Here is a 144,179-nt window from a genome sequence, read left to right as displayed (position 1 = left end):
TTTTTACTATTTTATGAAATTATAAAAGCTTGCCATAAAATTCATTAGAAGATTATTGGTTTATAGTGTAAACTAATAATATTTTAATATATTAGCATTTTGGGAGGTAATTATTTAGTGTTATAATGTTCAGATAAGTGTTAATTTTACCAGTGTTGAACACTGTACAACATCAATGCTTAGCTGCTACATTTACTAATTGTATACATTTATATTATTTTAAAGCCCATTTTATGTATATTTCATATACCAATAAGTATTTTATCCTTTCCTTCCTCTTAATCCCCTAATTCTTTGTGTTCTAAATATGAAATTGTAGAAAGTGATAGTCAGAGACTGAGGACTTGATTTCACTGTTTATTCAAAGTATTTAAATATTGTCCTTCATCAAAATCTAATATCAAGATTATCCCACGTAATATCAGAGTGCAAAGCCGGAAGCTAAATAAAACCTCCTGGCATGGATAAACACCTTCCCTGCCTTTTCCTGAGGGTCTCTGTGGGTTCTGACCAAGCTACTGAAAAACAGGCACTTTCAATCCACCCGTCGTTAGGCCACATTTAGGGCATAACAATCCTGGATCCAATTGCAGAATTAGCTTGACCACGACAGAGTGCCCGGCAGCACTCGGGCAGAAGGAGAGAACGGTCTGAAGTATAGTTTGGAGCAACAGAGAACATTCTCTCTTCTGCGCAACAGCCTTCCAGGTGTTTGGAGACTTCTATCATACCTCCTTGCATCTTTTTTGAAAGAAAAATCATACCAGGACCCTCCAACTGTCCCTTGCAGGGCTATGGCAGAACCCCTCTGGCCAAGTGATTGCTCTGGTCCCGAGCATGGAGAAGATGCCAAGGCTTTTCTCTCAGCCATGTGGTGTAGTTGTGGTTCAAGGGTTGGACCAGGACGGGGGGGAAACCACCCTCAGGAGGGAGGAAACCTCTGCTGAGATGGTGCTGGGGGATTTTGGGGGGGGGGGCTTACACCTTCTCTTAGCCCAGCCTTCCTCACGGGCTCTTCTGACCTGGGATGCCCACAAGAAGACAGAGACAAGTAGCCTCTAAGAGGGAGAAAGTAGAGCCATTTCGGACTTTAGAATATTTTATTTGGTAAACAGAATTATAATCCCTTTTGATATGAGCTGGCTCCAAGCTGCCATATGGGAAACAAAATGCCTGGGATGCATATTTTGAAAATGGCATGGAATATTACATTTGGTGGCTTGGGGCATTATTTTTATTACGAGGCATATTTTTCATTCTTATTAAGATACTCTGTTTTATTTGGAAGCTTTATATGCCGAGTTTATATTAAAATACAAAGTTGACTGATATGAGAAATGTTAATTGTGAGAATGAAAGGTTGCTTTGCTTAGTTCAAGATTGTTCAAGCTCCCCCCCGTCCCCCCCCCAGTCATAAGTAGGTTGACCCTTCTATTTGATTATTGGAAAAAGCACCCAGGTTGGGTAATATAAAGACTTATTCTCACCAGGCATTCCTTATATCACTCTATAATTGGGAAATAATGACAGACATTGTAAGCTTTTGGCAAGGATGGTCTATAGGCTGCATTCTGGACCATTTGAGGTGCTGTAGAAATATTTAGAAACCGTATTCCTTCCAGATCACGTTAGAGTGGGCACCCTCAAAATCACTTCCTTTTTCCTCTCAAAAGCCACGGAATTTCTCTCGAGCGTTATAGAGCAGGACTAAGAAGAATATCAAGCTCTTTCTCCGTAGGGCTTTTCTGAGAAAAGCAATCAGGTGTGAAAGGTTTGCATGTTTTATTATCAAGCAAAGACAGCTCAGGGGATTTCTGAGACTTTTTTTTTTGTCTGCTAGGCCTACCTTCTAAAACCACATTTCCACATTTCCCAAGCATTTCAATTTAACTTTAAATCGTATCGTTTGGAACGGATTCCTGCGTTTGGGCTAACGAGGTTACGAGAAAGAGGAATCTTCTCTGAAACTGCAGGCGGTTCTGGCCCTCCCTTGTTGCCATTGTGGTTTGCCCCACTTCTCGCTTTGTGGAAAGGATGCTGGTTTTCCTAAGACGGACGTTATCCTGATTTTGAAGTACCTGGATATTCTCATTCTGAAGAGCCAACATGGCAAAGGATTGTCAGCTTCTATTGTCACCCTATTTAAATAACACCCAAGGAGAGAATTTTGTCCTTTTTTGGGTGCGGAGGGGCTGATCTTGTAGACAGAAGACAGTTTTCTTCTTCTCAAGCAACAGGCGGGTATCCAAGCTTTTCGTTATGCTGCTCCTGCGGGCAGGGGCTGCAACGACTCACCGCAGCCAACTTGCCATGGCCAACCAATCGCATGACAACCCACTATGGGATATAGATACACTAACATTGAAAAAAATAGTGGAATAGAATCATTAAAGAAAGGATGACAAAGAAGGAACAATATGAAATGAGAATGACAAAAATCAAAATATTTTTTAAAATTATTTTAAATAACTTAATTAATTAATTAAATTTTAATTGTTGAATTGTCCTGCAGCGAGCTGGCCATGTCAAGTTCTCCCATGTTGAGTTGGCCGTGGTGAGAGTCAAGTGCCATGAGTTGTCCTGTTCAGGTGAGCCGTCTTCTGAAAACTCCACTCAGGATCTTAAAGCAGCAACAAAGGGAGATGCTAAATTGCTTGGCAGATTGGATTAGTGGGCAGCTGCCCTTTGCTCTGAATCACACGGGATGCTTCGTCTCCCTCCACTTTTTGTCCTGCCTTACTTAGGAGGGAGACAGAGAGAGAAAGCAGGGGAAAAATGATTTTTTGCTTCAGTAAGTATTCCAGGAAATGCAAAAGACAGGAAGAGCCTCAGTTTCCTGGAAGACAGATCAATGGCCAACCAGTCCTTGGACAGGCAACGGAAGCAGAGTCAGACTCCATCAAGGCTTCCTGATGCATCTTTGTGTGCTGAACTCCAACATCATTTATTTGGGGGGGGGATTAAAACCTAATGTGTGTGCATTAGCCAGAAGGCCCTGGGTTGTTGCACTGCACTGGAGCCTCGGAACTCAGATGGACGGGATCCCAGGAAGATTGTGGCTGTCCCTTATGAAACAGGGGAGGAAGAGGAATCCTATCATGTAGCCCTCAAAACCACCCTCAGGCCCCCAACCTTACCTCATCCCTAACCTTGGGAAAAGAACCAGTTCTATGGGGCTAAATTTGGATGGGATGGGATGGGGTTTTTCCATGGGGCAGAGGTTCCTCTGGAAAAGGCATGTCTCCAGGAAAACTGAGCTCAGATATGTGCTGGTCACTTCCCAAGGACTTGTCCAGCTGGAGTCCAACTGAGAATGTTCCTCAAAGCAGCCCTGAGAAGGAGGCCCTCCCTCCTCCTTACCCACCAGGAGCCTCGTCACCTGAAAGAGGGGCACCAGGGGGGCATCTGCAGATGCAACATGAGTGGTGAAGTGGCTTCCCTTTGATGTTGCTCCATGAAGGCTTCGCTCTTCATCCTTCACCTGTGGGACTCTTGGCATCTCTTGTGTGGCTTCATCTCCTCAGTAAACCATGATGACCTCCAAGATCCGTGATCACAGAGCAGCCTCACTGGCACATATTGGCCCAGGCAGGGCCCCTGCGACACGGGGCTGCATGTGACAGGCACCCCTGGACCAATCAACATGGGCCTGTCGAGGATGTTAAAATGATATTAAAATGACATAAAACAGTAACAACATTATTATTCTGTGGTTAATCTTTGGTGAGATTCACAGCCTTTGGGGCTGGTTGGTAGCTCAACAGCTCGAGTCCTAACCAAGGACCTAGGAACTGTTAAGGTCGGGGGATACAAGCTGTTCCAAGTAGGGTGGTTTTTGGTAGAATCAGAATGTTCAAGTCTGATAAATTTAGAATTTCCAAATAGCGAGGGAGCCCTTTAGGTATTGCTCCAAGGGCTCCAATTACAATCGGGACAACACACGATTTCTTTTTCCACAGTCGCTCAACTTCAATTTGCAAATCCCGATACTTCGTGATTTTTTTCTTGCTGTTTATCTTCAATTTGTGCATCTCCAGGTATTGCAATGTCAATGAACCATACATTTTTATTAAAATGACATAAAACAGTATCATCATCATCATCATCATCATCATCATCATCATTATCATTATTATTATAGCAATATACAACAAATGCTAAAAGAGAAAGGAAGATCTTGTAAGACCAAGAATTCTGTTCCTCAAAGAACAAATTCTCGAAGCTTCTCTTCCCTTCCATTTCTGATATCAGAAGAAAGCAGGAAAAAGAGAGAGAGAGAGAGAGAGAAAATAATAATCCTGCTGATTAGAACCAGAAGGACGGATGTCTTGGAAATGCAGGAGCTTAATTTGAGTTTTTAGAAGCTACGTGGCTCCTCCTTTGAGTAAACAGAGGCCGATGTTCCCCTCTTTATTCTTTGACTTTGTTTACTAGCTGTTTACTTTTCGGGAACGCTCCCTCTTCAGCCGATGGTTTGGATTGTTTTCTTTTTTAGGGGGATGAGAAAACTGAAGGCAATCCTTCTCCAAGCAAAACAAAGATGGAATTTTCAATCTTCCCCATCTTTATTTTAAGAAAGGCCTGGGACTAAGCAAATGTTAGGGTAACAGAGTGCGTTTCTCTTCCCCTGTGGCTCAAAGGGGAAGCCGCCTTTTATTTTAAACATCTCCTCTAAACTGAAGTTGTTGTTTTTTTTTTAATCTTCAGAGGCTGCAGCTGTGGGGCAGCTTCTTTCCTTCCCTACTTTGAATCTAAAGCTGTTTTCATTAAATATCAAGAGATAATTAGGCAGGTGATAATGGCCTAGGTTTATATAATCCTGTGCTGGAGAGTAGAGTTGTGTTTGCTACAAAGAGGTGTTCAAAATGGGCCTGGCCTATAAAAGGAGCCTCTTCCCAAGGATGAGCATTTCATGGGCTTCGGGAGGGAAGGAGGGAAAGAGGGGAGGAAGAGGCTCCATCCACCTCAGGGAAATCCCTGCAAGCTCACCTTGTGGGAACTAAGAAGAGAGGAGGTGAAATCAAATGGGCTCCTTTGAACTGTGGTTTAATCCGGAGACGCAGCATAAGAAGGAACGGCTGCTAAACCCCCACGAAGAGCTCAGGGAATGGAGGCCTAAAGTCCCCCTCTGGATGGAAAAGAAATTATGGCAGCTTATTAGCCAAATAAGCCACTCTGACCAAAGAGGACATGGACCAGGGGCATTGATGAGATATTAGCATCTCAGGCTTTCCCCCAAATACACGGCAATTCCTATTGGTTTCCCAGCCATCCAAATGCCTCCAATCCAGGGAAGTAAATCAGATTGCAGTTCCAAGTCATTTGCCAGAAGTGAACCGACTGAATATGGCTCTGATAAGGATTAAATAGGCCATATTTAGACTGAAATTAAATGTAGAAGCTCTCAGTGCAGAGAGTGCCAGAAGGTTAAGCGGCTGAAGACTTTCGCCAGTGGCCCTGAGTCAAAATGAAATGGGTTGAACCCGGCAAGCCTCCCTCCTCTTCAGCCCATCTTCCTCAAAAGGGAGACACGGGTGCATAGCAGCATCTTAATTGGGATTATTGCAAAGAATGTGGACGTACCTGAAGTGCTTTCGGCATTAAAAAAAACCACTATAAAGTTATTTTTTAAAATATTCCGAGACCTACTTGGAGAAGCTGAGCCCGTAGAAAGCTAGAATTGTCCTTCCCGATGGGCGCCTAGTGATTTCATTGATTCCCCTTTGAGCCCTTTTCTTGGTACCAATGTGGGAAGTGGCTTATGGTGCCTCTTAATAGTCCTGAGCTCTCCCAGGGATTTCCCTTTGACAGTCTGATCCCGCTTCTCTTGTTGAAATCTGACAAGGCCAGCTGCAAAATCATCCCTCCCTTCGTCTGACAGGATTACCCAGAAGAGCTCATTCCATCAAAGTGTCTCCGTTCAGCCGTGCCGCATGGGTCTTTAGCGCCTGCCTTGAAGGCGAGAATGACGATAACATTCAGAGGCCTTGGGATTGTCCTTGGATGGCACACGGGGCACATTTCCTGCCCTAAATGAGATCTTGACCCTCCTGTAGAGCTCACTTGGGCCTTCAGCTGACTTGGGAATTGCTGCCTGTTCACATCGGGCAAAACCTGAAAATGGATCTTATTTCCAGCTACTTGTTATTAAAATAATGCCTGCACGCTTATCCCGCTGTTCAACATTTGGCTTTCATTATTATAGTTGGAAACAAATAGGAAATTTAGAGGGTTCTTTTAAGCAGGTAATTTCACATTTGTTCTTTTTTTTTCCTTTTCTCTTCCATGTAGCAGAAAATATAAGTGTAATTTATGGGCAGCTCTGCAGAACTAAATTTCAGCCTGCAAAGTTTCCAGAAGGAAATAATCCATCAGTCTTCATCGCTTAAATTCCATTCCATTTATTACATTAATGAAATTGTAAGCAAATATTGAAAAGTCTGCGTTGGACTGAACTCGATCCAAAAATGCCAGATTTCTAAGATATTTATATGTATGTGTAAGTGATGAGAGTGGGAGGGGGGGGAGAAGAGAAAATGTGGACAATATGTGCTGCTATGATCAATTCTTGCATGTGTATTTGATTCTACCTCAGCCATTTAAAGACCCAGTTTGATGTTCATCAGGCTAGAAACCAGCAGGTCCTTAGTTTAATCCCCCCTTTAGGGCACAGAGCCAACTGGGTGACCTTGGGCCAGTCACTCCCCCTCAGCCCCAGGAAGCAGGCAAGGGCACACCTCTCCTTCTGAAAGGCCTTGCCAAGAAGACCACGGGGGACTTATCCAGTTGCCAAAAGTCAGCACTGACTCAATAGAAAGAAAGAAAGAACTTAAAAGAATAAGATTAATCTATTACAAAAAATCTGATGTTCTACACATTCGTTTAAAAAGATCAAGAATTAGAGGAGGAGTGGGAAGCAGAGGAGAGAAGAAAGATAGGGAGAGAGGGATAGCAGAGAGGGAGAAGGGGGAAGATGAGGTGTATAAGGAGGAGTGGTAAGGAGAGAGAGGAGAAGGAGAAAGGAAGGGGAAGTAGAGTAGAAAATGTTGATGGAGGGAAGAAAGGATGTAGAAAGGAGGAGGAGAGAGGGGGAAGAAAGTGTCGGATAAGGTATAAATATGGTGTATGGAGAGCAGGAGAGCCAATAACTGGTTTTTTTTCCCCTTTGGTAGTTGATGGTAAGATGAATTGATGTAAGTACTTAATACTACAACATGATATTGACTATGTAATAGTATACACGTGATTATATGCTATGAAAATGGAAAATAAAAACTTTCGAAAAACAAAAAAAAGATCACTATTTTGTCTATTTTTTAAAATAAAAAGTGCATATTTTACTGGAATCTTGGACATTGGAGAAGGTGTCACACAAGTCAAGATGGAAGCCACAAAACTACCCGCACATGTAAAAAAGAGTGAATGGAAATAAAGACAAATTTGTTAAAGTCATTAATAAAATCCTTTAGTCCAAAAAGCACCTGCAATATATAAAGGTAAAGGCTTTCCCGTCCAATCATGTCCGACTGGGGGTGGGGGGGTGGGGGTGGGGTGCTCATCTTGGCTTCTTAGCCCAAGGGGCCAGCATTGTCCGAAGACGTTTTCCGGGGTCCTGTGGGCAGCCTGGCTCTACGGGGAGGCACAGCAAACACACCGAAGCCCTGAGGAAATAGGAAGTGGCTCCGACTCGTATCTGCCTGCTTTCGAACTGCCGGGTGGGCAGAAGACGGGGCGAGGGACAGGCGCTCACCCCACCATAAGCACATTTTCTCCCCAAGTGACGTACATAAGCCATGCGCGTGACCTTTGCTTGTTGGGAGCGCCTTCTTCCTAGAATGGATGGATAGGCAGGCAGGCAGGCAGGCAGACCTGACTCCCCCATCGAAGCAGCCTTGGAAAGCTGCTGGGGCTTAATTCAGCAAATGGGGGGGAGTCAGCAATGCAGTCGGGCTTAATTTCTGATGAGGAAAAACAAGGAGGAAATTAGCGTTTATGCTTGATCTATGGGGAAAACTCTCTTCTGGAAAGGACATTATATTAATAGCTCCTAACTGATCTGGTTCAAGGACTTAATTTATTACGTCCCTTTCTGCTCACTTATATGCTCCCACTCAAGGAACACTCCGTTCGAATCCAGGTAGTTCCAAGCTTCATTTATTTGGGGAGCCTAAGTTTCCAGGCAGGTGAAGAGAGAAGCTGAGACGTTTGCTCGTTGGCTGCAAGTCACCAGAGACCTGTAAGATGAGGTGAATGGGATGTCTAAACATGGTTTGCTCTGCATCGCTTGACTCCTGTCAACTACTTGGACACATTCGTGGCGTCTTCTAACCTAGAGTGGGCAGAACCGGTTTCCCCCCCCTCCCTCCCTCCCTCCCTCCCTCCCTCCCTCCCTCCCTCCCTCCCTCCGTGTGTGTGTGTGTGTGTGTGTGTGTGTGTGTGTGTGTTCATTGTCAAGATCCAGCCCGGGAATCCTCTGGTGGCCTTTGATCCAAGGCCGAGGTAGCTGAGCATTTTCAAGACAGGTCAAATTCGGCAAAGTGCTGCCACCTAGCTGACAAAATATGAATAATATTAAAAGCTTTCATACCTATAGCTATGTCACAAATACCGCTCTATACCTTACGAAGCAAAGCAAACCACATTCAGGCATATAATATTCTCCCTGTAAGAACAGTCCAGAATGATGGTGGCCTTAGAAAGGCTGCTCTGTGGCCCCCCTGCAATCCTCACCGGACCAGACTGAGCCTCTGCTTGGAGCTTGGACCGTTCCCCCCTCCCCCCCGAGACCGGAGGGGGCCGAACTCCGTGCAGAGGAGATGAGCTCAGGGTGGCTTCGGCTGGTGCGGGAGGCCCCGGGAGGTCTGGCGCAGACCCCAAGGGAGGGAAGAATCTGCCTGGGTCTCAACAAGGGGGACTTTCATCTCCCAGGGACTTTATCCCAGGGACTCCCCACTCCCCTTGGTTGTCCCCGACCCCCCCCCCCCCTTAGCTGGCATTCGGTCCACCTACCACCCTGCACCATAGCCTAACTTCCACCCCTGGGAGCGCCGTGATTGCGGCTGTTGAGAGAAGCAGTTGGGTGAACTTCACTCAATGTCTGGGGGAGATTCCAGTTGCAACTATGGTCGTAAGTCGAGGACTGCCTGTGTATCATACCTATTGCTGGCCAAACTGTTAAAGGGCTGTTAAAGGACAGACCCACCCCCACCCACCCACAATGCTAAGTAATAATGCATGTTGTTGTTACACCTTTGAGAAGGTTAAGCTGATTGAACACGAAGGGTAGGAAATCTTAGGAGCCCCCCTGCCTCCTTCAGCCTAACCGAGGGAGAGGCGCTTCCAGGCAGGGCTTCAGGCGAAGAGAGTGGGGCAGATTTTAACCCAAGTGGTGTTTTCAGGCAGATCTCGATGAACAGGCATGAAAATACTTTTCACTGAGTCTATTTCATCAGAGTTGAATCAAATGATTCAGAAATGATTTCCTCCGTTCAAGCCTCAAACAAGATTGAATCTGTTTCTCATGAGATAAAACACATAAAATCACAAAATCCCCAACTCAAACTGAAACCAATGGTTTCGTCTCAAGTGAGGAGCAGCTTCTAAGAGGAGCAGCTTGAAGACCTCGGAAGACCTCCTCCTCCTCCTCAGGAGGCCTTTTTTCTCGGACAATCGGCAGCCTAGAAGGTTTGAAGAACCAAGTAGACGGGACTTTGAATACTAAGGAAGGGCAATAAGTATTTAAGTATTTAATAAATGTATAGGCCACCCAATCCCGAAGGACTCCGGGCGGCTTACAGAAATACATCTCTAAAAGCATAATAAATTAAAAAATAAAGAAAAAACAGATTAAAAGATCACTTCATGCACTCAATCTAGGCGGGGCTGGACCTCATTCATGAGGTCAGCAGCCCCAGGCCTGCCGGAATAGCCAGGTTTTGGCAGCCTTTCGGAAGGCCGTGAGAGTGGGGAGGGTCCGGATCTCCGGGGGTAGATCGTTCCATAGGGTCGGAGCGGATAATAATCCTTTCCCCACCATTTACGTCCTCTAAATGACAGCCTTGATCTTGTGAAATCTTCTCACATATGGCCCACATAGTGTGTGTGTGTGTGTGTGTGTGTGTGCAGTAAACATTATTGTGGTGCAGGTATCACCTCTTCAGGCGTATGGAGCCTGATAAGGGCAGACTGCGGCAAAGACACAAAGTCTTGAGCGAAAGAGGAGTTGGACATTGATTGATTGTTTATCTCGCTTGGCAAGACCATCCTATCCCTCAGCCGGTTCCCAAAGATTGAGGCTGAAGATGCTCGGGTCCCCTTTTAAGCAGCAGAGAATTCCTCACCATTAGGAAGGTATTTCTGCTTTCTAGGTGGAAATGTTAACACATCTGCAACCTTTTAGTTGGCAAGTGGCCAGTTCACATGGTAATTTAATTCAGACCAATCTTTGTGAAGGACTGAAAGGATGAGTGTCCAGATCAATCTTTTCGGAAAACGTTTTGGGAGCTAAGTGTTGTTGGATAAAGGCTCAGTGCTTCCAAATGTTCACAATGTTGTCCATCTTTCTAAATGACCTGCAGTTCCAGGCTGCTTTCTTTGGCATAAATAATAGGAGTGGAGGCTGTAACTATATGAGCCCGTGTTGCCTGTGTCTCTGTTGTTCTTACGTAATAGTGTGTTAATTTTAAGAACCCAAAGCAAGATCACCCAAGATCTGCTTTGCGTGGTTGATTAAATCAGCTTCAACTCAACAAATCAAGTTTGATCCAGGCAATTGGTTTGATCCATAAAATGTGCCCATGTGCAGAAATCTATATCAACCCACAAAGAAGATTCCTGAATTCAGCTCACAAAATCAATAAGAAGACTAGTCGATCCTCAAAAGATGAGTCAGGACTGGCTTTAAGCGAGTTACCTTAACTGAGTTTCACGCAAGGCATTTCCTGGTTCTGATGGGGATTAAGCCAAATGAACATCAAATAATCCCGTGAGGCCATTTTTGTGTGGTGTCTGTTTCGACTCCTTTCCCACCAATCAACCGGTCCTCAACCAAGCAGTGCAAACTGGTCAGTTTGTCCCCTGCCGGAGACCGTTCAGCAGCTGGCCTCCCCTGGGTTTCCCCTTCCTGGTTGGGCCGGCCGGCCACAGAGATGGTTCCAAGGGCTCTTCCTAGGGGTGGAGCCCCCAGTCAGAAGAAGGGGACTCCCGGATCTTCAAATAGCCCTCGAGCTATTTCGGAAAAGTTCCTGGTATTCATCATTCGCCCACTTATCAGGACCCAAGTAGCTCAGCCAGTTTCTTCCGATCCCTGCGAGTGGAGGAATATTCTGTTTTCCTCGGGTGTATTATTATGTTTTCGTACCGTAGTAAATACTCTTGCAAGCTAGGCGGAGAGCCTAAGCTGTGGGAGGAGAGAAACATTTTACATGAACACAAACAAAACAATTGCTGGCTTTGCGTGTGCAAGCTGTCTTTCCGAGGGATGTGGGGATGTCTGGCCAAGTGGAAGGAAATATTGCCAGAGGATGAGAGAGGAAAGGACCAGTCGGGGAATCCATCGAGGGAGACGCAGATCAGAAGCAAAAAAACAGCTAGGAAATGTGGAGTTGATGCTGTACGAGGAAGACTTGTGAGTAGAAAGTCCCCAGGAGTCTTCCTCTTTCATCTCCCTTCAATCCTGAGATTCTCATCCTTAGTTTTCATGAGGAAGAACTGCCGTCTTTGCCTGTGATCCAGAGCCTCCTTCTGACGGGGGGTTCAGCTTCCCAGGGACCTCAGACAGGACTTCTGTGGGGGGGGGAGGGGGTGAAAAACTCAAGATGGCAGCCATGACCTGACCGTCAAAGCCCCGCCCACTTCCTGAGCTTTTTTGACCCAGCCTTTCGGGGGGGGGTCCTAGCTGGAGAAGGAGACGTTGAGGGGTGCCTCTTAACAGCTTCCTGGATGGAGCTGAAAGGGGCATTTTTCTGCAAAGCAATGCCCCCCCTTCTGCCCCCAAGACTGTGGGTGGGAGTAACAATAGGGATTTGGGGGTGGGGGTCTTAGGACTGACACCTGAGAACCTCCCTCCCCACCATCCATGCAGGTGGGATAGATTCATGCTCCTTTCCAACGGAGCCAGGAAGCAGACCTTGCAAGGACCCCTTTACTCCTCTGGAGTAGGAGAAGAGCCTTATGAAAAACCTTCCGGAACTTCTTTCTTTGCTCCCCTCCCCTCATGCAAAACAGAACCGGTTTATTTCTCCCTCTTTCCCCCTTTCCAGGACTGAGTTGTCCTCATTTTCTCCCTGCCGGAGAGTCTCTTGCATTCCTTCACCCACCTAACTCTGAATGCCTCTGCATTAGCCCGCGTTTCCCCCTTTCCCCCACTCGGAGAGCAGGGACCCATCCAGGCGGACCCTGGGCTGGGACTGGGCTTCAAAGGCCCCCTCCAAGCTCTCCTTCCCCAGGCATCCTGCAGCTCCCAGGGGGGGGATGGGGGGGGCAGGGTGACACTTGTATTTTCAAGGGGGAAGAAGTCAAGGACTGGGATTGGCAGCTGATGAGGCGAGCGAAGGGTTTTGTAAAGTGGAATTCGTTTCCTGGGGTGAATTAAACCTCAATGAAATTAGTCCTAGCTGTACGTGGCAGCTTTTGTACATTTGCTGTCGCAGACTACTAAGAAATTGTGCCACCAATTTGCACCCAGAAAGATCTGGGGAAACCCCCGAGAGAGAGAGAAGGCTGGAGTTCTCCGGTCTGATCCACAGAAAGAAACCGTTTTTGGCTGGACACGGATCAGCTCTGGGAGTCAATGGTCAATGGCCGCGTGAGACTTTGGCCGGTTCTTTTTAGGCTGGGACCCCTATGGACCCAACGAAGCCTTCAGCCCCACTTCCCCCCTATTAAGTCAGGGAGAGGCTGGACATGAAGCCCCCCTCCTCCACTTCTCCTTCTGTGTTATTGCAGTGTATCTGAGAAGGGCTGTGAAAGGAGGAGGAGGAGGAAGCCTTCCGTTCTCCACTTTGATATTCTTCTTAGACAAAAGTACATTAAAAAAAGAGATTATGGGCGAAGCCGAAGAAAGCTGAGGATTTTAATGCACCGAGGCTGTCTGGCTTACGTCTGAATGATTTTCATTCTGTCTTGGTGGATTTCTGCCAATTTCAAAGTCTGATAGACCCAGACTAAATAAATATAAGAGGAGGCCGTGTAAAGTGGGCAGCTATGAAAATGAATTAAGAAATAGCTCCCCCATTACATCATAAGAGGAACATAATAGAGGCTGGGCCGAGAAGGATTTGGGGCTTGCTGTGGTCTCTGCCTTCCTGCCCTTCACTTCTTCCCCAAAGTGTAACTGTATAGCATAATCTGTGTTGAAATCTTGCAGTCCAAAAACAGGATTTGAGGGATGGGAGGAATATTCACTTAGATCCAAGAAGGCAACCTCTTTTTCTTAAAAGTCTTGGCTTCAAATTCAGCCGCAGGTTAAAACCTAAGTCTAATATAAACTAAAGTCCCTTTTCTGGTTTCTGTTAAATCAATTCCAATTTAACAGTCTTATAACTTGCTCATGCACTTTCAAATGGGAAACCATCTGTGTACAATGATGTCCCTTGTGGGGACGAATTCTGGGGTCTCCTTTCCACCCAAAACGGTGGTCCGCTGCCTTCTCCTGCCTAGAAAGGTCCCACTCCACTCACCGCTAACGGGGGCCTTTGACGTCTGCTGCCTCCGATCGATCACCCCTAGTTAGGAGAACCTCTTTCTGCTTAACGTTTAAAATTTCTTTTCAGTGAAAAAATCAGTTTAATGCACTTTACTTATTCCCTCAGGTTCCGTGCTTCTGAATTTATGTAGGAATTTACAGAGGCAAGATACGTTAGTATAATAATCTAAATTATAGGATGATTTACTGCTTTGTTTTCGAACCTTTTCCTGAAACTCTTTGTTTTTGAATCCTTCCTAAGACAATTATTTTGTCCCCTGGCAACCCCCACTGTACCCAGTCTTATATATAAACCAGATTCTTTTTTTTTTTGCTATTTTGTCTTCCTCTTGTTTTTTCTTCTCCCCCTTTTCCCCCCTGTCATTTTCTTATCATTTTTATTTGCATGGATTGTTTAACTTAAGTTTGTTCTTGCTGTGCATCTTGGAAGATTGCTTATGTTTTGCACTTTTCTGAAATAAAAGTTAATGCTTGAGGAAAAGTAAAGCTAAAGTTCTGCTCCATTTTCCCAGGAAGCCCCAAAGGATTTCTACGCAGGCAGCCCCGTAGACACGGAGAGCTGGCTTTGAAGGAGACAGGAGAGGTAAATCAGTGCCTCTCTCAGCCATCCCTTGTTTGTTTAATTCCTTTTATATAACCAAAGCCATTTCTTCCTTCGGAGAGGAGAAAACCCTGAGTCTGAGGTCACAACCCTGCTGGGAAGGGGGCCCGGATCTCCTGGGCTAGGAGCTTGTGGTGCTCCTCAGGGGTCCTCGCGGCCCACAGATTTTCACTCTGCAGGAGGGATTTTCTGCCTCCTAAGGTGCATTTCTGCCATTCGAAGCCACAAGGAGGCCCTGAAGGAAGTAAAGGAAGTCCTTCGATTGCCAAATCAGATGAAGCCGTCTTGAGTTGCAAGGAAGCCGAGGCCTCCCTTCGGCCTCTTCAGCCTCTTCGGTCTCGTATAAAACAGAAAGAACCAAGAACCGAAGAAGAGCCAACCTCCACCAGGGTATTTACTTTCCTTTAATGCTCATGGATGCGCATGTCAGGCAGCCTTAATCCAGCGCTAGAATTTCTCCCCACCCAACAGCCGACTTCCCTCTGGGTGCTGGGACAGAGCCGCCTCTGAGGCAAAAGCTCCACTCAGAGTGGGACGGCCGGGGCGGCCAGTGGCCTCCTCCCAGCTCTCCTTTCCTTTCCCTTTTTTTTAAAACTGGGGTTGCTCGCTTTCTTCCAGTTGTGGGTTTTTTCAGCGCATGCGAAGCTTTGGGACTTTGGGAGGTGAGGAGGAGCTCTGAGGGTGCAGTTCATGCCGCCGTTTCATTCAGTCCAGGAAGCCGTAGAAAGAACATCTGGAGGTGCCCTTGGCTGCACGGCTGAACTGCTGGACCCAAAGTCTTTATTTCCAACTGTTGGAAACATTTCAAAACAGCTTCGGTTCCCAACATTAAGGTTAAATCTGCTGCTGACTATGACCGCCAGATGGCAGCCATGCACTTTTCAGTGTTCAAAATGTGCCTTTTCTTGCAGGCGCCAGAGGAAATGCCTGCTTGCCCTCCAGATGGGGAGCGAAGGTGGCCCGAGATACAGCTGTGAACTCACCAAAAAACACCCTCGAATTTGCTGCTTATGGAATAACGCAAACGTCAACATTGAACGCTTATCCAAAGGTGGTGAAGAAAGAGAATCCTGTATCCTGCGGAAGCAAAGACCTTCTTCGTTGTCTCCCAAAGTGTGCAAGCTTCAAATGTCCTTTTTCCCGTTATGATTGCAGCAGGTGATGGGTGAGATGCAGCTTTTGAGGAGACTTGATAGGATGCTTCTCCACCCACCATCATCATGGACATATTAAACGCATAACTAACTTTTAACCTATTTCATTGGCGCTCCATGGCATATTTTAGAATAGAAAATACTGTTCTTTTTTTTTTTTGTGAAGCAAATTTTATTATTCCCCATTTACTGGCAGGCAAAGTGGAAGACAAAGGCATTTCTGAAAGAAGCAGGAAGGGCTGGCTTTCAAAGTGGCTGCCCAGCCCGTTGGCTGTAAGGCCTGGGAAGCACCAAACCCCCTCGTGACCTTCAGAGGTGAAGGACCATCAGGGCCATCCTCCTGTTCCCAGCTTTTGCCAGCTGAAAGGCTGAGGGAAACTGCGTGTTCCTACCAAAGTTGGCCACTCTGATTAGGGACATTTACAAATAAGAGTTTTGTAATACAAGACGTGTTTGTATTTTTGAGGTCGATGATCTTACCTTCCTTCAGAGATTGACTCTGTCGCTAAGCAATAATTCAAAGCACTGAATTTAATACCCAGGTTTTGGGTTCACGTTTTCCACAGATCTCGTTGGGAAGCAGGGAAATGGTGGTCAGGGTTCAGATGCTGTTGAACTCCTACAGAGCTCTCTTGATTCAAAGGGAGAATCGCCTGGAGGAATAACCGAAGACAGAAGGGCAATCCATGAGAGTCAGTTGCTTGTCTTTAGTGCCAATGAATTCAGCATCCTGGGGAAAGCGGGAGTCCCCCAGAAGCCTCATTTATTTCCCAGTTGCCTCCAGCAACGCCTCACTCTTTCCATAGCAACCCACCAGCTTCCCTCCAGGCAGGCTCTCCTCTTCCTTCCCCCCCAAGGGCAAAGGGAAAATACAATCAGAAACACACAAGGGAAGGAAACAGCGTTCAGTGTGTGTGTGTGCCCGTGCGCAATTGTGCGTAATTTTTCAGCCTTTGGAAATGTGCAGCCATGATACACGTTGGCCCATAGGCCATAGATGTGGACCCATTCACAAGAAGGACAAGGGGGGCCGTGACAACTGTTTCCCAGCATTTGAGAGGCTGCCACAAAGAGGACGGAGTCAAGCTATTCTCCAAAGCCCCCCGAGGGCAGGACAAGAAGCGGCGGATGGAAACCCATCAAGGAGAGGAGCAACCTGGAACTCAGGAGGGATTTCCTGACCGGGAGGACAATTAACCAGTGGAACAGAAGTTGCCTTGGGAAGTTGTGGGTGCTCCTGATAACTTTTGGCTTCTGGCTTTTGAGGCTTTTAAGAACAGACTGGAAAGTCCAGAATGCCGTCGGGTCTCCTGCTTGAGCAGGACGTTGGACTAGAAGACTTCCAAGGTCCCATCTAGCCCTGTTTGGATTGATTGATATTACACAATTGGGTGAAACTCTATTGAAATTTCAGAAAAAATTGGGAACATATTATTATCCCACAAAATATCATTATGGCATCAGCAACAAAAATGGCTTCCCTGGGACCAAATAGGGAGATCATAACAGCCGGGAACTCTCCCTTGGTGGTTTGGGGACCCAAAAAGAACCGCGGGAGAGGCTGGAAGGGAGCCCTCCTGGCGGGGGCTGCGTGGAGTTAAGGGAAAAGTGACCCCCCCAAACTCTATTGGCTTTCAGGCACTCCACACCCCCCCCCCATTAGGTTTACAGGGAACACTTTTATGTAAACAGTCCAGGCAGTCAACTTCAAATATTTTGAAGAAATGTTTATTTAACAACCAAATACATGGTGAAAGAAATAATTTACAGCAGCAATTTCATAACATTTTCCCTGCCCTTCCGGGATTCTTTGCTCCCATCTGAAATGGAGTAACATAAATATAGTAGTGAAATTGTTTGTCGGCTGGTGAGGAATGCACTCTGTGCCCTGGTACAAAACAACTGGAAAAAACGTTCAAATGGCTTTCCCACCACGCCTGGCCTAGGCTGAGAGGCAGACCTCATTCCTCCCCGTCCCTCTCTTTATGAGGCCTCTTTGCCCCTCCGAGGGCCCGAGGGCGGCTGCAGGAGGCCGAACTGATCAGCTGGCACTGCCAGAAAGCACATCTCATTTAATGGAGGTGGAATTCACTTTATTTCCACTAGAACAAATTAAACCCACCTGCTTCTGCAGACTGAAGAGGTCGGAAGCAACCTTGAGTAGATCTTTGCTGGGTCAGATAAGCAATTTTGGAAGAAAACGTAATTTTCCTAGGGTTGATTCTAGAATGCTGCCACCTGCAGATCTCTGCCTCTTCCTTCTTCGCAGGAGCCCTCAGGGAGGAACCCCCGTTGGAGTTAACAATCTTTAAAGCAAATGGAGACCACCGAGAGGGTCTTCAGGCCTCCACTGTGTTTGGGAGTCCTTTGCAGGTTAAAGATTGAAACCAGTCGCTTGTTAGGAGAGCATTGATCACGTAAATCCACGGGACTTATCGGCGCCCGAGGAAACTTTTCAGGACTCTCTAAAAAGGGGAAGTTGTTTAAATACACGCTCAGGAGGGCTTGTGGGTGTAAATAAGGAGCCCCGTGCAGTGAAAAAGTGAAGTTTTTGAAAGACTGACGCACACTCACCTGGGAGCTGGATCTCTTGGACTCTGTAGGAGGAGACACACGTCAGATGGCCATGAATCTCACTGACTGCAGCGACCTAAATCCTCCGTTACAACATGCGCCTAGAGTTGCGTGTTGCAATTCGTAAAACCTTCACCATCTTCCCAGCCTGGGCCCGAGACAGCCTCCAAGGCCTTCAAACCAAACAAGACTCCAGTGACTTTAAAAGAGGAATGTAAATTATGCAAGAAATTATCTCCCTATGGACGGGTTCCACATCTCCCCAGGGGATTCTTGTTCTCTTTCATAACGCGCAAAATAACATCTCCGTTATTTTTCGAGAGCAGGACACATTTTGTTGCCATCAGCAGAGGGAAAGGTTCCGTTGCCTCCTCTCTGGGGCCGCCTTGTGCCAAGGGCAGAGGACAATGGAAGCCACGGATGTCCAGAAACCACTTTGGGGGCAGGGATTCATTTCCTGGACCTGCACCCGACCCATGCAGCAGTCAGGAGGGGCACGGAGGCAGCCCACCTCACCCCAGGAGGAGGTTTGTCTCCCTCCGTGAGCAGCAGGGCTCCAGAAGGCAGACTGGCACCCTTGGGCAGCTCCTCCTTTTGTGCCCATTGCGCCCATCCCTGGACGGATTGCTCCAATCCCTGCTCAGGAGCCCCGGCGCCTTCGGCACTTGAACTGTTGCAATGCACGCTACGTGGGGCTGCCCTCGAAGGCCACTGGGAGACTATCAATTGGTCCAGAAGGGGGTGGCACAGGCGGCAATGGGCATTCTTCGTTATGCCCGCAGAAGAGGCATGCCCTCTGCTTTGGCCTCCCCTGAGGCTCCTGGGGGTGATTCAAGCTGCTGGTTATGACCTCAAAGCCCTCAGAGCTGGGATCCTCGCAGGTGAGCCTGCTCTGACCTGCCCTTCCCATCCCTTCTCAGAGGGAGGGCACAGCCCAGGTCGGTTTGTTGGAAGAAGGCCATCCTACGGGACCCAGACCCAGAGGTCTTCTCTGTGGCAGCCCCCCCCCCCGCCCCTTAGGAAGGAGGAGGTTCCCTGGGACATGTGTTTGGCCCCAAAGGTGGAAGCCTGGAAGGGGGTGGCACTTCAATAATGTATTTTATTTTTTATTTTATTGATTTCAGTATTTTATTTTATTGATTTCAGGATTTCAGTATTTTATTTCATTGATTTGTGTGTTTTAATGTGCTATCCTACTTTAATTATTTCTGGGTTTTTATATGCCACACAATCACAGAATCTGAGTTGAGTGATTATATGAATGAATGAATGAATCCATCAGTTTTGCCGATAAGGAGATGACAACTCTTAACCTGCGATGGTTTTTTATGCTATGTTTCCTGCCTTTGCTGAAAAATCTATGAAATAACAGTATTATAGTGTTCATTATTTATTTAAAATTAAAAATACAGAATTTATACCTCTTAGGAATTAAGTTTTCACTTGAATGATAAAACCACTGTAAAAATAGGAAGGAAATTAATGAACCTGGGTACGTCAGACTATCAATAGGACCCTAAGCACTGTGGTATTTCAACTATGCAGGCTAAGGATTACGACAGTGAAGTTTCAATTTGGAGAGAAAGAATGTTTATGTTTTTTGTAAAAATCCCAGCAAAATCCAGATGAATTAATGTCGGTGGCTGAACTTCCTCCCGGTGCAATGGAGAGACCCAGCAAAAGACGGACGGGGCCACACAAATAACCCTCTGGCAGCTTGGAAATGAAATGAAAACAAGTTAGGAGCCTTGAAGAAAGTATGAGAAAATTGTGAGAAACGTGCCAGGTAAAAGTCAGAAAGGAAAAGTCAGAGAACCAATGAAGCTTAGAAAGAGAACTTTTAGGAAGACTATGATGAGAGATACGAGATCGCTCTTTGCCCACATTCAATCTCTGTAGTTCATAAAGTTAATTTCCAAAAGGCTGCACCATTTAAAAAAAAAACCATTTTAGTAGAGTGCAAATGACTTTAGACCGTCTGCTCCACTTGGGAAATCCTGCATTTGGCTCTTATTTGTTTTCCAATGACTTCAGGAGCACCACAGTCAATGAGTAGCCGTACTTCAACAGCCACAGCAGTCCCAACAGTGCTGAGGTGAGCCAGGGCCATTGGGCCCAGGAGCCCCATTGGACCGATACTCAGGGAACCACGAATGCCTTCTCTGCCCAACTGGACATTAGGCCATAAGATCCATCTCTTGTTGATGCCGTTATATCTGGTGAATCAAATGTTGCACACCCATTTGCACACTTTCCCCACCAAGGCTGGCCATTGGGCCAGGATGCTCAGCTCCACCATCTGGGGATTCGGCCTTGGCCAGCTGAGGTTCCCCCCCCCCCCCCCCGATGGGAGGAAGGGAAATTCCTTCCAATGGGACGGGTGAGGCCCTGAAGAATGCGCCCGTGTGCCTCTGAGGGGAGCAAGGCCCAGCCAACGCTGCTCCCTTCAGGAAAACCCGGGGCCTGGAACAGATCCCACCAAAGGCCCTTGTGCCCAGCGTGGGAGGGGATCCTGGTGAAAGGGCCTATTTCCTAGGAACAGGGCCCTGTGGGTGAAGGAGGGCTTGGTCCGAGTGGGAAGGCTGATGCCCACGGAGAAGCCAAACTTCCTATATTCCTATTAGGACTGCGATCCTTCAGCCGCCCGGCAGATCTTGCTACGTCTCCCCTTGCAGGGGGGTCTCAGTGGTTTGGAGCTGAGGAATAAATTCACAGGGATCATTATTTCATCCCATTATTTCATCTGTACGTTATACAAGGACAAGATTCACAGGTTGACATTCACAGGCTGCACCTGGGGCATTTTGTGGGCCAGGAGTGGAAGAGACCCCCGTTCAGTGGGACAGAAGCTCTTCAGGGGATGCAAACCCTGAGTGGCCACAGGGAGCTCAGGGAACTCTTTTGCACAGTTCTGCCGGAGTTCAGTCCAACACGGGCATGAATTGTAAGCTCTTTTATAAAGAGAACTATAGATAACTCCAAATACCGAGTTTCCTTAGTTCTCCTTAGCTTCTCATGTCTGTTGTGGTTGAAACAACAAGCCACCATGAAAACTACGATTGAGGGTGATGGGCGAACTCAGAACATTCCATCCGCAGGATCTGCCTTCTCAAATCTGCTTCTGGGGCCACACTTCTAATCCTGTTTAATCAAAAGTAAAGTCCAGCAAGTTCATTGGAAACTGTCAAAATAAATGCGGCTAGGTTAGGACTGCAGAATAGTTGTGTATACACACACACACACACAAAAGAAATAATAATATTCACATTCAGATTTAATTACTGCAACTTAAAATGCCTGCCGAAGAATAAAAAATATGGTGCATTTTGTCATTTTTTTTTAAAGCTCATTACTGGAAGATACATCAAGATTTGTAAAAGTTAGCCCTCCTGTTCAAAAACTGCTGATATAAGCCATTTGTTATCATGAGAAGCTCAGGGCAAAATCTTAATAACTTTTGAAATTCTCAGTACACTTTAAATCATCCCAACAAGTTTGCAAGCTCAGGCATTAATAGAGGTGCTTCTTGTATCCAAAATGTATGAAATTCTGGAAACACTTTTTTTTTTGGAAGACCCAAACGCTACCCAAGGTGAAAAAAAGTATACTGGTTTTGGTCCAAACTGAGCAAAATTTGGATAGATCTACTAAAACCAATGGGATTATTTATTAGCCATGATGAGTTTATAGTATAGAGAGGAGAAACGCCTCGCAATGAAATAAGAGTAGTTTCATAATTTCATATGCTTTTAATTCACTGCAGGTGAATTGCGCACTGCACGTCAGTGTAGAAATGGCGTATGAGATTTACCTTCCTTAGGGTAGCTTGGACAGGATCCTAGTTTTGCTAACTCCTTGGTTTCCAGATTTTTAATCTTCAGGGAATTCACCCTTGACTCCATGTTGCATCCCAAGACATAGGACGTGTCCCGTTTACAATTATGATTTCAGATCAAATTTTCATGCATTAACTTGGATTTGTGTCATATCGCAAATATGACAGACTATTGTCTGCTTTGTAATGTGGGTGAGCAAGTCTGGCGCTTTATCAACTGAGGAATATTTTGCTCCTCTAGAGCAGCTGAAAGCCACGGTGTCTTTCTAAGATGTCAACGAATCAAGGATTTCTCATCCGAGAGTGTTCTATTTTTGCCATCCATATAACAAGATCATGAGCAGAAGAAATATTTTAATGCTATTCACAGTCTTCCCAGATTAAAAAAAAAAAAGAAAATATACAGCTTAAGTCATTTGAGTTTCCCTTCATTGTTTCAATCGGTTTCTCTTTATATCAAAGCATAGGATAAGACGAAGGGGCTCAGGCTGAACAGGGGAGAAACCACCAGGCAAAAAGAAACCCTTGTCAGGAAATTAGATAAAAGGTACTTATAATATAAATCACCTGCAGTTTGGCTGAGTTTGCTTATGGTTTGACTCCATTTCATAAACAAGGAATTAAAACTGAACAAAAGTAAACCTGGAGCTTTTTTCCTAATTAAAAAATAAAATAACAACCAGAATATCAGAATATTATCAGACAAAAAGCCTAGTCTATCTCCCCCCCCCTCTGCCCCCCCCCAAAGAGCTATCTTTGACTGCATATTGGTTGTGGTATATTTAAATAGTTGTTTAATAAAATACATCTTTAAGTCAAAGGTTGGGGAGTCATCAGTAGTAGGGCCAGAATAATCCGTCGGCTTCAGGGAATGAATGGTTGGGCTCCATGTGACTCTAAGGAGTAATTGCATACAGTATTAATTCCATTCTTCCAGCACATTTATAAACAAGAGAACTAGTAGGCAAAAGGGGTGTATAAGTCTTGCATACAACCAAGTCTGAAGGCTCTGTTCCTTAGCTTTCCAAAATCCATGCAGTACTTTAGTCGAGTTCAAGAGGTCCCAGAGAGCGTCTCTCTCTCTCTCTCTCTCTCTCTCCTCATAACTCCTTTTCAAAATGGCGGCATGACCCACGACAGTCCTCTTTTCTTCAGTCCAAAGAGAAATTCATCTCACTGCAAAACCACACGCTGGTTTCAGAGTCAGCTTACGTTCCAGAAATGTTGGGGGGGTCAATGAGACGAGCCCAATGGGAAACGTTTCAGCAAACCGGGCCCATTTTCAACCAAGTGGGAAATAATTCAAGCTTCCCAGCTCTTTGTAAACATCCACGTAAATGCCATAGAAAACGTTCGTCTGTATTGCGTCTCATTTCCAGTTATGCAAGGTTTTACTTGATAAAAGAGGGGCTTTTTTTTGGAGGTAATTGTCGCTCAGACGCTTCGCGGCGCCCTCTCAAACTCGTGGGTCCTTCTGTTTCTCCCTTTCTTATTTTCCTGTAGATGCTTCCACTTGTTTGGGTTCACCTGGGCATTAGCAGGTCTCTGCCGGCGCTGTTTCCGGTCCCGTTTCCACACCTGTTCGCAGAATTCATCCATTGTGTTCAGGTTGGGGTGGTTGATGAGCTGCATGAAGTCTCTGTACCAGACTTTCTGGATGGGAGTCATGCCGTTGGAGGCCTCCTTGGCCTTGGCACCGTCTCCTCCTCCTCCTTCTTCTTCTTTGTGAAGAAGCTCCTCCAGGTGCTCCGTGTCGATGATCTCCAGGGTGACCTTGAGGAGGGTTTGCATGAAGCCGTGCTCCACCGCGTAGCAGAAGTAGAGCCCCGAATCCTTCCGCTGCAAGCTCCGCAGGAGAAGGCCTTGCTCTGTCCGGATCAAGCGGTCGTTTACTTTGATCTGCGGAGGAAGAAAGTAAGTTCCTGTTTAAGCAGGGAACAGAATGAACACTTTGTTCAGCCATGATGGCTCCTTGGATGAGGCTTTCTATCACTCTGGGCTGTTTCTCAGATCTTTTTGAACAGGAGGAGCAGGAGGAGCAGGAGGAGGAGGGAGAAAGAATGAAAGAGAGGAAGGTGCTCCAACAGTTTGACAAATGAGTGCAGTGTTAGAAACATTTTTTTCCCCATTTATTCTATACTTTCCGGACATGTTTAAACAATAAACAAACCAAGTTCATTAGTAACATCGCTGAGACGATGCTGTTCTACATAGCATACAGAATAAATGATCAGAAGGATTGAGCTACCTTAAGTAATCCATTGTTACAACATCCATCTTTAAGATGGAAAGGAACTTTGAAGAGAATAAAAGCACCCATGTCAAACTACAGACAAACAATCATTATAATAAATGGGTGCCTGTTCCTGCTCTCCTCCCTATTAAGTCAGAGGGGACCTCAAGATCAAAGCGATCAGTCCGAGAGACGTCATCTCCACGAGAAGGAAGATGGGCTTGGCTAGCAACCTCCTCCTCCAGGGTCCCCCAAATAGGGCAAATTCCTGGACGATGGACGTCAACTCCCAGAGTTTCCTACTGATCAGCGCTATTGTGGAGAATTCCTTTTCCTCCTCTCTCATCCTTTTATTAACAATGCATAAAAGAAACCCCCACAACACTATAAAAGAAGGGAGCGAAATGCTCAGAATTTTTGAAGTCCTCACATTGGGAAGCTGCTCACATTGCAAAACAGCCTTTCTCTTTCTTTGCATTCCCACTGCTCCATAAGCAAAGTTAAATTGGCAAGGAGACATGTCTACACATTTGAATTAAAGCAGCTACACTGTGTGTTTGAATTCATAATTTCATTCTGTTACGATTTATCAATAGAAAACATGTCATCAATGTTTTCCTTATGGTTCAGATCAAAATCGATGTTCTATGATCTGTGCTAATTGTTCCCAGCTCGATGGGATTTCATCTTGAGCCAACAGGGAACGGCTGTGGCTGATGGGAGCATTGCCCAACACATGAGGAGGATACAGAAAGACGGTCTATTTTTTCCCCACGCTTTAAAAAAACGAATCACTTTGGGAATCTTAGAGAATGCGTAGCTATTGCCAAGCAACGAATGAACTATGCATCCTTCGTTCAAAATATGGTTTTCTGCCTTGTATAATTATTTCCTTTCTTCTCCCTTCTCCTCCTTCCCCAGCTCAGGTGAAGCTGTCTAGCCTGCATGGAAGAGGGGCTTCCTCGCTTACAAGGGAGGTGGTGGTGATGATGGCAGCTCCCAGGCTACTCTGCCCTCTTCTTTCTCACCAACCCCCCACCCTGGAAACACGTAAAGCCCGACCGTATTCCGTGGGTAACCATTCTGTGGGGACTGTGGGGGGGGGTCACCAGAGACAGGGGCTCAGGGGATTCCCGGCAGAGCCTCCTTTCTCAGTGAAACTTGAAACTTTCCCCGGGGCCTTGAAATGGAACCAATGAGTAGGTTTTATTGTTGCCCTCACAGGAGGCAAAAGACAGGCTGGTCTCAGGCTGAACGGAAGTTCCCAGGGGGAGATCGCAATGCGATAAGTGAGGAGGAGGAGGATGATGATGGCCGTCGGGACGGAGGGGCCGAGGGACACCTGGGGCACAAGCCCTTACCTCTTCCTTCCTCTCCTCGTTTGGCTTCTGGAACTGCCAGTAGACCAGGGCACGCTGGGACTTTGGGCTGCACTCCAGGAAAGTGCTGCTGTTCTCCACGCCGTAGATGATCTTCTCCTCCAGCCCACTCCCGCTCGGGTTGCCTGCAGGGAGCCGTAAAGGGGGGGGAGGCATCGTTTAGGCCTGGCTGCAAGAGGGCCGCCTGCATTCACCCTCTGGAGCCCTCTGGGCGGGGGAAGGGGCCCCTCTCACCCGGGGGACACGGTTGGGGAACAAGGGCAAAGGCAGCTCTTCCGAAGCAGCGATGCTTGGGGAATTGTCACAATTGCGCACATAAGTGAGCTTGTGGGCACATTTCTTCTTTAAAAATAAAACTCAGCTCCTGGTGACATCATAGAAAAAACCCGGAGGCCATTGGCCTTTTCCAGGGATGCTTTCCAATTCCTGTCCTAGGAGCTGACTGGATGCCACGGAGGTTGCCACCAAATGAAATCCAGGATTTATGTTCCTTTCCTCATCTCTGGAATAACATAAATCTGGGGTTTATGCTGCTCTCGCCAGCCCTGGGCTGCCACAGCTGCAAACGGAGGCTGTTTGTAGAAGCAGCAATCTCGGTTGCTACCCATCCAAACCAACGAAGAGGGGCCTGCGAGGCCAGGATCCGGGATCAGCTCTAAGCAACCAGTTTAGGTTGCTCTGGCAAGTGGACATCTGGGTTCTGCCGTAGGGCAGGTGGGGCTCCAGAATTAATTTGACCGGGTCCTGCGCAACCAGCACTCGCCTCATCCTTAAGATTACAGGCTTAACGTTCCTCTGAAGGGAGGCTCAACTTGCTTTCCAAGTGTGGAGTGAACATCCTTTGGAAACAGGGCTGGTCCTGTGCTGCATAAGGACGGAGAGCCTGTGTTACTTCCATGGCCCCCGGGGACATTGTGGAGCTCCCGCTGCTTCTGCCAACATGCTTTTCATGGCTGAACTTCCACCTGTTCTTATTTCCAAGGACCACTGAATCCCTTTGTCCCCCATTGCTCCATCTCCCCATGCCCCCCCCAAGGCCTGGACCACCTGTGGGAGGAGAGCAGCCCAAGGTAGGTGGAAGTCAGAAGGTGCCCTGTAGGGTCTTTTCAGACCAGGAGACTCTCCCTCTTCTTACTAGATGGCAGGAGCTCCAGCTTCCACCCCGGAGGGGCTACAGCCGAAAGCCCTCTGCACCCAGGGAAGGGCTGGAAGCTGAAGGCGTCTAGCAAGACGTGTGAGTTGGCAAAGAGGCTCCTTCAGGAGAATTCTCCTCTCATGGAACAGCCCCAAAGTAACAGGGGCAAGTGAGGCCATTGAGCTGAGCAGGACATTCCTTCTGCTTCACCCCCCGTTTCTTCTTCAGCCTCTCCCCGGTTACTTAGTCGGTCCTGATAGGGATGGCAACCCTGCCCTTCCAAGCCTCCCCCCGAACTCTCCCCACCTGCCCCCTTGCAAGAGGCGCTTGGTCAAAGAGGAGACAAAGCCACAGGCGAGGCCAGCCCCATTGCCTGCCCTCGGAAGGCGGAGGAAGGAGAGCCGTGGACAAGCAGCAGAATCTACGCCGGCCGTTTCCTGCCAGCTCAGGAGCCCACGTGGGTCGTGTTTATCTCAGCCACGGGGAGGAGCCCAGAGCCGGCCTATTTCTGCAGTTTTGGGAAGGCCATTTTGGAAGAGCACGGAGGACCCTTCCCGTTCCTCTCTTGCGGCCGCCACCCATCCTCCCTCGGCACCTGGAAGCCTCTGCAGAGACTCCAATCGCTTGGCGTGCCTGACTCTGCATGGGCCGAGACTGTTTTCCTGTGACGATTTCTCTTTGGTTGCAGCCGGGTTCGCCAGGCACATTGGTGGAGGCATATAAATGAAATAAATAAATGAAAATCCCAAGATAAAAGAGTCAACCTGTGAACTGCTTCTGGGGCTTCCGCGGAGGGCAGCCCTCCTGCTTGGAGGCCGTGGCAGTGCCTGGGTCCCCTATTGCCCTCCCTAATGGGGGTCTCCTGGGGGCATTCGGGGGGGGGGGTTGAGAGCTTGGCAGTCAGAACCTTTTCAGCCCTTCTGTTCTGCCGGTGAAAGAGAGGCTGCCTCCTGCAGGGAAACCCACTGCCAGGGCTGCCTGTTGGCCGAGGGCCCCTTTGGCAGACAAAGCCTGTGTGTTGCACTGCCGTCCCCAGAAGGAAGCCAGCAAGCAGGCCGGTTGCTTCCACGCTGATGACAGACTAATCAGGCCCATCACCCTCTCGGAGCCCAAGTAGGGAAACCCTGAGGGAAGGAAGCGGCTAAGCCAAGAACAGACAGTGGGGAAGGCAGCCATTCAGATCTCCTCACTCTTTCTTACAGGATGCGAGAGGAATGACTTTCCTTTTTTGTTTTTAAAGGATTGTGTGGAGCAAAACTGATCCATTGGAGAGAGATTGGGGGGCAGGAGGGGGGGCTTGGAAATTACCAAGGGGGAAAAAGAGCTGAAAGGAAGAATTAGACGGAGTGATGTTGAAAGGCAGCTGGCAATCGACCTTCTGAATCTTGGGCCAGAAGGATCCTTCTGTTTCCGGCTGCTGCAATAGCCCTTTCATCAATATTTTTGCTAGCAGCCTTCTTATCTGCCTATCTGCCCATTTGCAGGTTTTCTGCAAGCTTCTGCACGATTCTCTGCTCCCCGAAACTCAAGTAGAGGCCCTGGGATGGATCAGCAAAACGTGGCAATGGCTTTCTTTGTCCAGCAGAGGGGGCTGCTGCCTTTTGCAGGCTTCCTTCTGAACTGGAAGGTAAAGATTTGAGGGGGGGGGGAGAGATATACCAGGGAGCCTCTCTTATGTCGGGATATCCTCAGGTATCAGCAGGTCCATAGCACGGCAGGTAACCATCATAGGCACATACAGGTGAAAAGAAATCAAGTTGGGTGGATTTTCATCAAGCTAAAATGCAAAGGATTTGGGGATGGGCGTCATTTCCCGCCTATACATTTCCAGGAGACAGAAGTCAGGTGTCCCATCGGCTCTTTGGCTCCTGCCTTGTCCGGTCTTGTCTGTTGACCTAACAAACTCTAACTCACCGGGATGTTGGAGGTCTGAGCAGTGAGTGAGAGGGTCTCCATTCCGGATGTCCTGTCTTCTGGTGCGCCTACAGGAATCAGTGAGAGAGAGGAAAAAACCATATTGTTTCATCACGTTCATTGCATTTTTAAAAATGAAATTAATATTCTAGACTCTCTCTCTTCCAAAACGCAAACTGGTCACAGAATGGAGGCTTAATCGCCCACTGAATGTGTCAAGATATTAAATCAAAGTACACATTCAGGAATCTGATCCAATGCCAAAAAATGGAAGAATGAATTCATCAACATTTGGGAAAAAGATATTATAAATAATTATCAGTCAGGGCTGTGCTTAAAAACCAAGGCTTCTGATCCATTATTTCTGGGAATATTCTAGCCAATTTGTGATAAGCAAAATGCTTATCACAAGTTCCAGATTGATTTGTAGACAGTTGGATCAATAAGGGCGGAATTCGCACATTCAGTGTAACTTTTATAAACGCACAAATAAATCTACAGAGCCTCTTCTTGCTTCTGGAAATAAGACCAGCCAAGCTTTTCCTAACTCAAGTAATTTGACTTTCTCGCTAAAGGAAACTCCACTCATGAGTTCTAATGTCTCCTCTCTGCACTACTGTTCTTGTTATTCTCTTCCCTCTGAACGTCTGAAGGAGGAAGCTTTTTCAGTCTTGGGGGGAGGGGTCTTTATTTGGTTTGCACCCCACCTTTCTTCTCTGGCAAGCATTCTCACAAGAGGATCTAATCCAAGAGAGGCTGAACCAGGCGGCCACCTTCCCCTCCTCCTCCTCCTCCAATCACTCCCATTTTAGGACCTATGAACAGAAGTAGATTTTAAGCATACGGATCGCCTCCATCAAAAATTAATGGACGCTTATCCTGTTTCCCCGAAAATAAACCCTCCCCGAAACTATGGCCACACAGCAGCAGCCATGAGGTGACCAAGCTCGCCACTTCCTGCACCTTAAAAATAATAAGACCTCTCCAAAAATAAGGCCAAGCGCTTATTTCAGGGGTCAAAAGAAACATGGTATTTAAGAACTGTCCCGTCACGGAAGAGGAGTTGTCTAATAGAGATTTCTTTGGGCTTTTCTGAAACTCTAAGCGCACAATTTGAGATAATTCTTTGCAAAACCTTTCTCTGTTAAAAGAGACGATTGGGAACATAGGTAGCCCTGAGCACAATGAGGACCTACAAGAGGCTTAATAATTGTTTTGTTTGGAAACATCGTATGCTATTACCATTTTTAAAAAAGGATGTTGCAAAAATGTGTTTTTTAAAAAAACCAAACTCTGTTCCTGGGAACTGTTGTGTTCCTACGGCAAAAGCCCAGAGACCCAAGACCCCTATCCAGTCCCTAGAAGTGGAGTTTTTAGGAAAAGAGGAGAAAACAAGGATGTTGCTGGAAGCCGAAGAAGAAAGAAAGGAGAAGAGAAGGGAGACGGAATAAATGAGGAGGCAGCCAAAGGGAGGGGAGGGAAGAGAGGTTGAAGAGGTGGCCGCGGTGGAACTGAAAAACCCTGAAATCGTGTCCAACGTCAAAGACCAGGAAAAAAGGGGGCGCAGCCCAGGAATTCCTCCCCTTTTATTCTGGAAAGCTTAACAGAGGTCAGAAAGAACATTTTGTCCCACTGTTTTAAATGGAACTGGAACATTAATTGGTCTGGAAAATATTGACCAACACTCAAACCCCCCCCCCCCAATGAGGACTAGGCCAGGCCCAACAGAGGCGAAAGGAAAGAGAGGCTTGCAATTTAATGAGCCAATACAGGCAAAGTCAGCAGGACCTCCATGGTTTCCCCCTTTGCTGCTTTTTAATTGCTTCCATAAACAACAAACCCCTCGCCCTAAAAGCCCCAAAGAGCCAGTTAAGGAGGGTCCAAGGATGTGGCCAAGGGCCTTTGTGGGGGGGAAAATACGCCTGATGTGGAATTTCCACGTTGGCGCATCCCAGGGCAAGTGTGGCTGTGGAGGGGCCGGTCCACAAGAGTTTGCCTCCCCTCCATGGATATATAAAAGCGGTTGTGTGTTTCTTTCAATCCACCTCGCCCAGTTGACATCTAGGCCAGGCAATGGCGCCTCTGGAGGAAATGAACCACCCGATATTGGCACTAAAACAAACAGAGGACGAACTGAAACCGTGGGCATTTCTGGAAGCCGGTTGCCACATTGGTGTCCTCGGCGCAGTCCCAGCCCCACCAAAGCCGCCCCACGAGAGAGGGCTGCCTGTGGGGAAAGGGCCGAGGGAGCCCTGGTCAGCGGGTCAGAGAAGAGGGAAGCCTGGACTTGCCTCTTGGCAGTGGGGAAGTAGCGGGAGCAGGAAGCCCCATCCCAAGCGCAATAGGGGTCCCTGGCCAGGCAGCACTCCGCGCAGGCTTTCCCGTAGACGTCGCAGCGGTGCAGGGGCAGCTGGGAGACTCCAACCGCCGAGCCGATGTAGACTTGTTGCTGCAGGGTTGGGAAGAGAAGAAGGAAGCAACGGTCAACTACTCAGCGGGGCCCAGGGGTTGCGTTCAAGCTTTTGCAGGAGCAACTTCTTCTTCCGCCGTTGTAGGCAACACAAGCAACAATATTGTGGGACCTATGCAGCCCCCCCCTCACCAAAAGAGAAACTCCTAACTTTTCAATGGAAACGGAGCTCCGTGAGGAATCTCTTTGCTTGTTATTAGACGCAGCAAACAAGACAGTGGAGGACCTAGTTACAGATGTTCTACTCCACATGTTTATTTCTTCCCCACCAATCCATCCGTTTACACTTCCTCCTGCACGGTGCACCCAATAGCCTTTACTTCACTGTGAAGGGTGCATTTTCCCTCTCTTCAAATGCTGAAATCTTCCTTATTGGGCCTAATTTAACCCCTGACTGCCAGGAGAAGAGCGACTCTTTCAGCCGATGGATGGAAATTCATCCTTTTGCACACCACGAGATAATAAATTCATCACTTCCTCCTAAGAAAGTTCCCTCCTTCCCAGAAGAGGAAGAACGAGGCACCCGAGGCAGCGTTGAAGGGCCTGGAAACAGGAACCAGCCTGTTCCCAGAAGCCCCTTCGGTGCAAGCGTGTGAGAGGCCAGAAACCTGTCAGAGCGCATCACACACAACCGTGTGGCTAGACTGACGCTTTATAGCCCCCCCCCCCTTTGCACAAGTGACTTGGGCTTCCTTAGATGAAGGGCGCTTTAATGTTGGGGATTTGTTTGTCGGAGATGGGGAGGCCCCCCCCCTGATTGTAATCCCTCCTGAATACACCAAGAGAACTTTGATCGAAAATCCTTCCTTAAATGCCTGGCTTGTTATACATGGAATTGGCTCTTTTAAAAAAGAATGTGAAAATAATCAAAAGCAGAGCATGTGGGTATTCACACACACAGACGCACACTTGACACCTCGGCAAAGTTTTCAGAATAGTTTTTTCTCACAATAGCACATTCTTCTTTTAAATATCTCTCTCTCTCTCTCTCTCTCTCTCTCTCTCTCTCCCCCCCCCTCTCTCTCTGTCTCCCTCTTTTTCTACAGTGGAAGAAATTCCAGACAAAATACTTCATGTCAAATACATTCATTTTAGACAGGCTCTAATATTTAATGGGGTTTCCAGCATATTTATGTTCAATAAATCATAAATCATTATAATCAATGTCAATAAAACAAACACAAACTTGCTTTTAAAAATTTAACATAAAAAATAAAGGATTTGTGATAAGGTTGGAAAGGATTCTGAGCAGGAGGCCTTCTGCTTTGCCTGCCAAATATCCCGGGATAAATCTCCAGCAAGGAACATTCTACTCCCAACCGTTGAGGAATCCTCTCCTGCAGCAAGTCAGAAACAACGATCTTTTGGTGGTGACACAGAAAGTGACCCCTCAAAGGCCACCTCAAGAACTTAACTTGCCTTCTTGCAACACCCCACATGGTGAAAATGTGTTTGGTGTTCTTGAAAAAGTTAAGCAGTGTTTATGGCCCACCAGCAGCCAGCAGAGCTGGCACCAGATTCGGACAGTGGGGAGGTTGGGGAGGAACCTGGGCCAGTCCTGGAGTCTGGGGAAGGCTCTGATGAGGGCTCTATGTCGGAGGCAGAGGGGGGGCCAGGGTCCATCCGACAGTTAACAGCTGCCTTCGGACATCAGAGGCAGAAGAACAGCTGGAGCCTGTTCCCAGTGTGCTCATGCGCAGAGTTGCCAGACGAAGGGAACAGCTAAAGAACAGGGGTCGACTTGGGAGTAAGGCCACAGGTGGATGGTGAATGGCCCCTCCCAGAGGAAATAAAAGAGGAGCGAAAGGGGAGTGGAGTTTGCAGGAGACAATTAGTTCGCTTAATTGGTTCGGCCTCTCCGAGACTCCTTGCCAAGTTTTGCAGATCTTGGCAAAAGCCAGATGAGGTCTGTGACTGTAAATCTTCCCTTGAAAGACTTTGCTGGATGTGAATGAGCAGAAATCACAGTAAACTAATAAAAGGGGTTTTTCTTGGGGCCAGGAGTTTGCTTCATGTTCTTGGGAAGCCTCGGTCAGAACAAGCAGAATAACACAATTGGAAGGGACCCTGGAGGTCTTCTAGTCCAACCCCTTGCTCAGACAGGAGACCCCATACCATTTCAGACAAATAGCTGTCCAACCTCTTCTTTAAATTCTCCAGAGATGGAGCACTTGCAACCTCTGAAGACCATTCCCCTGATGGATTCTTCTCACTCTCTGGAAAGGCCTCCTTAGTTGCTTCTCTCTTCTCTCACCTGCGTTGAGAAGCAAGAGCACGGGGAGATTCTGAAAAGGTCCTCTGGCCTCAAAGGTTGGACGTCCAATAGGTTCTGCTGCAGGGGGGGGGCGGTGTTTCTGGCTGGCTTTACTGCCGGTTCGCTTGGATGCGCGGATGCACAATTCAATTAAAATTCTTCTGAGCATGCGCAGAGCTCAAAAACAAGATGACAACAGTGGCAACCGGGGAACCGGGTTGGGGGCGTGGCAGGCCTGAGTCGCGGCCGGTTCCAGCAACCTAGGCCGCCGTACTGCTACCGGTTTGGCCAAATGGGCTGAACCAATAGGAAACCACCTCTGGTTGGGCTGGGCTGGGCTCTCCCACTTCCTGACCTGAGTGCCCTGGACTTTACCGAAAGCGAGTTAGTCAGAGGGAGCTGAGAAAAAAGGGCCCGATTTCAGCTGAAGGGCTGTAAGGTCTGACCAGGACTGGGAAATACCCAAACAGCCTGGGGGAAAAAAAGATGTCACTGCTTTAAAGTTAATGCCACCCTTAAAAGAGGGAGAAGGCCCGTTCTTTCACTTCGCTTTTAGGGACGCATAGAAAAGAACTTTGCATTTTCTTGCTTACAGGATTCCACCTGAGAGGTTATAAATGTTTATGAAGAGAAAACGGGGTGAAGCAGAATTCACACCTGGAAAGCCAAATGAAGCACTCCGAAAACTCAATAAATATTTAAGAATTTAGAGGTTCTGTTTACACTTACCTGCTTGGTGGAAATCTTCATGGCTGAGACAGGTGTGGCTTCCTGAAGCAGAAAAAGAAGAGTTAAAATCAAAGGGGATTTGAGGAGCTGCTCCACTTCATGGGATGCTACCTGGAGGCCTTAAAACATCTGCATCCCAGTTGTGGTTGCTATGGAGGCATTGAAAGGTTCCCGCGGGGCAATTCAGTGTATCATCTGAAGCTAGAGGGGGTCTTTTCAAAGCAGGCTGGCAGGTGTATCTCTGAGGCTTTCAAAGGCCCTGCAATGTTTTCAGGAATGTCTCCTGACGTGGGAATCCACCTGCCCAGCTCAGGGGTCCTGGGAGGAAGGGAACCACAGGGTTCATCAGATGGGGGCTTCCGGCAGGGCCCACCCCGTGGAGGAGGAGCTTCCTGCTTGAACTGAATCGGCTTCTACCCTTTCAGCCTTCCAGAAGCATGGAAAAGAGGGGCCTCCCAGAGGACCCCCGGGGAGGCATAAGGAGGCTGAGAGCCTCACGGCCACGATGGGAAGCAAAAGCAACCGACCAATAGACCAACAAGTCAATGCCCTCCCCAGGGTAACCCCCCCCCCTCTTCCTTTCTTTCTTCTCTCTGACTCAGCCGAAATAAGTTCCATCTTATCAGGATTTATAAGCCTCTTGCAATGGCTGCTCCCTTCAATGCTACTGAAACTGGCAACAGAAAAATGTGGACCAGGAGGAGGAGGAGGAGGAGGAAGGCTCAGGGCCACTAATTTCAGGTAGAAATGCAGTGTTGAAATTTCGGTGCAAGTCCAAGTATTAAAACTACTTAAGTTCTTTAATTCCCTAATAGCACTGGGACTTAGACTGATACACTGCATCAGACGTCTCTGCAGCCCTCTCTGAGCTGTTTACAGAGTCAGCCTCTCTCCCCCCCCCCAAAAAAAACAATCTAGGTCCTCATTTCACCAACCTCAGAAGGTCGGAAGGCTGAGCCAACCTTGAGCCGGTCAGGATCGAACTGCTGGCAGTGGGCAGTGAGTCAGCCTGCAATGCTGCATCCCCACTACTGGGCCGCCAGGGCTGGCATCTCCTATTGCCTCTGCCCTGCTCCTTCTGGTAGTTGAGGATTATTGGCAGCAGCTCTGAGGCTTCCGTGTGACTCTTTGGCAGCCGGGTATTTGGGGGTTGAAGCTGGGGAACGGGTGGGAGCCCCCCACAGCTCCCCTCAGGAGCCAGGCTCTGCCACAGGGGCTGGAGGGGGGTTTTCTGATTTTAAAGTAACTCCTGACTAGATGCTAACTGAAGTCAGCTTGGCTCAGGGAAGGAAGCAGGAAAGTACTGTATCATTTGCATAAAATTAAATTTAAACTAATTTAATATTTAAAAAAAACATTTAACCAACTTAGATTAAACTGCATCACAGAAAGACTTTATTGTCCCCCTTTCCTTGCCACATCTTCCCAAGGAGCCTGGACCACTTTATATAAATAAATAAGGGTCTCAGTAATCAACAGCATTCAAACTGGGACTCTCAATTGCTCTGCCATCTGAAAAACAGGCCCTTTGCTGCCCCCCCTTGCCTTAACACCGCTGGCCGATGGGCGGGATAAATTCTGTATATTGTTTTGGGGAGTGAAAGGATAGGCAACGAGGCCTTCAAATGTGTGGGCAGAATGCAGGGCTGGCAACACACGGAAGCAGCCCCCGAGCCCCCCGTAATCCCCCTCACCCGAAAGACGGTGATCTCCTCCAGCAACACTTCCTCCAGATCATGCCAGGTTTCCTTCGGGATAGAGACCACCTTCAAAACAGTCCCAATATCTGAAAGAAAGAAATGAATATTTTTGTTTAAATAGGATAAGTTTTTTTTTAAATTCAATTGTTTTCACATTATAATTAGTATCTTTCAGAAAATGCAGCCATAAATTTCAGTTTAGTAGTTTGATCCTACTTGGCTCAAGGTCGACTCAGCCTTCCGTCCTTCCAAGGCTGGTAAAATGAGGACCCAGATTGCTGGGGGGTGGGGTGGGAAGAGACTGTAAACCGCTTAGGGAAGGAAGGCTGTAGAAGCTCTGTGAAGCGGTATATAAGTCTGAGGGCTGTTGCTATTCCTATTTACACTTCAGGCTTGATTCAGAAGGCACATTTGCTTCCAAAGGGATCCCAAAGTTCTCAAGCGTTTTAGAAGAGGAATTACGATGAAATATTTGGATTATAAAACCCCCAGGATCTGAAAGCCCTGAGCCCTTTTCAGCCACCAGGAAGGGAACAGGACAAGAAGCCCCTTCCAATGAAACACCAGCGGCCACAAATGGGAATTAGGCTCATGTTTTATTATTCATTATATCAACTCTAACATTTTAATTGCTGTGTTGAAATTCAAGGGAAGACACTATCGTGAACATTGCTGTGGACCGTAGGGAGGGAGCTAACAGCATCTTTTCACAATTTTTTGAATTGTGAGGTTATTTTTTTTAATTGGAGTTTTGTAATTGGTCTAAGCTGGTGGTATCACTTTAACCCCGATAGACTTCCCACCATGTTGTAGTGACTATAAAGTTCTTGGCAGGAATTGTGTGCCAAAAGAGACCCCAACGAATGGGGCAATTTTGTCAGAGTCATATAAAAGCTTGTGGGAAGAACAGAGTCAACAGACCAAGGAATCCTTTAGCATGATTTGTTGGAAAAAGTATCCAATAGAAGTTTCGGATGAATCAAATATCCACATAACACGGACTAGATTGCAATTAGCAAGTGATCTAAAGCATTTAAGAACATTTAATGACTTCTTCCAAAGTATCTCAAAAGAGGACGGTGGGAATTCTCTGAAAGCAGTAACTGACATCTAATTAACCATCACTCCTCTTAAGATACAACAGATATAATGCATATGGTGTATAACATTTGCTGAATGCCATCCCCGGGTTGTGTGATAGCACAAAATATGAACAATGCTTAGGTAAAAGGTTTTTTTATTTATTTACTAAATTAGGATTTAAAAAACAACAACATAGCATTCCAGCATAGACATCTGTTCAATCTGCTGGAATCAGAAATGAAAAGATAATCGGTTTTCTGAAACAAAGGAGCAGCAGGGAAAGAAGGCTCTTCTTATACTTTCAAAACATTTTCCGATAGCAGAAGAGGATAAAGTTGGAAAGTGTTCATGCATATTCTAAGGAAATTCCGTGATGATTCCTTTATAACGTCGGTGAGGTCCAAATTACAACACGTTACATATTAGAACCCCAGGCATCTGAAATGAAACTTTATCTCCCTTCAGGATCGGCTTCTCCAGCTGAGTAATTTTTCAAGCAGTTTCACACCACTGAATCGGTCCTTTCTGTTCAGGTCAGAAAGCTTTGGGTGCATAACTTAATTTACAAGACAGACATTGTGTTATGAATGTCCGTGGACTGACAGATGGACTCAGACTGAGCTAAATGATCTTTCTTTACTTCCCCATTAAGTTACACGTGCAGACTGAGGTAATAAAAGATACATTTGCTGGAGAAGATGAAATGAACATTTGTTCGTGTAAGAGTTCATTTTAGCCTATTAATTTAGTCCGTAATTCTAAACCCAAATACCTAAGAGCACAAGGGCACCAACTTCAATATAAGAAAATGAATGGAACGGAACAGAATATTCTTTCTAGGCCAAGTGTCAGGCCTGCAGCCATCTTTTCTTTTGGATCTCTGGCCTGCCACACTTTCTATTATTCTACCATGCAATTTCTATGGTGGGAAAATGGGAGGGGAGATTGTACGGAGTGAGATGATATGTAGCCATAACAACATTCTTTCCAGAAAGCCAAGGTCATCCTTTGTCTCCTCTGCACCTGACTGGAACTGGATGGGTGGAAGCTGCCAGCATGGCAGTGGGAGATTGGACCATGGGAAGGACTTGTGGACGTGGGGGAAGGATCTTGAACTTTCAACTGGGTGGGAGAAACCATGAAGCTTTCAGATTCAGGGTTTTCCCAGATGCGCCAACAAGGCTCCCTTCATCAATTGGAACTTTGAGCAATCCTTTGCCTCGGACTCTGATTTAATTTTGGAGGCCATTTGGGACCCTGACACCAAGTGTGACTGGACACACTAGGAATTTGTCTCTGGTGCAGAAGCTCTCAGAGTACATACAAACAACAAAGTGTTAAATCATAGTTAAAATAGTTGATCTGTGTGGTCAGCATTTATTATGAAATCCTGATTTCGTTATGTAGTTGACCAATCAATTTCCCCCATAGCAGCCCTGGAGGGCAAGACTCCTGGCCAGCCCCCGGGATCAAATGAGATCGGCCTCCATGCAAATCCTAGCCACGCTGTGGCATTTCACTGCCACCAAAGGAGAAAAGCGGCCACCGATTTCCCTGGCTCGAAAGGCCCCCATGGAATCCCAGGGGCGGAAGGGAGCTTGGGGGCCTCCCAGGACAAGCAACCAATTGATCCCGACAGCAAAATCCAATTGACCTGATTCCATTCATTTCTTTGAACGGAACTGGAGCATGAAATGAAATCAGTTAAAACAATCCAAACGATTTGTACCCGTTTTCTGATCCACATCACCATACAAATGAAATTGCCCTAATGGACGTTTGATATTCATACATTTCCTACGTGTGTTTTCTCTGGGGAAAAAATGCTTTGTTTGTTGAAATGTTTGCTTAGTTCTCACGCTTTAGCACCCTTCTATTTTAATTAATTCATCACTCAAAGACCCCCACCCCCCACCCCAAAAGTGATCAGAGCATCCTAGACACTTTCAATGGTGTTTATTTATTCTGTTATTCGGGGGGGGGGGGGAATCATGTTTGATTAAATTCTTTTAAAAACCCACCGACACTCAAAGTTTATGGGACATTTGCTAGTTTTCCTCCTGTCGAACAAAGTTTTAAATCACAGCTTATCATTTATAACTTACAAACATATGTACCTATATTGTCCGATGTTTCCAATATATTATTGGAACAGAAAGAAGTCAGAAAGGACGTCGCTTATTAGAAGTGATAAAATTGTCCACATTTGTATTGCTCCTCTCGGTGGTAGGAGAAGATTAAAATGAGCAATAAAGCCGCTTCTTTTCAAATTGAAGAAAAGTCCTAAAATTCTCCTAACAATTTATCTAGTGTGGCTGTCAAGTGAAAACTGGGCCTGTTTCTTATTTCTTTCTTTTCTGGATTTATGTTTCAGCTTCCTTTAAGGATTTTTAAAAAATGGTATACACAGCACTCCCTCCTTCCATTTTAATGTAAGCGCACTCCAGCCCATTCTGGAAGGAAACAAATGGGATTGGTTTCACTTTCTGCTCCTCTGTCAATCAAAAAAACCCACCCTGGTTCTCCCTGGGGGTGTGGAGTTTCACTTCCTAGCAGGTTTGCCAAACAAGACAGGTGACTGAAGAAGCCTCACCTGTGCCGATGAACATGACATCGTACTGGCCGTCTTCTGCGTCTACCCGGTCCACCACGATTTGGGTGAACTGATAGTCCAAATCTGTCTTGATCATGATGGGCCGGTTGTTGATAGGGAACACAGGGTTGTACATGGCCGGGTGGCTTCTGGCGAAGGTGATGACTTCATCCGGTAGGTCCTTGGTTGAGTCAAAGCCTCCGAAAGTCTTGCTTGGACACTGGTGGGAAGAAGACCAGACCATCAGCAGGAACCGTGGGAGGAGGGGTGGGGGGTGGGGGGCTCCTATTTTGCTCTGCTGTTCTCTGCCAGGCCCTGCGGGGAAAGGCCTGCCTGGTGCAGCTACTCCAGGTGCCCGGGAAGTACAGGAAGGCTTTGCCAAGGCCTTCCCTAAGCAGCTTCCTCACTGTGGAGGCAAACCAGTTTGATTTAGTGTTTATGACTTATGTGATGGAAGTTAATCCAGTTTGGAGTTTTGATTGAATCAGTTTCAAACTAAATTACTTCGCTTGCTCCCTTTATGAATTCCAATGTGCCACTCTTGCCATGTGCTTGGCAACTTCTGAATTTCTAATGTATTTGTGCCACTTGAAAGGCAACACAGGATTAAATATGTTCTCCCCTTCTGCTCAATCGTGTCTGACTCCTGGAGGCCACTTGGACACGGTTTCCTTGACAAAAGAAACTTTTGGGAAACGGTTTGCCCTTCCTTCAGCCGAAAGAGAGTGATTAGCCCAAGGGCACCTGGCTGGCTTTGCAGCTAAGGCAGGACTAGAACTCCTGGCCTCCTGGTTTCCAGATCGATGCCTCAAACACTACACCAAACTTGGTCTCATAATGGAATAATAATCTTGGTCAATTCAGAAAAAATATAACTACAGACATGGACTTACTTCATTGGAAAGAAAGTTAATCATACACATATCAACCTATATACCACCCACAAATACATACCTTCCTAAGTTTTATTTATTTATTCCTTTACTCCTTTATTTATTTATTTCTTGTCATGTTTATGTAGTGTATTTCGGAGGTGGTGACCCTTTGAGAGCTGCATGCAACGGAATTTCATTTTAATGTATCCTGATCAATCTGTATTCAAAGTGACAATACAGTTTTTTCTAAATCTAAGTTCTTCTCAAGAAAAAAAAAAAACCCAGCAAGATAGAAGAGGCTAGCAAGCCAGTTCTGAGTGTTTTCTTAAATGTTGGGTATCGGTTCAGTGTTTATTTTAGCAACATTGCAATATTCCTCTCCATTGGTGGCTATCCAAGCTGAGAGAACTTCAGACCAAATGTGGTTAGAAACGCAGAGGGCCCCCCTTCCTTGGGAAACCCCGGTGCCCCATTTCGACACTTAAGCAACGGGAACAATGGCGGCTCCTTTTCCAGGGCCCAGCAGCCGTTCTCTGCTTAAGGGAATTCCACACTGCCCGTCCCTCAGGCAGGCCTGATTTTCTTCCAGACGGAGGGCAACACTGATTGCTTGCATTAATTAGATAATGATTAATCAGAGAATGTACATGAAATGGATTGAACAAGGAAAGTAATTCAGAAGTAGGTGGTGTTGACCCGGCACCCTCAGGAGCATGGGTGGATAATGTTCAATATTTTTTTCATTTGTTCAATGACCCGATTTTATAATTTAAATGACCCAGCTTCATAATTTACAAGCAAGCAGATGCTCATTAAGTGCTAAATTTATAATAAAAAGCACCATGGGACTTCCCAAAGTGGGCATGTTCTCCTCCAATGCCCAATGTGCAAAATAAAACCGTCTGGCTGATACCCGACCTCAGTTTCCGTGTTTACCACACCTGATGCAACTGTTCTGGATTCCTCTGTGGACTGACCGATGGGGTTGACGTGCAGCCTTTCTATCCTGCTGGCCAGTTCTCCAGCTGAGCTTAACTCTTTGCGCCTAGGTGCTCTGTCAAAATGGTTCCCCTATTCAATGACTTACGGAAGCCTGATGGTGAGCAAAGAATACCGTGGAACTTGGCTGTCTCCCACTGGGAAGCAGCTTTGTCTTGGACTTAGTAGGGAGACCACAACTAAGTGGTCTGGGAGGTAAAAACAACAAAAGCAGCAACCCAGAAGAATACAGTAGCAAATCACTTCCATATTGTTGCCAGGACAATTTCTGATTAACTCCATAAAGTACCCTATCCCAGTCACGCTCAGCTGCAAAAGAGGATCTGCCTTTAACTTTTTATATAGAGTCAAACTAAAACCTAAGTTGTCAGCTGTCTGTCACCTCATTCTGATGCACCTCAGGTGAGCATGGCACCCCTGGTGGAAGCCCAGCTACAGGCATTCCCATTTCACCTAAATTTCAGGCTGGTTTTCCATGAAGAAAATATATTTCCTGGAAAAGTTGGCCCTACAGCATTCTCGAAAGAAAGGGGTGGGGGGTCTGTTAAATGGGAGAGCAGCAAGAGTCTCACGGACCTTTTAAAAGGACATCTCTTATAGAAAATATATAATTTGTGGGATTATTACCTTCCAAAGGATATCACCATACCTTTAAGCAGAGGGCATCCTAAAGGCTATGATTTATTAAATAGGGGAGCAATTCCCCGCTTCCTTTTGTTTCAAGTTATTCCTGAGGTCCCAACTCAACATCAAGACCCCCTCCTGGCAGCCCCTGGTTCTCCAGTAGGAAGCGCACTTACGGTTCCCGGCCGAGGGTACGGCACCCTTCCTTGGTAGGGGACCCACTGGTAGTTGGGGCCATCTCTGTGAGCGTAGGGACCCAGGAACACCCGCCTCACGTCAGCCATGCTGTACATACAAACAGCCGAGCCCTTGAAGATATTGCTGGCATTGGGGAAAAGCAGAAGAAAAATGTTGAGGCATTTTCTTTTCTAAATTGAGAAGGTTTGAGGAATGTCCCTGTGATCCACGTGGAGAGAGCATTATCCCCATTTCTATCTGCCTGCTTGCTTCTATGCCTTTGGTCTCTGTCCCCCCCACCCCCTAGATTTCTTCTTCACTTTGGCCTGTGAGCCTTATGGCCCTCTTCCTGTATCGCTCTGAGTACATGGAAAGGTTGCTTTCAGGTTCAGCCACACAACCAATCGACCCCAGAAAGCTTCAAGAAGAGCCTTGGTGCTGCTTCTAGCCTACTGCATTCTCCCAACATCCCAAGCAACAGACAATGCGAAGTTTCTATGACCCAACATCTGTCTATGATTCATGAACCCTTTTGTACTGTCCACAATTCTTTTTATGACTTTTCATGAGAAAATGACAGTTCACGGGATTCTCCCAGTCCAAAGCTAAAGAAAATGTCTCCTTTTCTTCCAAGCCCCACCTGACAGAGAAGGCTTCTCAAAACAGAAGGAGGACAGCACACGCCATACCTGGAAGTGGTGAATACTGCATAGATGATTGGGTTTTTAGGATCTTTCGAGTTCATTAGAAACACATCCTCTGTCAACAAAAGGAAGAAAGAAAAGCAACTTAGGCCAATTCATAATGAAACATAGGCAGCAGCTGATCAGGGAATAAATCTGAATTCAGAACAGGTTCTGACACTTACGGAGTTCGTCGAAATGGGTGTCGATGCCATTAGGTCCCGGCACAGAACACATTAAGCGTGCTTTCAAAAAAGTTGTCCATTTGTTGACGAGGCTTCTGTGTCCACCAAAGTCATTCTATCAAATAAAAGTTTCACACCAGAATTTTAAGAGCCCCCTGGTTGTCTCAGCCCTGATTGCGACATCTAAAATTACAGTTGGAAGACTTGATTTCTGCCTGGCCCAATATCCATGTGGGGGGCTCTGTGCTGGAGGGACACTCCCAGAATAAGGGCAGGAAGAACCTCAGAGCACAAGTCACCGTGGAGCTTTTCATCCCAGGAATTCTCCGGGGGCTTTGCTACCATCAAGCCAAGAGGAGTAGAATTAATGCAGGGGTTGAACCAGGAGACCGTATGAATCGAATAAAGGAATGAACAAATAAATATTAAAGTAAATAAATATATTCATTATGGCCGTGAGATTTCAAAGGGTACTTTATTCCAGACCTGGGAGGTTTCTTTTTCTTCACCTGACATGATTTTTACCTTACAGATCTGTCCTATTCTGGCATGTGTGGCTTTCCCAGAATGCTCCCCATCGATTGCATTTTCTCGGAAGAAAAAATATATCTTGTCATCTTCTGGATTGTCGCTTTCAGGGATCAAATGAGCAGTAATAAACCTGGGATCTGTGAAGGAAACGCAAAGCACGTGGCATCAGGGGTTTTTACACAGGACCTCACTGTGGGATTTCTCAATCTCCGGTGAGGAGGCTTCTCACAACGGCTTTTCTCAAAAGCTCTAGAGTTTTCTGGAATTTACTGCTGCAGGCGTTCATGACTGGGGTCGCCTGGGCATTGCCGAGCTTCAGAGTTTAGAGGAGAAGTTTCTGTGGACCACTCTGCCTCTGAGGAAGATGCAGCTGATGAAACATCTGGAAATTTCTGCTCCAGAACTTGATTACCAAACTATAAAGCCCAGCACTAGGCACTAAAGCCCAACACCGCCCAACTTCCCGGAGTTTGTTTACTGCCCTGCAGATTTAGCTGTCACCACCATATCCTTGAACAATATTTCAACCACGGTTGATACAAATGACCTGGAAAGCAATGGGTGAAGTTTTCAGGACTATGCAATGCTTCACATTCAGTTCTAAAAATTGATCTTACATTTCCCTGGCCTAAGAGACAGCAAATACTGTAAGACAATTTCAAGTGTGTGGGAAAATAAACATTCTTTTTGAGGAGTTCACTTCTCATTAGCTCAATTTTAAGTCTGAGAAGAATCTGACTATGATTTAAGCAGTAAGGAATTGAGATGAAAAACTTCTATGTACACAAGATTTTTTTTTAAAAAAAGAGGATCTATTATAAATTGGACTGAATTCTCCTAGTAGGAATACAAATATGATTCTCATGTCTTTATATGGTTTTTTTCAAGTATGAATTATGGCATTCTTGATGGTCTCTGATCTTGGTTGTTTCCTTGCAGAGTTTTTGTTACCCAAGTAGGTAACATTTCAAGGGCTTTATAAAAGGTTTTTATAATGAGAACTACAGACTTAACACTTGGAAACTGCTTACGTGCAACAGAAGAAAATAAATGAAACACAGGATAGGTTGCAAAACCATCCTCCGTAGGTGTGTTTAATCACTTATGTGGGTTGCAAAGAATGAAGAGTCATTTACTTTTGAGCACCTCTGTATAGGATCGCATTATTAAGCAGATGTGCTCCTTAGCTCAGATCTGGCTTTTCTCTTGCACTTACAGAAAGTTATTGGCGCCAAATCTGTACTGAACGTTTTAGCCGGGAAGCTTTGTGGCCCCCCTTTTCCCTCTGAGGTCTCTTCTGTTTGATCTTGACGGGCTGTTGCATGTTCTAAGCAAAGTTGTGGCATGTGGTTTGTGGAAAAGATTGTTTTGTGCATTTTAGGGACTTTTAAGAACATTCTCCATCGTGAAAAGGGCTTAGTTGGTTGTTTATGGCCCAGTTTCTTTTGTACCCCTTTCACAAGATCACAAAAGCAATAGCCAGCTAAATAAAACCACAAAATCGAAATGTTATAAATAACATAAAACTTTAGTCATTACAACGTCAAATAAAAAAGTTAAATAAGGCTAAAATCAACAACATTTCTTTCTTTTTTCTGGACTTCTCTTTCATCAGGCCTCTCTGTTCCCTGCATGGCTAATCGGATTATTTGTGGGGATGGGAATCCCACTTCTGCTCTGTTTCCAGCAACTTTAATCTTGCTCTTGTTATGTCCTGTGTTTGTGTGTGTGTGTGTGATTTGTACAACAAGTTACGAAAGTAGGTTACAGCAGGAGTAAAAAGTCCCCTTTGACCTGCCAATTATACATCTGCCTTCATCAACCACACCAGACTGCAGAGAAGACAATTGATTTATACGTATTCAAAAAGGAACCACCACAATGAAACAATGTTAGAACTGCAGAGCTGGCAAACCTTTTCCCCTCCCGAGTTTCAATCTGCTAGAAACAATAAAGACGGTTTTTAAAAACAACACCAGCCCTTCTCCAATGTGACTGAGCCTGATCAAAGGAGGACGAAGCCACCAGTTGCTTTTAAGAGAAGAGGCTGCCTGGTTTTCTCAGCCCCAACCGGCCTCTGAACTCAGGGCAGAAGCTGGAAACAGACCTCCTCGGCTAACAACAACAACAACAACTACAAAGTGAGAGAAAGGAGCAGGACAGAAAAGGAAAGGCAAGCAGGACGTATCATTGTAGAGGTGATGATGATGATGATGATGATGGCTGATGATGAAGAATATGGTCTTCTGGCCAGCAGATGCCGCCTTTTCCTTCCTGGGGGTGGGCAGAATGTCCTCCTAGACTCCAATTCCCATCCTCCATAACCAGATAGGCCACGAAAGAGAAGGTCCCAGCAGTTTCTCGTCCAACATCAGTATCCTGTTGGCCTCTAAAGAAATTCTTTTTCTGTTGCAATGATTAAAGAAAAAGCAAACCAAATGCTCTTCTCAAAACTACGATGAGATCGATCTCCCTGTGAGAGATCAGCCTGGGGATCCCCCAAAACATTCCAATGAGGGAAAACTCTTTTACGCAAAGCGTCTGCCAGGAGGGGGAACTAAAACTTGTAGGTCACTACCGAAATAATTCAGATAATTCATTCTAAAATTATTAGCTCATGTTTTTTATATTACTTCAGTCCAATGGGGTGAATATTTAAGTGCTATAAAACAAATGTTGAAGTAATAAATCCAAATATCAACCTAAAAAGCACATTAATATATAGCTTGCATCTATTCTTGAACTAGTACAATATGAAACATCCAACTAAAATCAAAGATTGTCTCCAGGAAATGTGAAGTTGAAGGTTAATAGACCTTTAAAAGTTCACTTCAAAGAAAGCAAGGAATAGTGGTGTAAAATGAAATGCCATTTAGAGGCTCCCTGAGGGAAATAGAAGACAAGGTGCTGAGCGACCCCAAGACAAACAGAAAAGCCAACAGTTCAATCCTGACCTGATCCTCTGCCTACCTTTCCTTATGATCAGATCAAGTGGATCTTTGTTAAAACTTCTCCCCATTTCTCTTCAGAGTAATATGGCGATACTCTCGAGGCAAATACTTGAGGAAAATATTCCACTATTCAGGAGCTATTTTCAGATTTATTCTTGAGAAAAGTCCTACTGAATTAGAAATGGCAAAACACCAGAAACAGAACTAAGAAGACCATATTTGTTTGCTTGGAACGAACAGTTGTAGTTGTGAGGGGGAGTGTGCATAATGTACAATGAGCTGAGAATCCTTGCTAAATTTATAGCGAAGGGAGATTGTACGCATCTTCTAACGTCAGGTAAGCATCTTTTCTTTTGTTCTGTGCTTCTTATGAGAAAGGGGGGGGGGGAAATCGTCTTTCCCTGGAAAATTGACAAATGCAAAGCTCCACATTCAGAAAAGCCCATTAAGAGGAAAGAAAGGCGAAAATGTTGAGCTGTGGTATAATTAGCAGTTTCCAAGGCCTTTGTTCTTAAGGGGAAAACAATAGTTTTGATTCTCTGTAATGACTAATTATACGATGAAGTGAAAAAAATGAAGTGTGAAATTATATGTAATTCTCCAAGTAAATTAGATTCCTTACAAAACAGTCCTTCTCAGCTGCTTCTCAGCCTCTTTCATTTTAAGGAGACAATTTCCTTTTCTAGCCACGTAGAGATCAGGAATCCAAACAAGGAAGGAGCAAAGTGGAAACCTGAATTTGAACAGAGAACTTTAAAGAATTTGGCCGGTGCCAAGCTGATCTTGGCTGGACTTTTGCAGGCGATTTGGCTTCTATGCCCTGCTTTGGTGGTTCAGGTAATGTTTCTCAGTGGACACCACCGGACAAAAGCTCATTTGTCGTCTAAGAATTACTGGTGGACACACAATATGGAACAGGCGCCCCATACTAGAGAAGAGGGATCTGTCTTTGCCAACAAGCCATCACCCAGCACTGGCCTTTTTCCCCTTCACCTCTGCAGGCGATTATCGTGGCACGGAAAAAACAGGAACCCCCCAAAACAGACCAATAAGACAGGCACACAGAATTCAAAATTCAGAAACGCCAATAAAACGCAACTGTTAAATTTAAAATACAGAAAAAGAAAAGAAAATGATCTGAAACAATTAATAAGAAAAGGAGGCCGCCCAGCTTCTGCAAACACAAGCTATTTGCGGGAAACTTGGCAATCTTTGTAATGAGCCAGGGTGGCGCAGTATCGCAGGCTGGCTCACTGACCACAGCCAGCGGTTCGATCCTGACCGGCTCAAGGTCGACTAAGCCTTCCATCCTTCTGAGGTCAGTAAAATAAGGACCCAGATTGTTGGGAGAGCAAGAGGCTGACTCAGTAAACCGCTCAGAGAATGGCTGTTAAGCACATGGAGAGGCATGTAAATGCTATTGCTAATGGTCTGTCTGAGGTGCTAGAGAAGGAAGATTGCAATTTCTTGACTGAAAATGAAAAGGCTTGGAAAGTTCTGTTCACTTCTTCACCTGGGGGTTCAACTCTAAGTATTTGAAGTGCTTCTATCTACACCTGTCTTCACCCCAATTTTTTTACTTCTCAATGTTTCATTTTCGCCCGCCTCTCAGATGTATTTCCTTCCTGTTCCTTGCTGCCTTTTGAACGTTCAATACTTTGTAGACAAAGACAGCTACAAATCTGGGATCACATTGAATATATTTTTGTGGAGCTTATAATTAATTTTCACAGCTAGTGTAGACAAATTTGACACAAAATCTATTAAAGGAAGATTAAATCAACAGCACAGTAAAGTTTGAAATAAGCTCTGCCTGAATGATTTTGTTTTGCTTTTATTATTTTTTTACACTAACTTGTCATGTAACTGAAATTCATCACAGCATAGAAACAACAGTTGGCAGAAATGAGCACAAAAAATAATCTTCATTATCCTTTTTGGTATTCAGTGTTTTTGCATCAATTATGACAGCCCTGCTTGGTATTCATGTCGACAGAATGTGTAATTTCCAATTTAATTTAGCAGTAAAAATGTGAGGAATAAACCTCAGTATTTTAGCTTGCAATTCCATTATTTATGGATGGATCTCTTGATTGATATTGTTGATTCCAATAAAATAAATAAATAAACAAATAAACAAACAAACGAATAAATAAATAGGAAGTGGGGTTAATATGGCTAGAACTACACTGAAGAAAAGGAAACAGAATTGAGTGCCTGATCACACCATCCATCTTCCTGTCCCTACAGGTGCGATCTTCTTCTTCTTTAATTCACCTTCCTTTAAAGGTGAATTATAGTTCACTAAAATACGTCATGCGTATTCCCTAATGCATTCAATATTAACACTCTCGCATATTTGTAGGTACTCTAATATGGGTGAGTTTTCAGTGTTCTCAATTGGGGTGCGTTAGCCCCTCGTTTCCCCAGGGGAGGAAGCCACTGTGGAGGGCAGGCTGGCCCTTCCATGCTTCTACATCCAGGATGACCAGCTTAAGGGGGGAGGGAGGTGATTTCAACAGGTTCCCTTTGGAACAACCCATTTCTCTAAAGGGGAGGAACCGGGGGGCTCCCACAGAAGTGCCGGCCTGTCAGGCGGACTGGAGACCTTTCGCAACCTCCCTCCCATCCTCCATGGGAAAAGACCCCTCTTTACCAACTTTATTTCAGTACTTCCACTGCCCGGCTCTTCCTCCTGGGCACATTTTGATGCCCGGGGGTTCTGCATTTCAGGGGCCCATCGGAGGCGAGGAAAAGAGGTTGAAGGGGAAACAGTCCATGCCCACCTTAGACCGAGTCCTCCTTTTTAAAGGTGAGATAGGGGGATTTGAGACGTAAGGATGGTAAAGAAAAGGAAGGGGGCAAAACAGAGAGAGAGAAATAACTAGGAATAGTTACCTAGTTATAACTAGGAATCGCAGCTCCCTGGTAACACAACTAATGGGGAAGATTTCTGCGCAACAGCAGCAGTAGCAGCAACCACAGAAGCGCCTCCATTGCAGCCCAATTCTTTGGCTGTGTGGGGAAAGCAGCTCCGTTGCAGGGATGGAGAAACGAAGGGGTTATTTTTCTAAAGTGGAAATATTCCTCTCGATAGGTAATCACACTCTACTCTTCCACTTCATTTATCTTGCTGTTAAAGTAATTGGAAATACATTTTCTTTACAAAACAGAGACAAGCTGTGCAAGGAAGGAAATAAATCATCGGATGCCTAATCCTGACAGCACCGTTGAGGCCGAACTTCCTGGGCCGTGATGTGCAGATGGGTAACTTCCCAGCCCCTTCAGATCATAATGGAAAAGCCTAGAGATACGCATCTCCCCTCCCATCTTTCTCTTAGACGGCATTTCAACTTTTTAAAGCTGACTTTATTTGCCTGCCCACTCCCATCTCTTATTCCTATCGCTTCCTGCGGGTGTTTTCTATCCGACTCCCACTCCTGATCTTTCCATTCCCCTCCTCTGATCTCCTGCAGGGGACCCTCATAGGAGCGTTTGATCTTCTTGCCAATCAAGATAACACTCCGGGTGGATTTGCACAGAGGAGGGTTAGGGGAGCACATCCACAGCCTGCAAAAGATTGGGGGGCTTTCCAGGAACCAACTACACAAATGGAATAGGAAGTTTGTTGCCCCTTAAAAACAAAACAAACGTACACCTTTAGCTACACTTGCAGAATGAATGATGTATGGAATTATTTTCATAATTAATTTAATGTAGCAGGTGGATATTTGAGCAAGTGGGGATCTTCCTTCTATTAAACCTTGCAACAGCAACCAAAGCCTGGAGCTATGTTAGAATTGCAATTCTATGCCCACTTGTTTGCCACTGAAGGCCACGGGGATTTCTAGACCGGGGATTTCAGAGTGGCCACCTATTTTCTTTTCACACGCAAACACAGGTACTTAGGGACACACATGGGGTGATAGTGATAGTATTGTCTATGTGGCTGACTTCCATAGGTTAAAGTTTTTAAAATACAGCAGTTTTCAAATAGCTTTAAAAATTGGTGCTGATTTGATTTGTGCCTTGTAGGAATTCTCCATGGCAGAAAAACTGTTGTGACAAAATTTCTCTGTTCCAGCATGGAAGCGGCAACCCAACCTCCCATCACAGAAGCCTTGTGAGAACATTATTCAGATGACCACAAAGACGCTGCAGCAAAAATAGACAGACCAGCTTTACAACATCACTCATAATAAATAAATAAACAAATAAAAGGATACCTGTACAATTTTATCAGAAAATGTTGACCACTCAGCCCACCACAGCACAACCAACACAAGTGATGAAAAGGATGACACAATTGTGTTAAAATATTCATGACTGGGAGAGACATGGGAACCAGGTCAGCCAATGAATAGACATAGCAACTAAGTCAGTCAATGGGAGCTTAAACAGATCTGAGTCTGTGCAGAGAATTGAAACAGAAACCTAAGCTGTCTGCTGCTCTGAGAAGTAAACTAGCACTCTGTCTGGGCTTGTCTGCTGAAATGAAACCAACTGCTTGTGATTGCCTGTAACTCTCCTGCCTTGTGTTTACTTGGAAGAACCACCTGTTGGTATTGTACATTGATTCATCTATTCTTAGGTATATAAAGAAGTTAATGAATCCAGCTGAATCAGTTATCTGTATGTGCTTTCTGGAGTTGAATTTATGCAACAAACTCTGACAAATCACAACCACATGGCATCAGTGAAGCACGCAAACCAACTGAAACCCTCCAAAATATCTTAAGTAAATCAAAAGACCGAGCAGCCCAAGAAGAAAAACCAAGACTCCTCTACAACATGCAGTGTAAGAACTCTAGCAGGCACCAAGAAGGACAGACTAGCAAGGAAGGTCCTTGTAGTACCAACTAGTAGTCAGACAATACAATATGAAGTCCTTAATCTCACAACGCATGGTTGATGGACCACCCAAGACCAAGCTAAATCCCAAAATACAATACAATACAATAGCAGAGTTGGAAGGGACCTTGGAGGTCTTCTAGTCCAACCCCCTGCCTATGGTAGGGAATTCCTAGAATTCACATACACACAAAGCTGCCCAGAACTGCCCTTATTCAGACACCAAGCAGAAGCAAATGTTTGGCAGAGATTCACCGCGTTGTTATTTATATTACATTAGCACTTACGGGACTCCCAGTCAGAGAGCTACGTCGTCTGGCTCAAGGTGCTGATTTAATTAAAAGGCTTCCCAGCTTCCTTCAGCTTGTAAAACAACAACAACAACAACTATTGCAGACTTTCCTTGTAACCACACAACCGCAAAGGCTTTTCATAGACTGTCAGCTGGAACTTTTGAGAAACCCAAAGGTGCCCAGATGAAACCACACATAAAGATGTGGCTTAAAGCAGATAAAATTCACATGTTTAGAACGAAAAAGATCAGTTGCAAAAGGTAATAAAAATGTCAGAATAGAGATGGCAGCTCCCACAAGACATAAAAACTCTCTTGCAACCTTCATTTATTTTACTTATGTTTGTTTGTTTGTGTGTGTGTGTGTAGAGAGAGAGAGGGAGAGAGAGCAAGAATAATCAAAACGTTGGCTGCAACTGTGAGGCCATAATTGCCAGCTGGTGTTTTTTTTTTTTTAAATAAAACTCCTGTGGATGCCACCCTTCAACACCTGACCTTCCCGGGGTGGCTGAAGGAGGGAACCGGAGGGGAAAGTGAGGCATGAAAGCAAGTAGAAAGGAAAGGAAATCTATGAATGGAGAGGGATTCTCCAGCCGCAGTTTCAGGCTCTGGGTGGGAGACCCAGCAGCCCCTTCCCTTCCGATCCTGGACTTGCGTCATCGACTTGCCTTCCAGAGAAAAGATCTGACTAATTCTCCTGCATTGAATTTTGAAACTGAAGTCCCCTCTACGCTTAGGCCGGAGCAGAATCATGGGGAGGAGAGTCTCTCTCCTTTCTCTCCTCCCTTTTGGCTGGACGTGACCTGTAACCCAACTGCCACAAACGAGATCAGATTTGCCCCTGGAAACGCCTCTGTTGGGAGGACATGGAAGTCCCTTCCTCCATCCTCCATCCTCCATCCTGCATACAAATACGCTTCCTCAACAACCTCAAGAGAGAAATGGACTCCCTCCAGGTAGGCGGAAATTCCTTCTGGCTGAAGAAGAAATGGACAGATGGGACTGAGCCAGACTTTGCATGTCAATGAAAGTTTGTGCAAAATATAAGCCAGCTTTTGGTCTCACATTGGAGGAGGGCAGGGAAACCAGCTCAGACCAAGTCTATTTCCAGTTACCAGGCCAACCTCTAAGACCAAGGTCAATAGCAATGGCGCTCAGGCGCCCTCCGGCACCAGAAACAGCCCTACAATTAATACGGAGGCCGTGATCTCCATCGAGGTAATGCGACTCCCGTTAACTTCATTGACCGCTTCAACACTGTGCAGCCCTTGGTGCCAAAAGGAAGCCAATAGTGCTGGAATCTGGTGATCATGAAGGAAATAGAGAGGAAAAAGGAGGCTTACCGTTGAGCCACCGGGAATCGTGCTGCTCGGTCCGGATCGGGTGGTGCTGCCCCAGAGTGCGGAAGATGGCAAAATCTCTCCCCATAAAGTCGGCCGCTGTTCCTGAGTAAAGCTCCCCATCTGTAACGTTTCATGGAATTGCAGCAGGTCAGAATCAGCCAAGGAGGAAGCCTCCCGCGACCGTTTCTCTGGGCACAGCAAGGGGGGCTTCCCGGGCTGAGACTTTGGCTTTGCCACTGAACGCTTCAGCCGGGGGCAAAAACACGGCACTGGCTAGACTGGCAAAAATGCCCCTTTAGAGATGGAGAGAGGGACTCGGCCATATCCGCTGTGACTTTAGAAACCTCACATTTATAGAGCAAAGAACACATATTTATATTAATGTAGCAAGCAAATGCATGTCCTCCTCTTTGTCTCCCCCCACAAAGCAAAAGGAGGAAACAAACTAGACCCGGAGTTGGTTCATTTGTTTTGACTTTGGAGACTTCCTGGAGCATTACAGAAGGATAGAGTAGGGTTGTGTCTGTGTGTTTGTGCGCATCTGCTTTCACAATATAAATTGTGAAGTGAGTTAACAGCCTATTGCAGTCCCGGTATTCTGCTTTTCGTGGTCATAATGAAAGGCCTAGAGAGGATTTTATGTGATTTGGTTGAACCAACAAGCACACCGACTCCAAGAGAAGCTGGTGCTTTCTGTGCCAGCTTCAGAGGTTGGTGTGGCTACCATGTCTGAGCAAGCTGCCTTCTCCCCACACGATCAAAACATGATTTTCAGACAGTCTGCAAAATCCTAGAAGTCAGGAGAGGAGAAATCATGATCACGCAATATGAAGAACAAGGAGATCGAAGGCCGATCTGGAGGACTTTCTGCCAGAAGATGATCACATCTGAGTGGAAGTTTTGCATTTCACTCCCAATTCATCATTTTTGTCTCTCTCTGCCACTTTATATTTTTAAAAGGAGAGGCCACCACTTAATTGTAGCCCTTATTAAGTGGGGAGCTCCAGCAAATGCCTCCCAGGCCCCTCTTGGCCTTTATTTAACTTTGCTGCCATTCGCCTGTCAGCCTCCCTCAAGAGATTTGGGATAAATCAATATCAATCAAGGGAAAGTCAAGAAGACGGCTTTTGTTTCACACTTGTCAAAGGGGGGGGGGAAAGGTCACTGGTGGTGTGTGTGTGTGTGTGTGTGTGTGTGTAAAAACCACCATCTGAGCAGGGTTTCCCAGGGTTCTCTGACCATGGAGTGGGACAACTAGCTACGGCCAACTTCTCATGGTCAACTGGCTGTGGGACAATTCAAGAATTCAATGTAATTATTTTAAAAAAAATTTGGGGGGGTCATTCACGTTTCCTTCTGTCCCTCCTTTGCCATCCTTTCTTTAAAGGTCCTGTCCCACCATTTCTTCGATATTAGTGTAACCCTTGTTGGCCGTGGGGAGGGTGGGGAGTTTGAAGGAGGTGGCCCCGTCATTTGCAGGCAACTATCTATCGCTCCCCCCCCCAGATTCAGCAGAGGAAACAGAGAGCTTCCCTGTGGCCTCTCGGTTGTTCATTGGCTTCCTTTCTCTCAGGAAGAGCAGGAGGCAGCAGCCCTCTAGCCATAGGGGAGGCAGGGAAAGGGGCCGATCCGGGGCAGCCTTCCATGTCGTGGGTGCCTGTTTCCAGATGGGTGGACTTCAACTCCCAGAATTCTTAACAATGGCCACGCAGGCTGGGGGAATTCTGGGAATCCATTTGACTGGAGGACACCCAGATTAGGAAGAGACCTCAGTCTCCCTCTTCTCTTTTTATATAGTTTTATGGGACTCAAAAGTCCCAAATGGTGCTTGACTCGGCCAAGACCCGAACTGGGCCATTCCTATGGATCTTTGTTCCCAATAACCCAAATGAATGGCTGGAAAGAAATAAAAAGCATCCCACATTCTGCCCTAAAGCTCTTAAGGCCACATTAATGAGCACAGAGTTTACATACGGTCTATTCGGATTCTGGCCAGAGTTTCCTAGGTAGATCCTCCGCCTGTGGCTGGATCGGAGCGTTTTGAAGGTTTTATTGGGAAATGCAAAGCTAGACATTGGCATGCGAACAGCAGTTGTGCCTCCCGTGGCCCATTAATAATAAGCGTCAGCTAAACAAGCCCTCCGAGCTATTTATTTCTCATCCCAAACTGGCATTTTAATAGCACGGTTGAAAAGAATGAAAATCCGTTGCAAGTGCACCGAGGAACAGATATTTTGAATTAAATAAAAGGATTACAACTGCACTAATTATAACATATTTTTCAAAATACGTCTGCCTATTATAGATTTTGAAAAGACTGCAGGGAACAAATCAGTGATTTTCTTCTCATGAATTTAAAAGCCAATAAACCTCGGCTGAAGCCCCTCCAGCTATTCCCAGAGGCCAAAGGTCGTGCCAAAGGGAGGCGTTGATAACTCAAACTAGGATTCTAATGAACTTCAGAATGGATCCCAAGATTGCTGGCTGGGGAATTCTGGGACTTGAAGTCCACTCCTCTTCAAGTTGTCGAGGTTTAGGACGGATGTTTTTTGTTAAGATTCTTCATCTTTGTCTCTTCCTCATAACTCTTTGCCCCCCCCCTTTTTTTTTTAAAAAAAGAGGGAAATATTTCTAGGGTTTTTTTTTTAATTAAAGCAAAAGGCCAGGGAGCCAGACTGCTCCCCCATTAGTCTCAGTGCAGATGAAAAGCTAAACTCTCCTCGCTTCACCTGGCAAGATGCCATAAGGGGCTTTGTGCTGATTTTGCCATCCTAGTTTTTGTTCAAAGTCAATCTTGCCCGAGAAACTCCACCACAAATGTTTTCTGCTCCAGGCGCTCAATTATACACCTGTCTTTTAAGGACTTTCCCCCTCCTACCTGGAGTAAATTCAAGGTGCAAGTTACTGCAAAGTGAAGGGATGCATTTTAAAAAGCGCCCTCTGGGCAGTTCCCACTAATCACTTCAATTTCCAAAGGGAGGCGGTCTACTCCAGGCTCCCCCAGTGCTGCTTTTAAAAGCATGAAGGATTTGTTAAAACACAGAATTATTTCCTTTTCTTAAGTGCTATAGTAAAAAAAAAACAAGCCTGAAATGCTTTTCATCTTTCAAATAACATCTGGAGGAGAGATACTTCCACTGTCTTCCTGATGCTTAAACAACATCGGACTATGAATCATTTCTGAATTTCCTGGGCTTTCATGGTAACATCGTACTGGTTGGCACTAGCTGCTCTCTCCCATTTTTACTTTGATGGGTTCTAGACCGGCCTTCCCAGCCTGAACGCAATCAAGACCCCTACAGAGAGAAAGGAAAAAAGGGGCAGAAACCCAAGGAGTCTCATGGGCTTAGATCAGCCTGAAAAGAAATGTTCTGTTTGCCGCTCTGAGCAGGGACTTGAATTGCAGGCAGCCCTTGACTTATGACAATAATTTCCATTGTTCAGGGATGCAATCATAAAGCATAGTGGCATCATTTGGCATCATTTACTGACAGCAGTTCTTGCAATCTTGGTTGCTGTTGTTAAACGAATCCCAGGGTTGTGAGGAATGGCTTGCCTGCAGAGGTTCTGGGGGCTCCAACACTGGAGGTTTTTAAGAAGAGATTGGGCAAGATATTGAAATGGTAGAGGGTCTCCTGCTCGAGCAGGGGGCTGGACTAGAAGACCTCCAAGGTCCTGCCCACTCTGTTATTCTGAGGCAACAGCCTGCCGGCTCCCCAGAGGCCAGCAGGAATTTGTAAGTTGCAGGTGGTTTGCAAGGAAGCCGGCAAGGCGGGGAGGGGCCGCTGATGGGTGTCGAAGGGCCACCTCAGTTCTTGTCTTAGCAACAGGAATGACTGATCCAGTTCAAGGTGTAAGACTTTCTGAAGGTTCCCATCCAGGTAGCAACCGGTTCTGACCCTGCTTACCATAGGTGGGCTTGAAAGAAGACGGCCATAAAATAACTAAACTGAAGCTCTAGGCTGAGGACTGGTAGAATTTCCAAGCCTCCTTTTCTGATTGAAAAGATAGTTTTCTGTTACTGTGAAGTTGGAGGCAACTATGACGGGGGCAAGGAGGATGTGAAGTAGCCGCCAGTTACTATTGAAGCCCTCAGCATGATTTTCTCCTGTAAGTTACCCCACGCTCTCGTGTAAAGAGAAAGCCTGAAACTTTGAGGAAAGAGCATTGACTTAGTTGGAGCGGGAAAAATATAAGCCCCTCCCTCCAAATAGATTCTATATTTTTCGTATTGAGAGCAATCCAAGAAATGCCAAAGAATTATTTTTTTGGGGGGGGGCGCACTTAGGATGCTCTAGGATTGGGTTTGTAAACATTGCATTGCCTAAAAGGGTCTCTGGGAGCCCCAAAGCTCTGCAGGATTGCTGCTCACCCATTGATTCAAACAGGAGAAGATTTGCACCCTCGTTATAAGAAATGCCCCCTCATCTGCAGAGACAACCCATTGCTCCGATGGGAGGGGCTTCAATTGGCAGCCCCAGGCAGCCCGGCTCTTTCCGAGAGGCCTTAAGCCCAGGAAACCGGCTCCTCTTGGGGCCCCGCATAAGATCCCCCATTGTCCCTGCCCTTCCCACCCCATTCGACCCAAAGGCAGTTGAGTAGGGACCAGCCTCTAGGCATCCATTTACTCTCCTATATATGCACGTAACATAAAGGCTTCTTTCTTTTTAAAAAAACCCAACCTCTGGCCTTGAAGGGGCTGATCCAATGATCTGGTTTGTCTTCAGATCTTGGATGCAAATCAAACTCATTTGTCCCCAAATCTGAAATTTGAATCAGAGCACAGCCGTCTTGCACCGACCCGGCCCAATAATTTGAAGGAACAGAGGTAGAAATGTTGTGTGTGTTTAAGACCACTTTACACTACGTACCTATTAAAAGAGAAGCTGTCAGAAGTTTGGGGTCATATGGGCTTTTTCCTCTGCCATTTTCAAAATGTGAATCTTCCAGCTTGAAAATGTTGTCCTGTTGAGAAGAAGAAGAAGAAGAAGGGAGAAGCAAATGATTGAGCCAAGCAGACTGATTACTGGAGATGTATAACTTATAAAACCTTTTGAGCATTCATTTCTAAGCCACCAGACGGCTGATCGTCTTTTCCTTTCCTTTCCTTTCTTTCTCATTGGATGTATAATGTACTAGATAACAAAGGAAGGACGGCTTCATAAAACTTGGTGAATTGCTGCCTTGTGGACTGAGAGGCGCCTTTCTATTTCTTTTGAAGCCTCTGTGAAGCCTCTTTTCTTGCGTGTTTCTGCCAAGCGTCTTTTAAGCGCCTATGAAGCCATCCTTGTTCTCTTGCTTTCTTCATCAGTGAGGTTGGATGTGTCTTCAAACTCTTTTTACAGACTTTTTGATATCTACACAATTGCACTAATGTGTCTGTATTAGAAAGGCCTGCCTTTATTTCTAGGCCAATCCTGGTTTTGAGACCCAAGGCTGGGCAAGGGCAACGGAAGGTGAACGGGAACTGGGGAGACCCGAGTTCTAGTCTATTCTCACCCACAGAAACTCAGTGGGTCACTTGGGATCAGCCATTCTTTCTCAGAGCAGCCTACCTCCTAGGGTGGTCGTGGGTGGTAGAAAATAAAAGGAAACCCCCTTGCAATGGACCAATTTTTACACACGAATTTGAAAAATCCACAGGGGGCAAAACTCCAATAAAGCGAAATGCCAAGATGCCCTTTGGGGGTGATTGAAGAGGATGGGAGGCATGAAGAGGACGCCCTCAGCCCCTTCAGGCTGCAACAAGGGAGGAATGACGCTGAGCCCTGGGGAAGTCGTGGTCCCACTCTTGCAGGTGTGATCCCGTCACACCTCCGTCCCTTCCTCCACCGTCACAAGGCAAGAATGAAGAGCAGAGCAGCAAAGAAAGCGAGGGGCTTGGAGGCGAATCCTATGAAGGGCAGTGGGAAGAATTGGCCCTGTCCATCTTAGAAGAGAAGGCACAAAAACAGCCTTCCGTCCTTTCAGGGAGGGCTCTCACAGGGCGGAGCCACTGGATTCATTCTCCCGGCATTTAAGGAGGGAGAGCCACACTCAACATAAGGAAGAACAGTTTCCTGCTCTAAGGGACATTAAGCAGTGGAAGGGGTTGGTTTTAGTGTGTGTGTGTGTGTCTGTGTGTGTGTGTGTGAGAGAGAGAGAGAGACCAAAGTTTTCCAAGGCAGAAGGTTGACTTCCAACTCATTATATATCTCTGTCTAACTCTAGATCTTTAGTCTTCTCAACAACCGAACAAGGGAGTGACAGTTTCAGTCCCGCCACTTCTTTGTGGTGTGGTGTGTGTGTCTGTGGATGTCTTTGTGGTGTGCATCTGTGAGGGCTTCCGAAGGGCATTCTAGTTCATCCACGGGGCCCAAGAACATTTTGGCACCTCTGAACTCTCTGCTTTGAAGCAAAGGGAAAGAAATATCAGACACGCAGGTGAGTCTTCCAAAAACGTCTCCTCTGGATTATACAAGCACAAACACCCCAAAACAAAAGAAGAATCAGTGGGCTGTAGGTAAATTTGGGATTACCGTATTTGAGATGACATTTATTGCCAGGAATTCAGTTTATCCCTGTCATCAGTAAGACACACACACACACACACACGCACAGAGAGAGAATCATTTTTCAGGCCCTTCAGAGGCAAAGGCTTGTGAAAGGAAAGACTGTCTAGAGATGCTTATGAAGTAAACAGCCAAGGAAAAAAGAGGGAAAAGCCCACAAAGAATCCATGGGTCAAACTGAGAGGGGCAGATGAAAGACTCTTGAATGGGAAGAACCCACCAAAGGTTCTGGTGCACCTTAAAGAGCCAAGGGAGGAACATGAGGGGGAACGTAAAATACACCCGTCAAAAGGAAAGTTTCAGATTAAAGATTACAGGATGAAAAGAAACCAAACCAACAAAACCTCTTTTAAAATCTCAAAGACTAGCAAAACTATTTTGGTACAATGATTTTGCGGATTGGAATCAACTTCAATAGATAAATCAAGTGCTTTGCTGAATTACAGCATAATTGTATTTATCTATGTGGTTAGGGGCAAAGGATCTGCAATGTTATTCATTCTCCTTCTAGTTCTTTTTTTAAGGACCTTAAAATATACTATTCTCTTTTCTTTCTTAAGACTCATTTACACATTTAGTAAAATCACAGGACACTCCTGGGACTTGTCTATTTCAGGCCACGGATAATAGATTGAGTTTTTGAATATTTCCTAGAAAAACAAGTTGGAATGAGTTACTAAAAGCTTTCTTGTACGCATTGTTTCTGCTTTTTCTCTCTGTATGGAAAAGAATAAAAATGAGATGGGGGAAGCAAGGAAAAAATGTGATGATGTCATCACCAAAATGGTAGAATTTTTGTACTTGACAACTTTATCAGAAGTCATGACACAAATACATCACTGCACAATTTGGACGATAATGTCACGATGCACAAGGTGTCACTTTTTAAGCTTGATATATACAGTAGATGCTGATTTGAGCAGCTGCATCTGAGCTTTTGACGGCTTGAAGGGAGGGATGGGAAAGAAAAGGTTGGTAAGTTTGTTAGTAAAAAATATTAGAGGAACAGAGAGCTACAAAGGTACAAACTTGCCTTATGTTATATCATCCTGTTGGTTTATCTAACTCAACTTTCCTCAACTCGGTATTCTACAAATTAGTTGAAACTACGTCACTTAATGATGAAGAGATAAGACAATCTTTTATCCCTGATAAACTCTTGAGTTGTAGCCCTGCTCCCATTCTTAATATTCTATGCCTGCTACCATTGCCCTCAATGGTTCCCATTTTCAAGGTATTTCTTCTTCTTCTTCTGGATGAAGCTTATGCCTTCCCCTTCCCCTCCCCCTCCCTCCTTCCCTCCCTCAATGAGGCTACTCCAATCAGAACTTATTCTAAGCAAACTAATGTCAGAATAAAAACAATGCAAAAGAAACCATACAGCTTTATATATCACCTACATAAGATCAAGAAATGAATATTGTGGGTCTGACCCATGGAGGGCTTTAAGGGCGGCACCCAGCACCTTGAATTGAGTCCAGATTTATGAACCCATCTAGTCCTTAAGTAAAACCTTGCTGGATTTATTTATTTATTCCAACAAATTGTGTCATACATAGTCAACATCCAACTTTATTCAGTTAATAGCAACTTTATTTTTAAAGTTTTATATTTACCAACTATATTTAACAGGGTGATGCAGCTGAAATATCAGATGAAGTTCTAGTCAAAATTAAGAAAAAAATCAATGTTCCTTTGAATTCTTTATGGGTCAGGTACACCTATGATATTAGATCCAGGCGAAGATTGCATGGCCTGATCACTCTCTTCAAGTAAAGTGCTGGACTGAGTTATGTTGAAACAACGTGGTGTTTTCCCAGAAGATGGAAGAAGGAAGAGTGGAGTTAAATGACAAGGGTTTCAGTTTATCTGGGCAGAGTGGAACTGCCTTGAGAGTTGATAGTGGGATTTAAAGAGGGACCACAGGGCCAGCTGTAGTAATGTCTTCCTGGACTGGATTCCCAGGTCCTTAGGATGATCCTTTCCGTTATTTCTATATTACAGTTCTATGAAATTCTGAACTATCCTTCCACCTCACTCAGAAGACCTTACCTATTTTTTAATGCCACCTATTTCCTGGACTACAAGAGTATAGTTTCTAGGCATGTTCAGCCTTGTCTCAAGGCTTGAAGCCTCACCACCGCGCACACATGGATTTAATTTTGTAGTGAAATTGAGGAAAGAGTTTTTGTAGCTTAGCCAATTGCTCCTAGGATAGTAAACTGAACGGGATTACTTGACTAAGAGACAGGATGCCTTAAGTAGGAAAGGTGGCTTATCCCCACTTGCCATTGAAATTGGGTGGGAACAATGAGAGTTGCTACCCCTCAGCCAAGACCATCTCTCTCTCTCTGGCAGGGCAAGTAAAAGCATTGCATTAATAACTGAACTCTGACGTTGGTGCCAAAAAAACCTCCACTCAAACGATAGAAAACAAGAAAATATTTTTTCCGGCTCTCGGATGAATCATTAAGGGACCTGCACTTTTAGATAGGAGGTTTTGGAATGAATTGCTTCTAGTAGATCTTTTCATAACATTTTGGCTCCTTTTAGGCCCATAAATGTCTTACATCTTGATTCCAGAGTGCACACTTTAATCCGCTCAATACTCTTTTGGGACGCGGAGTTAGATGCGTCGTTCTTTGGGTCCTGGCCAGTTTTGGGGAGGGGGAGGTGCTTGGGGAGAAGAAGGAGCTATGGGAAGCGGAGGGAGGACTTGGCAAGCAGAGCTGATGAATGGGGCCCCTGACCGAGCATGCGGGATAACTCACCAACTGGTGCAATCAAAATATTTGATGGGCTTGGAATACTTCTGAGTCGTCATCACATTTCTCAGAACGAAGTGCTTACATTGAGGAGATCGGCACCAAATAGAGGATCTCATTCTCCTTGCGCACGAATGCCCAAGGTGATCCCGCAGAAGTGGAGCCATCAATTACCGCGAGAGGGTCAGGCTAGACTTGACTGATTACTAAGGACGTCAAAAATGCCGTATCCCAGGCATCCTAGACATAAGATACCGTCAAGAATATTGAACAATTCTCAGAGGAGGCTGAGGATTGGAATCTCTTTGTGTAACAACATGCAGGCTTGTCATGTATAATCTATCACCTCCATTGCTTTCTGCTTCCACACAGGAAAAATCTCTGGAAAAATAAATGCTAGGCTGTAATGAATGTCTGTTTTTTACGTGCAAGTTATTAAATAGACAGCAGATGCAAGCAATAAGATACGCAACCATCTCTACGCCTGACTTATTAATCTTGTACTGTATTTTTCAAACTACATTTGGACAAGAATTTATCAAGTCTAATTATTTTTACAGACTATTTTTCAGTTAATCCTCCAAAATTGCAATGATTTTCAACTGTGATTCTAAACATTAATATCATCCTGTTCCTCTTTCGCCCTTTAGATTTCTTGCAACCATTAGTTCAGTTTCATTTGCTACAGTCAAATAGACTACAGAAGTTTTATTCCAATCAACTCTCTCAAAAGGAAGAAACTTCCAAATGACCGTAAATGTATCTTTAAAATCCACCAGTGTTAGATTAAGTCATGCTAACTGATTTTAGAAATGCAGGATGGCTGATGGTGCAAATGTTGCCCTATGTGGCCCAGGTTTTGGATGGATGAGGAAATAAAATACAGGCTCCTTGTCTGATCACTTGGGTTTCCCTGAAAAAGGGACAGGGTAGAAAGGTTGGTGTTATGGATCTAGGACAACTCGCATGGCCAACTTGTCACAGATAACTCTACGCGGGACAATTCAACAAATATAAAAGTTGAATTAATTTCAATGTGGTCAATAATAATAAAGAAAGTCAATCCAGAAATACAAGAGTTACAATAGATAAGTTGGTCATGGTGAATTGTCATATCTGCCTGCAAGCATCACTTTAGGTAGAACTTTCAACCAAAATTTTCAACCACGCCAGTGAAATATCCCATGTCCTCTTTCATGCGTGAAGCCTTCAGGTAGCTGAACACTGTTACTTTCCCCTCAGTCATGGCTTATATCAGCTTAACACACCTAAATTGTTCAACTGTTCCTCATGGGTCTTAATTTTGAAACCCTCATCTTCTTGAGAGCCCTTTTCTGAACTTGCTCCAATGTATTATTGTCTCTTTTGAACTGTATTGCTCAGAACAATATTCAACCTCAATTCAAGGTAACAGAAAATTATTTCCCAGGATTTATGGTCCCGATGGTCATCTTAATGTACAACAACATAAACATTGGCTTCTTTAGCTGCCAGGGCCCTTTGCTGGCACATTGGTCTTGCTAGAAGAACCCCAAGAATGTCCTTTTCACGCATCCTTCTAATCAGCCAGCTCTGCCCCATCCGATTCTCACATCTCACCTGTATCCTCTCCGCCTGCCTAGCTTTACATTTCTCCTTGTAGATTCCGTCCTATCAGGCTACTACTCAAGCTTGCCTTGTTCTTGTCTGAATACTTTGTCTTCTAAAATGTTAGCTCCCAGAATTGTGTCATCTGAAGTCTTGACCATTTCAACTATCTTACCTAGGTCACTGATAAAAATGTTGACCTTCACAGGACCCACAACAGAGCCCTGAAGTACACTCCACTCTGCATTCTCCTTCCCGGTTGTGAGAAGCCATGATCAAGTATGTTGGGGGCCAAAGGGAGTCCATTTAACATACTATCACCTAGCCATTATTATTTCACTTGATTATTAAGCAGAGATCTTTACTAAAGCCCAGGACAACCATTCTCCTAATCAACTAAACTAGTAACTCTTTTAAAGATGATTAATCTGGCTCTTGATAACTGTAGCATGCATCAAAATGCTGTTCATCATCAGAAGACCTCGCCTAGCATGGTGTCATTCCAACTAACAGCAAATCATCCAGATATAGCAACACGTGTCTGTCTCCCACACAGGGCAATACATGAGCTACAACTATCAACATAAGGGAAGTGCCAATGCAATTGCTTTAATAACCTGCAATGCTAAAAACCCATAAATCTGACTTGGTGGATTACTCAGCTCTTTGGACAAAGTGGCTACAATTACGCCCTCCCGTGACTTACAAGCCTGTCCACGGGGTGGGGTGGGGTGGGGTAAGGGGCTCTCAAGAGAAGGTGTGGGGGGGGGGGTCCGGATGCCTTGTGAGTCACCAGGTCCACTTGGCTGCAAACACACTTGTCACTTCTGACACCTACTTGCCCCACGTGGCTTTGGTGCTGCTACAGTTCTGTAGCAAAAATAATTTGTTTTTAATGCAATATATTTAACAGCTTTTATAATATTTTGTACAAGAGCCAACTTGGCGCAGGAGTGAAGAAACCTAAATTCAGGTCTTGCCAAGGGAGTTATTTTGCTTTAAATTTGGAAGTTGAACAAATTGTGGACTTATACATGCATTTGCTGTATGACCATCCTAAGTTTTATACATCAAGTCATCCAATGGGAACGGCAATGACAATCCGCCTTTTGTCCTCTGATTTAAACCTTAAATTGAGCTCTCTCTCGGAGAAAGAGCCGTCCTTTCCATTCCCCTTTTCAAAAAGAAATAATAACTTTCCACTAATAAATAGTATGGTTGAAGTATAAAACCAGCTATGAAAAATTGACTGCATTGTATCCTCCGAGATGCATGTTCCAGCAGACATAATTACAACGTCTTCTTTGACAAGTTAAAATTACTCTATAGAATTCAATTTTAAACAAGCTTATAGATTTTTTCCCCAAGAACATATAAATGGTTCCCTTCTGAATAATACAGAGCTGGCTTATGCCGTAAAATATGTATTTTAGTGGACTCTGGACATATTATATTAGAGATTTGTTTTTCATTCAGGGGTCATGTGAATAATTGTATGCACTGTAACAGATTTAAATTTAGGTTATGAAATGAATTACAGATAGAAATTACAACTGACAATTTGATAACACTCTCATGATAATCATAATAAAAGTGGCCTGGAAGACGTATTTCTAAAACGTTTAACCATATTATTATTCAAAAGTCTGCTTTTTCTTTTTGTCAAAAATAAAATCTATTTAGTCAAATTCTGAGAGACAATTATTAGTTTTTTGTTCTGGTTTATTCTGGTGATTGATCAGAGAAGAATGACATTACATCTTCATTATTATTTTTGACATTGATTTAATCTTCTCCCAGTTCAATTTTAGTCCCATTTCACACTAAGCTCTCTGACATTCATGTTCTCAGCTAACAGGGAAAAAACCACCAGCATAATACAAGTTATTGAAGTTTCTTTAGCCACTTTTAAATCAAACCCATCTTCTTCCAGTTTCATTCAATATGTGTTCTGTGATAGATTCGTGTAGCCTTGTTTCCTTGCCAATCTTTGGCTTGATAAATGTTGGCAATTTGCATGAATTTTGAAATGCAGAGCTGGAACATCTGTTATGACAAATCGATGCTCACTTGTGTTTTAACTACATTTAAATATGTTTCTTGCAATCATATGTCTCTCACAGCCTCATGTTTATGGGATGTCTCAAACAGTGTCAGACTTTTGATGTTGGAAATATAACATATTTGAGGTACGATTATACATATGATTTGAATTTGTTCTATGGTTGCCCTCTCTTGGTGAAATACTGACGTGATTGTTAATATGATTTTTGCAAGAAAAATAAAGCTTAATGCAGTGTTTACATAGTGTTTATGTATCAAAATATGTAACTTATCAACTTAGGAAAGATTTTAGACATATCAAGCCAGGAACATAGCAGAAATTATTATGGTTCTGCATTGTCAGCAAGAAAATGGGACTTACATGTCTTTGAAGAAATGTGTTGGAATAAGATGATATTTATGAATTAAATGGAAAGACCAATAAACAGGGTTCTGTCCGGTCAAGGTTTAATTGATTTTGCCTATCAATCTGAGGGGGTGTTTGGAGGAATTTTTCCGTGTTTAACATTGTTTTGTCCTTTGCTGTAGTTCTTACTTTGTTTTTCTTTCCCTTTGGAGAGTGAAGCCATAGAAAGAAACAAGGGAGGCTGTACAATCAACAGGCCCTGGGAAGGAATTTTTTAACTGCAGCTGAAAAGTCACTTCCCACATCAGGGCATTTGCTGTAGGGGCTAATCTATTGAAACAAATTGAGTAGCTGGATCACAATTATCTTTTTCTGCCGCTTTCATATTTTCCCCAGAAGTTTCCCATCTATCCTGTTTTAACAGTTGTCACTGATGTCAGGGGGAGGAGGAGGAGGAGGAAGGAGGAAGGAGGAAGATAGAAAGGGTGGCTGAAATGGAAGATCAATCACACCAAACACTCACGCTCCCTAGATAGGGGGAAAGTGGTGGAAATGAGACCCTCCTAGCAACGCAAAGGCTGGCTTTGTTGACCCAAAGGGTGGGTGGGTTTATGTTGGCCCACCTTCTCTCTGGACCAAGATTGCATCTCACCACTCGGCCTTCCTCCCTTTGAAATGCAAATATTTTCAATATTCAACTACGGGAAGAGTCGATTATGAAGTGACAACTGTGTTTTCTCTAGATAGCAGCCGGCTTCTAATTTTATGGTCATGGAATATCGCCCAGTTGTCTTTTTAGCCAATTTGAAGCAATGGCCAAATCATTAACGGTCTAATATCGTTGCGGGAAAAGACAATCAACAGCCTTGGCCAGATTTTTCATTGCTGAGAAGGCACTTGCTTATTTGGAACCTACCTCCCCAAAATAATACATCCTATTATCGCAAACTTTGTTTCCTTTCCTATCAGTTGTAACTGTGGTAGCAGAACACCACCTCTTGCAACCTGGAAGGGTGTAGTAAAAGCAAAGCCAGCCAGGAGGAGGCCGTGCTTTGAATGGACTGCTGGGGCTGCCATCTCGATATTTGTTTATTTATTACACTTCCAAACCATCCATCTCACTCACTGTACTCTACATATCTTGGTTGCATTGCTACCGTTAAGTAGAAAATTACTCTGGACTTCCCTTAAAAGAAGCACTTTAGCTTTAAAGGTAGCTACAGAATTAAGTCACATTCATGAGTTCCATTGGTGAGTTACAGAAACTCTGGGGTTGATTACTGATCAAATTAAGCCTCAAAGACGTCCATACTCTCTCTCACACACACAAATGATCCACAGATCACCTTTTCAACCATTCCGCCATTCTTCGCTTACCACCCACCCACATCCCTCAAGTGGAAGAAGACGAGAACTTCTAAGCTGTCCTCAAAGTTTAACCTCAACCATTTTTCCCCCCAGCTGGACTGCAGTCCTATTTGTACACAGTATGGAGGAAAACTTCTCAAGGACAATGTAATGGTGGCAATATTGCAAGAGCGCAGAAGACTTGATTAATCAAAGAGCCTATTGCAGCTATTCACCGGTTCTTTTTTTAACTTCAGGTTGTTCTCGCACCTCTTTAGACTGTCCTCCCTCCCCTTTGTCAAAATCAGAAGCATGTGCCGGTTAATCCCACTGATATCAGGTGTGTCATGATGTCAGTCTCACAACCGTGTGGGAGGGTCTTCGGCTTCCCTTCCCCCACGGATGCTTAGCCACACTCTTAAAAACAAAATACTCCATGCCTTCTCTGTAGGGAGACAGGCGGGAAGGACACTGGCAGGTAAAGTGGCTTCTGTACCAAGAAATATTCATGGTGGATCTCGGGAGGAGAGCTCCATAGGCTCAGGGCTAGTGAGTAATGCTTCTCCTCCATGCAGAGAAGCTGCAGTGAGAAATGCCTAAGATTCATTTCTTTCCATTTTTCTCAAAAGGAAACGGTTGTCCTTAAGCCGGTTAAGGAGGCGACAGACACAAAAACAGAAGGAAAACAGCGGGGATCCGCTTGCCCAAAAGAGGTTTCTTTTAACTTCCTTTTCCTCCTGCAAGCTGTTGTGAGGAGAAGAGACAAGTAATTGCAGTAAATCAACACGTTAGTTGTTAAATCTGATCCCTTATAATAGCAAAAATGTTGTGGGCCACAATTGTCCTATCAGAGGCAGCCTTCCATTGAGGAGCTTGAGTTAGGGAGCTGGTTGCTTAGTCAATAATCTTTCCAACCTTAAGTGACTTCAAAAATTATCCAGATCTGCCCCAGTTCTCTCTCTCTTGGCCTATGAACCTGGTCACCAGCAATAGTGGCCGGATCCTGGCTAGTAAGTTGACTATATTGGATAGGAAAAGGAAGTCATTTCCCAGGATGCCATTTCTTTTTTGCCTTAGAACCAAAAATCCTGTTTCTCCCTTAGATTCTGAAGTGGAAGAAATATTGCTTCTTTACTGGAATATTTATCTCACAAGATTTAATATGGCCGAGACTTCACCTTTGAAACACATACATCACTTTGGATTTCCTTTGTGATACTTAGGGAATTTCACCATTCAGGCAAGATTAGGAACCCATAAAAACCTCCAGTATCCAAGGTGTTGCTTTCCTGACATTCTTCAGATATCTGTTTAAAACTATTTCTTATGCCTGACATTTTTGATGCATACAGAACTCACAAAAATCACACAAGGGCCTAGATGGGAATCCAAGGTCAGCCATGTAACTTTGTTGGATTATGTAACGTATCCCACAGTATAAAAACGTGTCATATCGTCCTCCCTCTCCAACTGAACTTTAACAATTCCTCTCAAAACTCCTTACGTGTCGGTTCCATCACACTGTCATTTTCCTTGCATTGCGTCAACCTTAAGATTGGCAGTGCTGCTTTGGGATAATTATATTCCAATTACATTTAAATTAGGCATAGATCGCAAAAGTCCAGGCAGGCACTAGAAGACGCAAAGCACTTAGAGATGTTGTTTTATTACCATCTCTTGTCATTGGGAGTTTGGCAGCTCTTATCTGGGAGCCAACTTTGAGGTTATACTGTGGAAAAAAAGAAAACACAACAGCAGCCAAACATTAAAAAACCTCCAGTCCGCAGCTTTTATTGAGAGGGAGGTAGGGTCTTTCTTCAGGGCATTGGGTGAAAAGTCACGACGGCCGTCACAATGCCCATAGAAAAGGGCTCCAAGTGACCCATCCTGGCTGCCCTCTTGTCTTTTCAATCTGTATGGACGAATTGTAGAGAAGGTTTTCCTCCTGAGCACCACAAAGCCATTTGAAATCCTCCTGCAAAGCTCGCCTGTAGGCACACCCACTCTTGGCAGTGCGAGAATTTCACACAAGCCTTTTCCCTGGACTAAGACAAATAAAACAGACCAGATCAAAACTCTGACAACATCACTGAATGAAACTCACCAGTGCATATTTGGAGGCCTAAAATTTAAAAAGTGAAACTCCCTCCCCCCCCCCGGGAAAAGTCACCTTCCTTGATTTATTTCATCTTTCTTCTCTTAGAGCTTTTTAATGCCCATGATCTCAACACACACACACACACACACACCCCTTAAGGAAACGAGCCTCTTCTTCAAAGACAGCTAAGCAGCATAGGTCATGGGGAGGGAAGGCATTCTGCGAAGAAAGACCCCATAAAAATGATTGATGAGATCCTTTGGAGCAAGAACTCTCCAGCCAAGTCAAAATATTAGGACTGCCCAGATGGACATGGAGATGGACATGTGCTGGTACACTGGCTGTGAAATAAAGGATCACTTTTATTAACTCAGGGCAAAACTGGACATGACGGAAGCCGACCCATGAGCTGGGTTAACACAGGAATCCATATCAAGCAAAGAACGCAGGCAAGTTGCAGCCTGAATGGGCCGGGGGGGAAATTAATTCTCTCAGCTTCTCATTCTGCAAGCAGGTGAGTCTACCTTGCTCCCCTCCTGGGGCTATAAAACAGAAAATAACCCTGGAAGGAGGCAAGTGGCAGGCCGTTTCCACAAGGGGCCCAGCTGGTTTCTGTCTCCTATCTCCTATCTTTATCTCCGTCTCTAGATCTGGCCCTATGCAGGTCCGTGTTTCACTCTCTAAGGACATCTGTAATTTATTTATTATTGAATATAGAGCCCCCACCTTCATGCCAGTAAGGCAGCTAAAATACACGTAGAAGACAGAATTCAAAATATAACCATACGATCGATGCAGTTAAAGCCAAAATCCGAAATCAATCAATCAATTCATTCATTCATTCATTCATTCATTCATTCATTCATTCATTCATTCATTCATTCATTCATTCATTCTACATGGATACCAATTCACCAATCAACTCATTAAAATAATTCATGCAAAAAATTGCCAATGCATTGAGTTATCATAACTGTTTCAGTTAACAACAATTATCTCATTATTAGCCATGATACTTTCACTGAGAAAAACTATACCTGTAAAAAAATTTATGTGCCGATTTCATTTTCAAATGGCTTAACAAACCCTTCAGACAGTTCAGCTAAAAAGAAATATTTTAAAACTGCCATTGGTTAATTACTATTATTAGGACAAATCATTGCATCATATAAACTAAGCTCAAACTTTGGCAAGATTTACCTCAATTACCAAAATAATATATCTATGTAAATGTGTAATAATTTATTTATGAAGAATGGTATGGTTATTTTTTTTTAGTTAATATAATTTTTTGATATTGTTAGATAAACTATTCTAGGCATTGCATTAGATAAGAAAAATTGCCACACCATTCTCTTAATATTCTTCCGACTGACTTCCAGGAAAAATGCATCTGGCTTATTTGATTCAATATTTGAATTAGACCTGATATTGGTTTACATAACTGCTTCTTCCTTATGGCTATCAATGGGTATTATATTTCATACTGCAACAGCATCTTTCATAAGTCTTCTAAAAGGTATCATGATTGAGTAGATTTTTGGATAATAATCAGACCATTTATCATTACACTGAAATACTACCCCCGCCCCCCATTTTCTTTTGAAAAGCGTAAAAGAAACCACACAGACATTTCATCGTTTCGGCTAAAAACCTAAAGGAAAAGGAAAGACCCTGCCCTTCATCCGACAGGTTGCTCTTCCGGTCCCCTCTCTAGTTAGGGTGCTCTAGAAAACTCTCCAGAAAGGGGAAGGCTGAGAGCCATGAAGGCTGGGACATTGAAAGGAAAAGATGGGCGCCATCCCATCTGTCTGAATTACGTGGCCATATGCTTCCCCTTTCTAAAAATACGTATCTGGTTTATATCATCTTTTGCAGAACTCTTGAGCACATTTTATTAAGGAGTTGGTTACATAATCAAATTCCATTGATTAAAGTCATTCCAATTTAATTTGTGGAATTGAACATAGACATGCAGATTTAATCGTCTGAATCTCTTTATCTGGAATAAATCAGAAGAGATGAAGCCAGGAACCTCCTGTAATTCTGTTCTAAGACTCCCTTGTGATTTACAACATCTTACACGTGGCTTTCACAAGACTACAGATCTGTACGCGAACACGCCTCCCATCTAAGGGGTGGTATTGTGAACATGGTACTTCAAAGAACGTTAATTCATATTTGTGGTTCCTAATGATCAGCATTTCATCCGTTGATTCATTAAATCTATTGTGTATCTGTAGGAACCTGGCAGTTGAACAAGAGGACACAGGAAAAAAGGACAAAGGAGACAGGACTGGACTCAAAGGGTTGAAGAGGCTTATTGGAAGATTAAACCGTTTCTTTCATGTAAATAATCTATCAAAGTAATTGATAACCAACCAGATGGATAACTGAGAGTTGTAGAAAGCCTCCAACTCCCATTGATTTTCAGATCTGCCCACTGGTCACAGTTATTTCAAACTGTATAATTTATTGAATGGCATTTGAATGTCAGTATAATTTCTTTCCGTTTTGAGTTGAGAAATACATAAACACTTTGACATAAGGCTTAAAATTGTGCACATGAGCATGAAAGAGCAAAGAAAAGCCCCAAACTTCCTACCTCAAAATGAATCTGCACAGGGGATGCTGCCTGCCTTCCCTTTGGTTCTCCACCATCCGAAAACTCTGGAGTGGCCCCAAAATATCGCCCATCCCAGAGCAAAAACGAATACGGTGACCTATACCTATTTTGCATCCATGGGCGCTTTCCCCAGAAATAAGAAACAATTCAAGAGTAAACTCAATAGCAATAGCAATAGCAGTAGACTTATATACCGCTTCATAGGCCTTTCAGGCCTCTCTAAGCGGTTTACAGAGAGTCAGCATATTGCCCCCAACAATCTGGGTCCTCATTTTACCCACCTCGGAAGGATGGAAGGCTGAGTCAACCCTGAGCCGGTGAGATTTGAACCGCTGACCTGCTGATCTAGCAGTAGCCTGCAGTGCTGCATTTAACCACTGCGCCACCTTGGCTCTCCACCCATAAACACACAGAGCAAAGGCGTTCTTGGAAAAGTAACCATGAAACAGCTAAGGAACTTTCAGTGCTGTAATTATCCCGTATCTGAGCCAGGCACTGTTACCCTCCACCTTGATGCAATCTGGGTGAGTTAACCTGAAGGTGAGGGCCAAGGCAATCATTAGCACCCTGCCGGGACTAGGTGCTGCAGGGAGCCCTTGGGGGGGGGGGGGGCTGACGTGTTATAAATTCGCAGCAGGTTTTCCACTGAGCTCCATTGCGAGAGTTCAGGATGGACTTGTCTAAAATGTAGAGTTTTGAAACTAGGCATTCCTGTTCTGAGTGTGGAAGCACAAAGGGAGGGAGAGACCCTTCAACGGGGCTCATGAAGATGGCTTTGAGATGGGTTACACTAAGCCTTTTACAGACAGCTTGGTCTTAACTGTGGGTGATTATTCACCGAGTTCATCTAGTTGCGCAACAAGTGGCACGAGGTTTCCAAAAATAACCTTCAAACGGTTGATAGTTAGCACTAATATAGACAATAGAGGAGCTATTGATTATTGATTGCCGAGGGTTGAACTTTGATCACATATTTGTGATGCCAACTTGACTTTTTTTTGCCTCCAATGAAATGCTATCATTACACTCTATGTGTTCAAAGAATTAAAAATTCAGTATTAAATTTAAAATTAAATTAATTAAAATTCATTATTTGCTGTTGTGCTTTTCATCTCTTTCTTGACTTGGTCTCTTTTCCCATTTTCCTCTCACATGAAGGGATCCTACTAATCTTCCCTTTGGATTTGTTGCAATCCCTTTTTTCTGAAGTCGAAGGTAAATGTCTGATTATGCTCAATGGGTTGTTATTGTTGTTTTGCCAAGAAATAAGCAAATCAAGTTTTGAATAGTCAGCCCAGAGTTCTCACTCAAGGCACCGATGCGGAGGCTCAAATGATCATTCCATTTTGGAGGCATCTTGTGAAGAGGGAGGTCTGTAATGCCGGGAAAGGTGGAAGGAGAGAGAATCAGAGGAAGAACAAGATCAAGGCGGATGGGTTTCAGCCCAGCTGTGATGGGTGCACCATTGGGAGATGAGCTGAAGGCCGGGCTGAAGAGCTAATGCCAACCGCATGGCACGTATGCCATCCATCCCCCTCCCTTTCAGTCCGTCTTCTTCACAGAGAAGAATCAAGGCAAGGAGAACTTGACTTGTGTTTTCATTTGCTCATTGAGGGAGAAACCTACTGGCAAGGTCGGTCTGGGACTTCTTGGGGGAACCAGACTTGGCAAGGTTTGCTTCTCAACAGATGTTGAGGTACTTAAAATCTCCCTCTTTATGGCTCTTTGCTTTTCTGAAATATCACTTAGGCCAGAAAGTTCAGCTCTTCTTCTAAATGTCCCAGCAATTATTTCCCAGTCATGATAATTGAGATTACTGGATGTTGATCGGTACATAATCATTTATGAACCATATAAAGCAACATCCACCAGAAAACAGGCTATTATCATTGAAACCCAACAAGGGTCAACAGGAGTCAGTGAAACCTGATGAGATTGTACCTGCCTGTTCTCTTAGGCTAATGGAGTCACAAGAAAGGGCTCACGGGATGCTGTGTGAATAGAGAAGTGAAGGAACTGGGAGACTGTGAATTCTAGTTCCATCTTAGATACAAAGGCAGCTGGGTGACTTGGGGCCAGGCCCTCCCTCTCAGTCCTGGGAAGGCGGCAAGGGCAAATCCCTTCTGAAGATCTTGCTAGGAAAACTGCAGTTGCCAGGAGTCAGAACTGATTTGAAGGCATCCGCAGGTACCCACCCACACAGAGAGTAAGAAATGCTAAGCATCCTTTAATAGCCAGAGTAAATATTTAGCTGTGAATCGTGGTGTGTCCAGCTCCTTCCAAGGGATAAGTAGCTTCCATCCTGCTACATTTTACAAGAAAATGAATATCAGCTGCATTTTAATGTGTGTATGTGTGTGCCTGTGTGTGTGTGTGTGTGTGTGAGAGAGAGAGAGAGAGAGGGGGGGGGAGGGAGGGAGAGAGAGAGAGAGAGAGAGAGAATCACAGAGCGACAGAGACAAAGAGGAAGGAAGGAGCAAGACGGGATTAATGTCTTGGTTACTATGGTGCCTTACAGATGGCAAGGACTGAGAAGGCAAAGAATACGTGAAGGCTTTCTCTCTCTACAACAATCACCAAGAATTGCTTTCATCATCAGTTCTGTGCTCTCTTATGTAGTTATTATCCTATGTGAACTATTTTTTTTGTTATTCTGAGAGGCGGGAAAACAAGGAGTCAAGGAACTCAACACAACGCCCGGTCAAAACAGGACAAGGAATCTTGAGTGCTTCCCTGGGGATGAATTTGCTTCCAATTCTTCATTGATAAGGTACCTGTCATCTATGCCAATTGGACCTGGGCAACCCACCTCTATTCTCCCTCCCCCAAAGTTAAATCTTGTATCAAAGCAAAGCTGGCTGGGGAATCCTGGGAGCTGAAGTCCACACATTGTCAAGTAGCCAACACTGGCCCAGCCACTGCACATCTGGCGATGTCAGCCGATGCCTTTTAATAAAGTTTGCTAGTTAGGAAAGTTGCTCCCCAAATTTTTGCTTTCATGGCAGTGTCTCCTCCTCCTCCTCCCTCCCTCCCTCCCTTCAGGTGTTCCACGCTGTACATAACTTTGTAGTCAAGATCTGCAATTATCTCTCAGCAACAATGGGGAAAGCCCTGTGTGAGATACGCCCCTCCTCCACAAAAGACGACAATATAGAATTCCACTCCATGGATGACCCGGATTCAAAGCGAAGGTTGCTTTTGTATAGGGTGACACTCCATTGCGGTGGAAGCAATGGAAGATACACTTCATTCCACAGTAAAAAACAAAACTATTCCTAGAGCTAAAATGGTTAAACGTTTCTCTATTTTGGGGTGCAATAAGTGAATCCAACATTGTTTCAGAATGGCCGAGGTCTTCTCCTTCCGCCCCCTGCCGAGAGATGTGCTCAGACAGGCTGCTCCCCCCTCTGAGGCAGCCCAGGGGATCCTCCTGCAAGAGGGTTTATCATCACGCTTTGAGAATTGGCCCCCAGTGGCTTCCCCCCTCTTATCAAGTCAGCTAAGATCGTGAGGGCCGTTCCTTATTTCAGGGCCTGAATGAAAGCCCCCCCCCCCCCCCGGGGTGTTCTCTGACAACAATGAAAGATAGCCAAGAGTCTCCTTTGTGCTGTGACCGGGGCTCACCTGAAGGAAGAGCTGAATGCGGTCGAAGAGGAAAGACAAGAGGGAGAGATTCAGTTGCACCACTGAGGCTGCCATGTTGGCTTTCTCTGTCAGCCACCCCGCCCTCAGGACGGCCCTGAGGGGATTCAAATATTTCATCTGTTTTCATTCAAAATAACCGTTTTAATCTATGTAACGAGTTTGGACCGGTGGGATCGACCGGATACACATCTGCCAATGCAGACACAACATCTTCCATGTCAACAGCTGGAGGCTCGTTGAAAAAAGTTGGTCAAATTGTAAAATGTTTTACTGAGAATTTCCATCTCAAATTAAAGGAAATTGAAAAAAAAAACAAAACCATCCCAAACTCCATGGGGTAAAAAGACTTGATTTATCTTGCATGCACTCACTCTTCTTGTTTTTTTTTTTTACTATTATTGCTTTTTCATATTCCAACTTCAGTGCTCTGTGAGTGGCAGAGTTAACACTGGCATCGTTTATTTGCTAAAATTGGAAGGCAAGAGAGGAAGACATGCCACCTCAGCTCTCCTTCAGCAATCTATAATTCTGAAGGATGTGAAAGACCTTTCAAAGCTGATGAATGTCATGGGGTTCATTTAATGACATATAATTTATCTTGTCAGGCACAATGATACTTTCCCTGCTTCATTGCTAGAAATAGTTTCAGTACGTACAAGGGCTTCAAAAGCATCCTTATGTCTAATTTGAACAGCTTGTGCTACGTACAGATATACCAGTTAACACAACTGCACGGAACGAATGCAAGGATGGAGACGGCTGTGTTTTGATTTTTACCCTTAATATAGAGGTGCTAATCTTCAAAACGTTGAATATTTGAAGGGACGAATTGAACTTCTAATATATTCAGAAAGATCCAGACCTGATCCAGAGATCTATGGGAATGAATGAAATGCATTAACTCACGGGAACCGTTAAAAGATGTATTTCTGAGGAAAAAAGGGCCAGTGAGGATTAGGAGAAACTCTCACCATTTTTGTGCTGTACTAAAAATAATTTGCAAACTTTTTAACCAATTATTTAATCCAGTCTTAAGAGAAAGAACCATTCGAAACTAAACATTATGGATAAATTAAAGATATAGGACTAAATCTTCATAGATAATGTAATGCTGATGTACAATATTGAAAAAAATCCTCCTGAATGGGAAAAAAACCTTTTCTCTTCTCTAATATTTATTTCTATAAATTGTTGATTAATTATCAGCATTCATATATCCACATCCATGAGTGAACCGGTAGAAAAAATAATAGAAAACTACGACTGGACAGGTGGGCTATATAAATTTGATAAAGGAGAAGGAAGGAAGGAAGGAAGGAAGGAAGGAAGGAAGGAAGGAAGGCAGGAGAAGGGGAAGAAAAGGAAGCCATTCCTTTGAGGTCTTTTTTCTCTAAATTCTCTCACATAACACAACATCCTTTTGGAGGCAATTGGCATGTGAAGGAATGAGTGGCCATTGAGTGGCTGAGGGTGTGCTTAACTGCAGCGCCATATACGTCCCTACAGTAAATATAATGGTAGTTGCATACATTGTGCATCTTGTATGTTCATAAAGTAAAGATCTCAGTCTGTCACTTATCCATCAACAGACGCCAGACCTGTGACTGATGTGTATGTTAAGGAACTAAGTCAATTAATGTGGCTCCCAGATCCCAAATGAAGTACACGGAGTAAAATTCTGTTTATGCAGCCATCAGCCGCGTTCCCGGGGGTGGGTGGGTGAATTTGTCTCCGTGAGGGACAATTGATAATTAACAAATAAGTGTTGAAGGAAAGCATTCAAGCATGAAAGAAGAACGTTTGCTGAATTCCTGTACAATAAAGGCCAACACCTAGAAATAAAGAGTCCTGGGGGGGGGGGGGGAAGGGGTTTTAAAAAATAATGTTGTTTTTTTCAAAAATTATATATAGATGGAGAAAAATAATCTTCACAGCTTTTAATATGTTAATTTCTCTGCCAGACAGTAATCTGATGTTTAAGTGATTAGGCACAGCCTCAATCACATGAATAATGATATTCTCTTTTTTTTAACATTAATTTGCAATCTTGAATGTCAAATCCGGAAGATGGCTGCTAATATCTTAGCAAGTAACTGCTCCAAGGCGATCAGCTGAAAAACAGCCCCATAAATTAAACGGCAGGCCTTCCAATGAAAGATTAAACTATGACGGAGTTTGAATTGTTCTTGAAGCCATCGCTGCAAAGGTTACACGGGAGAAAGGCGAAACGCTCCTTTTTTTGGTCATAACTGTCTTCATGAGCCATGATTAATCCTTACAGAATCCGCTCATGACTTAGTGGCAAGAATTCTTTGCAAACTTTCCATCTTGTCCTCTTGTTTAACTCCCCTGACAAGAAGGGCAGTTAAATAAACTAGAGCTTGTTTGTGGCTTGTTAACAGAATAAGAAGCTGCAGTTCTTATTTTGAATTCCAAATTAAATGAGCAGATCCAGATGTTTCTCTTGAGGGAACCAAGAATACCTGAGCAGCATGAAGCAGCCGAGTCACGATAAGCCAGTATCCCCAAGACCATTGGACGGTTAGACACCACTTTGTTTATCTTATATAAAAACAGAATAATCAAACTGGACGTGCCACAGAGCCAAGTTCTTACTCTGTGGAGAAATCCAACTCAAACTTTATCGACTGGCATCAAGGATGTACAGATTTTACCTGGGCACACAAAGATCTCACCACCTGCCTTGGTCATTACAACCAGAGGCTCCTCTATGGCCTGTGGTTCTGTTTCTGGCCTTCCAGGTGACAGAGACTTCCCTCTGGGACCCACTTCAAGGTCTTGGAAAAAGTCATCAGATCTCATCTACGTTGTCTACGTGTCTAAATGTACCCGGTGTGCTCAGCCGTACCTCATTAGAAAGGAAATAGGCTAGTTCCCAGCCCCTGCCCATCCTCTATCTTTTGCATCCTCTACTTCGGGATTCTCTGAATTTCCTTAAGATCTGGAGTCCAGAGCCAAACCCAGGTGTGGAGATGGAGTCTGCCGATTGAAAAATAGATTAGAGCTATAGTACTAACAACTGCAGTGGCCTAAAGGTGGAGCTCTTGCCTCAGAATCAGGAGGTTGTGAGTTCGATCCTAGGTAGAGGCAGGCGTAGGGTCTCCTGCTTGGGGGTTGGACTAGATGACCTGCACGTTCCCTTCCAACTGTGTTAATCTGTTACCCAGTAGGCGATAACCCCGACTGTCCTTGACTTAGCTCAACAAACAAAAACAAATCCTGGTTAGTCCTTCAGAAGAGGTAAAATCCCAGCAACTCAATTAGACTGGGAAGTTCAAAAGCAAAAGAAGGGAATAAGCCATTATTTATAATGTCACCAAGAAAATTACATGCACACAAAATCCCCAAGAACTGAATTCGACTAACAAGCTGGAAAGACTGGAAATATTTGATGGTGCAGCAGACTGAAATAGCTGCGGGTGAATCGGAAATGGGAAAACGGAGAAATGGCAAACCAGTTGGGGGTGAAACTTTTTAATGAGTTCTACATACAGACACTAAACTTGATATAAGAAATTTATCTCCTGGGTGCAGTTCAGCCATGGACAAACTTTCATTGCCAAGGTTATAAATAATCTTAAATTGCTTGCATGGGGCTTAAAAGCCTTGAACTTTGGTTAAAACACAAATTATATTGATGAAATAGGCATTATGAGCTTCCATGCTTGAAGGTTCAAAGATGAGTGTTTCCAGTCCTGATTCAGCATTTCCACCATGATTGCACTCTGGTAGAGTCAATAACAATGAAACAGATTGTACCTTTGCCGGTCATTAATCAAAATCAGGTCTAAAACAAATGACTTGGGGAAAAAAAGACTGAATTTAGGTGTCCCTCTTACCTCAGGATGTCCTCCAACTTCAATGTAGGTGCACATAGGATGGAAAGCTCCAGTTCCACAGACGTACAAATGGGTCTGGTTGTAAGCTTTCAGCACCTTGATGAAGTTAGCGCACTCTTTCTGCAGAGGCAAAACAACAAGAAGGGCAACACAAAACTTTAATTGCTTTCTCTTCTCTTTCAGTTACATTAGTCACCCAGAGCAATTTTGAATCGGGTGGCCTTCTATATCAAAAAGGTGGTTCATATTCATTTCTAATATTGTAATTTAATATTTTACTACTTAATACATTTGGAGGCCCTGTCATATCCCCTTTCCACAAAACTCAAGTTGAATTTAAAAAAAACTATTCCCTGAAATAAAACAATATAAAAAGGAACATTTGCATCTATGGTAACATAAGATATTTTGAAAGGGAATTTCTTATTGACTAATGAACAGGGGATTCTTAGACCCCATCACGTCCTTGGCACTTTTAGACTCTTAAGAAAAATTGACAGCCCAATACCCAGCATGACGTTCCTCAAGCACACAAACACAGAAGACTCGAAGGCTTCTAGAAGACCCACAGTTTGAGCCAACTCTTCCTCAATCAATTGGGTAAGGTTCCAGTCTCTTACTGGAGAAATGTCCGGTCAGAGGGGATTTCCATAGGAGAATGAGAGCTCATAGAACAAGCATTTCATACAGAGCTCTCTCTACATCCGTTGACAGGTAAGGTAAATTGAGGGTTTCGATACATTCATACATTCATATATTTCCCAAAGAAAGTAAAATGAAAACCCGCACATCTGCAAATCAGGTTGAGAGGCTTCCTTTTGGCATCTTCGCTCCAAACCCCAAAACTACATAAAGGCAGAAATAGATTGTTCTCAAGTAAAGAAATTGCAGCAAAGGCCTCCTTCCTCAGATATCGGACCTTTGTGGGCTTCCTCTGAAGTGACACCGATGGCAACCAGAAAAAGGAGGTTCAAGGCATGGAACGACATCGGTTTTGCCTCTTCTGCCAGATATTTTAATGACCTTCCCAGTTCTGTACTCTCTCTGATTTTATTGAGGCGGGAATAACAGAGTTTGCATTCCCTGTATGGTATTCTGCTTACATGTCATTGATTTATTATTTTTCATCTCTTTCTGGAGGCCTTTAGAAAAAATAAGTTACCCACACTGTGATCTGTGTAGGGGAGCATGTTATTAAATCAATTAAAGATACAATTAAGAACAGTAACGAAAGACGTAGACTTCTTTAAAAAATAAGCCATCACCAAGGTCCTACCTGACCTGATCTGGTAAAACCAAGTTTTGGAAGTTGGGAAAACCAGACATCCCAGAAAACAAGGCACTGGCAAAGTGCCTTTCTTATTAGTGCATTGCCCGGATCTGCCTTCAAGACACCAGCTGTACAGCTCGACCCAAAAGAGACAACACAGATATTTACAAGGTTTGTTTTTCAAAGGGTCCTCAGTGGTGTCTGGTTTGGTACCTGCATTCTTCCCCCATTCCTGGAGGCTGAAATCTACAGTAATTCCACCTGCTTCTAGTCTGCCTTTCCAATTCTTAGGTGGTGATTCACAGGCTCCTTCCATTTCCATAGCTACCACCAGGTCAAGCACACTACAAACAGCGTTAGGCGGCATGTGAATGCCCCTCCCCCTGGCTAGATATGTCCATCAACGCTCTTCTATTACTGTCAACAGTTTGGGCTGGGTTAATGCCAACACCACCGCATTTGACAGCAAAATATGCATCTCCACCCAAAATACATCTCCCCTTTACAATGCACCCTGTTTTAGCTATGGATTATAGGAATGAAAGGGCCCTGAGAGGGGCTGGTAAGAGGATCAAACTTTCCACTATTAAATGTATTTATTTACTACTGAAAGCTTCCGTTCAACCTCTCATGGATGAAATAGCTTTCCTGTGATTCCCAGCTGATGGGGAATTTTCCCTTAAACTTTCAGCTCTACTGGAGCCAGATAACAGCCAAAGATAATAGCTGTGGCTCCTTTAGACAATGCTTTTATGGAGCTGAAGGACGGCATTCAGAGGGTAACTGAAGAAAAAAAGTTATGGCCACTGTTTCCCCTCCCCCCCCCCGTGATAATCTGTTCAAAGGGGCATTTCCCCCACTTCCTAGCCAATACAGTACAGATCAATTCACCCCAATGCGATTGACCAGGAGATCCTTTGCATGGCCTGGGGAAACCAAACTCAACGTGGGCGGGAGTTCAGTTTCGGTTAAGGCAGACTTTTACAGAGCCTGTATACGTTGTCGCTTATGAGCATCTCCAATAATACCCGAGTACAAATATTCCTATAAATGACAATGCACAAATGTCTCACCAACATTTCACTTTCGACCAACCAGGTGATTTTGTGTTTATTAAGGTTTTTTTTTAATTTATAAGGATGGAAATGGCTTTAACTGACTTGAGGTACAAGAACAGTCCCAGCCTTGTACAATGTGGTTGCTTTCTAGTTGGGTAGACCAGCTCCCAGGATTCCCTTGCTAGAGTGGCCAGTTCTGGGATTCTGGATGTGAAATCCGTTCTACGTATCTAGAGGGCAATCTGGTTGGAAAATGCAAATTTGCATTGCAAATATCCAGCTTCTGCATATCTGATTGAACATAATGTTTATAAAGAATCCAACTTTCCTTAAGGTGCAGGAGGGAGAGATAGACATTGAGTTATTGTCATGTCTCCATGTTTGAGGTTTTATACGATCATGACTTCTGCCCCAGTTGGGAAGGGGAATACATTCACTATCTTTAGAGAGTCTCTGTCTGTTATATTTTCTGCCAGGGTTAGTACTTATCTGGTTTCATCCTTCTTAGGAATCATCAGATGCACGTAGCCCGATCCTATTCTGTGGCATTCAAACTTTCCACCAGGAATTGAATTTGTGAATGATTGCACGGTAGTTACATAGCACTAGTTTTAAGATTTATCTTAAAAGAATAAGACAAAGATCCTAAGTATTGCAATATAAATTGTTGTGGAGTAAATTGATGAAAGATCTTTCTCCACTTCCTGTTCTGTGAAAAGGATTCACCTATAGAAATTATAAAATTTAGTAATCAATTGGCAAGCTCCCAATTCAGTTTCATTCAATGAAAGAAGTTGATTCAGTAGTTCAGTTAGAGGATTTGATTGAAAGGAAGTGTCAGTTAAGTCAACTTTAACTTGAGTTGCCAAATCATGTTTTTTTTAATAGCCACTCTATCCATCTAGTGATCCAACAGTCATATTCACCGGGAAGCAGAGATCAAACTACACGGCTATAATAACCCTTTAAATGCAGGTGGGTATTAAACCTAATTAAATTTGCGTATGTTACGTGATTGCCAAGTGGTATAAGAAAGCCACCTAGTAGGCAGAGATTTCATTAAGATATTTCCAAGGCTCTGCCAATTTATTAGCATTCGTCTTTTCCCTCCATCAAACACTGCCACGCTAATATCTGAGGCATGTCTTAGCTGTGAAATTTGGCATTCAAAATTATTCTCAATACTCAGGACAAGGCATGTCGGCTTTGGTGCAAAGTACCCACTCATGTTCTTGGCCGTCAGCCTGGAACGGTTCAGCCTGTCTCAAACTGGGTTTTCCCAACTGCTGCTGCCTTTCCCTCAAGGAGAGAGGATATTTGTCCTTAATGGGAAAACCAGGGACGGAGAGGGTGAAGTATGCGAAATGCTGGCCCAAAGGGCAATGAGTATGCACAGAGATGCAGACCTCCAATGGGCAACCCAAGCACAGAATTTGGAAATGCAGGGACACCTGACACCACGCTGGTTTTGAGCGAGGGCCCTTCAAACTATCACAGTCGTGCAACTGAGGGATGCTGCAGCCACTCATAAATGCCAGCTGCCTTCCAAGCACCTGAAATGTAACCTCATAACCGCATGAGGTGTCTGCGGCAATTGCGACTTCAAGGATAGGTTTACGTGATTTGTAACTTCAAATGATTGTTAAATAATTGGTTATAAAGGGATGACTCAATTCAAGAGTGTTGTTATCTTTGAGGATAAATTAATACACCACTAGAAAGATGGACAGATAGATGGATGGATAGATGATAGATAGATATAGATGGTAGCTAGATGGATGGATGGATGGATGGATGGATGGATAGATAGATAGATAGATAGATAGATAGATAGATAGATAGATAGATAGATATGATAGATGGATAGATGGATGGATGGATGGATGGATGGATGGGTGAATTTGCCTCCTTCCAGCTGAAATTAAAGGATGCTGGACAGTTGAAATGTCATCAAATGATGCTAAAATGTCAACAGTAATCAATATTTCATAAGAAATTAAAATAAACAAGAACACAACTACCCAAGAACACAGTACCTTAAAACTGCCCAAGAATCAGCCTCGTAAAATCATAGGCCAAATCCCAAATAATAGATTCAGTAAGTATATGGCAACTTTCACAGCGTACATTTGTTATTGTTAGTTGCGAAGTCATATCGGACCCATTGCGACCCCATGGACAATGTTCCTCCAGGCCTTCCTGTCCTTCTACCATCCTCTGGAGTCCATTTAAGCTCACGCTGACTGCTTCGGTGACTCCATCCAGCCACCTCCTTCTCTGCTGTCTCCTTCTTCTTCTTTCGCCTTCCATCTTTCCCAGCATCAGGCTCTTAAAAGTGTACATTTAGAGCTGACTAAATATATTGGAGGAATTTTTCCCAAAGAAGCAGAAAAAAAGTGCCTGAGACGAGGAGAAAGGATTCATTTATGGGCAAGGAGGACGGGGAGAGTCTCCAGAAAGGTGAAGAGCTGAGATGGGCAGGATTCTCATACATTCTCAAGCGCTCTGGGGAAGCACATTGCACCCACTGGAGGCTGTGGAAGAGGAAGTCACAGAGCTCAGAACTTCCTCCTTGCCTCACAGAAGCTCCTGGGAATTTTGGGAGTGAAGCTGATGTGGGGGGAGGGACACTTGAGGAGGTATTTTTGGAGTCTGACACCTCTCATTTTAAGTGCTGAGCTCCCTCCCCCCCTCTCTCCCCTGAGCAAAGTCACTCCTGACTTTATCTTCCTGACTTCTTGACAGAAAAGAGCTTATGAGAACATTTTTCTTCCTCAGCATCATACAAGACCCTGTCCGTTTTAAATTCTCTCAGATAAAGGGAGGAACAGAAAAATATATACAGGAGGTAATCCATAAAGGCTTACATAACAGAGATAACAATTTATAACCCTGATGTCCAACATTTCAATGAACAGATGAATCAAAGGAGCTTAACTGAGCCTCATGTCACAAAGTTAGAAATTGTCTGTAACCTCAACTGTGACGCACATTCTCTAGAGAGAGATTCCTATTGAAACCAAAGAAATTAAACTATAAGAAGGCACATAAATGCAGTTCCTGAAAGGAATAATAACTGATATTTTGGCTTATTATATTGAATCCAGATAATTAGGTTCATTTAATAAGCCACGATTGCCCAAATCTTAGATGAACGCAAGGAGCAACTTGACCTAAAGTTTGGCCCTTGAAAAGAAACTTGGCCTTGTGTATGAGTGTTGACATGGGGCATCAGACGAGCTTTTGCTAGGCGAATAGCACAATGTTTGGGTCAACGTCCACCAGACACGGGTCTCCGTTAAGTGACCTAGCTAATGGGTCTGTACACAAGGTCACCTAATCCACTTCCATATCACTGGTACTTTTCTACCCTCTAATCTCTAAACAGCCATTTGAAGCCAAGCCACAATTCTCTTCCCTTCCACTAAAAGCCTCGTTAAAAGGGGCCCCTGCGGAATAATCTCTCACACCGAAACAGCGATTAGCAGGAAGGGCGAGGAAGAGCCCCAATCTGTCAACAAGCAACCTGCCTTTAAAAGTCATCTAAGCCGAAAACAACAATAGTTCCCTGCATTCAAACATGCCTGTAGCTGACTCAGAAATAGATGTCAGTAAAGGAATACAACTAATTTTGTGAGACGGGACAAGACAGGTCCTGATTTCTGGTGAAAAGGTGTCAGGTAGAGAGGGGCACTTAGACAAATTCCACCTCCACGCCAAAGATTAAAAAGAAAAGAAAAACCCATTCTCCCCCTCTCTTCCACTTCCCCAAACGAAGAAGACATATATGTTGCAGCCCCCTTTGGGTGTGGTCTCATGAAAGTTGATACCACCAAGGCCAACAGCGGCCAGAGAGAACAGAATGACTCAAGGACGCAAGATCAGAAGATGTGGAGAGACCACCTGGCCCAGAGAATCACCAAAAGTTGGATAGTCATCATCATCATCATCATCATCATGAAAATCATCTTGATATTACGTAGACATGGCATCATTAAGTACAATTCCGCAGCCTACTCTACAGAACACGATGGGTTTGCTTTAACTTCTCCCTTGTCTCCTCGCATGTTCGTCTTGGATCATGCCTGACGCTGCGTTCATGCCGGATTCTCCTGGCAAAGTACATAAGGTAGTTTTTGCCAGCCTGGCCAGGTTTATAAACCCCTCAGATTTTGCATCAATGAGCCAGTACTTTTAACCCCAAGGTGGTTTCTACAAATCTGGGAAAGGTTTCCAAATGCAGCCATTTGCAATCAATGCACTTCAAAGTTCTCAGCCCTCCAGAAGGGAGGGGGGAACACAAAGTGTTGAAAGAGAGCAACAGATTGTGGGTCTCTGTGAAGCAGTTGCTTAGCAATCTCTATATGTTTTCACAAATACCCCACAGAAGCGCCACAATGAGCTCGCATAGACTTCCCTACACAACCGCAGAATGTTTAAGGCAACTCTGGTTTTGCCTTTCCTTATTTTCCCACAGGAAAATTTAGAATGAAACACCTTAATAGAAGGAAGTTTAAAGTTTCTCCCTTCAATTAAAATCTGGCATGGAGTCACATTTGTTTAAAGAAGAGTTGCCAAGTTGCTTTTTCAAGCGGTCCTCAGAGGTTCCAAAGCTGTGGAAATCAGTTAATCCAGAAGAGACAAAGTGAGGCCGGAAGCAGAGGTGGGTTTGGTTGCAACAGAGATGAGCTGACTTGGCCTCAAGATGGAAAGAGCATCAACTAACCCTTTACTCGCATAGATGTAAACATGTTCTTTTCTTCACAGTACAACAACCAAGGCTTTTAAAAGTTAAAAGTTACTTTCTGAGACACCACCTGACTTCAGAAGAGTGGAGTAACCTTTGCAAAATCAATGGGATTTACTTTTGAGTAGACACGTACCTCTGGCTCTAATAGTACAAAATTATAGCTCTCACTTTGGAGACCTGCATCATGTTCACATCAGGAGACGTTGGCCTTGAGGCCCTGCCCTGCGTGTGAATCACGCCGAATGAGATAAATAAAAGCATCAGCGTCTTATCTCGCTGGAAGCCTCCTTCTGCCGAAGTGCACACATGAACTTAAGGCCAACAAGGGCATTCAACGTGCTGGAGACCATGTCGTCTCTGAAGCATCCATGAAGCTGGATCCTGTAGCCCAGGATTCTTGTTGCACAAGCCAGTCACCAAAAAGGGTATATGGGGCACTTTCCCTTCGGTCTACATGACTGTCAAACAAAGGATGATCTCACCCCACCTTGGCCGGTGCTCCATCTGTGCTTAGATCTTCTCACACAAAGGCAGGCGGGATCCAAGAGGAACGGGGGTCTCACGAAGGAGAATTATCCCCACCAACATGTCTTGTGGTAGAGGTTGACATGGGATTAGGGGTTGCCATGACATCGCAAAGGTAATCACTTTGATATCCTGAACTGAAAGATGTTTGAAGGTCCACTGGAGTTTTGGCACATGGATAATTTTTACTTTATACTTAAACAGAGTCGAAAACTTGAACTGAGTCTTAGATAATCTGCACAACCCATGTATAGTTATGGTGCCTGTCATCCTATATGGTAGAAGTAGTCCTTACTCTCTTACGCGTCTCTCTTGTATCTATTTCAACTTCTTTGCAGGCTGTGTCAGCCTCCTATTATGTAAACATCCTTCTGTAACAGTTCATTTTCTTGAGCAAGCAAAGTTAAACCCCCCAGGCACAGTTTGAACACTTTAACCTGTTATAATTGTTCTGGACAGAAACCCTGAGTGGGTCACTACAGCTGCACTGATCCTTCCCAGGATGAAGCACGGACTGTTGGGCGTCTTTTATATTTCTCTGTTTTTCTCTTCCAACACGGAAAGAAGCTGCAATCCTGATATTGAATTTCGCGATGAATCTTATTATTTAAGGTGGGACAGAAGACTGTAGCTTCTCATGCTGGCATCGAGATATGACATTCTGAGCTTGGCACATTTTAGGGATTAAGAAGGCTGGCACTAAACCAGGGCTGACTTAATGGAAGGAACAATTATAGTCATTTCCCTGGCATCCCGTTCAGACAAGAGCCTCCACCGACAGCCTTAGAAACGAACCAGTCCACGGGTATTGGTGAAGCAGGAATGGATTTTATCATTTTTTTTTAAAAAAAAGGCCTTCAAGACTTTAATAACTTTAATACAAAGACACACACACACACACACACACACACACACACACAAATAAAAGTTGGCTGAAGGTTGATTTCCTAAATCCATCTGAGCATCCATCATCTGAAGAGCCCTAATCGATACTGCAAACAGTTGTTATAAAGCGATATTTATAAATGTTCCATGAAGGAATCCAGTCATCTCAGATCCAAATGTCTGTTCTACGTATCTGGGGGGACATTAGTGAACCATGAGGATTTTGGCAACCAAGGGCAGACGTAGATCCAAAGAGATGAAAGATTCTTAATTTACAGTGGATTAAAGGGCGGGGGCCGCCGCTGAGTTATTTGGTCTCGTTTTATTTTGGAAGCAGAGTCTGCAAAGATGGGAAACAAAGACTGAGAGACGGCAAAGGTAAACATCTTGGCTTTCCCCACAAACCGCTTCCCCCTTCCCTCCCAGGGAAAAGCATTAAGATCACCTGGCTTCTAATTCCCAGTGAAAGAAAGACGCTGCTCCCCTTGTTTCCCTTGCAAGAAAGCACAAGAAAGCCCAGGGGCCCAGGGGGGCTGGGATTGGCGCAGGTTGGTGTTAGGTGTGTGTTTGGTGTGTGTGTGTGAGTGTGATGAATTATGAATGATGACCAACTCTGAGGACTATTAAATTGGAGGGCAGAATATAAATATGCATAAAACAGCTTTTGTATGCATGATGTACAAGGTGATCAGTGCCAAAGCACCCCAAATTCTTCATCCCTGAATGGCCAATTACAAGGGTGTTTACATGGGTGCCCACCTGCACCCTCACACAGACCCACCAAGCATAGGAAGAAAAGCCACCGTAGATGCAACAGAGCTTGGCCACTTCTCTATAAATAAGACAGGATCTCATGAGTTGAAACCTATGCATTTTGAACATTATGCATACATGGTTTTTCCAATATTAATTCAGGTATAGATATTCTGTTGCAGTCAACTCACAAGGCTGAAAGTATGGAGAAAATAGGAGGTATTAGGTATGTTTGCTGGCTATTTTGCCAAGAGTAGCGTGGGCTTAGAGAGAGGGACCGGCCAAAGATCACTCATGGGTCGATAGGGGACCAGAACCCAGATCTCTCCAGTGCCCGTCCAACATCAAATCCCGTGGAAGGATTTGGGGGCCCTTTTTCTGCGTGGCCAGAAGAGGGCTGGGTTCTGGCAGGCGCTGCTGCTGGTCTGAACCTGTAGGAACCCACCACTGGGCCAGAAACATTTCTTTCTCTTGGACTGATCTGATTCAAGCACCTAGATCAGGTGGGATCAGTTTTTATGAATCAGATCAGAAATGTGGCTCAAATAGAATCAAATCAATGACTCAAATGTTCTTAACACGTCCCCAGCACAACCCAACTCAGCACACCGGATAACGTTTCCCACAGAGGTGAATGGTTGGATTACAGACATCTGAGAAACGGAGTGGCCCATCCACACTTTCATTTCCTCCCAACTGTTAACTCTCTTTTCCGAAGAAAAAACCCCCCAGCTGTGCCGTCAGGGAGCCTCCATATTTATCAGTGTCTGGGGGGGGGGGGGGAACCCTTGAAATGTTAGATCCCCAACGATATCCATTTCATGGCACTCGGTGATTGACGTTAATGCGGAAGGCATTTGATGGACTCCAGCAGAGAGAAACCACAGCCTGCTAGCCAGCAGAGTTGCCTTTCCCTCTCAGGTCACGTCGGAAGTCACCAGTGGGCTCCTTCCACCCGACATGAGTCGTCCCTGCTCGTATTTAGTTCACATAAGCAACAGAGCCGCTGCAAAGGGCTCTTGCTGAGGAAGTTGTTCAGCATAGAACGGTTAATAACTGGGATTCACAATCACTTCATTTAAATTTAAAAAAAATGTTAGTTCCCCCCCTAAACATTTGTGATTTATTAACTTCTGGGCATTCAAACATGCAAAATACTTGTCATCATAAGAATACCTTCATTATTTTGATTTAAATGTTCTTTAGGTTCTATTTCCCATTCCCTCCTTGGTAGGGAATGAAAGAGAAAGCCTCCTGAATATTACTTTTCATTTTTCCCTTGGGGGCCAAAAGGAAGAATTCATTTTCTTTATTCTTAAAACTTGAGCTTACGAAAGGCATCACCTCTTCTTTTGTGGGGAAAAGCAGTTGCCTTGGCTTAAGTCTAAGGCCCATTATTCTTTGGAAGTTAACCCAGCAGGATCTTTAAAACAGGCCCACTGCATTATTTATGATCTTCTTCCTTCTTTAGTCAAGGAATTTTTGCAATTACTTTCCGTGGAGACAGATCATCTTTGTCATCTTAAACATTGGACTCCCGATCCTGAAGCCCATTCTGGTTAATGACTCTCGTTCACTTCCGACTTGAGAGGGGGCAGCGGTTTCTGCCAGCTGCTATGATGAATATTTTACCAAACCATCTCTAAAGATTCACTTGGGACAAGCTCTGGGCTGTCTTCTGCCTTTGCAAACACAGTGATTTTCCCTTTGTCTTGAAAGAATGCGCTCAGTCTCTGTATAATTACAGTGAATTCCATCTCTTTATTTATTTATCCTCTGCCAGCATTACAATCACACCCAACGGCCCGCACAATTTCCCGTATTATCTAATGGAAGGGTTGAAACGATTGGGGAGGAAAGAGTGATGATATGAGAAAGAATGCGTAAAATAAATGTCCCCCCCCCTGTTTTCAACCACAATAGGAAGAAGGAAATTAACATGGGGAAGGCATCCGTGTGTCCTTGTCAAGGGAGACCCCCCCCCATTGGCCTTCAAAGCTTCTTGACATTAATGACTCTCATTGACTTCACAAAGGCCTCCCTATTCCAAGGCGGCAGATTGAGGGCCTCCGCTGGGTTACAGGAACCAGGTCACGCTCCCAAGTCTTCTTAACTAAGGGGACAATTATATGCTCATTCCCTCCCTCCATTTACATGTAAATCTACCCTCACGGGAGCACATGGGGAGAACATGGAGCTTGACCGATGTCCCAGCTTCAGCCAACATGACATTATTTATGAAAAAGGCAACCAGAGCTTTAAAAAGGTCACAAGATACTGAGCAGCCTGACCAAGGAGAAAGTGGGAGATTTAATAAAGGTTTCTACTTACCAGAACATCTTTTCCAGCCCACTTGCATTCATCCCGCCGGCTGTGAGACACGGGCCAAGCAATCTAAGGGGGTAAAGTCAAAATGGCATCATGTCACTTAGCAATCCAGAGCTGTCATCTCAACCCAGGAAACGCCCGCTCTCTTTAGGATTATTTCTTTTTCTAAAGGAACTCCCTTTATGGATTTGCTCGCTTCATCATGATAGGCCTGCCGTGTTCATCTCCACATCCTACTGGGCAGGATTTTATTTGGATTTTTATACGACTATACATAGATACAGATAGAGCCATTTTTGTTTGAGATAGTGGAAGACTGCTATCATGTCTCCCCTGGTCCTTCTTTCTATTAAACTAGAGATACCCAGTCCCTGCAACCGTTCTTCCTAGGTTTTAGTCTCCAGTCCCTTAATCCTCTTGGTTGCTCTTCTCTGCAACAAAGATGATTAGGGGACTGGAGGCTAAAACATATGAAGAACGGTTGCAGGAACTGGGAATGTCTAGTTTAATAGAAAGAAGGACCAGGGGAGACATGATAGCAGTCTTCCAATATCTCAGGGGCTGCCACAAATAAGAGGGAGTCAAACTATTCTCCAAGGCACCTGAGAGTAGAACAAGAAGCAATGGGTGGAAACTAATCAAGGAGAGAAGCAACTTAGAACTGAGGAGACATTTCCTGACAGTTAGAACAATTAATCAGTGGAACAACTTGCCTCCAGAAGTTGTGAATGCTCCAACACTGGAAGTCTTTAAGAAGATGTTGGATATCCATTTGTCTGAGATGGTATAGGGTTTCCTGCCTAAGCAAGGGGTTGGAATAGAAGACCTCCAAGGTCCCTTCCAACTCTGCTATTGTATCGTATTGTTTCCTTAGAAAATGGTAGATGGAATAACAGAGGGGTGTTATTTTAAATGAAAGATTGTCTTGTTTTCCTGGATGGCCTTGAACACATTATGTCACAAAGAAAGGCATGCATGACACACCACGCTTGGTACCTTAACAACCACAGTAATATTTTATTTATAGTTAGAGAGCAGATGGCCAGAATATGGTACACTCAGGTAAAGGAAAATAAAAGAGGAAAGGAAAACAATATATAAAATTATGCAAGCAAGAAATAAAGTAAGTGGACTATTCTATACATAGACAACATACTGCCTCTCTCTCTTTCTCTCTCTCCCTCTCTCCCTCTCTGCCTCTTCATCCATCCATCCATCCATCCATCCATCCATCCATCCATCCATCCTTGATCACCCACAGTGATCAAGCAAAACTTAGAAATGTCGTTTCTAAATATTCTGGAGATTTCTGAGTTGTGAATGGATGATAAATACCAACAAAAATAGAGGATAAATTAATTCTTTCTAGCTGGATTGTAGATTCTGGAAAAAATTAATCTGGCAAATCTGGGAAGCAGAAGGTTAGAGTGGATGGGCGTCACAAAGAAGAAACCGTTGTGGCACCAGCGTCTCTCACTGGCTTGTTGGACTCCAGGTCCCCTAAACTCAGGGGGCATGGAAATAATGGAAGATGCCATTCAATAATAACAATAACAACTAGAAGTTATCTATCTCCTGCATTAAAGACGCTGTGAGGTTATTACCCTCATGGGTTTGTCCCAATTTTTCTACAGTGATTCACAATTTCATTTCTGGTTATGTTTGGGATTAATTCTTAACAATCAATTTCATCTTCTAGTGCAAAAGCCCCCAAACCCCCTTTTAGTTAATTATTAATGTCTTCTAAAAAGCTTTTAGAATTGCCCAAAGAATAAAACATGATCAAATTCCAACATCATGCAATATAAATGGGCCACGTGGTTGGACTATCACCTTAATCTTAAATCAATTTGCAGATAAAGCAGGAAGAAGTTCATTTAAGGTCATTAGGGCAAATGATAGCAAAGGCAGCTGCAGGTTTCATGATGGGAGACATTGCTAACAAAATATACTGGTATTTTTAGGAAGGCCTGAAGCTGTGTTGAAGGAGGAGTCCAGGCATCTTGGACCACACTGGGTAAAAACTGCAAATTGGGCCAAGGACCAACAATCCCAATTGGTTTTCTTAGTATCTCAGGAAGGAACCAGAGCACCTTTTTCACCCACTCACTATCTGGGGCCACCACACAAGTGTGAACAGAGAACGGAGTCCATGTGTGAATTCACCCTAAATTGTTTATCCCTTTTTTTTTACTTACAGCAGTTGTCTGTTTCTCTAATGATTCCAGATGTTTCTGCATTACATCCTGAGCCTCACAGAGCATCCGAATAAATAACCCATTTCTTTTATGGCTGCTCTTGAGAGAATGGGAAATGGCCAATTTTACTTGGATATTGATCTTCAGAGAATACAAATCTCCACTCAGGACTTGGGGAAAAAAAATCTTTTATCGTGCAAGGAATTAATGGGTCGTGGATTAACACAAAGTAGAACTAACCTTGCCAGTTTTAAAGCAAGAATTCTTGATTGAGGATTCATGAAAATATAGTTGTGTTATGCATATTGTTAATGTTTTATTTACACGCATGCTTTCATAATGAAACGTCTACTAGCTTTCAACCTAGATCTCTGTTTTCAATCAAATCCAAAATTGTCCATTGTGTTGCTGCCATCAGTATTCCAACTATAACGATTTATTCATGGCTTTGATCTTCTGGGTGGAAGCATCTGAAGTGACAAAATGAAGAATAAAATCAGATTCATTGTCTTTATATAATTTAGTGCTTTCAACTGTCTCTGGCCTTTCTCATCTGCATTTTCCTTCTGTATGTGAACAAACTGGATTATGAACATTTGATGAATGATCACCATTCACTGGATTGGGTGTGTATCGATTGATCTGGTGCCCAATGTCAGGGACAGAGGAAGATTAAATCTGTGAGATTCCCAGGCTGCTGTATGGAGGCTCCTGGTGGATGAAACGTTCCTTTCCTCTCTCTTGAAATTTTGTGTCTGTTTTCTCAACAGTTAAAAACGGAAGTCCACAGTCCTGTCATCCTTTTTGCCTGAATCAACCGAGAGTAGATTCCCATCTGCAATTTGATTCAAAGAGTCCATTTGAATTTTGTGATTCAGCAGCCAAGTAAACTCAGCTGAAGCATTTTAATTGTAGAGTTGGAAGAGTCAGCTTAGACATCATCACCTTTCCCAATCTCCACTTTGGTGTAGGATCCACTAGAACATCCCTAGCAGGACACCGTGCAGCCCCTATTTGCAGACCTCTGGCAATGGAAAACCCTTGTCTTCACGTGGTGGCTCTTCCACTGATTGACAGCTCAGGCAGTCATGGAATCCTCAGGCTGGAAGGGACCTCCGAGCTGCCCAGGGCAGCATCCCTTACATCATCCCAGGCAGGCAGCTGTCCAGTCTGCTCTTGAAAACCTTGAGAGATGGAACACTCACAACTCTGGCCAGAAAACTGCTCCTTTGATGAATCTCCTGAGTTCCAGGTTGCATCTCCCTCTGACAAATTTCTACCTACTAGTTAGAAGGTTCCTCCTGACATCTAGGGTGAGCCTACTTCTTCGTAGTTTTAACCCACCAGTTCTACTCTTGCCTTCTGGGGAGCGCAGAGAACGAGTCTTCTCAGCACTCTTGAGATATTTGAATCCAACTCTACAAGTGTTAGGATATTTGGCCATGGGTCCATCTAATCTTTCAATTACTTTGAATGCACTTTTAAGAATTCAGCTCACCAACCCAATTCTGCAATTCTGTCTGAAAATACTATTCAAAGCGGACATTTGCCCAAACTATACAATACAATAGCAGAGTTGGAAGGGACCTTGGAGGTCTTCTAGTCCACCCCCCTGCCTAGGCAGGAAACCCTATACCATTTCAGACAAATGGCTATCCAACCTCTTCTTAAAGACTTCCAGTGTTGGGGCATTCACAACTTCTGGAGGCAACTTCTGTTCCACTGATTCATTGTTCTCACTGTCAGCAAATTTCTCCTCAGTTCTAAGTTGCTTCTCTCCTTGATTAGTTTCCACCCATTGCTTCTTGTTCTACTCTCGGGTACCTTGGAGAATAGGTTCACCCCCAAGTCTTTGGGGCAACCCCTGAGATATTGAAACACTCCTCTCATGTCTCCCCTAGTCCTCTTTTTCATTAAACTAGACATACCCAGTTCCTGCAACTGTTCTTCATATGTTTTAGTCTCCAGCCCCCTAATCCTCTTGGTTGCTCTTCTCTGCACTCTTTCCAGAGTCTCCACATCTTTTCTACATCGTGGCGACCAAAACTGAATGCAGGATTCCAAGTGTGGACTTATTACCAAGGCCTTATAAAGTGGTATTAACACTTCAGGTGATCTTGGTTCCATCCCTCTGTTGATGCAGCCTAGAACTGTGTTGGCTTTTTTGGCAGCTGCTGCCCACAGCTGGCTCCTATTTAAATGGTCATCCACTAGGACTCCAAGATCCCCCTCACAGTTACTACTATTGAGTGAGGTCCCACCTATACTGTACCTGTGCATTTTGTTTTTCTTGCCTAAATCTAGAACCTTACTTTTTTCACCACTGAATTTCATTTTATTATTTATTTATTTATTTATTTATTTATTAGACTTATATACCGCTTCATAAGGCTTTCAGCCATCTCTAAGTGGTTTACAAATTTTTTAGCAAATTGAGTCAGCAACTTGCCCCCACAGTCCGGGTTCTCATTTCACCCACCTCGGAAGGATGGAAGGCTGAGTCAACCTTGAGCCGGTGAGATTTGAACCGCTGAACTGCAGATGACAGTCAGCTAAAGTGGCCTGCAGTACTGCACCCTAACCACTGCGCCACCTCGGCTCTTTCTTTATTAGATAGTGCCCAATGTTCAAGTTTGTCAAGATCCTTCTGTATCTTGAGCCTGTCTTCTGGAGTGTTGGCTATTCCTGCCAGCTTCGTGTCATCTGCAAATTTGATGAGTTCCCCATTTATTCCCTCATCCAAATCATTGAAACTGCCTTTGACTTCATGTAGGTGAAATTCCAACGACAGTGATAGACAATGTAGAAGACTGAAGAGGAAAGGAAACTACTCCTTTTCCATGTTCTGCAAGTCTTGGAATGGGTTCACATATTCTACCTACGCCAAATAATGTTTTATGAGTGTTTGTAATGTTGCAAATGGACTTGTGTAACTAAGTGGCTCAACATTCAGCTTCATTCCATACCGGCCGTCTTACCCCCATCGACATACCAGACATCTAAAGATGAAAAGAGATGAAAAGTACCGTTTGAAAGTCCTTGAAGTTGACTAGGTTGAAAGAAAATATGTGGTCCTTTGCTCCCACGTAGAGCCTACTCCGTTCCTCATCCAAAAGGAATGTGTGGTAACTAGAACTATTGACCAGTCCATGGAAAGTAGCTATATTGCTGGATTCGTACATTTCTGTAGGACAAAAGAAAAAAAAAGGTATTGTTAATGTCAAGAACAATGACCTTGGTTCTAGTAAGTAAACAGATGAGTAACAGCCCTTTGAAGCTTCTTAATTTCCTGAGGCCGAGGTTTTTCAGACCTCTGTCCCTGGGTTAATAGCCGTTCTAGAACCCAAAACTGTAAGTACAAACTTCAGTTTTAATGTGACCCTATATTAACTTTTCTATAATGCGTGGCATTTATAGCTGAGGGATGCACTGGATTTATAATTGACCTTTGATGCCACTTAAGCTGCGGGATGATATAAACGACTGCTAATGTGATAGAAACATTCTCCACTTGCCAGCCTAGGAAGGCCGGGAAATGCAGGCCAAATCAAACATAGAATTGACTTTATTAAAATGAATCATAATTTATTTAAAATGAAAAAATGGTGGAAAAGCAGCGGGATACACTACAGAATCCTTTGTCAGCCTACCCAGATAAATCAGACAAGAAACATGACTAGATGTGCCAATTCCATTTTGTTGTAGGAATACAATGAGTGCCAAAAAGGTTGTGTGGAAATGTCGCATGTGCACTCGCTCGACGGGGCCGTGCTTCAGAAAAGCCGAACTTCCGGGTCCTAGCGCACATGCGCGCCTTGTGATCAGCTGGATGATGTTCATGTACAGGTTGGTTTTTGGCACTGCCACATGCACGAAGGACAGCTGATCATCACATGCACTCCAGAAACCCAGAAGACAAACAGGCAAGGCACACACGCCAGGCGGCATGGCTTCACGTGCCATTTTGGGCACGCCTGCCATAGGTTCATCATCACAGGTCTAGGGTCTCCTGCTTGAGTAGGAGGAGGCACTAAAAGACCTCGAAGGTCCCTTCCAGCTCTGTTCCGACTGACTGATTGATTATCTGACCATTCCCTAAGCAGCATCCCCCCCGTTTCTCAGTCTTCCTCACGTAGCATTGCAACAGTGATGCCAACAATAGAAGCATCATAAATTTGGTAAAGAAGTCTGCAAATTTCATGCCCACCCAGTTTCCTTCTGACTCAAAGACGGATCAAACCCTGTTCAGCTCAATGGCAGGAGATCCTTAGTCTCTTCTGGTTTAGGACATAGGAAAAACCCAGAAACGCCACTGCGTAGATTGATGCGAATGCACAAATGAAGAGCAAATAAGTACCATAACCTCTTGATTTCCAGAGGAGAAGATGGCCGAGAAACCTCGAGAGGAGGCTTCCATCCAAACCCCCATTTAAGCAAAGCACAGAGAACTGCACTCTTCTTACTTACTGCATTTTTTGGTCTCTGTAATCTCCCCATCCACCCACCCACACCCACCCACTCCCACCCATACCTAGCAGAGTATGGCGCACAGTCGCAGATCATGAACCAATGCCATTTACATGCTTTGTTTTGAAATGAGAACTGGAATAGTTCCAACTACTTAGAATAACAGGAGGAGCCGATATTAGATGCCTGTGTTAGAACTTGCTTAATACCAGCAAGTCGTAGCTGCCAGTCACACTAATTTTTCCATCATCATTGCTTTGCCTCAAGATATAATATTTCTCAATAAATACAATTGTGAGATTGCAATGGGGTTTTCTGAAATGGATTCTTTCACAAAATGTACTTTTGTGGAAATTTTCAGGGTTTATTTTACTTAAACTGCAATATAGGTGTTGCCCTTTTCACGGTTGATACTTTATTGAATGACAAGTTGCTCTTTCGCATCAAGTTTCAGTCTTGTTTCTGTCCATGTAAATTTGATTGTCATCACCTCTCTGAACGTTTCTTTAGTTCATCGGAGGGACAGAGTCCAAAAGACAAACAGGTATAAAAATAAACCTTCTTTCAGTCAAGCCAATAAGCTGCAGAAAGAAATTTGCTTGTGTGTTGACAATTTCTGAGTCTTCTTAAAGACAAGCCTTCTCCCGATGCTTCTATCATCCAGCTACAAAAGGCAGAAGACCCCCCCCCCTTGATCCCCTGCAGCCAAGGATTCGGCCAAAGCAAGCAAGCCTGGTGACTGGTGGCTACCAAAAGGTCAAATTTCACTTGAAATGTGAGATTCAAAGACAAGATAAATTCGATCAAATGGATTTAATGCAACAAAAAAAGACGGGCCTTGTTGTAATACAGAAATACCCAAACACCTACTTGTTTCACTTTTAGCAGAATGGGAAAACAACACAGATGGTGGCTTCATTTGAAGGCAATGGAGAACATTTCAGATGGAAAACTTACAAGGTTTCATTGTACAACTGTAAACTACATTTTAAAATGCTCTCCCTGAACCAAACTAAGATACATAGTACGATGGAAGGGGGAAAAAAAAACCAGCATGGCCCTTTTACTCCATCTTGAAAATAATAACCCTTAAAAAATATTTCAAGAGTACGTTCTTACTAAATAGCAAGGAGTCCAGCACACCTGAAGATTTAATTTTTGGGCCAACAACTTAGTCTCTTTGGAGAAAAACATGTTACCTGCAACTCTTCTCCCAAATGAACCTGCCTAAACACATTTTAGCAAAGGTGTGAGCTATGAACCCAACTACAAGGTTTCTAGAGGTGATATAATTGCCTGAATGAATCCTGCTTTCAATATCAAACCACGCACAGAGGAACCATTCCTCTCAGCTTTGCCCATTTACAGAAAACAAGGGGATGCAGCAACATTTCAGACCTATATTTTACGCCTCAAATGGATCTGAAGATGGGATTGGACTAAACGCCCTGAGTCAAAATATTCCTTTATGCTAGGAAGCTGAAAAAAGCGACTACCTCATTCTAAATAATGCTCTAAAATGGCTTCTAATTATTATTTTTTAAAAAAGAAACCTAGTTTTGGTAAAGTTCCCATATCATTTTTTATTTTTCCCTATTCTGTTAGATCATATGTGACTCAAGCAAATAACGACAAAATTAAAATAGCAATAATATGCATTTGTAAAATAGACCGAGAGGTTGAGATCTCTCTAAGTATATCTTCATAATTATCCTTGCGGATCATGTTGAGCTAATGTTTAGAGATGTCTGGTGAACTCCATGGTGGAAACTTAAATCTATCCCAGTCCTAATCCAACATTCCAGCCACTGCCCTCCATGGACCTATTTAAGGAAGAGAATCCATACGTAGAATATAGATGTCCTGGCCTCTTTCTATTCGTAGTTGACCTGCTGGTGAGAACCCCCTGCCTCGGTGGCTGGCTGGATTATATAGCCCTCAAGGACCACAGCTTTAAGTTGTCTTAGTGCTATGTATTTATTCCATTATTCTTTGAACATTGTCCCAATTGGGAAGACGGCTGAACCCTCGGACGGTGAAAGAATAAATTATTTATGCACCAAGTGAACAAATGCTTCCTTTTATCTAGTCTTGCTTTTCCACAATTCAGTTTCATTGACTGGCCCTGGTTCAAATATTTTGAGAGGAGAAAAGTTTCTCCCTTATGAATTCTTCACCTAAACAGGATCATATAAATCTCTGCCATGCAATAAAATCCCAGTATTGGAAGTGGCCTTAGAGTTTAACCCTCTGGTCAGCACAAAGTCCAGCAGAGATCTCTGGAAATAAGCAGCCAGCTTGTCTGTAGGCTTCCAGCAAATATATATATATATATTTCATGGAGTGGTAAGACTGCAGAGTAAGGAAACTCTTCCCGTCAGCAATTTCCTTCCTTCTAGTTTTAACCCACTGGTTTTGTTCTCTAAGTCCACTTCCTGGACCAACTCCGGATATTGGGAAAGTGCTGTTGTGTTTCCTCTCAGTCATCTCTTTGGTAGACTAAACATCTCTGGTTTGCAGCATCCCAGGGTCACATGATTGCTATTTGTGACATTTTCTGGCCATTTCCAGCAAAAAAACCAACCCTTACAATGGTCTAAGCTGGATTTGCACTTACAATGGCCTGACTCAACGTAGGGCAGCATGGGACAGCTTACCACTGCATGACTCAATTTATGATCACAATGACTTAGAATGGAATTACAGTTTCTGGTCCCAGGTGATCTAGTGATCCCTGGCACTTATTAGCACTGAGGAAGGGTGGAGATTTTATGCCATTTCATCAGGGTGATCTGAGAAAGATAGAAGAGGAGGTTAAACTATGATGCTATATTGTATTTTAAGACTAATTCCACCATGCACAAATTCCAGATTTCTCTCTCTCCTTATTGACTCCAACTGTTGACAGTAATAAACCTGGTCCACCATGTTCATATTTGGGCCATTTCAAAAAGGACGTTTTGATCTAAAAAGTGCTATAAGAACTGTGAAAAAGAAGGGAAGGGAACATGAACACGTGTTTCAGATTTGTGTATTGATGTATGTCAACTACAGTTTACCATTGATTACATTCAAAAAAAATCTCAGCTACATAGCATCCCATGGCTTAAGAGCAGATGAGATAATCAGCACTTGACAGACGCTTGTCAAATAGGGACAGTTGGATCAGGACGTAATAATTTCAGGGGGTTTGATCTCATCTCATGACGGAGATATTGGAGGCAACCGGATCCCAATCGGGGCACGACTTCAACAGCAGGTCTTGATGTTAGAGAAAGTTGTCTTTGGGGCACAAGACCCTCAATCTGGGAAATGGTGCAAACATCCCTGGTAGCAGACTGACTGGCCAAAGCCAGAATCCCTCCCAACTTTACAAATTCTTAGGAATACTTAAGTCCCCCCCTAGATATCCTGAGATAACTAAAAGGACGTAAGATCAGGCAAACCCTGGGAATAAGCAAACTCTCTCTCCCCTCAGTGGGGTCTGTTATGCCGCTCTATTGTTCATTCGGGATAATCATCTCATCACTCATCTAATAAATGCAGGGGAGGGACCTTTTGCAGCTGTTCAATCAATCCTTGCTTTCATCCTACTTTATCATCACAACTGCCAATCACGAATTACTGAAAAGTAAAAAAAGAGAGAAAAACCACCCATCTGCACCGGACCGAATTGATATGTAAACTTGTTTTTTAACTTTTGAGACAGACAACCATGATTAAAAAATTCATATATCATGGATATCAGCCCAAGAACAAGGTTTTTTTTAAAAGATTCATGTTGGTAAAGAAAACAGGTAAAATAGCACACCTACACACTGATCTGAGAAAAAGTGCAAAGTTATAGAGAGGCAGGTTTTGTTGAAAGAAATACATATGATAGCAACATAAAACACGCCTCTCCTCTCCTCTCCTTAGCCAGACTCAGGCTGGGAAGAAATAAAGGCAGAACAAGAAATGCAAAATTTGAGCAGGAATTTTAACCAAAAGCAGGAAATCAGGAAGGATGTCATCAGGCACCCGGATTTACATCTAGCAAATGCCAAAAAACAGGAGTTTTGCCACTGATGTTCAGAAAAAATTACCCGCCATACAGTCATTTTTCAAGCCACAGTAATTTCCCAAACAGAATGCAATCATTATATTAAAAAAAAATCACATAATTTAATCTTAGCAAAAGTCCCATAGAGCCCAAGGAACCTTCGGTCTCAGACTAAATAGAGAGCAATGAATTCATGTCGCAAGCATCGGCTGGATCAGGAAGAAATCCTGGTGAGGGAGCATTCCGGGACTCCCGGAGGCCTTCAAAGGCATCAAGAGGAGGACTTCAACTGTGCTATTGAAGCCCCACCCCCTTTTGTTGTGGGAGGAGCTTCTGTCACCTGGTCACGGCTGCTTTCTTGGGTTTCTAAGGCTCTTCCACGAATGCCTCGTTCCATAGAAATGGGGTCTAGTCCCCTTTCCAAGCTCTGCTTTATTTCAAACTTCTTGCTAGAAAGGAGGCTGCATCCAAAGTCTGCATTATGAAACCACTTTGAACAGAGAAGCTACATATCCCGACAACCTCAAATCCAGCAACAATGGCACGGATGAAGAACCGGTTTCCATTTTGGCGTAAGCTCCTGAATTCGATGACACTTAGGCTCTGGAGTGCTGTTTTCCCCACTGGCTATACTTCAAGGCAAAATTAAATTCTTTCTGGGTTTCACTTCAACGTCTGGTATTGTAAGAACATTTATGGGGGTTTTCTGCAACAAAAAGAAATGCTTTTTTTTCCAATTTCCCAAGCTAACTCTGGGATTTGGTGGTCTCCAATTCAGTCCAGCTTATTTCAAGATCAATCCAAATCAAGTAGCTGTTGACTGTAGACTCAACAGTTGACGTACGTACGTATGCATGTAGCAGGAAATATGACACAGGGCTCAACTTCCTACTCATAGTTTAAAGGTGGACAAAAAAAGGAGGAAAGGATGTCTATCAGGATAAGCCAGCAGAGATCTGCTTCAAAGTGGATTTTAAATAAATGCAAGGAAGAATTCGCAATGCTGCCCAGGCAAAATCTGAAGACCTCTAAAGCAATAAGATTACAAGTAGCAATCCCATGCAAGGTCCATTAGATGCTTGCAGACACCGGAGTCCAATCTTTTTTGACTCCAAATGTCCCAATGAAGGTCCCATCCACCTCCAATCTCAAGTAACAACAGGCCTCTGTCAAGTGAGGCACACCCTGGAAGATGGTAATAAACCCCTGGTGTTAAACAATGACTGCATTCATATATTTCACTAGCGCATGGTTGTGTAATCATAACCTCTTGAGGAGAACACAAAGGGTGAGGTTTTCACATGCTAAACCATCGGCCAGAGTTTACAAGACAGTGCTGAGATTTATCCAAGCTGCTAAGCCATCTTCACAAACCTGACATTGAGTTACATGAATAATAGTTTAGCACACAATGAACAAATGTGCTAAGATCCCATGATTTGCTGAGTAAACTAAGTCACATAATCTGCTAAAACATAAATTATGATTTGCAAGCCAGAGGACTGAGTTTGGTGAAGTCCACTAAGCCAGAATAAACAAACCATATTTCACTTAGCACAATGGGGGAACCAGCTGGTGTTTCCATACCGAGCAGACAACATTTGCCTAAAGCTTGTATTATTTACTTAATGAGTAATACTCTGGAATCTCTCTGGCCTCTTAATCATGCCTTCAGAGTTCAACCATCCCTTCACTTTCCATGGATTTAAGAATGGATTTCTCGCTTTTCGCTCAGAAATTATGATCTCCTTTATTTTTAAAGCGGAGGATGAGATACAGGTGCATAACAATACTTGGGCACCGGGGAATCCATGCAAAGATAACAGCCATCAGTCACTGTCCATAAGAGCCAATCTCAGCCTCGGAAAACCAGCTGGTTTTGATGGAGCCTGGCCAGGTTCCCCCCTCCCTCCCCCCCTCTCTCTCTTGGGTGCTGCCTGAAACCTCCTCACCCACCCCACCTTCAAGACTTCATTACCAGCACCCTTCCTCAGGTTTGCACCTGCTTCAGCAATCTCCCCTCTGCTCACCTATCCAGTAGGAATTATTTAATTATCCCGAAGGCCAGATGAGGCGCACCTGTTCAGGGGCCTTTATTCTATTCTCCAATGAAGCAGAAAGAAAAAAGAATGGAGATCCATGGTGGAGAGACAGAGAGTTATGGCTAAAGTTAAGGAAGCTCTTCCTCAATTAATATGTTTCACTTGCAACATATTGTGGAACGCTAGTTTCCTTTCTTTGGAATACTTCCTACTAAGCATCCCTCATCCCTGGAGTTGGTCAGGGAGACCCCACCAACTTCCTTCTTTCTTGGTTGGTGCACCAGACAGACAGACAGACAGGTGTAAAACTGCTCTCAAGGCCGAAGGACAGTTGTGGTAATGGCCTGTTTGTGGTGATTTTCTGCCACATAGTGTTAACCACAGACTTCCTGCCTTGTGTACATCGTGGCTTTTAAAGAGGTTTTGGCTGAAAGCGTTTGTTTCTTTGTGGATCTGTCTGCGATCAACATTCATCAGGCTACATATACATCAAATATTACTAACATCTGGCCTTTTTCCCCCCTTCTTTTTTCATGCACATGTAAAAGCCAAAACATATGATAAATAGACTCCTACAGGACATCTGTTCTTGGCCTGAGCCACTTCAGAATGAAAAGGAATCAAATCTTTGATTGCTTTCCCATATTTTCAAAAGCTCTTCACACAGAAAACTCGCACACTCTAAGTTGTTTTTTTTCCTATAACATGCTAGATTTGTTTAGTAGATGAAGGATCTTTTTAATGTTCAATCCATTTCCATGTCTACAGTCTCAATTACCTCTGTTCACTGAATTGTATGGATCAACTTCAAATCACTGCAAAGGCTTGAGTGAAAGCTGTGTATTTGCAGAAAATATATTCTGTACCAGGACACGTTTCCCCCCACTGAGCTGAATATATTTTGTTCTAATACGGCTTCCAGAATAGCAACTTGAAACTTTAGATTCACACCCCTCAAATTATTCTTGCACACCCAGGAGTGAGAAAACGAGTCTTCTTCGGATAACTTTGCTTCTAGACAAGCTTTAATTATGCAATTTCCTCATCTAGTTTACATAATTAGGTTGGGTGTGGAATATTTAGATAATTATGTTTTCCAAGTACAAGACTAAATATAATATACTTCTATTGTTGACAAAACATAGGTCTGATATCATGGATCTGCAAATCATCCGAACAGATCAGGGGAGTTTGAATTCTACATTCCCCCAAAGTCAGGATAATGGTTTTGGAGAAATGAATATTCTGAGGTGTTTCAAGTTCAGAGCATTTCTGAAGTGATGGGAGAAGCTCATTTTCTGTATGGTGAAGCAGCTGTTTTGAGCTTGAAAAATGAATTTTGAGCATAAATGTTGAACTCAAAACACTTCGCATTCTTCTAATATTATTAGGGGACTAGACTCTAAACGTTTTACGTTGGCTGTTGGGAGCTTTGTAGAAGCAACAAATGGTTAAAGACTTCCATTTCCACACGTCACCCACCAGGGGTTTCCATGAAGAAAACACACCTAGGATAACTCTGTTGCCTCTTTGATGGCACATTGGAGACTTATTTCTCTGGAAGTACCTTAGTTATTTTGTTTCAGCGCTCTTCTATTAAAGTGTGATGAGATCTTTGAGAGGGTATTCATTTGCCTGTCTGTGCCCTTTAAAGAAGATATTAACTGACCCAAAAATCAGTTATCCATTTGGGATAAATATCTTTTGGATCTGTCCCTCCCCAAAAGAGTTTAAAACCAATTTCTTCGGGAGGAAAATATTACACTTTTTCTTTCTCCCCATCCCTCTCTATTAAAAGATCCATGAACCAAAACATACTAAAAGAATGTACAGAGGTTTTATTCAGTATTAAATACAATTGATCAATGTTACAATCACATGCACAGTAATGCATTGAGAATTAATAGGTAATCTAATATTCTTGGGGTTTTTAAAATATACAAATCTTTCTGATGTTCAAAGCATTAATTGTATTTGAAACAACAATCTGGTCTTCTCAATCTATAAATGTTCCTCAACTTTACACACAAATGAGCATATAAATAGAACACCTTAACTGCTATTTCAGTTTATCTAAGGAATCTAAACACTGAGTCCCCTTTTTATACTGAATGATGCAGAATAAGGTAGCAGAGAACTCGAAAACCAATATTTAATTCTGAGAGTCCCAGCATTCAGTTTGGGGTGGCAAGAAAAGATGGATTCAGTGTTATGTCTAAAACATGTCCATACGATTTGTGGGAAAGTTTAGCATAATCCTGACTTTCTCCTCTGTAAATTCCATTCTCTGTAAAGATTTTCTCCTCCACCTCAAGCCCATCGACTCCTATTTAAAGCTTAGTATCTAAGATTTAGTAATAATGGACTCTGTTATTGCTCCTAATTTTTAAATTGAGTCAGAAATATAAAATTTCTTCCTATTAAAACTACTGCGATACAGTTTGGAATAAAAATACCCGTAAGAGGGTTACAGATTTACAACAATATTTCATTTGTTTCCAGAAGTTGTTCCAGGAACATGGTACAGCTAAAGAACTCTTGCCAATCTAAGAGCATTTATGTGTAGCCAGGAGGGAAAAATTGCTAAACAGAGTAAAGGAAAATAATGCTAAAGGAATATACGTGTATGAAAGTTTATATTATAGGATTAGGGTGAAATGTGATGACAGTAGCAGTTAGATTCAGAGTCAAAGAACTGCAGCTTTGTCATCACATTCCACCTTAATCCAATGAGATAAACTTTCATAATTGGGTGAATTTGTATATTGGAAGAGAAACAAGCTAAATAAAAACATTTATTCCTGCCTTGGCCCCTCCTGGGCCTTCATGAAACCTAATGCACCTACTTGGCCTTTTCTTCAATGCCTCCGTTCTTTATTTTGCGTGACTGCTCCCTTCCCTCCGCCTCCCTCCCTCCCTCCGCATCCCACCTTCAGGCTATTTGGGAGGGTGGGAGGTGGGGTGGGGGGTGAGTTGCTCCAGGCATTACTGCCAGTTCAGTGCACACAAAAGTTCGGTCCATGCTCCACACCTGTGCAGATTTGCTCATAAATCGGTCTGCACATGCGCAAAATGTTAAAAAATGGGGAAAAAAATAAATTTGTGCAATGAAAATTGTTCTGTGCAAGCGCAGAACCGGAAGTCAAGACGGAGCTGCTGTAGGAGAACCGTGGCAGCCGTGGGTTGCTGCCAGTTCCAGCTACCCAGGCCACCAAGCCACTACTGGTTCAGCCGAACCGGTCCGAACTGGAACCCACCCCTGGTGGGGAGGGGGGTCCAATTTATTAGGCAGGCTACGTTCCCTTTGGGGCAGGAAGCAGGAAAGGAAGACGGCCAGGCCCAAGCTCAGATTTTGGGTTTAGGGACACACGGAGAAGTTGGCCAATTGGCCAAGATTCGGATGGTTGAGTCAACCTGTCTGTGGGGGATTCTCAGTCACCCAGGTTGTCCCAAAGGGGCTTTTCCCAAAAGGCGGCTGAAACTCAAGGAAGCCCAGTTGCCTTTGGAAAGGAAGCCCCTTTGGGTTGGCGGCTCAGAAAGCCAGGTGAGTGGGAAGGTTGCAGTTTAATGGCCACCTGGAACGACCTGAGCCTGAAGAATCCCACTGCCAGTCTGACTGAAAACGTCATTGGATTTGGACACTCTGCTGAATTATTTTTTAATCCAATTCCAGATGAAGAGCTGGGTAGAGTTTATTCGCATTAACCCTCCACCCTTTTTAAACCCTTTCTCCCTCCTTTCAGGCATTCATGCTCAAGGAGTGATGGTCACCGGCAGCACCGCTTCTGCCACAAGGGTTTCGACACAAGCTTCAAATAGCACACAAAAGCCGCGGCCTTGTAAAACTCAGATGCAGAATGAGTGGACAAACACCAGAGGGTGTGTGTGTGAGTGGGGGGGGGCAACTCTAAGATTCCTTTTCCACTTATCAAAGAGGATCCGTATTTACAGAAATAATTTCCAAAAGGTGACTTCTTCTGCAAATTGGCTTCCAACGGACCAGCTTTGACTCCCCAGCCATTAAACTGACCCAATGGTTCATTTAAAGACATACATTAAAAGAAAATGCACAGCAAAATGTATTATCTCTTATGTATCAACTTCCAAAGGATTTTTGTTGTTGTTGCAAATTACATTTTAATGGAAAATAAGTATTTTAAAGGAGAAATTATAAACATGCAAATTTATTTTAACATATGTATGATCTTTATAAATACCTTAAGATTGGGGATAGTGACCAACCAGACACTGAAAGAAAAGTGAGGAAGATATTTTGTGAAACTGAACGGCCAATATAGAGTAGAGTAGAGTAGAACAGAACAGAACAGAACAGAACAGAATTCTTTATTGGCCAAATATGATTGGACATGCAAGGAATTTGCCTCCAGTGCAGAAGCTCCCAGTGTACATAGAAACAACAAAGTGATACGTCATAGATAATAAATCATAAGATACAAACAAGTGATAATCATAGTATACCAATATACTGCAGAAAAACCAATTGCTACCAACCTGCCTTCCATTGAGGACTTGTAACACTGCACGAGTCAAAAAGAGGGCTGTGAAAATATCTACAGACCCCTTGCATCCTGGACATCAATTGTTTCAACTCCTACCCTCAAAACGACGCTATAGAGCACGGCACACCAAGACAACGAGACACAAGGACAGTTTTTCCCCAAACACCATCCCTCTGCTAAACAAATAATTCCCCCACCATTATCAAACTATTCACTGAGGCTGCATTACTATTACTATTAGTCTTCTCACCGTTCCTATCACCCATCTCCTCCCACTTATGACTGCAGGACTGTAACTTTGTTGCTTGTATCCTTATGATTGATATTGATATTGATCGTTTCCTGATTGCTTATGTGTAACCCTATGACTATCATTAAGTGCTGTACCTTATGATTTTTGACGAATGTATCTTGTCTTTTTATGGACACTGAGAGCATCTGCACCAAAGACAAATTCCTTGTGTGTCCAATCACACTTGGCCAATAAAGAATTCCATTCTATTCCATTCCATTCTATTCTATTTGGAGAAGGCAGTAGGAAAGATGAGAAACATGAGAAGATGAGAAGGATAGTAGCAATATAGCCCTACTACATGGGTAAATATCTTTAGACCTAAGAGAATGTTGTGGGAACTAGGTGTTTAGCAGAGTTATGGCACCGGGGGGGGGGGGACTCTCTTTGTGTCTAGTTGTTTTGACATGCAATGCCCCATAGCAGCTTCTCGAGGGGAGAGGTTGTAGCAGTTTATGTCCAGGATGTGAGGGGTCTGTGTGAACTGGAGATAGATGGACACTGGGCCCACCTGAAGAGCAGCAGCAACTGAAACGTTGATGGCCACTTCCTGCAAAAGACCGGCCTCACTAAAGTCTAGACACCTTCCAAAGGGGGTTACGAATTACAGTGAAACAAACCAGTTTTCCTGTTTGGAGGTTCCTGCCAATCTCCTCTTTCAAAAGGACACCTCCTCCGGAGCATTTTCTGGACCAGGCATCCGCCAAAGGAATCCAATAGGAAATGTGTGGTTCATATTTCCAACGCTCCGAGGTCCCATTCACGCACCACCTGGACCCCTGTAGGTATTCTCTACAGCTGTTTTGAAGAAGGGTCTTGCCACACACGCCAAGTCATGACTGCACCATTAACGTCTCAGCAACTGTAGCCGAGGCAGACACGTTACTGGCACACCCACCCTGCAAACATCTGGAACATCGGTGCAGTCAAAGGAGAAGGGAATCAGATGGAACACCTGCGGGGTCTTCGTTCTTGAACTCAAGCGGAGATTCTCTGATTTTAACCTCAGATTCACAGGAACGTTGGCCATTCCCACTCTGTTGTGCTTGTTCCCCTTTTCCTGGGAACTGAATTAAAGATACGGAAGTCTTCTCCCTCTTCGCCTCTCCTTCATTCCATGCTACTGAAATGATTTAAACCTAAATTAGATTGGATTTAATGATGTCACACCAGCAACAGAAGACGGCGTTACCTGATACGTATCAATTAATCCATGGTGGTTGTGTTCTGGTGAAACTAAAGGGATGCTTTAAGACTAAAGATGCCTTTTTTATTTTAGTGCAAACCCTTTTCACATTTCATTTCCACAGTTGCTACAGAGCACAACTCCTGACAGGTTGGGAGGAAAGATGGGACTTCCTCCAACTAAGGTCCAAATCACTTCTCCACAATATACTTTGGATATTTTTTATCTTTTATCACAGGTATAAAAAGATTTAAAGTACACCTGCAAAAGCAACTCTGGGGCACGGCTTATTTTTTTCAGGTTGGTTTGGATGCTTCCATTCTTGCTGGGTTTCAGGAAGAGTTTTTTTTTTGATAGGTTTTGGGGACGGAGATATCGAGTTTCTCTTTCCTGTAATCTGGAGATTTGCAAATGCAGAGGTATTTCCACATCTGGTGCAATCCTTTGCATTTTTAATCCCTTTGATATGTAATGTAAGCCACCCGCAGCCAATTTCCACTGAGTGGTATAGAAGCCTTGCAAATAAATAAACAATTATTCACAGAAATTATATGTTGAATATTCCTGAATCAATTTATCTCCTCCTGCTCCAATTTGAATCTCTTCCTCATTTCCTAATTTGAAGCCATTATGTCTAATTTGACTCAAAATTGAGTCAGGCACACCTGCAATTCTCTTCACCGTCTGCTGTTTTGTCAGTGGCTGTGAGGACTTCCGAAAAGAAAATTTCCAAATAGCCACTTAAACCTCATTTCACACTTAAGTCTTTAAGCGCTCACAAAAGCTGGTTAGCAGCTCAAGAGGAAATTAAACCACTAGGCTAAAGTGCCTGGAATATTAGAAGGAAATATTATCATCACAGCTAACCTCCTCTGCAATCTTTACGTGATCCACAAAAGCATCACACACACACTGCTTCAGGATAAGAGACGTCCCACAACTGATTTCCATTCTTCCATGCAGGCTTAAAAAGCTTCACTGTCACAAGGATGTTGCTCTTTTGAATAAACAGGAATCCACCTTAAGATCCGAATCGCGTTACTGGAAATGGGCGCATGGTCCCTCTCAAGAAAGCATCTTGCATTTTGAATGCATGAGACTCCTAGCGTAGGACTTAGGCTGACACGGCTGTCTGCAGAGGAAGGGAGTCAAAACAGTCAAGACCGTCCTACCAAAGCCCCCTCCCCTTTTTATCCCTGCCCCCCCATGCACGGCCCACATCAATACAAAAACAGGCCCTTTCATCATCCTGTCCAATATCTGATGTATCAAAACAGGTTCAAAACACTCATAAGCAAAATTCCTTTGAACATAACTTTTGCTAATAATGACAAAATCATAATAAGGACGAGGACTGTCTCTTGATCACCAGAAAATGCACAACATTAAGATAATAATAATAATAAAAAGTCAACCTTCCTCTATTGGCTCAGCAGATTGAAGTGCAGAGAAATGGCACAGGGTGAATTTAAGACTAGAAAGAAGCAAGATAACCACCATCTAACCAGGAATTCAAACTGGCACCCAATGAGATTCCAGGGCTGCAGGCAGACTTGAACCCAAGTCTGTCTCGGGTCTTAAGCTCACCCTAAGCAGGACTCCACCGGCAGCTTAGAAGTGATCACAGAAATGGCTTTAGAAGTACTTTCAGAAAGCCACTTGAGGAAGAAGCAAAGAAAGAGTCAGGGTGAGAAGGGAATTAGCTGTTAAAATAGGTAATCCAATACATTGCAAAAAAAAATGGTTATAAATCACAGTGCCGGTACAAAAATAGAAAAGCAGGTATCAGTGAATATTAAATATCTTTTTCCTTGGCACTCCTTGGAATTCCAGTGACGTTAATTATGCGCACATACTTTTTAAACATCTTTTTGTTCCATTTTGAGCAAGAAGGTTTTGCATTCTCTTTTTTTATTATTATTTTTTATCCAGAGCAACTTTCAAAATCAGTTCAAGCCACTCTGGAAAAAAACAGAAGGACAGGAACTTGACTTTGCTCAAAAGAAAGTGGGTTCAATTGTTCTGGGTTTAGCTTTAATAGGATAAAACTTTTCAGATGATGCAAATGTTAGAATTAACTCTTGATAATCCAGGTAGGGCCCAAATAAAGAAAACCCACTAGATTCATTTCCAAGCGCAGGATAAAAAGTTGCCATTTCCAACACTAAGAATAATAACCAGCGATGTTTTGACTAATCCAGTTTACGCCCCTTCCTTAACTTCTCATCGTGTAGCCTACTTCCCTCTTTTGGATAGAAAGGAGCTGAGACAATGTCATATCTGATTCTACAACAAGTTTAATGTATTGAAGCAACTTTCCTCCAACTCAGCTTCACTATCTTTTACTAGCGAGGTGAAAACTCACTAGATTTCCTGCTCTTCATATTTTGGATTAGATCTATACTGTAAGCAGCTACTTCTTTCTACAGACAGGAAAGGAAGTTAGCCAAGGTTGTCCTCCCAAACCAGAAAGCCAGAGGATGAAGAGGCTTCCTACAGTTGGTGCTTTCTGTCGGTTTGCCATGGATCTCATTCCTCTCCTTGTCAGTCCAAACCTTTGAAGTTGTCACCAATGATCTCCTGTTTATGAAAACAGGAAGGTCCCCCCCGCCCAGATATAACACAGCCACTCTTTAAGCACACCTGACAGAACAATAAAGTTTGATATCAAATATTCCACCTTAATTGTTCCTTTTGCACCATGAAGTTCAATGGAGGCCCCAGGCTGGAAGACAGGACCATGGAGAGACACGAAGGGAAAATCCCTCCCCCTTCAGAGTCATCGTCCTGAGGAATTGTGGCTGGGTTTTCCCAACCGAGGAAGGCTGCTCATTTGTTGAAAGTTTGTGTAGATGCTGGCATTGAGAGAAATGCTTCATTTGAGTACATGTCCTATATTAAAGGGACTCATTGATGTAATAAATGAGGTTATCAGGACCTGACTCCTATTTCTTGCATTTCTTCTGCTGCTGCGACCATTACTTGGTCCCTCTTCTGCTTATTTGGCCATAAACTCATTGGCATCCATCTGTTACTTCCAGGAGAGGGAAGCACCTGAGTTACCTGCCTTGGCTTTGGCTATCAGCCTGGCCGGTTCTTGCCTGGAGCTCCAGCAGGAAATCCCCGGGCTCTGGACTGGCTTAGAAAGCTGGGGGGGGGAAAAAAAACCCGCATGGAAGCCTGTAAGAGGCAACCTTCTTCTCTGTGGCTGTCAGGAAATTGCTTGGAGGTGTCCTTGAAGGCCTCAGGAGCTCAATTCAAAGGAGAACTTATCTTTTTATACTTGTTAATAGCTCTGCACCAAAAAGGACCCTGTCACGAAGACACAACTGGAAAGAAAAGCAAATTTATGCCAGCCCTTTGAGACAATCCAGGGAGGAAAGTAAAACAATATTCACTAATGCGACATGTTTTTTTTTTTACAAGTTTAGAGTAAAAGAACTTTGCAAGTCTGAAAGCTCTTATGCCCCTCCCCCCTCCTTCCCAAGGAACTAGGGAGCCCCCCTCTCCCCCCGGAGACCCTTCCCCTCTGTGGAGCCAGCTACTCTCCTATCTCACCTTGGCTGGACGCCTCTTCTCCCTGCCCCCCAAGGCCATTCTCACAGCCCATGGCAGCTGATGAAAGGGCGATTCATGCAGGGCAACCGCAGGCGCAGGAGCAGCCCGAGAGGAGAGATCTGCCCCGTTCTGGGAGGAGGAACCAGCGGACGGGTCCAGTTACCTGGGCATGGATGCTATTCAAAAGCCAGATGAATTGTGACTTGTGGAACTGTGGCTGCAGCTACACTTAGCAGGGATGCCCCACAACCGAACCCCAGCCAGGATGATACCCTAGACAGGGAAGGTGTCGCTAAAGAAGATAATGGACAGGCAGATAAAGTTGGATTCCATGATGAGGGCTTATTTCATAAAGGCGGCTGGCATTAAACACAGTTCCCGCACCTGAAAAGGCAACTTAGCTCCCTTTCTTCTATTTATGCGCAGCTCATTCATTCTCTAGAAAGATTTAGTTACTAATGCTGAACCCTTTCTGGAGGGTCCTAATGTGGGGCCTCTCTAGGTGTGCTGAGATAATGGATACTATAAACCTCCTACAGTTGGAAGCAGAAGAATCACCTCCGTATCATCGTGAACTTACTTTCTCGGTAGGTAATTTCTCTGCCTTTTTACGGAGAGCACTAATGGAAAAGAATTCTGCATGTTATTGAGTTTTAACTACTGGGATCTAAGTCACATGCAAGGTGGGCAGTGAAAGTTTCTCTCTTGTACAAATCCTCATTTGAGGAAGAGAAGTTTCCAAGGAGCACAGAATAAGCCCATTCTGATCCCAGAGCAGCCTTTCTTGGAGTCAGGTGATGTCTGAAACATCCTGAACTACTTCCGGTCCCAGAATATCCACTTCTGGAAGATTCAGGATCACACGGATCAGATCTAGGCTGGTCAGGAACACAGAATTCTTTGGTCTTTCCTGTCCCAGAAATTGGGCATTTTCCGCAGCCCTTGGGGCAGTCCTAACACTTCTGGATACAAGGTATTTGGGATTAATTGGGGAAAAAAGATAATTAGGATCATTTCTGGCTGTCACCCAAATTCATCCTGCTTTAAGGGGACTAGTGAGGCTTGGGGGGCCCCCAACTCAGTAGAGTGAAACGCCTCATTTGGCCTCAGTGAAATTTCATGGTGAAGCCCGTTTTCCACACTTGGCTGCTGTGATTTGCCCTCCGAGAGTTCTGCGCCCCCATTAGACACGCACAGGGGCTTGTGGGCGATTGGAATGAAGTCGTGTGGTTGTTGGTGGCAACAAATCCAAAGGGGCATCACTTCACTTTTGAGCGACACCTCAGCCAGCCAACGGTAAACCCAGAGCAAGAGAAGCCTCTCTCTTTTCTTGCTGCCTATTGAACACCAACGTCTGTGGGCTGGGCGGTGAAGTCGTGTCCACGAGACGCCCAAGAGCTGAGCTCAACTGAGGGAGGCTGGCTAGACAACCTGCATAAGAATAAGGGCGGCTGATTTCCCCGTTTTGCTTCCGGCCTTCCTGGGGACCCTCCTTTGGTTATGCTTCCTTAGCTGCTCCTCAGCATTTAGCTGCACTCCCTGATTTAAGCCCGATGAAGTCTAAGATTTAACTTCACAGGAGGGATGGTGGTGGAAATGTCCATTCTGCTTCCACCACTGCAGGGGGACAGAGGAGCCTTTCCAGATCGTCCAAGGCCAAAGGCCGCTTGTCCTGTGGGCATGAAACCTCTGCTCAATTCTTCGCTTTAAAGCTGCCTGAATGGAGTCGCCGGCCTCTGCCTGTCCAGTTATTATAATGGACATTTCTTTTCAGTCTGTATAGCCTGAAGCTATGGAAAGAGCCCTTGAGAGACATGGAGCTTCTTCTAACTGGGCTCGGAGTGAGGGAGTGAGGTTGTTCCCTCAGGCCGTCTCGGGTAGTTTACTGATTGATCGTTCTTATGGCGAGAAGAAAGAAAAGGAATTAAAGGTAAAATACAAGGTCTACTTCCAAGATAAAATAGGTAAAAGAAAACACAGTAATAAAAAACATATAGACAAAACACAAAGCTCAACGTTCAGATAAATACGCGGCCTTTACACAATACTCTGATCTGTTTAGTATAATGGATTTTTAGCTGAACTCCCTTGCCTGTAAACTTAGCAATTTTCTTCTCACAAAGTGTATCTTTCAGCCCCGGAGGAAATGGGATCTAACTTGCAGAGTGCCTCTAATGCATACCCCAGGCAGGGGATTTGCAGAAAAGACCAGCTAGGGGTATTATTGTATCTTTTTTACAGCCAGGATAGAAGAGAAGAGTCATTATATTCTACCCGTATAGGTTAATTTGGCGCAGGCTTCCTTAGTCTTTGATGGAGTCTCAAACCAGGCGACCACATCGAGAGCACGTTGACTAATCTCAAAAGCCTACAGTAAGGACCTATTAAGTATTTGGATAAGAGACTTCCAGGAAATTCCAGAACTCCAGGTAAGTTCGTGAAGTTTAAAAAGTTTTTTAAAAAGCCCGTCTTCCCAGCCGCTTTGGTGAATCTTCCGCAAAGCCTCTGTGGCTCCGTCCCTTTGGGCCAAGGGACTCAGCCTGTCCATCTGCTCGGCAGGAAAATATTCTGTATTCTCCCCTCAATTTCCCACCAATGAAGGAAGGAAAGATGCCCCTTAAATGCTGTTTTCCAAACTGCACAAAAGGCCACAAGGCGTGCTGCCTGGCTCCCATCTAAGGATCCCAGGAAGACCAATACGAAGTGGGGGGGAACACATTTCCAACGCCTGCTTTCGGTTTCGTGCAAATATTGACACTGGGATTAGTTTCCCGTGGTGTAATCATCAGAGACACGCTCCTAATGCTCATTACCTTTATTGTTTGAAGCGAGACTGTGGGATAACACGAATATGACAGAAAAGAGAAACCTCATTAAGAGCTCTGCATGAAATCATTTCCCTCTGGATCATCTGATTACACGGACATTTCTATCATCCAATTCCCGATTAAGTGCTACCAGCTGTTTTAGGGACCAGTAAATATTATTTTGACACAAGGAACTCAGGCCTCCCATTTAATATCTGGACTTTGTCTGGCTATATTGAGTGTGACACACTTTTGCACAACTTAATATTTCTGCATCCATCTCTGCACTTGAAAAGTATCACCTGGAACCCCAAATGCCTTTTGGAAACAGAAAAAGGCCTTTCCAGGTGCAAATATAAATATAGCTATTCAGTTCTCTCTGCCAGGTACATGTTGCAATCTGGGTTCATCATCACCTTTATAATTAAACATATCCCGGCATATGCTACGGATACACATCGTTAACTCCCTGTTGCAAGGAGGACTCGCTTTACATCGATGATTATTAAACTGTAGGCCTGAATAAAAGTTTTACTTCCAGATTCTGTGCAAAACTTGTTAAAATAAGTAGAGTAAAAATAATGTAACACATTGTAAGGTGTGATAACAGTGTTTTCAGCACCCACAAATGTGTGTTCTGATCCATTTATTTTCAGGGCAACTTTTTTTTAAAAAAAAATCACTTTTCACTATTCTAAATCTCTCATTGTCTATCAGTTAAGGAGTTGTTAAATAATTCCTGTATTTATTTTTTTTGCCACCTGGATTAAAACGACTAGCAACATGCCAGCCACCCTTTGGTCTCTCAACCACCACACAGTCATAGCTGCCCTTTTGAACCAGACCCTCCGGATCTCTCCACTGGCACAGCAGCTACACCTTTGCTAACCATGCTTCTGGTCTCGGCCTGTGTTACTTTTCTCCAGTTTCTCTGTGGCTTAACATGTTTACGAACCCAGCCTGCACTGCAGGAACCCAGAAAGCAAGTAACTGGGTTTTGTGGGACATGAATGTTGCCACTTGAAATTCGAGGCCCAAGAGAAGAAACGGAGGTCAGCCAAGTCTTCAAGCTGCACATCCTCGGCCTCGGCGGCCATCACAGAGTCAAGGACAATTGAAACTATTTGGCACAAGCTCCAAACTTCAAGGAGAAGAAGAAGGGAGGAGGGGGAGGAGAAAGACAATCCACTTTGGGCCTCTTGGTCACTCATCATCCGAATCCAATGTACTTGGAGGACACCAAACAATAGGATCCCCCCCCCCTTACTTCTCCCTGTAACAAAGGACTAAAAATGCTGGAATAAATCCATATAGATGGTCCTGCCGCTTCCTTCTGAGGGCCTCTGAAGGACCCCCGATGGCCTCTTGCCCACTATCGGGGTTTAGAAGCCTTTGAGAGACTCGGTCCATGGCACCCAACTTCACCCCCCTGGAGGGAAAACTAGGCCTTCTCCGTGTAATAATTAGCACTGAATGTAAAAGCTAAATCTCCTTGCGCTGATTAAAACCAACATTTTAAATCTAAGTTACAGTAACAATGATATCATCCTTTTAACCAATCTTTCACGGTCTGAATTATCTAAACATTAGATCATTAATAACCTCTAGTCAACACTGTATAAATGCCACCGTATCAAACTACCATCATTTATTATGTATGTCTTATAACAACGTAATAAAACACATTTAAAAGAAAAAAAAGAGAAGAAAAATGAAACCTCTTGGCCAGAGGCCCTCGGAGCCCCCGCCATGAAAGCGGAGCTTCAGGTTAGGCCTCCCGGTCAAGAAGCTTTCAGAAGTCTGTATGCTTTGTAAACTGACCTCTATTAAATTAAACCGAGCCTACGAGGAAAAGAAAGGAGTCGCTTGCTCCGTGCCTCAGATTCATAAATATGCAGCCATGTAAAGATCCCTCTGATCCCAGGAAGTCCAGAAAAGCTCTTGCATTTCATCATTAATGTTGCTCCACACTTTCACTGACACACCCAAGGTCATCTTATCAGGTAACCTGTCATGAGGGAGTGGCTTCCAAAGGACGCACATGATGATGATGATGATGATGATGATGACAGACTCTCATCTTCTGAACCTCACCTGGAGGACCATAATTTAGTGATGGCTTATTAAAGCCCCCCCAATCCCCCTTCCTTCTGGCAGTTGCAGACCTAATAGACAACGCATGGCAGAGGCCACAGGGGCTCTAAACGAAGAAGAAGAAGAAGTAGCAAGGGCAGGTGTGACAATCTGCCCTCGGTCTGAATCCAAGAAGGAATGGGATTCCTATGAGTCAACATTGGCCAATTTTGAAAAGATAAGTTGGGTTGGAACCGGTTAGTAGTTGAAAAAAATTGAAAGTAGTCAAAAGGACATTTGGAATTGAACAATATTAAGTCAGAATTTGAAAATAAATTTATTTGAAAAAATAAAATGAACATGCAATTGCTAAAATGTATAAACTTTTCTTAAAATGTAAAACAGAAGAAGAATAAGAGCGTATGACAAAGTGGCCTGCCAATTTTGGTCATGGTGTACTGATGTGATATATATTTTTGGGAATTAAGATACCATCTTCCCTGCGACCACGGTCTGGATGAAAACGATGGCTCTAGGTGGAATGCTAAGCCCTGTTTTGGATGGTTTTTTTCAAAAGATCTTTCAGGCCATGTGGTTGTGACTCTTGTCTGCAACACCTTATAGCAGCTGTTCCCACATGCTCTAAAACACCAGTTGGGAATGAATATGAAAAGACTGTTAGCAATAGCAATAGCAGTTAGACTTATATACCACTTCATAGGGCTTTCAGCCCTCTCTAAGCAGCTTACAGAGTCTCCATATCACCCCCAACAACAATCCGGGTCCTCATTTCACCCACCTCGGAAGGATGGAAGGCTGAGTCAACCCTGAGCCGGTGAGATTTGAACCGCCGAACTGCAGAACTGCAGTCAGCTGAAGTAGCCTGCAGTGCTGCATTTAATCACTGTGCCACCTCTGTTCTTATACAGAGTTATTCTTTCAACATCTAGGACTTTTAACTAGATCCTCTCTCAGCATTCTGAATGGGTACTGGACTTTTTGACTGTAATAAATATTTGACTTGGCTTTCAACATAATAATTATTTAGCTTTATGGATCATCCCAGTTACCTATTAGGTTTTAAATATATTTTGTTTTGTGTTATGACTTATTTAAATAAATTTCTTTTAATAAAAGTATTTCCATAAGCATATCATATCATTTCATATCATCCACAAAAATCAAAACCATTAGGCCCAAAATTAACCTACTTCAGATACTTTATGCAAAGATCTGGAGAAGGTTCCAATGTTGGAAAAGCTGGAAGGAAAGAGAAGAAGAAGGAGGGCAGGACAATCAGAAGCAAAGGGAACGGACTCAGTCTCAGGTGGAAGACCTCAAGGACCCAGTGGGTCAGGGCCACTAAGTCTTCATGGAGAAGATCTATCCACGTGGTTGACACTGACTTGATGAACACAACCGATCAATCAAGGTCAGTGGATCTAGTCTTTGGTATCTCCAGCTGAAGCAGAGGCAGACACCTGTTGTCCTCCCTCTCTCTTGAGTCCTTCTGAGACCTCTGCAGGCTGCTTCTCTCTGCAATTCCCCATGGAGCACGCCTGGAAGCTTCTCCTCTACCTACTCCTGGCAAGTAGAGCTACAGATGAGGACTCTTGACCAACACTGCAACATCTGTTTGCAATCGAGTTCTCATCTTGGACAATTAAAGGATCCACAAGCAGGAGAGCGAAGGGATCACACGGGGCTGCATTATTTGGAAATGCCGTTGGAACAAGAGAAGCCAAGAGAGGCCTTTGGTGGGTCTCTTTCTTGAATGGGAAGCTTTACAACCACAATATTTCTGCAAACATTGTATCTCTATAGTAACTTTGGTTGTATGCCCAGGATTGCTCTTTGTTTCATATATATTTACAGTCTCTCTCTCTCTGTGTGTGTGTCTATATATACAGTATATTTTTTAAACAAATCGTGATCTGGCAATGTTATCTGCAGCTCTGACTACCGGACTTGTCACAATGAGTGATTCGGAGAGGCCAGAGACGCAACAGGTGAGCCTTCGACTGGGAAACTTCAAAGGATCCTCGCAGTGTCTGTTTTCTTATGAGAAACCTTTTCTCCAAAAACAAAGCAGAGCCGTATTTCTTGGGTGCTTCCAGTCACAGGAAGCTGGAGGAACAGGGCCTGTCTTGGCAGCTTCCCATCCATGCCCTGCAAAGGGTGAGCATGAACGCAACTGCACATTATGTGTTCCACACCTATGACTAAGGTCCTCTCCCGACTGCAACCAGAGTGGACTTCAAGTAAAAGAATTAAGACCCATCCTGCCCACTCGGAGAGCTCAGTGGCGTCCTTGGCATTAGCCACCTCTGGTTACAGTTGCAGGACAGAGGCAACTTTTTCCTAATACTTTTGTTTTTCTTGCCAGATCTGCAAATCTTTCCTGTTTTGAGTTTCAGACCTGTTTGGTTGCTTGTTGAGGCTCTTTTGCAGAATATCGACTGGCTTGTTCAGTCCCTCAGCAAAGTAGAATAATAGCAGACACTATTAGGCAGACAGAAACAAGAAACCCAGCTCTAATTTTTAAAAAAATGCAGAACACGGAGTGAAAGAAAGTGATGTTATTTTAGATTAGTGCCTAAAAGCCATTCAGGAGAGTGAAAGAAAACAAATATGCTTTCCTCAGTCTGATTGCCAGTAATGAAAAGGTTTTCCTTAAGTTTATAAAATGTTGACCAACTTTGTGGAGCTCAACGTGATTATCCGTCCAGCTAAAAAGAAGCACATGTGGTAGGAACAGGTTTGGCTTGTGTGCCCATACCTTGATATTTAATTTGTACTTCTCAATGTAACCTAGAATGCACTTTTCTATTTTTTTTTTTAAAGTATGATTAAATCGACAGGGTGGGTTTTTTTAGACATAAGAGCTTAAAAATGTGCATATTAAGAAAAAGTGCATTCAGAAGCTGTTAGGTTAAATTATGAACCAAAGTTTATAATGCCAAGGAAGCATAATTTGCACAAAAAAACAGTCCCATTCATGCCAGGAAACAATAAAGATGTGCATTAAATACACATAAATGTACTCACTTTTTTTTAATTTTGCAAATTGATGCAGAAAAAGAGCAAAAACAGATGCAGATTTCAAGACTGAAGGAAAGCAATGAAGCTTGGGGTCTATGAGGGCTGAGTTAAAGTGTTGTATGTCACCTGTGGTGAAAGCTACCTTGGAAGGAGGAGCTACTTCCCTAAATAGCAGCCCTAACAAGAGACCTTCCTTCCAGAATGGCTGGGTTTTAATGGTACTACGATTCTACCCCCACCTTCCTCATTGCTCCTCAACAGACCGAAAGGAAAAGAACAGATGGCACTAGAAACAACCAAGCTGCCAGTTTTAGAAGACAGTCAAGTCCCAAAGGGTGAAAGGACGGATGCTTTTAAATAAGCACTTGAACGCTGCGCTTGCATCCTCTTTCCCTGATAATATTAGCAATAGCAGTTAGACTTATCTACCGCTTCCTAGGGCTTTCAGCCCTCTCTAAGCGGTTTACAGAGTCAGCATATTGCCTCCAACAACAATCCGGGTCCTCATTTCACCCACCTCGGAAGGATGGAAGGCTGAGTCAACCCTGAGCCTGAAGAGATTTGAACAGCCGAACTGCAGAACTGCAGAACTGCAGTCAGCTGAAGTAGCCTGCAGTACTGCATTTAACCACTGCGCCACCTCGGCTCTTGAACCATTCCTGTATGGTTTCCAAGCCTTTGAGCACAATTCTATTCCAGAGAAAAACTGCAATACTCTGTCTGTGAAAGAGCCACAGCGGCACAAACTCCCATTCATTTAATGGGCTTTTTATTGACACCCCATGATGCTCACCTGCCTCTACAGGGTGTGGATGAGAAGACGCCCGGGAAGGGCGACTTCCCTGCCTGTTGCACAATGACACACTGAGTGGGGAGACTTAAGAGGTGGGCCATGGACTTCAAAGATGAGTGCACAATAGACTTCAATGACCACATGGGCCTCCATGAATTAAGGCCAAAGCAATTAACTGTAGTCAGACTTTTTCTCCCAATTTTTACAAACCCAAGAAGAACTCTGAGAGCCAAGAAAAAGACGAACCACAAATGTTTGAAGGCAGAACCACAAAGCTAAGTTGTCACAGAAAGTTTCCTCCTTCAGTTTTATCTGCAAATTTTCCCAGAGTTACTAAAAACTAGAAAAGCAACTTGAATAGACAGAGGGTTACCTTGGGTAACAGACCATGATTTGGGGGAGCCATCCATACCCACTGATATTATTCAAGAAGCAAACTAAGATTGCAGTCTGCTCTTGCACACTGTATATTCTCAAAGTAGAATGTAAGATTTTCCTTTTCCTCTTCACAGGATTTTTTCTTGATGGTTCAACTTGTAAAATAATGCAATAACATAAAATTGCAAGCCAGCTAGAATTTTACTGGGTCACTCTGTCAAGTTAGCCTCTTATTCGAACATGAATGAGGGAAAGGATGACATTTATAGCAAATGGGATCTGTCTTTATCTAGGATACGATAGAAGAGGATGATAGTTTCAGGAAACGATCTAGAATATCTCTTTAGTCAGAGAGAAAACTGAGGCACTCCAGGAAGGAAGATCCCGGTTGCTTCTTGATCGGCATGTAGCGACAGAGCCAAGGTAGGGCAGGAAGGATCTAGACATAACCAGGTCCCATCATCACAACTGAAGAAGCAACTGTGGAGCCTCTGGGATTTTGGCCTCCCAGCCAAGCAGGAAGATTTCTGTGGGCCAAAGAGAAGGGAAACTGCCCAAGGCCTCCACCCCGGAGGCCTCCCTCCCTTCCTCTGATTAGCAAGATTCCGGTTAGAAAGATGGAACTCTGCTTCTCGTAGCATCTGGGTTACCAAGCGGACCTGAAAACCATCATCTCTTTTCCAAACTATCAGGTCTCACAGTTCTGAAGATGAATCCTACTCAGAATGTAGCTTTTGTTCACCAAAAATGTGTTCCAGCAAACGCCTCTGAGTGTGGATTGCATTAAAAGAAATGAGGAATTATTCCAGTCATCTTAAAACTCTGGTTTTTACACCTACTGCTTAATTAAGGGAAGAAAGCTAAAAAAAATTGCCTTGGCAACCGATTAATTTATGTGAGATCTTCCCCTTCAAATTATTCTTGTGTTAGAAGTTTAACACAGAGGATCATTCCGGTCTTGGAAAGACAGCAGAATATTTAGCATTTGTTTGTGATGGACTCCCTAGATAAGAACCCTGGAAGCTCAACAAAAGGTTGTGCGCGATGATCTTACAGTGCAGGAATAACAGGAACACACAAACAGTTCTAACAAAAGAAATCCAGTATCCAAGGACGGTACAGATTCTAACTCCTACAATGTTCCTGTGGCAAGAGGGGCTCTGCGTCCCTCAAGTCCCGAATGCTTTTTGAATGGGACAAACTTCTGGAAAGCCAGGAAACCTGCCATGAGTTCAGGGGGACCTCAGATTCAAAGCACTTTTTAGTTATTTATGCAATAAAGAAGAGAATTCACAATGGGATGCCCTCTGATTTTTATTTTTTTTTCAGATCAAAGCCAACGTGGCATATGGGAGTATTTATGCCCAACCTCAGAGGTCTTTTGTCTGATATTTGCAACCTTCCCTTAATGAGCCCTCGGTCTAAATTTGTTGTGGTTGCTGTTATACAGAAAAAAAAGTGTCCCACGTGAAGTCAGGGACATCAATTCGATGTCAATGGCCTCACTTGTTTTGTTTTGAAGAAGACTCCAACACTGGGAGGTCCCTTCCACATCATGCACGTACCTAGGCAGGGCCTGAAGCCCCCGTACACATTCTCCATATTTATAAAGTCACCCAGACTAGGGGTGACACAATACCAGTCTTCCAGTATTTGAGGGGCTGCCACAGAGAAGAAGGGGTCAAACTGTTCTCCAAAGCACCTGGAGGTGGCAGGACAAGAAACAACGGATGGAAACTAATCAAGGAGAGAAGCAAATTAGGAATAAGGAAAAATTTCCTGACAGTGAGGACAATGAACCAGTGGAACAACCTGCCTCCAGAAGCTGTGGGTGCCCCATTACTGAAGGGTTTTAAGAAGGGATTGGACAGCCATTTGTCTGAAATGGTGTAGGGTCTCCTGCTTGAGCAGGGGGCTGGACTAGAAGATCTCCAAGGTCCCTTCCAGCTCTGTTCTAATTGAATATTGCTACTGTTTGGCAAGATCAAACCTCCCTTAATGATTTATCACATTAGAAATTGCGCCAGACGTTGCCTTGGCAAGGAGCTTGATGTTGTGAAGTTATGTTTTATTTTAGGAGAGGGTGCATTATTTTCCTCCTCTGGCACTTCCCGTGGACAGGCCATTTTTTACTGGGAGGGGGAGAGCAAAGAGCCATCTGAGTGACGCAAAGGCCAAGCCATGTGGCAGCCTTGCTCTGCCATTGTGTGTGTGTGTGTGGGGGGGGGGGAATTTGGCAAAGCAGCTTCAAAGGAAGGATCCTCTTGAAACAAAGCACCTTTTGGAAGTTTTCTCCAGCTGTGTTATAAAGTCTTCGCGTTGTTCCAGCTTAAGATGCCCAGGAGCCTCCATTCCTGAGAAATACTCACTCCAGCAGGCAAAGCTGGAAAGCTACACACAAACACACAAAAGCTGGAACAAAGAAGAGAAATGCAGAATTTACATTTCAAGCACTCAAAATCCCCCTTCGCCCTGTTTTTCATTCCTACATATCAGAAGCATTTAGTTGATCTCAGATCATTTTTTTCTTCCCCTCTTAGTGGGTTTTCCCCCCCTCCACCGATGTTTGTCAGAAAGGTCGGCAGTTTGGTGGTTCGAATCCCTAGTATAGGTCCCCTGAGCAGGGGGTTGGACTCGATGACTTCCAAGGTCCCTTCCAACACGGTTACTGTTACCACCAAACCTTCCTCACTGGAAGAAGCAGAAGAGATTTACACTCTCTTATAGCAATAGCCCTTAGACTTATGCCCCGTTTCATGGTGCTTTTACAGCCCTCTCTGAACAGTTTACAGAGTCAGCCTCTTAACCCCAACAATCCATCCTTATTTACTGACCTCGGAGGGACGGAAGGCTGAGACAACCTTGGGCTGGTGAGATTCGATCTGCCAAATTGCAGGCAGCAGGAGTAGCCTCCAATACTGCACTCTAACCACTGCGCCACCGCAGATAGGATTTTGCTAGGCATCAAGGCATCCGTGCATTGGAAGCCAGTTGGCTCTCTGAAGGCCCCAGGTGAACCGTAACACACAGGTTCTTTTCAAGCCACACACAACGTGTCACCTATTATTACCCAAAGGCCCCGTATATCAGGAAAGGAGACAAATCGATCCACGCAGACATTTCGGAGTGTGGAAAGCCATTCTTAGCTGTGCCACATGGAGCCCCTGAAGGAAATATTCAGTAACCGAGGTCCCTTGCTCCAGCTTTAACTCCTGCAAAAGGTTAGTCTCACGGAACAAGCAGGTGTGTTTTCAAGTGCAGATGTGCACACAGCAGGGTCTAGGAGTCTTACGGAGTGGTTTCTAATTGTGTCTGACGACTGTAACAGGCTCACCTGAACAAAGGCAGCTGCAGAATCTCTTTTAGGAAACCGCAGGAGTTTCCCCCCTTTAATGCCTTTGCTTTCTGGAAAATATGGAGAACGGAGTTGAGTGAAGAATTAGGGTTTTCCTTAGGTAACCCTAACCCAGGCATGGAATCCTCTTATCTTTGCTACCGGTTCAGAAGTGGGAGTGCTGGTGCGCAGTGCTTCTGCCCATGTGCAGAACCTTTTGATGACATCAGGGCAGGTGGGTGGAGCCTCCCGCTGCCACCACTATCGATTCGCCTAAACCGGGGGCGAACCGGCCGAATAGCACCTCTGCCCCAAGCCCTTGTTTTCTTGAAATTACCTTTTGAATCGTATCTTCCAAATTATGCATCCTTAGAAGCAGAAGACTCCTATAATAAAAATAGGGAATCCTAGTAAGTCTAGCTGTAAACTTACTCAGAGTCTTTTTAAACACTCTTCCTGTCCGCTCCTGGCCTCCAGATGACCTCTTGGGTGGAATGTACCAGTTATTATGAGCGTCTGAATCACCCAACATCTGATTTGAATTGTTGGTTTGATGTAATGTCAAGTCCATTTGATTTCTATTATTGTTTCTGCTCTAAGCGTTGAACCGATTCACATTTTGAAATCCATTTGAATGGTTAATCTCAAAAAATATGTATGCATGTAAACAAAAGTCCACTAATTTGTGGAATTAGTGTGACGGCACCAGACCCAATTTGATGATTCACTTGAATCGCCTTCTTCGCATGGGAGCTTTGAAGTGAAGCTTCACAGCCTCTGTTTACTCCAACCGTCCCCACAGCCAGTTCTCCAACCACCCTGTCTTCGTTTTCTGCACTGATTTATAGGTGGACAGATGGGTGGACTTATGGCGGATAGCCACCGTTCTGTAGGTATTTATTATTGCGCCAAGAAGCTGAGTGTCAAGGCCTTTGATACAGCTACACGTCATGCTTTAATGAAAAGAGTTCTACTACTTGTTTGAAAGAGAGCGAGCCACATCTCACTCGGGAATTGAATTTCCAAACTCGTCCAAACTTCTAAAACTCTTGTTATTTGAGTTTGTTGGCAGGTTCCTTGTTACTTGATAGAAAATGAAAAGCGAATTAAGACATCAAAAAGGCCAGAGAAATAAAAATGGTGTTACTAAAGATTTTTAATATGATCAGATTTTCATGTCACCAAAATATAGAAGAGAAAGTAGTTTAAAACAAGATTAACTGCCACTACTTCCTTTAACACAGACTTTTAGGAGATACTCACACCTGCTGTTTGAGCTGTTCTGGTTCTGTGCTTCATGGTGGTTTAAAGCTAAACCACTTTAAGAATGTCCAACCTGGAAGGAAACATTTTGCCAGACTTTGCAATATTAAGAGCCAAGGTGGCGCAGTGGTTAAATGCAGCACTGCAGGCTACTGCTAGATCAGCAGGTCAGCGGTTCAAATCTCACCGGCTCAGGGTTGACTCAGCCTTCCATCCTTCCGAGGTGGGTAAAATGAGGACCCAGATTGTTGGGGGCAATATGCTGACTCTCTGTAAACCGCTTAGAGAGGCCTGAAAGGCCTATGAAGCGGTATATAAGTCTACTGCTAAGTCTACTGCTATTTCTTCCAAGGCATCTCATGCTGATTGCAGGCTAGCCCATTTTCCCACGGGACACTTCCTGCTACTGGGCCCGCCCACCTTTGTGCTCCATGAACTCACCTTCCTTCTGTGCAGGGATTGTAAGGTACATGTACACTTTTATAAGGAAAACCACACACCCAGACTCTCTCTCTCACACACACAGAGTTATATGTATATATGCCTTCCAATATTTGCAAGTAGGCATCACAACACAGTCGAGAAGCTTCCACATGAGACCCAATCATGCCTTGTAAAGATTGCTTGGAGAGGGAAGATACTTCCAATATGATCTACTGCATGGATTGCCCCTGTGACTACCAAGGGCAGATGGGGAGTGCAAACACCAGCTTCTCTGAGATTCTATGGATTTCTTTTTCTTTTTGTAAGAAATAACTTCTAAGTTGGCAAACAGGGACATTCTGCCTTCTTTCAAACATTTGATGTAATCGTGCTGGAAAATCAGAAATCGTCCTTTAGTTACTCCAGATATCTTGGCTTAGAATTCTGGATGGGAGAGGGAGGGAGGGAGGGAGGGAGAGAGAGAGAGAGAGAGAGAGAGAGAGAGAGCTGTCCCATTTCTAAGCCATTTAAACTCGAGTCTCTTTGCACAGACATTTCTATGAGCTGCAGATTTATTGCCGTTGATTTCACACAGGAGTGAACCACAACAGATCTCATGCAATATTAAGTTTGATGGATCATAAAACCATCAAGTTTTATGATAGGTGGGTATCCAAAGGATGACATGACATGCAAGGAATGTTTTCCATTAGGTATGGGAACCTAAATGAGCCACGACATAAAACTGGATAAGAAACATATTTGCTCTGCATCTGATCTCTGTGACATCTGGAAGCCACATCTTAAAAGAGAGTGAAAAAAAAATCCTTTTGACTCCATATAAAGGTCCATGACATTTGTATTAATTTAAACTGCTATAATTGAAATTAGAGACTTCCGGGGGTTAAGAAAATGACAGATGTCAGTTTCTACAATCACAATAACGTGTTAAAACTAGTCTCGGACTATGTTAGGTCCAGCTTCAGTGAAAACAAATTTATATATTTGAAACAGAGATGATAGGATGGGAATAGCCTGATCTATTGCAGGCAAGGCCGCTTGCTAGACTCGATAATTCAAACATCTCAAGTCAATTAGTCAAACTGGATGGAATCAATTCGGAAAGTGGATTCAATGCAAAGCCTCATCCAAATGGTCAAATCCACTTGAACGCTCTCCTTCACAATGATTCTCCAGATCAAATCTTTGTGTGACCTTCATCACTACGGCATTAAAGAACGATGGAGCTGCACACGAGGACAGTTTTATTCCACCCTTTGAGTCCTCTCAAAAGTTGAGACTCCAGGTCAGCCCAGCCTGAGACTTGAACAGAAAATAATCCCAGGGATAGATAGTAGACTAGGAAACCAAAAAGAAATCTCAGAAAACAACAACAGCAAACAATTCCTTCACTCTTGCCAGGAAAACAACACAAATGTTCTCACCAGCACCAGCTGGAAAGGGACGTTGCCTTTTAAACAAAACAAACATCTCTTAAAACCAATTTTAAATTTTGCTGCTCATTTCAAAGGACTCGACTGTCCCATGAGCTCCCGTCTTTTTACACATAGGTCAGTATTGTCTTGAAGAAGCTGTCTGAATATTTAAGGCCTTTCGGATTTGAAAGTACCAATAAAGGAGAATATTTGTAGCTCAGGGTTGACCCGAGGGGTCCTTCCGCAGACGAGCTTTAAGGGGATGCTGACTTCATTTTCCAGCAGGACTTGGCACCTGCCCACACTGCCAAAAGCACCAAAACCTGGTTCAATGACCGTGGGATTACTGTGCTTGATTGGCCAGCAAACTCGCCTGACCTGAACGCCATAGAGAATCTATGGGGCATTGCCAAGAGAAAGATGAGAGACGTGAGACCGAACAATGCAGAAGAGCTGAAGGCCGCTATTGAAGCATCCTGGTCTTCCATAACCCCTCAGCAGTGCCACAGGCTGATAGCTTCCATGCCACGCCGCATTGAGGCAGTAATTGCTGCAAAAGGGGCCCAAACCAAGTACTGAGTACATATGCATCCTTATACTTTTCAGAGGTCCGATATTGTTCTATGTACAATCCTTGTTTTATTAATTGCATGTAATATTCTAATTTTCTGAGATGGTGGATTTGGGGTTTTCATGAGCTGTACGCCATAATCATCACAATTATGACAAACCATGGCTTGGATTATCTTGCTTTGCATGTAATGAGTCTATCTCATATATTAGTTTCACCTTTTAAGTTGCATTAGTGAAATAAATGAACTTTTGCACGATATTTTAATTTTTCGAGTTTCACCTATAAGTGAGAAGAGGCTTACTGTCTCTACTGCAAACTGTGCCAGGAGGAGAATGGGAAGAGCATTGCCAGAGAATATCGGAGGCAGAAACACTCGGACACCCAGCCCATCTTTTCCTCCACCTTCATCTGTGGGTAACAAGAGACGACGCCTCTCCCCTCCCACAGATAAGGCGGCTGTGCTTAGATTCATGGCACTGTCACCCCCCCAAGGGAGGCCCTTCTCCAGCTGAATGCTGGCCCACACGGCCCTCCTTCACCTCACCTGCCTCCCCCTGGCCTTCCCTCCGGGGCCTCCGCTCCTTCCTCCCGTCTGCTGAGGGGATGCGCTGAAGGGGCCTGGTCTCCGCACAGGAGATTCCCAAGGTCGGGCCTTCTGTTAGGCACCTTAGCAGAGCGGAGGAATGTTCATTTTCTGCTTCCATTCTGGGGCCATTTATTAGTTTTCAACCTGTTCCAGGGAATTCTGGGATATGGCAGACACCGAAGAAGGCTTCCTCAGAGAGAAGGTCCACAAGAGAAGTTGTCCTTTGGCCACTGCCATGGGTCCCCCCCCCCCAGGACTCAGCTCTGGTGGCCCCGGATAAAAGAATAAGGCGCACCTACAGATATAGCCATGGACCAGGGCTCATAAAGGGGCAAACGTGAGATCGGGATAATCCTACCAAGCCAAATGGGCCACTCATGTTATTCTTTGTTTGAGTCGCATCTTAATTTTATCTAATGCACCCATGCATTCTGCGGTGCAAATGTCCAACTGCGCCCAGGTGCAGTTGGGCATTAATAATGCATACTTTATATCAAGCCTATTACTAACAGCCACTCAGTTGCATTGCATGAACACAAGCACACACCGACGCACAGACAGACAAACAAATGTGGAGCTAAGGCAGAACTTGCCTCTGGTCCTCCCAGCATGCAGCAAATGCAACCTGGCCCTGATGGCAGACAAGAGATCCAGCTCTTCAGGAGCCTTTGCCCATAAGGATTCCCCCTCCCCCATGGCACTGTTTGGGGAGGGTGTCTGTGGGTCTCCCACTCTTTGCCCCTTGATGGGGGAACTGACTTTGTCCCTTCGGGCCTTCAGGTCTGCAGTGGGCAAAGGCCTTGGGGAGAGGAACGTAACCCAACAGAGGAGACAAGAGAGGACCTTGTGGTGACCAGGAAATAGCATGAACCTTCCCCCCACCCCCACCCCGTGGTAAGCCATGGGGAGGGACACACAGGGGACCCAGGACTGGACTGACACATGTCAATCAGTTGTCACCTACTTCAATGGTGCTGGGGTCCTCCTGCAAGTTAGAACTGGTTCTGGGTCAACACCAAAGAGGCGAAACAGTACGAATGGCTTCAGTATGGCAGCTATGCCAGAATTTGGGGTGTTAGGAAAACACAATTATGCTACTCAACATCACAGGCAGAAATGGAGAGTGATGTGAGTTGTGTATTTTCTTCTAAAGGTCAGGACTTCAAGCACTGAATAAACAATATTAGCTCATTCTCACATTGAATGAAGCCGTAAACTATGGTTTCCAAATCAGAATCCATGGCATCAGGCTGACCTCCCTCCCTCCCTCCCTCCCTCCCCCTCCTTCCTGTGAGAACCATTTTGCAGGATTAAAACACATACAAAAGAGATGAATTAGAAAAGAGCAGCTGGGAAAATTAAAAAAAAGGAATATTTTACACACTCAAGAAAGGGGCTAATGTATAATTTTATTCTGAATGGTTGTCATATCTTTATGGATCCTTCTGAATATCTTTAAGTAGAGGGTACTCATAGTTCACAAAATTGTCCTAGCTGCATATCGGTAGCATTGTTGATAATGCTGGCAATTTATAAATCTTTTGAAATTATTAGCATAATAAATCATAGGGTTTAAAGTACTTTTTATTCTTATCAAAATTATATTTTTGTGCAGAATCTGAACTGAATATAAAAGTGACTGACTTGTATGGGGAAAAAAAGGATGATTTGGTTATACAGAGGGAATGAATGAGGACCGAATTACAAAACCCATCCGTGGGGAGGAAGGGAAGGCTGAGAAAATCGTGGCTGATGAGATCCTGGAAGGGAAGAAAAAAAGAGCATTCAGAGGTTTGAAGGAAGAGCAACATTGTGAAGAAGAGCAGAAGGAAGGACAGTTCACAAGGACAGGAGGGTAAACTTCAAAGGATGTTTTCTTTTCATCTTAATTCTTTTGGTTTTCTACTTTACTCTTCCCGCATTTAGCTTTGCTTAACCTCAAAGTGAACAGTATGATGGACACATGTATTTGGGCTACAAAAATAGGGACACAGGACTCCTAGATGGCAGGGTAAGAGTTAGCGTCTTCTACATGTCTTCGCTGCCATCTGCTGGTCATCTGGATTTCTGCAAAACGGACCCCTTGGCTCTACGTCTCGGGGCCTTCCACGTGCCAAGTATGCTTTCCATTTGCAGCCCCCCTAGATTATATTTCTATCCAAATGTTCTGGTATTAATAATATATATGTGTATATATACCTTTGGCCCAGTCACATCTTAAAGCAATAAACCTAGTGGTGTACATGTCCTGGAAAACATCTGTCAAAATAGGTTTGCTGTAGAAAACAGTCACACTGGTTTGACTTCTATCTCATTAATATTCTTTACCTACCAAGAATCTTTTGGGTATATGGGGAAACAGGAGAGAGAGAGAGGGAGGGAGGGAGGGAGGGAGGGAGAGAAAGAGAAGGAGAGAGAAGAAGAAGAACAAGAAGGAGAAGAAAGAGAGAGAGAGAGGGAAAGAAAGGAAGAAAGAAAAAGAAGGAAGGAAGAAAGAATGAATGAATGAACGAATGAACGAACTGATTTGGTACTCAAGCAGCATAGGCTGCCTTCCTATTTAAAGACCAGGAATGCCCCAAAGAAGCTGTTAACGTATAAATACGGAGATGGCCCAGGGCAGCCAAGGGAAGGCCTCTTGCAACCTTTCCACCCCTATCAGAATATGGGGAAGGAAGTCTTCCCTTCGGTCGGATGCCTTAGGGAAAGCGTCTCCTTGGAGATCCCATCCAGCCGGCATCTTTACCTGCCCATCTGCAACCCTCCACCCGCTGCCTGGGGAGGCTGGCAGAGCCCCCTGCAGGAGGTGGCAGGAAGTGCTCAGTGCCCCCCCCCAGGAGGAGGGCAAGGGAGGCCACACGTCTCGTGATGTCATTGTGGCCCCTATTGAACACCTGGCTACTCAGCAGGCTCCTCTGTGCCCTGAGTTCCACTGGCCAAATAACCCAGGTGGCATTTACTCCCTCGCCCCATTTGCAAAGCTGAAACCTCTACGGAAGGGAGCGTTTCCCTGCTCCTCCCGTCAACCATCCCGCCCAATTGGGGGAGAGTCGATTCAGGAGTGGTGCTCTCACTAAACGAAGAGCCTGCCCATCGGGGGTGGCTTCTGGCTATCATTACTACCAGTTCGGCACCTGAAAAATTTTGTGCCCCCCGCACACGTGCACATTTACACTTAAAATGATCTGTGCACGCGCACAACATTAAAAAAGGAATAAAAATTACATTTTTTTCAATGAAGATTGTTCTGCGCATGTGCAGAACAGAAGATCAAGATGGCGCCACTGAGGATAGAACCGGAACGGTCGCCTGTTTGCCGGAGTTGCTACCTGTTTGGCTGAACCGGACCGAATAGGAAGGAACCCACCTCTGCTGTCCGTACACGGAGGGCTTTGACAAAGGCGGCTAAATGGAAGTGGCTCACCAGGGTTTCCTCTGGGGATTATCCTTTTCCAAGTCCGTCTGGTCGTCTCCCACCCAGGTTCCAACTCAACCGGGCCCTCCTTAGCTTCTGAGAGCAGACACGGTTGGTCAGGTGCTGCCACCTGCTGTGGGGGCCCAGGTATTGCTTAACAGCAAAGCAGGGACCCTCTGGGAGGGTTAAGGCTGCTGGAAGAAATGTCCTTCTGGGTTCAGTGCCATGGGGTCCCGTCCACCATGGAAACCACCTTTCCAAGCAGCCTCCATGTTTCCAGTGTCTTTTCCCCCACTTGGAACTGAACTGATGATGTGCTGGTTGAGCATACATTGGCAAACGTTGAGCAAACCTTTCATGGCCAGACTAAAACTCTGTGGAGATAGCAATAGCAGTTAGACTTATATTCCGCTTCATAGGGCCTTCAGCCCTCTCTAAGCGGTTTACAGAGTCAGCATATTGCCCCCAACAACAATCCGGGTCCTCATTTTACCCACCTCGGAAGGATGGAAGGCTGAGTCAACCCTGAACCGGTGAGATTTGAACAGCCAAACTGCAGAACTGCAGTCAGCTGAAGTAGCCTGCAGTGCTGCACTCTAACCACTGTGCCACCTTCTCAGTCCTCCAGGCTACAGTTGCCCCAAGGGTGTTTCCTCAAGAGGCAACTGGACTTTCTGGTTTTGTCTTTGAAGACATTTCTCTTCTCCTCCAGGAAGCTTCTTCAGCTCCAACTGGATGGTGAGGAACGGAAGGATTTATACTCCTTGCAGAACTTTTAGAGATTCCTTGACCTCCAAGTGGCCTCAATGACTCCAAAAGGATGCAAGTGACCAGCTGTCTGCAAGGAGTATAAATCCTTCCACTCCCCACCATCCAGTCAGAGCTGAAGAAGCTTCTTGGAGGAGAAGCGAAACGCCTTCAAAAGGAAAAAGGAGAAAGTCCAGTTGCCTCCTGAAGAAGCACCTTCGGGACATTGCCAAACTAGCTAAAGTTTCCAGGGCTCCGGCCAAGGGAGAGGTCAGGGAAGGTGGCTTTATAGGGGGCAGCTGGACCAGCCAGAAAAAGCCACACAAATCACAACAACCCCGGTCAAGGCAGAGAGGACAGGTCGCCTTTGCAAATTTGGTGAGCAACGGGGTTCCCTCCGACAACCTTGTAGGTAGGAAACTTTTGTGAAGGTTGCCTGAAAAGGAAGAATCTAAAGTTTGATTAATGAAACCTGCAGCTTTATGACAGGTGAACAAAATCTTGTGAAGGGAACTTGCTTTCTTTTCCCTGGCCTCTGCCGTCTCTCCCTGCTACCACTCTCCTTTCCAGAGTTTGTTTTCTGAGGAAACCATGACAGAGAATTCATCTTAATGCCAGGTGAAAGGAAGGCAGCGGGGGACGAAGGGAAAGCCACGGGGCCACCATTTCCCAGTTAATTGTCCTGGAATTAGGCAGCCAGAGCAACGAAACGACTGATCTCAATCCGACACCAAACACATGATAAATGCACAAGAAATCAAAAAGTTCAGACAGGCAGACTTGAGAGACTTTTTCCTTTATATAAAAAGAGAATCTGAACAAAAGTTTCTTTTTTTAAAAAAAAATCAGAAATGTTCCGGGAGGGGGGGGGAAGGGAGGGGGGATTTCAACCGAAATCATCTGAAGTGGAGATCTCACAATTGGCTCCTTTTCAGCCTTAGGAACAAAAAAGGGGAAGGGGAGAAGAAGGGAGGAGACGGTTCTCCCTGGCTGGATGTAGTCATAACTCTCGGGTTCTGCAGCCGGGGGGGGGGGGAGGAGGCTCCACCGGGGATGGGGAGTTTGCAAAAGGGGAGGGGATCAGAGGCTGGGCTGTGTGAGCGATCCCACTTGGGCCCCGGCCAATACGACTGGCAAGGAAGGCCTCCCTCCAAGTCACCGCAAGGCAGGCGGATGGTGACAGCTGTAGCGACTGCTGGAGACAACGGAAAAGGGGCCTTTAGCTTCCCTCCAACCAGGTGTGAGGACTAGCAGAGGCGAATGGGAAGGAGCCCCCCTCCTTTGCTTTCCAATCGAACTAGTGAACCTCCAAGGAAGAGCCACTGGCTTACAGGCTCTACTGTGGTTTGAACCGCTTGATGGCATTTTCCCCAGATTTGTCTTCAACGCCTTAAACAGCCATGGAAGCTGCCCGGAGAATATTATCCACCACTGGACAATGAGGAAGATGAGCTGGACTTTGACAAGGAGGGAATTCTGCAACTGAGGCAGAAAACTGAAAGGGAGAAGGGTGGAGGGGAGGACACCTGGCTTGAGAGAAGAAAATGTCTGTGTGTGTGTGTGTGGGGGGGGGGATCTGGTGTCCTTGTGGACCAAAGTTAAACAGGCCAAACAGCAAATGCTCTTTTGGGATCCCTTATTAGGAACCCAGAGTGCAGATCACGCAAAGTGGTAGTTCCCCTCTACTCCCCCTCATCCGAACCCACTTGGAAGGCTGGGTCCATTTCACCAGAGTTCATAAGGGACGGAGACAAAACCGCAGCGTCTTCAGAAGAGAAGCAGCCAAGAGGACCAGGGGGGTCTGGGAATCAAGCTCCCCGAAGGACGGAATCGGGCAGATGAAGAGGAGGAGCAGGAGAGCCGAAGGACCGTCACACAGGGGAGGAAGCTGGCTTGTCTCTGATTTCCTTAGAGGGCAGGACCAGAACCGAGAGCTTAAAATTACAAGAAAGGAAGTTCAGGTTGGATGTCAAGAACTTCCCAACTCTACAAGCTGTCATATGAAATTGCCAGAGGATTTTAAGAGCGTTCACTCTTTTTAACACCCTTAAAAACCTCTAAAATGTCATATGATAGCTTGCATAGTCTGTCAGTGATGCTCAAGAAGAATCCCACAGAAGGCGTGGAGGAGATGCCTCCTAAGATCCATTCCAACTCCCCTGTTCGATCAGGAGCCTTTCACGGAAGTGATGATGGTGATGGTAACTGTGGTCCTTCTCTTCTACTATAGCTGTAGATTCATAATTCTGAATTCTTCACCTCAGTGAGTTAAAAACAAAAGTGTCAAAGCCTCCTTCAAACGAAGCTCATGTTGATGCCTTGAATTTGTATTTATAAAATTTATATGCCTTCACGGGGATCCCATGTTGCTTTCCTGGCAGAAACCCGGAAGTCGTTCCCCCCCCCCCCCGGGGACGTTGCTCACTGCTGTGAAATCCCAGCCTTCCGTTCTTAGAGGTCTCCCATCTAAGTCTTACCCGAGTCAGACCCCACTTGCCTTCCAGAACCACACATGGCACCACCACCACCTCCTGACTGGCCCTGGGAATTTTTATAGTGATCAATTGAAGAGAAGAGAAGAGCCGGGTTCTTCCTTGGGTTGGGTTGGGTTAGAAGCTAGAACGGAGGCAGTTGGCACTGGGCAAGGAAACCTATGCAGGCTGAGTTTTCTCTTGGCCTATGGATGGGATGGAAGGCGTTGAATAGTTGGGAAGGGTCCCCAGAATTGTGAAAATCCCAAACTTCGAGAGGACTGTGTTCAGTCTTTATCCCTGAGGTGTGTCAGCTGGGACCATGTCTTTGGGGCACTGAGTGGAGAGCTGCCACCAAGGTGGTATAAGACACGGCAACCTGAGAAATGACAAGAACTACAGCAAACCACAGAAAGATAAAGCAGGCGAGGATTTAACGTTTCACCAAAGTTTATTCACAAAAATCCCCTTTCCAACTTCAATATATCCATCTCAGGAGGAGAAACAAAGATCTTCTGATGAAGAAATCCTTACCATTATTTTGCTCACTGACCACTCATTATCCCAATCCCAAAAATATTGGCCCTAACCCAAAATACTTGATTGTATATAAAATACTGGGATAAGAAGGCAGAAACTGAGATAATAGTGGCTTGGCATATTTCTAGCACGTACATGTAGAGAATAAGCATGTGCCCACACATACGTGTGTTCGTTTCACCATTAAATTCACCGGCCCAAAGCATCTTGCCAGTAGCCCAGGGGTCGGCAACCTTAAACACTCAAAGAGCCACAAAGGTCCTGAAGCCCCCTATTTAATTCTGAAGCCAACCAGAAGTCCGTTCCCCCACCATAGAGTCTCCTCCTAGTCTGGCTTCCTTTTTCCTCTACCTGTCCTAACTGAAAGTCATATCAATTGTGGACCTGACCAGCGATAGGGAGCTGCACCAGAGGGATGAAAGAGCCACATGCGGCTCCAGAGCCATGGGCTGCAGACCCCTGCACCAGCCAAAGGGCCAGGATTCCCTATTGCCAATAGCACTTTAAGAAGCCAAACGCCCCAGCTGTCCCCAGGGGTGGGAACCTACCTTGCTGAGTTTTCTGCCAAAACCCACCATGATGATGGTGCATCAGCACATTCACCTGTTGCGCAACATCTCTCAGCAAACATGCAGGTTGCTTAGAGAGGGGGGGAGGGGGATGGAGAGACCGTTGTTTCACACAGAAATTATTCGCAGTACAAAGCACAAGGACTATTAATTTCCCCGTTTTATTAGCCAAGGTTGCCCCGATTCTCACATCCCCCAGGAACTGGATATTTATGGCACTTTGATACGGCTTCCCTGGACTAACCTCCAAAGAACAAAATCAAGTTAACAGGATGTGATGCGCCAATCAAATCGCTGCATGCTTCCTATTAGCCCCCCCCACGCCTCTCTTGCGCTGATCTCAACCTGCCCAGGCCAGGTGTGCTCCCAGGCAGGTGGCATTAGAAGCCCCAACTAGGCCATCCTGGTTGAAGATGATGGAAGGTCCCAGTGAAGCAGAGAGTCCCACTGTCTTCTACCAACCTGTCTACAGTGAAAGCTTTTGCTTGGGGACTTGATCAAAGGATCAGGTAGGAGCTGGGATCTCATTGGTGCTGAGACAGATTCAGACTCCAGAGGTTGGGCAGATTCAGTGTCAGCCCGGAAAGTCAGCAGGTGTAAGTAAGAAAGATAACCCTCTCACCATTATGAACTTCACTGCATGGGCAACTGTAGCCATCCAGTTTTAATCTACCTCACAGGGATGTTGTTGATAGCGCAATATTAAGGAAGGCGACACATCCAGTTTGTTTCATTTGAAACATTTTGCATGCAGCTTCTTTTTAAGAACTTCCAAGAGGTTTAAAATAAAACCACAGCTGACTTAAAAGACTGAAAATGGAAACTAAGTAAACCAGGTAATGTAGTTGTACACTCAGATTTGGGGGAGCAAATCCAACTGAATGTAACACAACTGTTTAAATCGGAATTTGGTTAGCAACAGGCTGCGTCTCTTCCAGCCGGATGTAAAACGGCAGAAGCAGGAATCCACCGTAAAACAACCTTCCAAACGCCATAAAAAGAAGCGCGGTTGTGCTGGAGGCGGGTCCATTTCAAACAGGGGCTTCATCCCGGCGCCTCTCCTGCCTCCACTCAGCCGAGAAGGCCGTCCGTCCACCTGCGCTGAAAACTCCGGGCAGAATCGCTCCGCGGCGGCGGCGGCGGAGTAAAACCCGGGCGGGGCTTCCGACGAGCGGCGGTTCTTGTGAACAGATTGTTTTTAAATCGGCAACTTTAATCCCCCGCCTGTGTAATTGCATTTCAATGGGAACATTACAGGTAATTAGATCCCAAGCAATTAAGTCTCTATTTAGAGGAGCGTAGAAGTCTCAACCTGGAATTAGGCGGCCAAAGGGAACTGGCGGAATTCGCTCCTCTTCTATATTTAGCCGCCTCTTCGCGGCACTTTAATCCTCCTCCCACCGGCGACAGAAGGTCGTTTTACGCAGAGACGGTCGCCTGTAACGCCGCCACACTCTCGCTCACGCCCGCTTCTCCGTCCGGACGCGCTTTTGCCCTCCTTCCCGCGCAACCTTTAGGCGCCCTTCGCTCGGCCTCCTCACCAGCAGCCGCGGCGCCCTTTCGCGCAACCGGCACCGGAACGTCCCCCCCCCCATAAGAAATGCACGCCCACCTGCACAGCCCCCCCCCCTGGGAAAAGCAGCTCCCGAGAGCCGAACGGATGGGCCCGAAGAAAGAGCCGGTCCTTGGCCGGCTCCCACCTGGGGCAGGAGGAGGCCCAATGAAAGCGTCGCCCTTCCAGAGGGAAGCCTCTCCTCCGCAGGGCCACTTCCAGGGGCTGGTGGAGACAGGGGGGGGGGGGGGGAAGGCAGAGAGAGAGAGCCAGCATGGAGCCTTTGCAGCCCAGCGAGGGAGGCGGGGCGCAAGTGGGTGTGCCCCGAGCGGGGAACTTGGGCAACGCCGCCGCGTCAAGTTGACTGCAGGCTGCAGCCCCCTCCCCTCCCCTCCCCTCCCCTCCTTTAGCCGCCCGCCCGCTCCCCGCGCCTTCAACTTCGGCGCAATCCGCCGCCCCCTCCCCGCGCCGCTCCGCCAGACAAAGTTGGAAGTGCGCAGCCCCCGCGCCCGCCTGCCCTTTGCCCGGGATTTTGAGCGACAGGCCCCCTTCCCCACGAACTCTCCCCACGTCACGCAACAATCTCTCGGGACACTCGCGGAGAATGGGGGGGTTGGGTGGGGGCGAGAGGCCGAGGACGCCCGAGTGGGGCCGGGGGGGCGGACGGAACCGCCAGGACAAAAGAGCAGGGAGCCCCCCCCCCAATCCGTGGCTTCCCTGGCAGAGGGGCGGGCATGGCTTTTGCCGTTTCTGACTTGGCAGCCCCGGCCTCTCCCGGTGGTCTCCCATCCCGGCACCCATCCACTCTCGCCCCGCTTGGCTCCCGCGAGCGAAGGAGCTGGGCCCGGGGCGGGAAGCAGCGCGGAGTTGCTGGGCCCGGGTCTCCCCCGGAGACGCACCGGGATGCCAGGGCGAGAGCTCCTTTGTCTGCCCGCCGCCTCCAGGGAGGGAGCCACGCCGGGATGGAGCGGGGGGTGGCCTTGCCAAGAGCCCCGGGAGGAGCCCCTCCAGGGGGCAGAGGGGAGGCTGGGGGGGGCGGAGGGGAAGAGGGACCGGCCCGGTCTTACCTTTGTAGGACAATCGCAGCCGGGGCCCGTTCTTCTTGGCCGCTTGGGCGCGCTCCCGGCCGGCCAGCATGAAGAGTCCCAGGAGCAGCGAGCCCACCTGGGCGGCCGGGCCCATGGTCAGGCGGAGGCTGCCGTCCGTCGCCCCGCGGCCGAAAGCCGGGCCTCCCGCAGCCGTCCGCAACTCCTGCCAAGCGCCCCAAAGGCGGCCGGGGAACAGGTGAGCCGCCCGGGGGAGCGCAGAGCCAGGCAGGAGGGAGCCGCCCTCAGCTCCGCACCATCCTCGCCGCCGCCGCCGCCGCCTTCCCCGCGGTCCCGGGAGTGAGGCTCAGCGCCCTGCCCGGAGGGGCTCCTGCCCGGCGGCGGGGGGCGAGCGGAGCGGGGGGCGCCGTGGCGGGAGGCCAGGAGCCCCCGGGTGCCCAGCGGGGGATGGAGCTCAACTGCCCGAGGCTCCAGCGCCCGCCTCGCTTCGCCTCGCCTGCCTCCCGCGCTGGCTGGCGCGCTCCGGGGCTCCTCTCCGTCGGGGCTCGGCGGGCGCAAAGCAATTCGCCTCCTCCTCCTCCTCCTCCTCTTCTTCTTCTTCCTCCTCCTCCTCCTCCTCTCCGGCGTGGCTGGCGGCGCAGAGCAGGGCCGGCGAGGCGAGGCGCGGAGCTACAGCCCAGCGGAGAGACAGGCGAGGGGAAGGCGCGGAGTTTCCCCCGCCCGGCTTTGGCTCCGGCCCCTTCCCCGCGCGTCCTCCCGTCTCCCGCAGCCCCGCTCGCAGTTCGCTAGGGCGGCGGGCGGGCGGAGCGCAGCCCCTCGGCTCCTTCCCCGCCTGTCACCGAGCAGATGCCGAGAGCAGCTGGTAGCGCAGAGCAGGGACCGCGCGAGGAGGCAGGCGGGCACCTCTGCGATGGGTGGACCGGCGGGGACCCGGCCTTGCTCTGCCCTCCTTTCCCCCTCCTCCCTTTAAAACGGAGGGGGCTTTCTCTCCTTCAAAACGCCGAATCCCCCTTCCATGGCATCCCTCTCATCCCTATCTATCTATCTATCTATCTATCTATCTATCTATCTATCTATCTATCTATCTATCTATCTATCTATCTTTCTATCCATCCATCCATCCATCATCTCCATCGCACAAGGCTTTTAAAGGAGACTACAAACTCCAGCAGGGACAATCGGAGGGTGAGCTGAGCAGAGCCCCCTCCCCCCCAATTCCTTTCCCGAAGCCTGAGCCAGCCTCCTTGGCAAAAGGTCCCATCGAGGCAGAGGGGGGAATCCAGTCGGTCTAATAAGTTGGACAGGAGAGTCTCCAAGTTCTTCCCCTGTCCTGCTAAAGCCCTCCCCTCCCCCCCATCTTTGGCTCTAAGAGGGAAAGGCAGAGCCAATGAACGTTTCCATGCAGAACACACAAGCACACCCAGAGGTGCGGGAAGAGGTGCTGGAGATTCTGCAGGGGTTGCTGAGAGTGTGAGCTGTGATTTACTAGCATAACAAGGCTTTTTTTTTACAACCTGTTGCGGTTGTGACAATGCTGGGCACGACTGGGATCCCTGTTTTCCTTTATTGTTTTTTATTTTATAAGACAAGAGTTCTGTTAACGCACCACAGCAAACAACCAAACTTTTAAAACTCAAAGTGAAAGCTTTTAATGGGCACTCAATGGACTGTTTAGGGACTCCCGGTTGTGTGTTTCCCTCCACTCACTAGGTGGCAGCACTGATCTGGCCTCACCTGGGCCCAGAAACTAAGGTGAGTTAGGCATGGTTATTGGGGGGGGGAGGGAGAGACACACCAGGAAATTTCACAGCTGAAGTCAAGATGTCCAAAAGAAATTAAAAGGTTAATGTCCATTAATCAGCTCAGCTGGGGGATTCTGGGAGTTGAAGTCCACACAGCTTATAGCTGTCCAAATTGAGAAACTCTGCTTGAGGGACTCCCAGGAAAAAAAGCGTCAGGCCTAATGCAGAATTTTCTGTTTCTGGATCCCCGGTTTTTTAAAACGGCCCACGGCATCATCAAGTATGCAAGAACACTGTTTCCTTCTAAACATGTTTATTGTTCCAAAATCTGCATATGTTTTAGTCTAGTTCCCTAGCAATTCCATTGGTCACGAGGTCACCCACATAAGCAGGCAACTTCTCCTGATTTAAAACATATTTTTTCAACTTTCCTCCTCAAGGTTGCAAAGCTGTACACACCATTTGATTTTTCTCAAAAGAAAAACCTGTGCAACAGTGAGAATATCCCAACCAGGCTATAAACAAGCTTAGCAATCCACAAAACGCTCGGCCCTGATCTAGGTGTAGAAAGAGACAAATGCTTATGGGGTCCCAGGGAGAAACGAGGCAGCCATCCAGCTCACGAGTAGGTTGGGGTGCCCCTTGTTGAAAGACTTGCAAAATGAAGCCTATGTGTCTCTTGCAACCGTCCATCACGCAATGCAACTGGACCTCTGGAGGTTCAGAACCTGGAAACCTTCAACCATCACCCACTGGGGGCCTTCCAGATGTTCGGTTTCCACATTAGCTTGCCCCCCCCCCTGGATTCAACTGCTACAATATCTGACCAGTAAGCCCCGTGACTATTTAGGCCGGCTAAGGTGGGATTATGGGGGGATACCAGTCCAAATTGGGCTGTTTTTGCCCCTTCCTCAAGGAGGCGCCTCTTGGGCTTTTCCCATCATCTGTATTTTATCTTCTGTGGATGCCAGGAAAAATGTCCAGATGTGTTTAGAGACGACCGGCTGGATTTTCACTAGTTCTTAAAAACATCCCTTGGTTTTAAAGGGGGAACAAGACAGGCCGGTGTCTTCCCTGACGGAGGTGACTTATTTTTATCAACCCTCTTAAATCCCGGATCTTGTTTTGTGGAATCTCCTGCCCAGATCCCTGCCCGTTTTTCTATATGGCAGATTGGCAGCAGCCTCCAGGGGGCGCCATTTCCCACCCATGGCAGTGGCTAGATTTTTTTTAAAAAAAAGTCAAGATGGGAGCCACATACTAAGGATACAAACCCAGGCACTGGGAGACGACTGGATAGTTGCACAATGAGGCTGATTTGGCACCAGGTTTTGGTTGTTTTTAGTGTTTTAATTGGTTTGGTTTTATAGGTTGAATATGATTCTATAGGTCTTCTAATTTTTCGACTGGGAGGTCTGCAGAGCTGGTCGAAAGATGGGTGGCTACATAAATGTTTTGAATGGATGAAAGAGAGGATACTTCAAATTCTGCAAAACATTAGGATTCTGCCGTTCTCTCTGAAAAGATACTTATGAGAGACGTTTAATGCTTTACATTTAAAAGATGGTTGATTCTTAAGTAAAAGAACACGGGCATCCATGTGTTAAAATCAAACCTTCTACGATTTATAGTGCTGAAAAATATTTTGAACATGGAAGACAATGAAACTAGGGCCAGTTTGGATACAAAAGAAGTGAAGTCAGCTCCTGGTGGCTTTATGGATATACCAGGAGGAGGAGGAGGAGGAGGAGGAGG

The 144,179-nt window shown here is 44.8% G+C and overlaps 1 protein-coding gene across 1 annotated transcript; it reads right to left on the bottom strand.

Moving 5' to 3' along the window:
- Nucleotides 1-22,640: 22,640 nt before the first annotated feature.
- Nucleotides 22,641-141,254, bottom strand: SEMA3A (semaphorin 3A). Its single transcript, XM_087722428.1, has 17 exons — nucleotides 140,704-141,254; nucleotides 96,553-96,710; nucleotides 91,332-91,394; nucleotides 79,760-79,879; nucleotides 57,742-57,835; nucleotides 52,871-52,990; nucleotides 43,428-43,570; nucleotides 42,903-43,017; nucleotides 42,724-42,793; nucleotides 42,034-42,178; nucleotides 39,360-39,579; nucleotides 35,678-35,769; nucleotides 33,984-34,025; nucleotides 30,822-30,979; nucleotides 28,531-28,598; nucleotides 25,464-25,606; nucleotides 22,641-23,768 (listed from the first exon to the last, which is right to left on the bottom strand). The coding sequence occupies exons 1-17, from the start codon at nucleotides 140,816-140,818 to the stop codon at nucleotides 23,304-23,306; spliced, it is 2,331 nt and encodes a 776-aa protein (XP_087578554.1). The 5' UTR covers nucleotides 140,819-141,254; the 3' UTR covers nucleotides 22,641-23,303.
- Nucleotides 141,255-144,179: the final 2,925 nt, after the last annotated feature.

Source organism: Thamnophis sirtalis, unplaced genomic scaffold (assembly GCF_051295495.1).
Source record: "Thamnophis sirtalis isolate CommonGarterSnake01/CBP01778 unplaced genomic scaffold, rThaSir2_p1.2 scaffold_9, whole genome shotgun sequence".
In the NCBI taxonomy this organism is placed as follows: Eukaryota; Metazoa; Chordata; class Lepidosauria; order Squamata; family Natricidae; genus Thamnophis; species Thamnophis sirtalis.
This window is presented reverse-complemented; position numbering and strand designations above follow the sequence as displayed.

Coding starts and splice junctions, on each gene's coding strand:
- SEMA3A (XM_087722428.1), bottom strand. CDS start 140,818: ATGGGCCCGGCCGCCCAGGTGGGCTCGCTGCTCCTGGGACTCTTCATG. Junction 43,018..43,427: donor GAATAGGACAGATCTGTAAG/GTAAAAATCATG, acceptor TTTATTTGATAG/AATGACTTTGGTGGACACAG. Junction 42,794..42,902: donor CACCCATTTCGACGAACTCC/GTAAGTGTCAGA, acceptor TTTTGTTGACAG/AGGATGTGTTTCTAATGAAC.